Source organism: Syngnathus scovelli, chromosome 11 (genome assembly GCF_024217435.2).
Source record: "Syngnathus scovelli strain Florida chromosome 11, RoL_Ssco_1.2, whole genome shotgun sequence".
Lineage (NCBI taxonomy): Eukaryota > Metazoa > Chordata > Actinopteri > Syngnathiformes > Syngnathidae > Syngnathus > Syngnathus scovelli.
Genome location: NC_090857.1, coordinates 3,616,134 through 3,731,285, shown reverse-complemented (window position 1 = coordinate 3,731,285; position 115,152 = coordinate 3,616,134). Strand labels below are relative to the sequence as shown.

Sequence of the window (115,152 nt, the reverse complement as noted above, 5' to 3'; positions counted from 1 at the left end):
AAAAAAAAAAAAAAAAGGTGTGGTGGCTTAAATCATTTGTCGTCATTTGCCCACTTTCCAAAGAAAGTCATGGACTTCCATGACACACATTCATTAGCTGAGACTTTTACCTAAAATGGTCTGAATTAGTAATGGGCTAATAAATTACCCATTACTAATGCCGAATAACAGTTTAATGGCCGAGTTCAGACCCCTCGATAATAAATAACCAGATTTTTCAGGAAATCATGCTACAGTTGTCTAAATATACAACGTCATAATCAGGCCTCATGCATTAACCAAGCATAGGTCACTGACTTTATTTTGAAAAGTAAATGGTTACAATTAACGTGGAGCTTCAGTTTGCCAGAGGTTGTGCCAACATCTGCGTGTTGTTGCAGCTGTCTGCATGAAACATGATGAGTGGCTTTCCGTGTTTATGACAGAGTACGCCGCTCGCTGGACACTGCAGCGTTGTCTCTGCCACGTCGTGACCACGCTGCGAGGTCACCGGGGTTGACGTCAAATTGTTCATTAGCAAATATTAAATTAAGTGACTAAAATATTTACATAGCAAGGTTATGACGAAGAACGGGTCACCAGAAGGCGCTTGAGGGACAAGTTCGTACCGTGCGCTCGTCTTTCTTGACTCAACTTAATGAGATCTCGGACAAGAGCTGTTAAAATAATTTGGTTCTGTGAGGATAGTGAACCTCGGTTTGATTGACATTGAGGGATTCAGTGGACCCACAGATTCACTGCTTTGATTATTTTCTTATTTCCTAATCCCTTTCAATGGGTGTCAATTAGTGGTGGATTTCTCGGGCCAACTGATTTCTGGGTTCGGTCATGTGATGCTAGCTGTTTTGACGACTTTAATCTGGCACGAGAACTCACTAATGATATCCATAGTTACAGATAAAGATGTCAAACAGCGACTATATGACCTTGGGGGGGGGGGGGAATAAATGAGAAATATAAAGATGACCTCGTACGAATGGCTGCTTTTCCGACAGTTGCACAAAAGCGATTCTGTTTGAAACAAAACAGAATGTGCAGGAGGCCTCTGATTTCACTTGGCTCTCTACCAAGCTCTCCAATTGCTCATCACACTTAGAACGAGGAAGGAACTGCTATATTTCCATGCCAGACTCAAATGTGCACGGAAAAGGCTTCTCGATTTCACGTCTGCAAATTTATTGAAAGCAATTTGATTCTTCTGACCAGGTTGAGATGACTTATTATTAATTTACAAGAACTCAAAATGATTAAAGAGGTTAATAGATCAACGGGAATTTCAAAAATATATATCAGGCCCTACTTAAGTGTCCATAAATTAGACAGGCTGGCCAAGGTCTTGGTAGTGGCGTGACAGACGTGAGGGAGGATTGGCCGGCCAAGGCGCCTGGGAACTTTGCTCCAAGAGGATGACAGCTCTATAAGTCAGACACTGATAAAGGAGTAAGCAGTGACAATCTCTGGGCTCCAGCCAGCAGAGCATCCGTCCGGCACAGATAAAGTCAGACAGGCCATCCATCAGTGTGGAGACAGAGAGTCGAAACCACCTGAATAGAACCCACTCCATGACCAACCACCGTAGGAATGTGCTTGACCCGCCTTGCTGTCGCGGAGCACTGGTGGAAGATGGTCCGGAGCATCTCAGAAGAATTCATAGAGACATAACGAGGGGATGGGTTGTCACGTAGGACAACTGTAGAAAAAGAGAAGAGTCTCAAAATGACTTTTTTTGTGCTTGTCTTGATGCATTCCAGTGCAACAATAGCATTCTTGTCATGCTTCGTGGTGCTTCTACACAAAGGCTGCTTCGAGACATACACGCGCTGAGCTGAAGAGTTACACAAGCAACATTTGAATCGCGCTGCTAGCAAAGCTGGCAGCGGAGGGAGTGCGAAGGACACACCGTCAAAGAATGCTATTCTTTCTCCAGCTGCCATTGCCGGGCCCTTCGTCTGCATCCAAACACTTCACAGCTCTCACTTTTTCAAATTGTACAAGAACACATAAGGGGAGGATTGGATGGGCAAGGCTTCAGACAAAAGGAGGCAACAGAATTGTGGACTGCAAAGTTTCTTTTGGAAGTGTCTCAACAGCAACACGCGAAAGCAAAACAAACTGCTGGCAAGTGTGGAATTAAAATGGACACTTAATTAATCTTCCGCACTGAGAATGCACAGTGGAAAACATGAAGGGAGGAAAAGAATACATCATGGAGACACGTTATTCTAATACAACTAATACAAGTTTCCCTCTTCAGGCTACGAGTAGATGAAAAGGGTTTTAAAAAAAAAAAAATTGTCAAACTTGTATGTTTCATGCGTGTGACTGAGGTAGCTGCGGCCGCAGCTGTTTCTCATCAGCAGGACTTCGGGTTTTGAATGAGACCCTCGAGGGGAACCTGCGCTTGTGCTGTATGCGCAAAAGTAAGCCATGCAGTTATTTCCCCTAAGTAATATAAAAGGGAATGAAAAAAAAAAAAAAGTCTCCAACAAACGCACTCAAGACCTGTCTTGACCTGTCTGTGCGCCACCTCATGAATCACTCCGTCATTGCTGCACAGGGAATGCGTTGGGAGATTTTGCAACCTTGTGTCTGCTCGGGAAGTCACAGAAGATGCCCCTGGCAGAGGATCACAGGGAAATTCTTCTTCCATCTAATTGCCCTCATGTTTTGGCCGGAGCTAGCTTTGAGGTCCCAAATATTACATATGCATATGAATGGATAGCCAGCTGTCCAATGTGACAAGTGTGATGTGCAGCTCCGTATGCTAAATTGTAAAGCAGTAACCCACAAGTCACCCTCAACTCCACCTTGGTTGCCTCACTTAATCCTAGACAAGGGCAACAAATAAGTACGGTGGCACTAAATGATCAAAAAGGTGGCAATTGGATAAAGACGTCCATTATAAAAGTTTAGCATCAAAGTTGCTTAGCAAGAGGACGGATGCCCATTTTATTGATAATAGACATGGAGACGATAGCGTCAATACTGCCTAATGTCAAATTAATTTTAAGTCAGCAGAGATGGGCTCAGTTCCTTATGATGCCGACGAGAAAAAGTGGTATAGCAGATGGATGGAGGTTCAACGTAACTTCAAGGGAATCTTCAAACTATCAACAGAGTGCAATACTCTCGTCGTGTATACAGGAAAGTCTCAAGAGAAAACATTCTCTCTTCTGAAGTTTGTTTAATATGCTGCCAAGTCAGTCTGCGATATCAAAGGTAGGTTCCTCAGTCTGCGTCCAAATGTCAAGGTCCTTGCCGCATCCGGCCTGCTGGCAACATCTGTCCTCCTCACTAAGATGAGTCCAATCTGACCACAGCGTCTGCAACTTGCCATCTAAATTACTTTCTTTGAACACCTAAGACTGTCAAATTGAGGAGAACATTGTCGATGGTCGTGCTGAACTAAGAATTGCATTTTCTAGACAGTTTTACATTCATACTAAAATATTTATATTGACCCGCTGTCAAATAACATGTTTTTGGCAGCTATCTATCCATTCTAAATATAGTGCAACTTGTTTTTATGACAAAAACAATAATTACTGTACAAACTTGTATATACAGAAGGTCTGGTAGATGACTTCACTGGGTGCTAAGTCACATATTGACTCTATACTTCTCATCATGCATACCAAGTATAATACTCAGAAAATCCCTCTACCAACACCAACTTTTCTTTTATAGTAAATGTTCCGTACATAAATCCAACATGGATTAAAAAAAGTGGATTACATTAAATCTATGTTAAAAATGCAGAGTGATAAGTAGTCCATCTATATGTAAATAGGAGGTACATAGGCAAAATGCATTAAGCGCCCCGTTTGATCAGAGCCTCAGGAGCTAAAGTTGTGATTTTTTTTAATGGAATCCGAAGGGAGGAGGGTGCATGCTGTGGCCAAGGCTGCAAGGTGAGACCGTGAAAGCTTCCACAAGGGAGCGGCTAGCTGCGAGGCTGCAGGATAACAGAGTACACGAAAGATTACTCTAACCCAGTGCAAATAAAATTATTGCATATTGGAAGGCTCAGTAGCTTTTCTGCATGACTACATTTGCACTAGAGACAACAAAGTCAAGGTTGCTCTAAAATTAAATTTGATTTGCCACTTTAACTGCCCTCAGGACTTCTTTGGAGGACTTGGTGCTTTGCATTTTTGTTATGGTTCAACGGCGCTAAGCTAATGCTAATAAGTAAACTATAGTTCTGCAAAAATATTTTATTTTATTTTTTATTTTATCCAGTGAACCTTATTAAAACTTAATCATGCATCTGCCATCAAACATCTGTTTTTCACAGAGAGTACAACAGTTAATTAAGGTCGGTGATAGGCCACACAGTTCAATCCTGTAACATTCCACACATGGTGATTAGTGACAAATTCTCACAGCAACTTGTATGAGGTGTTTGTGGAGGCCTGTCAGTGCTGGAGCACTAAATAATGTCTTATCTGCTAATTATTCATTCAACAAGTTAACCGCAAAACATCTACATTGCTTAAAACACTTTTGCATCCCAGGACAAATTGTTTCCCAAATTTGTTGAATTCAATTTGAGTCTTTAGTCGAATCAGAAGCGGGCAGAAGTTAAAAAATGTGAGAAATACGCATTATATAATGAGCACTCTTGTAATGGAGTGTGGCGATATTAACGACATGTCACACGTTCAGGTCACTCAACGACCTGCTTGCCACATAAATCCTCGCAGCATATTTGGAAGCACTTTTTAATCCCGTGTGGTCACCCCGACGGCAAACCACACACGCTCTCAACACGGCCATCCGTCCACAAGTCCAACATTGACGTACAATACTAAATGGCAGCAGCTGTTAAGAAATGACATTCAAATGTGGCCCTGGTAGAACAGTTGGTAAGTGTGAATTATTACTTACCATATTTTGCCGCTGAAGTGATTTACAGCCTGAAGATAATGATCCCAAAGTTTGACTTAAAATCAGATTTTGGCGCAATGCAGTAACAAATGCACTGTAGTAGTAACTTGACCTTCAACACAAACTTGTGGCTACTTAGTTTTCAGCTGAGCAAAAGCTCAAGATACTCTGCTGCCACCTCGTGGCGAATAATTTAACACACCGGAAAAGACGAAATCGTGGAAACCCTATTAAAAAAAAAGAACAAATTTATTAGCAATCACATGGAAAGAAGGCATGACATCTACAGGAGCATTTGTTGGAATAAAAATGCCAACTGCTTATTTACAAAGTCTGCAAATGAATATGAATAATATTAGCACATGCAAATTGTTATAATATTACACAAGCTTTTTATTCTCCCAGGTGACCCGACTTGACGGCCCTTCACTTCTGCTGCAGTCACAACACTTGACAATTAGTATTCTGCTCATCACCAATAAACAGGACGACATGACGACAGGGAGCGTGTGATGACTGAACACACGAGATGGGCCGATGAACAAATGCCATCCAGGCCACCGTTGGAGATAGTAACCGAGCGGCTAACATGGAGCGGGTGATTAGAAATGATTCAAGCGTCACGTGGATAAAAGGGAGAAAACGGTCTTGGAGACGACAATCAATCCGTCTTTTAGCGAGACTCAAAATGATCGTCGAGCGTGTTTGCTCTCTGTGACTCCCCCTGTTGATCTTGACTGACACTTGCTTTGTTATTCAACCTGAACAAAATAAAGATTATAAAACCAGCTACTTAGCCGCACCCATTTTACCTCCGCGATATTTTTTTTTTCTTTTTCAAAATAAAAAGACCTGTTAGTTGTCACTTACATAGAAAGCTAGACAAAAGGTAAGAGGCCTTCAAACGCAACAACTGGCCGAAATGTTCTCAATTTGTTTGCATTTTCCCACAAGACTCCAGACTGAATGGTTGGTGTATAATCAAAGAATTTAAATCTGTCTGCAATGATTTCATAATAGCGCATTAGACATCGCTTTGGGCAATGACTGCTGTCTAATTGGAGCTCTCACTCAGCCAAAAGGCACTTAAAACTCAACAGGCCTAATTCTGCCTGAGACAGCAACAAGCGCTCATTATTTTCACCTTTTACTCATCTTTGTTCCAACTCGAATTCAAGCCTTTCAGCTAATTGGCCACCTTCCGCAAATTACGGCTATGTTGCGACCGGTGGTTGAAGGCATGAACTTCATTTGGCAAAACCACAACCGCATTGTAAACGCCAAGCAGATTGGAGTCATTTGTCATGTGACGAGGGAGAATTACAGGAACAAAAACACGGCAATGAGATTCGACTCCTGGTCCGAGGAAAACGTTCACGAGGACGGGCGCTAAGGCATGACGGGCATGAGCAATGCACCTTCTCGCGCTGAGAACATTTCAGGCCTCCGAAGAAGAGTTGGTCTACTGGTGCTGTACAAGGACGACACAGCTACGAGAGTCGTGAGCAGCGGCGCGGGCGTGTTGCGGCGGCAGCGGGCGGGTGGGCGGACGGACGGAACTGAAGTACTTCACAGAGGCAGTTGAAGGGATGACCGTGGACGATTCGCAAGTGTTGGGGGGGTGGGGGCGCTCGGGCCGCAGCTGCGGTTCTCACCTTCAGCTTCTCCGCGACTTTGAGTGCTGGATGAGCCACTGCAACGTGATATCTGCCGTGGGGATATTTGTGATTGCCACAATCCAAAAGGAAAGGCTCCGGGAAGGTCACAAAGGCATGACGTACCTATGTTGTCTTTCTCTTTGCAGGATACCGAATAGCAGCAGATTTCCCGATCCTGAATGGCTGACAGGTTCCTTTTGAAGGAAAGCAGACAATACTGGATTTTTTTTTTTCTTACGTACAGTGAACTGTCACACATTCCCAGATGTTGGATTGCTTCAAATCGAACAGACAGAACAGTGCAAGCAAGCTGTGATTATAGAGCATGACGTGTGTTGACATGTTCCTCACATCTTTTCAATAAGCTGCTTCTCATCCAGCGCGTCGGCCAGGTCTCGTTTGTTGCCGAGCACGAGAACCTGAAAAACAAGGACGGAAAGGATCGAATATGCTTATTTTTGTGGGTGGAGTGCACAACACGGGTACGCAAACACCTGAGTACCAGCTCATCTTTCAAACATTCCGGAGAGCGACGTATCCGCCAACTTACCGGAATCCCTTGAAGTTGCGGTTTGTCCAACAAGTTGTGGAGTTCATTTCGAGATGCTTCTATTTTGTCTCGATCTGCTGCATCTACCATGTACCTGTACGAATAAATAAAAAAAAATGATGAAATACATTTAGTAGTTACTTGAAATAACAATTTGCCTGAATAAGAACAACGCAATGAGCATGTGGACCAAGAAAAACAACAGCAGAAATATTAAGGCTCTAAAAATGTATTTAAAAAGGAACACAAGTGCCTACACACTTACACAATAGCATTGACTCCTCGACAGTAGCGTTCCCACATGCTTCGGAAGCGGGGCTGTCCACCTATATCCCAAATCTGGAGAGAAAAAATATTTTAAGAACGTAAATGTAAGTATCAATCAGTCGTTATCTTAAAGGGCTCCAAGTATACGAGGGGTTTTTCATGGCTCAAATTAAGGGTCAGAAACTGTGAACTATTTAGTAGCAGTTTATTGTTCATTAACATTTTAATTCCTTACTTCAGATATTATTCTAAAAAACAAAATAAACAGACAAGAAGTCCATTTTTAATAGCAGAAATACAATATGTTGTGGTACAAGCTTAGCCTGCAAGTCAAAGAATTTAGGGTGTTTACTCCTGCAATTGCAGTCGATTATTTATCGTCTGCAAACTTTGTGAAAAAGATTAAATCACAAATACAATCTAGGGGGCATAGTCCGCCCTTTGTCACATGACTTTTAGCACGTGTAGGATGCAAAACATCCTGCTAGCCTAGTTTACACACACTTACCTTTATTGTCACATTGCCTTTTGTGACCTTCCGCATGTTGAATCCAACTGTAGGAATCATGTCTTCACTGAACTGGCCCGACTGTTCAGAACAATCAAAAAGAGGGCTTGTCAGCATCAAAATGATCTTTCAATTTGTCAGCGATTTTTTATATGCTGCTGTTGAGTCACCTTGCACCCAACACGACTTTATGCAAAGGTGGGATGAACCGGCAAGATAGGAATAAATTCATAAATGCTATTATTACTAATCCCACACGATTTAATTCTATGATGATCGATTTCCAGGAAGACTTCCCTGGTGACGAATACAGGCCCGTAGATCCAATCAAGTCTCACTGATTGCAAGACTGGATGGTTTTGCTGCTCTGCTCGTGGATGATGTTGGCATGCGTTGCTTATGCAGTATGACAACATCATCCCAGCAGTAACATCCACGTGACGATTACAAGAAGCGCCCCCGTCTGTCAACTTCGACAAGGAGACAAACACCAGATTTGGGCGTAAGCCAACATTGCGCCCTGTGTTTGCAGTCGACTCATTATTTTAAAGGGCGTTCAAATGTGGACATAACATATCTGATTAATAACCTGTATATTAAACTTAAATCATTTGTCATGCAAGCTTTCCACAGCCTTGGGCCCACACTGACAGAGCATGTTTGTTAGCGACTTACAGCGATCACATTGACGAACGTGGTCTTCCCGGAATACTGAAGTCCAACGAGTGTAAGTTCCATCTCTTCTTTCCAAAACAGGGACCTGAACCAGTCCAGAAGCTTGTTAATGAGAGCCAACATCTTGGATGTCACGCTGGTCACAATCCAGACGACTTTCGATTCTGACGTGAGTTGTAGGTTAGTAGCAAGCCACACCGGAAGTGGGAAGCTGCTCTTGCGGATCATGTGATTTGCAGTTGCGTTCAAGTGATGCTTGGAAATGGGAAATTCTGCCTTCCCATGAATCCGCTCTGATTTAGATTTTATTTTATTTTTTTATTGCAGGCCTGTTACACCCCAAATTTATGTTATCGTGAGGTACTAATAGGACGTATATGTTGTTTTTCATGACCACCAGTTTCCCAAATCTATTTTTATTTGCACGTGCGGAGATTAGCATGCAGTAATCCCTCATTTCTCGCGGATAATTGATTCCAAAAACCACCGCGATAAGTGAAATCCGCGAAGTACGGTCACCAACAAGAAGTACTGGGCAGGCTAACGAGTTAGCGGAAAGATGCTAATTCTTTAGCTAACCCTCAATTTGTAATCCATGAACTGCCCCAAGTCAAATGAAAATATTTATTTATATGTATTTAATAAAAACTGACACACCACAACAAACACAGTCCTTTCATTTGTAATTCCTCAAACAATAAGCACATTGTTTACATCTGTAATTGGTGACAGTTGGTGACTTGTGCCATTTGGAAAAAAAATCTCAGATGACATGACCACATTCATAGCTGTGGTGTGCAGCAGATGATCACAGAATAGACGGGTTCTTTAATTTGCAGCTACATAAGGTGTTTAAAAAAGAGCTCATCTTCTCCAGTAAGACACTGGGAAAATCACAGTTCCACTTCACGAACCACTGGAAGCGCTTGGGGTCAATTAGTCATGCGGCAGTCCTTGTAGGATATTCAAAAAGAAGATATGATTTAGTGCGCGGTGCATTGTCTCTTACAAAAAAACATCCATCTATTGAACATACCGGCGGTCTGACAAGCGTGGTGTACTTCTCAGGGCTTGCTGCACTCATTGTTGTTGTATAAATTGTAATGCTGTGAAATGATTGAAAAAAACAGACAACGAAAGTAAATAAATATTTGCAAAGGGCAAAGTTAGCTGGTGTTCATTCCCGGTTGCCCCGGTGATTAAATGGACTATGTCACAAGAATGAAAACGAGTCTGATGGACACGTGTTGTGCTTACCTATTACACACTGGAGACAGTGACAATACCTGTTGACAGACAGTGGTTCGAGTTTCATTCTTTCTCTTACCATTAATTAGTGAATTAATTTGTTCGGACTTACCTTATAAAGTGAATACATATTGATATGCTCTTGACCAGTTGCATTCATTGCTTTTTCTGCTGCTTCTCTAGGAACGAGATGATAGTGTACCGTATTATTATTATTATTATCATCCATCCATCCGTCCATCCATCCATCATCTATACCGCTTGCCCCCACGGGGGTCTCGGGCAGTAGGCGGGGGACACCCTGAACTGGTTGCCAGCCAATCGCAGGGCACACAGAGACGAACACTCCATCCAGGCACACACTCACATCTTTGGCCTACCATGCATGTCTTTGGGATGTGGGAGGAAATTTGAGGGCTCCGAGAAAACCCACGCAAGCACAGAGAGAACATGCAAACCCCACAAAGGGAGGGCCGGGAGGTGGAATCGAACCCGCATCCTCAGAATTGTGGAACGGACGTGCTAACTAGTGCCCCATTTTTTATAGTTGTTGTATGTTGGCATTTATCTTCCCCTAGCTCACCTTCGATGATCCTTGGCTGGGGCAGGACGCCAATGATCAAAGTTTGTCTCGACTCTGAACCATCTAAACAAACAATAACAAGCAAAAGTTGGCGAACACCAATGAACAAATACAACAAGAAGAGTGTGGAGGGCTCACACAAGACCGACCCTCCTTGCAGTGGATTCAATGGCCAGATGTCCGCAGGGCCCTTTCGGTCTCTTGTGATGACGAGGCCTTCCCCTGCCCGCGCCCCAGCCACGATGTAATAGACTCCTGTGATGATGGGAATTTTGGAAAGGCGCAGGGCAGCATCTTCAAAGTCTTCTGCCTTTTCTAGAGTCTGCACAGAAGACCGAAAAACACCAAATTAGGATTCCGCCATGCATTCGGGTGCGTTCTACATACCAGATCCCACTATAATTGCTTCTCTGCTCTTTCCTCATCTTACCTCTCTCACCAGCCAGCTGACTAGGCTTCTCCTCAACATGAAAGCTGAAAACATATTCTTCCAAAAGTCCCACCGGTGGCCCTTGTCTTGCCATGCACACAAAGCAATATTCTACTGTTAACAATTTGACCTTTTCAGGCCAGTGGAAGAAGTGCGTTCTTACCTCGCTGATCACCGGAGACGGTGAACTTGTATGGACTTTGTCCTGTCCACAGACCCACATAGCCAGCGAATGTGGTTCCAATGTAAGAGATCTGCAACGCATTGCTCAATGTTTTTGACCTGAGGTGCACCGAGGTGACTATAGAATTGATGTGGCTACACGGGATTGATTCCATTGAGCTTTCCTGTGAATACGCAACAGGTCTCAAACTGATATTCAAGGATAAAGTTCAGGATTAAAGCACTGATTTCTGGTGACATTTGACACAGACTTTGTTGGCAGTCACATTTTGTAACTGCGTATTTTGAAATGGTTTGTAAAGGTCAGTTCAAGCACTCCAATTATTTTGAATGACATCCTAAAAAATATGCCTGCGTTATGATCGGATGTACCTTTCCGTTCTTCCGGAAGTTAACATTGACAGTAAGATTCCTCAGAACCGACTGTGGGTAGTCGAGATTCCTGCCGTGGTACAGGTTTCCAGCTTTGTCCTGAGCCACAATGCTTGTGCAGAATCTGCCAGTGCAAAATATTATGTGGATATATGTTATGTTATTAAACATAATATCAACATCTTAATTACATAGAATACATACGCAGTTGCTTCGTAGGCAAAGTTGAGCAAGATGATATCAGAGAGGCTGGCACCAACATGTGACGCCATGCCACGGATCTCCTCGCCGTAAGGTTTAGGAAGGATGAACTTCTCTGAGGCCTTTACCAGAGCTCTAAGAACTTTATGAAGCCATTTTGGAATTGTTGAACTGACAAGAAAATGAAAAAAAAAGGTCAACACAACCATAACAAGAGAAAAATTGTTGAGAGCAATTATTAGTTTGCAACATAGATATATTTTTAAGATCTCAAAGCTGTACATCTTTTTAATCATTAAACCATAACTTTATGAAAAATATAAAACTTCATTTTCGTAGTGTGTGGTCACACCCATAGGCCACGTTACACACAGGTAAATAAATGTCTTAGTGCTGTACACAATTCCGTATTGTTAATAAATAAATGAATAACAAAAATAAAGCTATCATATAATAATTTCCTTGAAAACAATTAAGTGGTGAAATATAACAGTATCCTTCTCTTACTCTATGACCTCTTGAGCAGCTTTTTTGAGGAAGTCGGAGTCAAAAGCTTTGAAAAGCGGCAACCATCTGACTTGTGGATCATCATCCAGGTTAATGTCAATCGTGGGAGGGGCGAAGTCCGAACTGCACGACACCGCCAGTCCGACCAGCAGCACAGCCGTTCTGACCACCAGCAGCTTCATGACTGAAGGCGTACTGGTCCCTGAACGCCGCTTGTGCCTGGACGGAAGCGATTTCAAACAGGGACAGGGAATCGGTACTTCCGTTTAGAGCTTTTCACAATTAAAGTATGGATTAAGAATTGAGCCTGAACGAGAAAGTTGTTCAACCCAACTGCGATTCGATTCGTTGAACGATTCAAGTGTTTCTAAAGATTCAGTTCACTGAAAAAAAACAGGAATGCACATCACTAGCCCGAGTACACTAAATGCCCACTAGAGGGTGCTAAGATCCCAACATTTGTGCTTCGTGGAGACAAACGCTGAATTTAGTTATTGATGTGTCGTCCAATTAACAAAACAGGATAAGTGTTGCAACGGTACACACACACACACACACACACACACACACACACACACACACACACACACACACACACACACACACACACACACGTCTGAAACTTTCAACGTATGCCACACTATTGCTGAAACAACTGCAACAAATAAACTCTACTTGGCCTTCCCATATTTTTTTTAATTCAGCATGTATGTGATATGTAGGTGATATATAAATAAAATATAACAATGCCATAAAACATGAAGTTATTTTGTGTTCTTAACCCATAGTATGGATTGCAGTACCATTTTCTTTCAGTAAATGTTATATAATGTTAACCTTTAGGCTGAAATAAAATATCAGACTGAACCATGAGTGCAAGACCTCTACACATAGCACACTTTGACATGTTTGAGAATTTGATAAGTCTACAGTTTGTAATCTAAGACATGCTACTGATTTACAGCCGCTTGACTACTTTGAGTTATGTAAGTCTTATGTAAGCATGTGTTGTTATGGCGAGCTGTCAGAATGGCTGGCTGCAACATGCATGAAAAAAAAAGGCAGTGGATTCCACAAGGTTGGAAAAAAAAAGCTTTATTATCACTTTAATATATATCAATAATATTTTACAAAAATCTTACCAACAATCCTGTTACATTTCAAAATAAAAATTCCAAGTACGTCTTTCTATAGAAAACTACTTTGTCTCAACTTTACATTCACTCTTTTTTGCCACAGACACGACATTTTAAAGCAAACAAATCAATCAGTGTGTCTGGACAAAATGCGTCAAAGGCAACACCATGAATGGAGATCAGGCTTGGTTTGATCTGGAATTTGACAGATGACACAAGTTGGGTTGAAAACAACAACTACGTATCTACACGCTTGGCATACGGCACATGACTACCAGAATCCCTCCTCGGGTGGCGACGCAAATACACTCATTGGGTCACGTATCAAAAATAAAAATGTAGAGGGTTGCATGAACAAAAAAGGACACGACTTCACAGGAGACCAATTTAGATGCGCGCATAAATCAGAGGTCACAAGGAAATCATAAAAGCAAGTATGCTCACATCAACGCATCATGAGTGACACACCTCAAACAGTGACAACGCCCTGAATTCTTTACAAACACTCATGAGTTTATCTCCCCACACAGCCGGTGGATGAGTGATATATTGTGGTCAACGTGAAAAGGAACTTTGTTTTAAAAAAGTGTAAAGTTGCAAGACAAAGAAAAAATAGTAGGTCTGTTATTCCTGGATCTTCAGCAGATCGAATGAGTCCAAGCAGCATCTACTAAAAGAACAAGGGCCTTTTGTTTAATCTTTACATTCATCGTAGACTGGTGTGTGTGTGTGTGTGTGTGCGTGTGTGTGTGCAAATAGACAGTTCTAAACATATATAGCCTTCTGTATCTAGCTGTTGTGGGGTGGGATCTTCTGTCCCTTACATTCCGGATGAATCTCTGATATTCAGCAGAGTGCAGCAAAGAAGGTCTTTGCTAAACTCGTGCAAAGTCATTCTTGCGGATTCACAGTGTTTCAGAGTCATGCAACAGGTGGGCGTTAAAGTTGCTTACTCTACGGTTTCCAAGTTTAAAGCCGAGACTTGTTTTAAAGCTTTGTGGAGTACAGGGGAATCCGTGGGGCTTTGGCGTGGAACCGGAGACCCCGCCCCTTGGGACATGACTCGAGGTGGGGAGAGCGTCTCTGGGGCTAAGCTGGCAGCAGAGGAGCTCATGCCTGGGTACATGACTGGCATGCCGCCGGGATACCAACACTTCTCCAGCATGGGCAGGTAGGCCGCCGCGGCCGCCGCAGCTGCGGGCGGAATGAAATAGAAAGGGAGGCAGAGCGGGTGCTGGTTGGGCGTGAACGCCATGAGGCCGCTGGCTGGAGGACCAGAAAGGCTTTCGTCCTCAGAAGAGTCAGAACGCAACTTCTTTGCCTGAGGCTCGCCGCCCTCGTGCTCGACGTCTTCAGGCCTCTGCTCAGACGGGCTGCGCTTGAGCTCCCCCTCCTTTCTGTGGCTGTCCGACCACCGGCTTTTCGGGACACGTTTGTCATGCTCGCCCCCGTAGCCGCTGTCAGTGTCTGTGTCGCTGCCGCTCTGCTCGCCCAGGTAAGTCCTTTGAATGACGGGAACGCAGTTCTTGGACGGGCCCTCGGTGGCTCCAGAGGGCTGCTCGGCGGGTTTCTTCAGTTTCTCCGAACTCTGAAAGACGCGCTCGTCGCTCTGATGTTGTAGGACCTCCGAGGCGACTTTGTGGATGTGGCTGATGACATGGGATGGCGTCAGGTCCTGACTGTTGTCTCGGCGAGCCAGATAGTGGAGGACCTCTTTTGCGCATAGGTGGAAACCCGAACGGAACATCTGCTCGCTGACCTCTGGGTCGTCACCGCCATGGTCACCTGGACCAAAGATGGAGGCAACAACGTTACTCTCATGCTTCACACATGATTTAAAATTTCCCATTAACAAAATTTAATTTTCCATGCAAATATTGGATCTGTCATTCTACATCCATTTTTTTTTTTACTTATCGTTTCTCTATATTACATAATTTTACTACTGCGGGTTCTGGAATATATCTACTGCATCAATAGGGGTTCACTTGACTATAATTGTCAAACGTACTTATTCGCAGGTCTTTTTGCAGCTCGATGATCTTCTGTTGCTGTTGCTCCAGCAGGGTGTTCAAGGCGTTCACGTGCTTCAGAGTGAGTTCCAGCACCACCGCTTTCTCCAAATGACCCAGCGTCTAAATACAGGAAGACCTTCGATAAGAATGTTGATCTTTCTTATGTAACACGGTCTGAAGCCAAACTGAAGCTAAGCCGCCAACACCCGCAAATTCATCCAATGCAATTCACTGTACATGACGCCTGACAGAATTCAAGTAACATGATAAGTACAAAATTATATAAAGATAAATCATGTCATTTTAATTTTAAAAAGCTTAGACAAAAATAAATTTAGTTGTACTTAGAAAAAAATGTATTTTAATGTGCTTTTTCCTTAACTCTAACAAACCAGAAGGTGTGTTTTTTTTTCACGGATTCGAGACATGCAACAAAGTAAAATAAAACTCACTGTAAGCTTAAGGTGCTCCGGCAGCAAATCTTTGAGCTGAGCAATGCATTCGTTGATTCGGTCTCGTCTTTTCTTTTCGATTAGTCGATGTGGCAACTTGTAGGTCTCCTGCAGATAGAAGTGACACGTTCATGTTGATTCTTGTGAGTTTTTATTAAAGATATAAAAAAAATAAAGTCTCTTACCCTGCTCTCATCGCCGCGTTTTAGTCCCCTTCTTGACTTGTACACGTACATTGGATAATCCATCCTTTAGGCAGAAAAGTTAATTACATTTATGGGCAAAATTTAAAATGTGGTCAAAATAAACATTTGTTATATAATCCTTACCCCTGCATGTCAGCGATATCCAGGGATGGAGATTTGGGCACAAAGGGTGGCGGTTGCGCCCTCGTAATTCCTTCCATGTCGCTCAAATGCAAAACGTCAAATTACTAAAAGCATACAACAAACAGAAACAATCCGAGGTGGGAAAAAAATATCCCCGAAATTCCGTAATATCTCGTGCGTCTCTTGGGGGGACGCGCGTTCGTCTCCTTCTGGGTGTGCGCACAGGAGCGCCGTTACGACTGACCAAGGTCTGGTTCGCTTGGTTCGACTGAGTGTGCGCGAGGAATGGGCGGGCGTGTGGCTCGTTGCCTACGTGTGGAACAAGTCCTGTGACTCCTGGCACGTCCCTCGTCTCCAAACACACTGTGCAACTGTGAAGTCCATCACATGAGCCTCACGTGTTGGACGGCGCTTTCAAGGGCTCTCCCCCTCATCCACCCCCTTGCTCCCTCCCTGCCTGCGTCGCTGCTTCCTGCCTGTGCACGCATGCACGCACGCGCAGGCTAAGTACAGCCTATTACTGGAGTAGGCCTATCGCGTCCCACGGGAGCCGAGTCCCGTGTACCACCACGCTCCGACTATCTGGACACAGTGTGCAAGCTTTTGTCCTCACCCCCCCCCCCCCCCCCCCTCCCTTTATTATCAAAGACACAAAGTGGAGCAGCAGCCGGAAAACTCACACAGCGCGTAAAATACACACGTTTCATTTGAATAAAAAAAAGAAATAAAATTTATAGTGGGCGTGACAAGTGTATTGACACGACACTGACTCGTGCTGTGTCGCAGAGGTTACATAACGTTGCTATACACCGGATAGTTTTTTTTTAATGATTGATTACAGTAATATAATTACGTGTATTATTAACTATTAATAGCTGCTATTGTACAAAATGTCGCTGAAGCCTATATTAAGATTTTTATTAATTTTGCTCTCTTTATTTGAGGAGGAATGCATAATTTTGTTGGGTTGGGGTATGATGAAACAATTTCAAATGGTATAAAAACTATACTATTTTTATTTTGGAGAGTGGGTGGGGTTGATTTCAAAGTACAGCATGGAACAGCACGTGTTATTTTGTCAATCATGGCGCGCATCCAAGTGGTTGTGTGAGGGTTTGGCAGCGTGCTAGACTTTGCGACGTGGTTGAAACGTGTTGTCATGTATCCAAAACCGGACCTGCTTGTTCCGTGTCACGTTGCATCCAAACTGCAAGCGATTGAAAACATGTTGATACCCCGGGCTCTGACGTTACAAGACAAGCTGCGTTTGACAAAAACGCCGCTATAGTTTTATTCATAAGCAATAGCTAAATTATTTCAATTCTGACCAAGTACCTTTTGCCAAAATAACAAAACTATTTTTTTTCTGATATGGTACATGACACAAAATGAGTCATTGTGGCGAGACTACCGTATGATCGTGTGAGCAGATTTAAATAAATAAAAAAAATAAAATACTAAACAAAAAATCTTGTGTCTTGCCAGATGTTTTATCTCATCTGATATCTCAAACAGCAGAGAGGAAACGTAAAGGATAAATACATCCATTTTAATAGATATTTCTACCTAAATATACAACATGGCATTGCCCTGATCTTTAGTTATTTCTTACAATGCTATAAATTAACAATTAGTATTCTCAATCAATCAGTTTGGCTATACAAAGTCAAAGGCAAGCAATAAACTTAAACTATTCATACATACAGTAAAAAAAAAATCCATCCATCCATCCGCCCACCCATCCTCTGTACTGCTTATTTCTTTATTAAAATTAAAGTGCAAGCAGAAATAATTTGCGAACAAGAACAGTCACAAAGCGAGGACGTTTTCCGCAAATGAGATGTGATTCTGTTCCGTAAACTGAAGCAGGGTCGACAATTAATCGATTACTTGACAAGTAAATCTTTCTAATACCGTAGATCGATATGAATGAGAATGGCGTTTGGATTTAAACCGATGAAGGAAAACACGGCATGGTTTTGCAATACATTCTTATTAAGTGCGGTACACTTAATTTAAATAAATACAGAATTACAAAAAAAAACAGGCAGTTAACTTATTAAATACAGCATAATCGCAACAGTCACGTAAAATCGAAATGAAGTCCCTATTTTATCCAGCGAGACTTAAACACAGAATACAGGTCAACTGTAAAATACAATGTTTTGTGGAACTCACATCCACATGAGGTTCTATATTTAATCTTATATATTGCACAAAATACAAAAAACAAGTAATACTGCTTGTTTGACCTAAAATAGAAACCTGATTTAAAATGGAGGGGAATGAAACTGAACCCTCCCCAATTTGCAAGTGACACGCATGGATAAACCCAGTGTAATATTACATCGAAAAAAATTTGGCACAAACTTTTTGTGAGCTGGGTAGGTGAGTGTCAGTGTTCCCAGTGAGATCTGCACACAGTAGAGAGAGCTCCACTCCACATTAAGACTGCAACTAGATTACCGAATTCCGATGGACTGCACTCACACTGGTCGGTAGAGTAAGGACTTCCGTGTCCGGACATAAGGCTGATGCTGAGGTGCTTCAGGCGCCATCTTTCGGGCCTATGCGGGCTGTTGCGGGTTTACGTTCATGTGCTGCGGGTGGCCCAGCAGGCCAATCCGCTGCTTTTGCTTCCTCTGTTCGGTCATCTAAAAAAAAAGTACGCATAGGAGAAGGGCAGATGGAAGCTGCGTAATATGCAAAACCAATTCTGAAAACGACTCATGTAAATCATCAGCTATTGAGAGTCATAACGCGCACTTTCTGTTCAGAGTCAACTTTGTAGTTGGTGTTTTGCACCTTGACACCAAGGCCCAACATTTTGGCAGTGATTTCCTAACTTTGTTTCTTTGGTGTTTGGGATTCACATTGACCCTGTTTTGTGGTCATGAGCATTTGGAATCATTTGTTCTCGTTTAAAAAAATAAACGAAAATAATAAATAAAAAAATAAATTGAAACCACTGTGATTGTGAGCCAAGGAAGTCTAATATTTTTTTTTAAATTAAAAGCACTCTCTACATGCCACGTGTTCAACAAGCCCATCATTTCCTCCTGTCTGGGTCAAAAAGTCTCGGTGACATTCACTTCCTCACATGCGCTTCTCATTTTAAGGGTAAAGCCGTTGTACAATTCTGTTTACTAGAAAAACAGGATTGCAAAAAATTGTGCAACGCTACAGCAGACATAAATCCATTGAAATGGCTTCAAAAATATATATTAAATAAAAAAAAAATTCTACAAAGCACAAGTAAGCAGTACTGTGTTGTAAAAACAAACACTGTGACTCATGAGTGTTTCTTTTCAATCATCCTTCATTTAAATGGATATTTGCTGTCCAAGCTTGAATATTTAATTGTGTAAACCGTATCTAGATGCAACCAACCTGTTCTTTGAGCTCAGTCAGCTGGCCAGAGAGGTTGGACACCAGTTTCATGGTGGACTCCAGCTTTTCTTGGAGGCTTCGAATTTCATTCTGTTCCCCATCTGCGTCGCTGCTGACCAATGACATGGCCCGCATCCGGGGGAACCAGTCCAGGTTGTGCTCCTAGCATAGAAAAATTGGCCAGGTAAGATCAACCATGCATGCATCTGATTTGCAAATATGATATTTTCGGTTGCCGAGAAGTGGCACAAAGATTGGTGACCCGTTTACTAGACTACTTAAGCCAGCACGGTCAAAAGGGCAGTTTGGGTGAATTCCTTCATGCTTCTTTTCGACCTCTGTGACTGATTTGACCACCACGTGGCGTTCTAAATGCATGCCGTCTGAACCTACCTCCAAATTAGCCACGAGTCATATGAAAGGGTCACTGGGTTTGACCTTTCACCACATTTCTCCCATAAACCCCCCCATCACTGCCACAAGGCCATCGATTACAACTAATGCACAAAAAGGAACCTGCCACTGAGAACGGTTGAGGACCAATTAAACTACAAAACGTTTTATGTAGAAATATAAAATATAGCAAAAACTGTGACTGATCAATTTAGTGACGTTAGACTGCTATTATTATGAGCACAACTGTGTGTGTGTGTGTGTGTGTGTGTGCTCACACCAGAAAGCGGTGGAGAAGGGGAAAAACACAGAACTAAGATAAGGAGTAGCATACACTCATTGTGAAAGGCCGAGCGACATGGCATGCGCAGGCTCCACTTCCAGGACGTAAACGAAGCCTGGGTGGTTGCAAAGGTGTTGACACCCAGAGCAGCTGAGAGCTTCCCTCATTATACAAACGGTGTAAATATTGGTTTTGAATGTTCCGTTTTGGATACAGTATTTTAATTTTTTTTTTTTTTACATTGCAATACGTGTCCCACTTTCAGTTCTGCGCATATTCTTAAAAAAAAGTAAATGAGAAAATTTACTTGACAAATATGTGAGATTGTAAAAATTTGCTAGTAATGACAAGTCCGGTCTTCTTTTGGAAGCCACCGTGATACAGAAACATGTTCCTCTGTGGTTAAACTGGCAAGAAAAAAAAATTAACCCACAGGACAGCAGCTCTATTTGTCTAAAATCTGCCAAAATATCTCCGAATTTAGGGGAACGGCAAAAACTTTGCATTTGTTGATTTACTGCGCTGAGATTAGATGTAAGGTTTCACATACGCAATAAAGGGCAATGAGTGATTTACGAGTCATCGTGTCATGTTGTATACGTGACACTTCATCCTTGACTCCTCCACGAGTGACGTCAATCAAAGTCATTATCAGAGTAGTCTGTTTGCCGCCACCTTCTCTCCCGAGGTGTCTATTTCATCACCGAATCAAATGAAGCAAAGTAGGAGGCTGAACTTGAGAGTCGGATCGTCAGCAGGGTGCGAGTATGGCTGTTTGAGCGAAACATGTTTATCGCTCAAATTGGAGTCACTAACTATTTTGTTCCGTACGCCTGTTGCCGAGCGGGATTAAAAATCGTATGCCGGACACAGACGGTTCACAAAGCCGAGTCATGCAATAATACTTGAGAAGAATTCAAGGGGAAGGGATTACGTAATGCTGATTTGCTACTCTTGCTTCAAAAGAAAACTACTGCAGATGACTCAATTTCAAATTGTTCAAGCTTACCCTGATCATTTCAGCCACGTAGCTCTCAGGGCCAGTGTACTCAGTGGAGTCTTTGACCTTCACCAGGACGATGAAGAACAAGTAGTGCCACATGTTGTGTTCAACTTTGATGTGCTCCTCAAAGGTGACCGTCTTATTGTCAAATTTATCTCTCTCCAGACCTGCAACCAGAAAGGACAGATGAACCTAAACAACATGCTGCCAACATGGCGGAATTATGCTCGTGGAAAATGGGTGCAAAGGTTGGTTTGTTTGTTGTGCTAAATAAAAAAAACTTGTTTATTGGCCTTTTCAAATGGTAAGCAGTCACCTTACAAAGTCAACAATTACGACTTTAGTGATGGAAGAGAAATGAACAAATAAAAAATACCCTTAAAAACTGACTCCACCTCCTCCCCAGCAGCACCCGAAGTGACTCAGCAGTCATTCTGGGAAGCGGAGGCGTTTGCTTGTTTACACTACCCAGAAACGCAGCCCATTTCTAAACGCTTGCCACGCTGCATCAGCTCTGCCTTCTACGGCACGGCACGACACCTCAACGACACGGCGAAAGCTACTTCTGCTCCGACAGTAATCGGATCGGAAACAACATTTTAAAAGTGGTTGGAGCAGACAGAGAGTGGATATTAAAAGTCTGCAAGCTCTGTTCAAACACCAGGTTTTGGGATATTTAAAAAAATAGATCCAAAAAATAATCTCAAAACTACTATTGCTTAATTTTGCGTAATTGAATGCCACTTTTACCTCAAAGTCAGCACACACGAGTCTGTTTTATAAAAACCGAATCAAGTTCAGAAGTCCTCGTCGACTTTTCCCGACATTTTTGAAATTACACGCCGCAACACGGGGCGAGGCCCGCCCACGACGACTCACCGCAGATAAAACATGTCGTCTTCAGGATTTCCTCTTTCTTTTGCTTCTCACTCCTCAGGTCCGCAAACGTATCAATGATGACACCAAAGATGAGGTTCAGGACGATGATAATAACCATGAAGAAGAACAGCAGATCATAGATCACCCTGGCTGCAAAGAGCGGTTCCTGGTAAACCCAAGAGAAAAAAAAACTTTATTGTACATACACATTGGGTCATGCTCAATGGAAATAAATCATTTGGGAAGAGAACCGACGATGATCACGATTTATTTAAAGGAATTGTCATAAAAAAAAAAAAAAGACAATTGAATTTTTTGGACGACACAATTTCCATTGTGCACCTCTTTGGACGGCTTGCGCAGTACATCCCCAACACCTCCCCCGCTCCGAAGGCCGTGGCTCAAGACTGTGACAATGCACATGAGTAAGGAATCACATGCTCTTTCTTTGTCCTCTATCACCACTGCAGATGGTTGGATGGCATGAGAAGCTAGCGAGAAAAACACACACACGCAATGCTTTTGAGAATTCACCAAAACTAGGTCAGCTGACACCCGTGATTCACAGAAAGTGATTTGAGGTTAATACAAGAATTCGAAAGTAGCATGCATGTCGCTCTCCCAATGGAAGCTCGCGCCATCGCTGAGTGGAGCCATTGACTTACTTGTGCCTAAAGGTCATCCACCCCTGACCTGTAAACCCCGTGCCCCGATTTAAGGTTTGAAGCTTATTCCCCCGAGACAACAAGGAGCCTTGCCTTTTCACCCGGCAACAATTACGTACATGCAGAAAACAAGCTGAAGACCTTGATCACTACTTACGAGCTTCTGCAGAACAGTTTTCTCCATTTTCTTTTTGGCACATACCACCAGAGAAGAACTGTCCCATAATACTGGCTCCAAGTTCTGGAAGGCAAAGGATTCATACAATAGTTTTATCAATGGGTAACTTCAAGTTAAATACCCCTAAGCTTGTTTTTTGGTCAAGGTCATACAAAAATCCAGACAAAAATCAGACTGTCATGCGTGACCTCAGCAGATCCTAAGCTCTGGGAGCGTCTATAGAATTAGCTCCAAAAGATTTTTTTTTTTTTAACCTATCACGGAAATGTACTGGTGACGACAACTGATGATATAAACTAGATGTTAATTAAATAATGAATTAGATGAGAAACAGAAACAACCACAATATATTGTAATAATAAAACCGAAATCTAGACAATAAATAGTAAAAGGTTATTAAAAGCATTGAGAAGTCATACCCAGGGATTTGTTGGGTATCCTGTCGACAGCTAAAATGAAATCGTCTTTGAAGACAATGTAACCCACAATAGAGAAGAGGTAGACAAGAATCAGCGCCAGCACCGCTGTTAGCACAATGGAGCGGCCATTGCGGGTCACACTCTTGATAACATTCAGCAAGGTCTCTTCTCGATAAATAAGATCAAATAGCTGAAAACAAAACACAGTGTTTTTGATGCGTACAGTCGTCGGTCGGGTATGGTAGCATGTTTGTGTGTGTTCACCCACTAGCAGGCTATAAAAGAAGACGTGGACAAAGACCCCCAGGGTGCAGATAATCAGGTACAGTAGGTGGTACAGGAACTCCACATCGGTGATCATGGCTCGGTAGCCTCGTGTGAATGTACCACGGTTGCCAACAAAGCTCATCAGGAAGATGACTTTGTTACATAACTGACAACACAACACGAGACCCGTCACAATGACAGTAATTGCAAAGACACACAAAGATATGATTTGATGGAAAACAGTTTCATGCTTACATTAAAGCCACCCAGTAGAAGTAAGGTGGGCTCAAGGCCGACCGAAAAGATGAGCCGTAAGATAGTCGAGGCGATGAGTGCCCGGATACCGTGTGGCTGAGGCAGAACGACGACAATAGCGAGAGAAACCAGCATGGCCAGCCACAGCAAGGCAGATAGATGAGGTTCAAGGGTTCCTGAGGATGACCAAAGATAACAGTCACACTTTACACTCATTAAGACATTTTTTTTTTGACAGGAGACAATTCTCTGTTATTCAAAAAGGATCCTGGGTTAAGGTCTGGCGTGTAATTGGACATGCCTGTGCTTAAAGGTTGGGAATCATTTTGGTGGTATTTTGAGAATCTCTTGAGTATTTTACAGCTAAGACATGTCTCCAAAAAAAAAAGAAAAACAATCGCCCAGTGTACTAATGAGTACCTGCTCAGTGCCATGGTAACACAGCGTTCCAATTTTCACCATGAGGCCAAATAACAAAAGTTCGTATCGACCCCAGGTGACATAAATTGCCATTGGGAGTTTCCTTCTCGCCTCTGTGCTCAGATCCAAACGATGCAAACTAGTTACATAACCTGGCTGGCTAAAAATATACTTGGCTCAAGCTGAATTCACCGGGGATGGACGCGGCGTGCTGCATTGTAGCACGCCGCCCTGCGCTCGGACTGAGTTGGCAGCAAAGGCAGACAGAGAAGGTTGGATGTCACACACATTCTGAGACCTTTCATTTCTTCTCCGAACACAATCAGGGGAGGAATTTAAACTATGGTTGAAGTGCGATAATCAGCAAAATCTTTCAGGATCTTTGACACGACAAGCCGTATGACGTTTCTAAAGCTACTCCGACAATCTCGAGTCCTCTGAGAAAGTTGCAACAAAGGGGATCTCGCCGTTCAACCCCACATCTGAACAATTGGAAGTTCACGAGTATCACAATGCGAGTCTTCTCTCCGCTCGGGAACAATAGAAGCTTTAATGGCCACGGGTTCGCACATGCCCTCGGTTATTATGCTATTAAGAGAGCAAAAGGGGAGTTTTGTAATATTCTGCTTGAAGGAGGCCACTCTGGCTTCCATGGAAAAGAATTTTCACTTGGCTGAGTCTGTGTTGACCATAGCAGGAAATGTAAACTTTGGGGAAGAACCATGACCAAACACATAAACTCGTCCAGCACAAAGACAAAAACAACCGCTTGTAGATATCTAAATGTTATTTTAGAAAATCTACAAAAATGTTGGAAAAGTGATGCCAATTCTTCTATTTTTTGATTTAAAATATTTTTACATCTTTTTGCGTTTGTATTTTTACATCTGATGCTTTTTCTTTAAATCCACCTATTTTTATGTTTTTGTTACCGGCATCATAACATGAGGATAGAAGCAAAACAGCAGGAAGGTTGTGTCTGCTCATTTTAAACAAAAAAACTCACAACCAAAATGCATTTGTAGTCTGAGCTCGCTAACCTTCACGAAAGCCCTCCAGAGGGTAGAAGAAGGCCACCAGCAGGTTCATGAGAACAGCCAGGTTGAAAGAGATGCTGCTCCAGAAAGACATGTTCCTGGAGCACCAGTAGAGGATGGGCTGGGCTGAAATGATTGATACGCATCAAGAACATTATTATTTTTTTAATAACTGAATTACAGACTGCAGACTTAAGACTGTAGTCAGGAGAGCATGCCAATGAGACCCAAAAACAACCCCCCCCTCCCCCTCTCCACCCGCGGTTAATGAAAATACAGGAACTGAAGGTGGGGGATTTCTGAAATTTAGCAAATGATGTCATTCATGACAAGGGCTGAGCATCAATGGAACAATTCACTCTCCTTTTGTGCTTCTCCATTTTGGTAGGAAGAAGGTAGTACTCTTCCCACGATAGCAAAGAAATGATCATGCTTTGTGGGCAGTCATGGGACAAGCCGCAACACATGCATGTAACTAAAGAGTAACAAAAGGCGCTCCACCGTTCATATACTGATGACATCATTCGGAGGGTCAACAAAAGTAACGTATCATTATATTTAACAGTAACAAAGGCTTACTCATATATTTTGTGATATTACCACAGTTATATTAATATTGGTCCCATAAGAAAAAATTAAACTAAATAAAAGTTATGAAGAGAAAAGCACAATATAAATACAAATATATTGTATTGTATCAGCCACAAAGCTGACCACGCCCTTTTGTGTCTCAAGGCAAAAATCCAAACATGAACAAAGTAGCAACTTTGAGCACTTATTAAAATCTCCAACTCAATAAAAATCTTGTTTTGCCTAACATATTTTGCAAGGTGTGTCTACTAATATCTCTCCGGGAGGCCACATAGCTGTTATCCTAATTGAGTCCAAGGTTAAAAATGAATATTTTATATTAAAAAAGCAATTTCTTTTTTAACAAATTGTAAAAATCACTAAAGGTAATGTGCAGAATTAAAACATTATCTAACAATTAACAAACAGTGGTGCTTTCCGAATTGCCACCATATTAGACATGACGCTAAAACTTTAACGGCTAACTTGTGTTTTCATCAAGGCCCGGAGAGATATGAGAAGAAGTCATACGAAAGTGTAACTAGAAGGAATAAAGTTGTTTCGGAGGAACACGCACAGGGAACGGTGTTGGCGTTTCCAGTCGCCTCTTGAGTACCTCGCAGCTTCTTCTGCCAATTCATCTCATTAAAAAGATCCTCGGAGCGCAAGAAGAAGTCATTTATCTTGCTGCCTTGCTCGTCGCGCTCCGTGGTGTAGTACACACGGAGTTTGGACTCTTGAGTGAGAAACTCGCAGATGTTGGGCACGGGAAAAACGATTTGCTCCATGGTTCGGTCCAAACGGACAATCTGAACGGAAGCACAACAGCATGAAACATTTGACCCGATCCAGAAGATACGAAAACACGGGCGACAGACCTCAATCTGAGCTGTGTGCTTTGCGTAAAACTCCAGCGCCTCGTCACCTTCTCCGTACGTCCCTCCTGGTTTCAACATGCCTTGCAGTTCCTTGTTATGCCGGGCCAACTTCAATGACAAACAAAACATCTCTGGAGATCGTGATTCAGCTTTTCAAATTAAAGACGATCCTTAAACGGTTAGAAACGGTCCAATGCCTGAAGGTATTCACGCGTGTGAGCGTGTGTGCTCCCACAGTTCTTACTTGATGTGCCAAGATATAGATATTGTGGCCAACATTTCGCGGAGAAGCAGAGTGTTCTTCTTCTCCGTCTTCACCCTCCTGAGGCTCCTCCACCTCTATCTCCCCTTGCATGTAGGCCTTCTTGATCACTTCAACCTGCACAGACATCATGTCAGAAGAAATCCAGAGAATTTGGATGGATTGAATGAACCACGTACCAGTTCTTTAGGCCTCATGTTGTACAGGATCCTTTCGGCATTCTCGCTATCGTGACGACTCTCCATAATGGCAAGAAGAAGCTTGGAGGCGTTATTCTGCGGGGGACATTGCACGGAAAAGTAGCTTTTAAAGTAGTTTTATTATCGTGAATTTCAGCAATATACACCAATCGAAAATCACTGGAGTGGCTGGATGGGATGAAAAATGAAACAATGAAATGACCCATGACTTACTTTGAGTTCCAACACCAAGTCCATCCTCTTCTTGCCAAGTGGATTGATGTCATTGAGGATAAGCGCGATGATAATGTCAATGCCATTGCATTCGTGCGTCGCAATGCAGTTCTACAGGAGAAACGAGGAGACATACGTGCATAAACTCAGTTAAAATTGAAATTTATCACTTCACATGTGGAACAAGCAATTATTTTGGGCTTTTCCCCGCATAAGAGCTTTGGGGATCATGCATGCAGATGTCTTGAGAAAATATAATAGACTACCTGTAGAAAACAATATTTAAGGAGATTCCTGCCTCTCATCTGAGTGTGCATTGACGAGATTATGAAATTGGCGAATCACATCGAGCTCGGGGAAAAAAAAAGAAGCACATGCTTGTGGATCTGCTGTGTAAAAATATAGTTGAAGACAGCTTAAGTAGCACTCGAGGGCACTTTCTTTTCGTGACTGATAGGCATGTAAATTTGGAGATCACACACCCCGGTCATGTGCTGAGGAGGAGGCTCACATTTCTTGACTGCGGGTCAAACTTGCTGAAGGCCGTCTTTGTGCTGCCTTGTTTATTTGGGCATGTCACTAGTCGTAAACATTACGCCGGAATAGGGATATCGGTTGATCTCATTTCCGTTTCGATTAACAAATAACTTCTTCTCACTTTGTACTCCCTTTAAAGCACTCAGGAAAGTGAAAAGGAGTCCAAACTAAACTACGCGGTGTGGATCACCTGGTTCTCATGACAGGGACCTTGGCAGTATTCAGTGAGGCTCTCCACGGTCTGGTTGATGAGTCCCACATTCTTCTCGTTGATGTAAAGTCCGAGCAGCCCCAGACCTCCCGTGGTGCTGCCGCAAATACAGTCCAGGAATTGAAGTGTCTCGCAAACCAGGTTGTAGTTGTTCTTGTTATTTTGATTGCGTAGGAAGTTCTGGAGGAGATGAACGGAATAAAACCATGAGAGCGTCAGACTGTATCATAGCTTGGAGATCACCGTTTATTTTGTTCTGAGCTTTCCTTTGACTAATTGTACCATCAAGATGGCTACAGGATCTTAAATCTGTTGTCATAGCAACAGATACAGATATTCTTTAAAGGTAGCTTATACAGCTATTAAAATTCTTGCCAAAATAAAATTGCGTAAATATTTTTTTTTGTTTGGTGCAGAATCAATGCGTGAAGGAAGTGTGGCTCACTTGAGCTAAACAACAACATCCAGCTCATAGTGAAACCAGACTGAAACCGACCAGACATGGAAACAGCTGCAAGAAGTTCTGCAACCGGTGCCTATTTTCAACAGTTTCATTTCTACTCATGTGAGTGTGCAGATTAAAAAAAAAAAAAAAAAGGGTTGAAAGTTTAATTATGTGAAAGGTCATTGTGTGTGTGTTTGACAGACCTGCAGATCTCTGTTGTGATTTTCACACAGCAGTTGCATGAGCCGCAAGATGGGCTGCATGATGGTGATGATGACACTCATCTCGCCGTCCTCCTGGCCCTTATCGGCGGTCGCTAGGGAGGAGCTATCGGCCGCCGCTTGGTGCTCTTCAGCTTCAACCTCACGGCGGTATGTTGTGAAGGCCTTCTTGGTGACAGCTGAGGCTTCCACCAGCTGCTCCTTCACCTCCTCGGTAACCGCAGCCACCAGTGCCACGTCCTTAACTAACCACAACAGTCAAACACTATAATTTTCATTCACGCATTATTTTATGATTTTGTAGCCGCTCACCTTTGTTGCGCGCTGGCGTGTCTTTGTCGGGAGGCTCCTCATCTTTCTTCTTGCTGCCCAAGTCACTTGTGTTCACAGTCACCGTGGCCTTGATTTCCTGCTGGGCCAGCTTCATGCGTTCGTTGAACACCTTGAAGAATTTCTCGGACTTGTTATCGCCTGTCAAACGCTGATAGAATGAGCGCTGTGTGGGGAAAAATGAAAAATTTTGTGGGCAAAATAAATTGCTTACGAAAAAACTAAATGTTTTTGCGTTCAACAGCCTTTTCAGAATGAGAGTTAATTTTTCAGTTCTAATTCATGTTAAGGGTCACATAAATAACAAATTTAAGTCCCTATTTCTCGTTTTTAAACAAATATTAAATCTCCGCTGAAGAAAAAAAACCTCTCAAATTTGCACATGCTGCACACGTGGTCACATGCTTGCACACAGCTGTGCAGAAGCCAACATTAACAGGATTTTGTGTGTGTGTGTGCGTGTGTGTGCATGTGATTCCAAACCACAAACCACGTAAGCAATGTGGACAATAATTATGCAACCTTTCCAACAAGGCCAACGTTTGCCATTTGTTATTCACAAATTTGAGGTGAGGCGGGACAAGTTCCGTTGAATAGCTGTCAATACAAAGGAGCGTCTCGTTCAATGGCGTTGTACGTCACCTGTTGCTTTTCATATGTTCTGTCCTATTTTCTTCTCAACAATCCCTCCTTACATAAGAAGAGTAATCAGCTGAGTGGTGACAGTGAAGGCACACTGCCGCCGCCTCAGAGCTAACACTGTTACATCAGCTCCCGCAAGCTGATTAGTGAGGAGAGGAGAACCTGAACTCGAACCTGCCCTACTTTTTTGTGCTACAATTGTACAAAGCCGTAGGTGTCGTTTTGTAAATCTGTGTGTAAGACTGGTGGCAAGCTTAGTCATCGCATGCATACACCAGATATACTCGAGAAGCAGTGTGCAGTCATTTGATTGATCTCAAGTACTAAGAATTGAAGAACATTTAACACATTATGTCAATCTGTTAAGACAAGTGATTAGATAAGGAGTCGTTCGTCTCACGCAAGCCGACCTACTTGTCCGGACACCCAATAGCTTTCCCGGATTGTTGGCTCACAAGACGTTACATGAACCTCACGACAGTAGCAATGAATATTTTCCGGAAAGCGATCCAATCGATAAATCCTCAAAGTATTGTATCTTGAGACGTATGTGCATGTTTAAACCAGACTGCATGTGACAAGAAATTTGAACTGTTATCTCACAGCCTGTGGCAAGATCAGAACCTTGTTACATAAAGTGTGTTATGCCACAATCTCCTTGCAAACCCAACATCTGGTTGATAAAAAAACTACAAACGCCGCTAATTTTCTCAGCATCCCAAGCCGACAAGTAACTGCAAAGATAAGCACCTTGATAAAAAAAAAAAAAAAAAAAAGAGACTTGACAGCTGGTATGTTAATAACACTAAAGACAAGAATTTCAGTTTGCTGAGGCTTTCCTCAAAGCGAGGTGAAGTGAACTCGAATGCCGTAGCGGGTGGTAAATCATACTAAGAAGCCCGAGGGGAGCCACAAAAAGCCTATTGAGTAAGAGGGTGGCACCTGTTTTCTCGTGTGACAGGATCTGAGGTCATGAAGACAGCGTTGTGAGGATGGCGCAGCCGAGCGTCTGCATTTCTTCCCTTATGTAACAACGCTCACGGCCACACACCCTGCCCGGATTGATTTGATCCCTTCGGCTTCCAAGTATATCCCGCCAACCCGTGTGCCCATGTGTTGGTGGATTGTGCGGACAAGTGGGAAAATTATTTGGTGGTGCTTTGATTTCGACAGCGTGTCGACACCTCAAGTTTCACTAAAATGAAAATAACGCCACTGCGGGTTGAAATGTTCATGTATTCATTTGCAAGAGGGAAATCATGAAGAATTAAAGAGGGAGTTTGCAATTTTCAGTGGGCCTGCATTTAAATCGTTCTAGCAAAACTGGAAATTTTAAATGTACTGTATAATAGCATACAGTACTTGCCATAAATAATTATCCAAGAGGGATGTGTTGGGACATCGGGCAAAAGGTCAGCCATAATGAGGCGGGCCTAATTTGTTTTTTGTGCTTCTTAACGCATTTTTATGCCGCTTGAGCAAATGCGGCAAACACCCTGTGACTAAAGAGTGTCTCTGGGTCCATCTCTCTGTTCTTTCAAAGCAAAAATCAGTTGTCATGAAGCCAAGAGCAAATTAAGTGCCTCCAAGGCATGTTTTTGTCCTGCTTTGGACAACAAGAAGCCCTCTGTCCTAAAAAGAGGCGAGGCAACCCGTCGTTATGTAAGAAATAAAAATGTGACGCATCTGTCGATGTATTGCAAATTCACTCCACACTCCGACATACTTGTCAAGCGTGAAACAATAGCATCTAAAAGTTGAAACATTCACCGCCACCTTCGACCGAAAGCAAAATGCACGCCAGGGGCAGGCTTACAGTCGAGGACAGTGAGCCCCTTTGTGCTCTGACCTCAGTGCACAGTCAACAAGTCAAATGAGTTCATCTGCTCTCAGGGAGGCTGACGGGAGGGTCTCGGCCTCCAAAAGCTTCCGAGAGCTCCTGAAATCTCTCGAGGCCTCAGACAGGCTGGGGTTGTTGCAAAGCGTGACCCATTTAAAAGTCCATTTGAAATGTTGGGAGGCCAGAGCGTCATCCCGCCAGGGCAGGCAGAAGCTTATGTAACACGAGTCATGTGAGCGCTTTTGTGTACTCTGAGCAGTCGGGGATTGTCAGGTAATGCTACGACGTGGAGGGAAGCGAGCATATTATGCAACACCAAAGAGTACTATTACACGGAGCGCGCAAAGTGCATATCCTCTAAGAACAACAACTACAGTTCTGGATGCTTCTTGCAATTTCAAGCTTTACTTTACAAATACTTTTCGTCCTCCGATGCTTACCTGGATGACCGTGTTTCCACCCTCCAGTAGGGCGATGGCCAGCAGTATGCTTTCTTGGAAAATGCGATCACTGGTGGCATTCATGATGAGGTCAATCACCAGATCAGAAGCTCCCTCTTTATCTAGGTGGCACTGGACCTCTGCCAAACTCAGTTCCCCTCGCCCTCCAACCCCGGAGCTGACAACTAGTCACAAAAAAAGAAAAACAGATGAGAATATTAGAATATTTTAGACAAAGTCTACACTAAAATGCTGTTAAAATAGTGAATTATTTAATACAGGCAGTTTAGAATAGGTTTCCAATATATTCTGCAAACACATCCTCATCCACTTAACTTAGAAGATGCATAACATCAAATCGTATATAAAAAACACACAATTGCCATGGAAACTCATAAATGATTTTTTTTTTCCAGGTGCGTAATTTTCACCAAAACACATAACATCTAAATACCCATCTACCTGTAAGAGGCTTCCCCTGTGAACCAGTGGAAAGTGGGGCATTGCTGAAGGGCGTATGACTATCTCTCCTCGGCCCAGATTTGACATTTCCATAGTATCGGTTGACCAGGATCTGCCGCAATACTTCTCCCTATCAGGATAAGAAACATGTCCATTTGTAATTTCCTTTGTTTGATTATTAGCATAATTGTGTAACACATATTCAAGGAGTACGCAAACTAAAAACTGCTGGGTTACAAATTGGACCGACCCAAGAAGTTGGGTCAATTTGATATCATAATTCACATACATGTGTGGCAGGAAGGTGAGTGAGTGCCATGCTGTGGTCGGTCATGTGACTGAGGGCTCACAAAGTTAGTCATTTGTTAGCAGTTAGATGGAGCCCTGAAGCGGAGCGAACTAAGTACCTACCCTCCTCTGATCCTCCAGTTGCTTCTGAGGCTGGTTGGGGTCAAGCTCCTTTTAAGGGTGAGTTGAGTTAGCAGAAAGCAGTCAAAGAAGTGAAAGGGTTGGTATTTGTTAATACGGTGCATATTAGATTTACATGCGTGCATATTACATCATGCAGGAGGTAAGTAGGAGTCATGCAAGGGTGCTTTAATATTTTCAAACACACCGACGTCTTGCAGAAATTATTAGAATGCTCGATTCCAACTAAAACATAAAGCCATTTTCCCACCCTCGATCAAAAAAAAAAAAAAAAAGCCGTTGTCAGCATTTCTACAATCTCATGTTGTGAACTCCTTCATGGCTAGATTTTTTTTAGCTCAAGTTCTGGTGCCAGTGAGGGAGACACAAATCACTGCAAAAAGAGGGACGCAAACTAGGGACACACACAGTCAACAAATACACAAAATCTAATTCCTTCACACACAAGGCTTACTGACACAAACTGTGGATTTAGAGAAAAGTAGAATGAATGTATGGAAAGTGTACAGGGAATCCAAATGACATTGTTAAGATTTTCTAAAGGGAAGCCAAAATTTGGTGCCAGCCCAGTATGGATCATAAACACACCTCATCGGGGACTTCGGGTTCAGGTGGAGGTGCCAGCTGATAAGGAATAAAAGGATGATGTTAGTCAAGGTTTGAAGATGATCAGTTAGTGGTGGTGCTACATGGCAAGTCACTTATGGCAACGCTTCAAAAATGCGGCAAAATATTCATCACACAAAGCTTTCACACGACAAACAACACATTAGGCATGCACGTGACAAAACAAGATACATGTATTGAATTATATGTCATCTCGGGCAGGGGTCCTCAACCACCGGGATCGTTAGCAGCCCTCAGGCTATTTAGCAGTATTTAGTTTTTTTTGGGGGAATGGCAGAGGGGATGGGGCCTGAGAAACCATGTGGTTGCAGCCACAACTCACAGGGCACCCAGAATCAATCGGCAGTTATTAACAGGGTGTCCACACTTACGCAAACAAACAATCAATAGTTTTATTTTATTTTCCCTATCAAAACAGTTTCTTTCTTTTCCAATTGTGTTATGACCGTAATTTCTGGACTATAAGGCGCACCTAAAAACCTAAAATTTTCTCAAAAGCCGACAGTGCGCCTTATAGTCCGGTGCGCCTTATTTATATGGGCCAAATTCCTAAATTTAAACTTGCCTGAAGCATTGTGTCATGAAATCAATCATAAGTGGCCCGCTGAAGACTATGAATCATGAATCAAAAAGACTATGGATCATTATTTTGTGATTATAAAGTAATTTGTTGCATCTGAAGTTGAAATAAAAAAGATAAAATGGAGAATGATTTGACTTGGATTAAAAATCTGACATGATGCATTAATGGTGCGCCTTATAGTCCGGAAAATACGGTACATTAATAGTGTAACAAGTGATCAACTGATTTACATCAGTCTTGGTTTTGTATGTATATAACAAAAACCTGCCAAGTGGAAGAAGGGTGTGTAGACTTTTTCTATATATTCTGTACTCAACTAGAAGAGACAGACATCTCTTTTTGGAGATTGCCATTCTTGCGTTTAATTGTAAACATTATCAGACAACTTTCTATATTGTTAGTGTCAGTTGCCACATCATTGAGGAGTTTACATTCCAGGAAAGAGAAAAAAAAAAGGGAGGGGGGGGCGTGTTGGCTCTTATGCAACAGCTTCCTGAAGCTGGCTTGAACCCAAGAATCATGTAGTATTTGTCTTAAGGAAACTGGGACAGTGCTTAAGAATCTGCACCACCCCCTACCGAGTGTGGAAAAAAATAACAGCCTCTCGACTTCACTCTCTCTGGCAGTCAGACAGGATGAATGAGGACAAGCCGAGTTTGTCTGAGGTTGCTTGGCAGGGGGAAAAAAAAAAGAAGCAGACGGAAGTGAAGGGAAAATAAAAAGCGTAGAGAGGCAAGATTGCGCGAGTGGAAGTGAACGGTTCATTTACATGGCACAATCAAATGTGGACAGACAAGAATGAAGACATTTTGAAGACCAACAATCAAAATAGTAGCCGAAGTCGTTTTGGGGGAGGAAACAAGACAGCGAGCGGGCCGACAGAATCCAACGCATGTGCACGCGAGGGAAGCATGAGCACATGGAGTGAATGATATAATCGGGCTTGATTGCGAGAGTGCCAGCGTTTTCACGTGTTGTTTTTCTTTCTCTGGCATTTGATCAACTTTCTATTTCGGGAAGAATGAGATCACAAGAAAGAGCGAAGGGGGCATTGTGGTGCGTCACACAGAAGCATAAAGGGCTCGTGTGTTTCCTCCTCGGGAGGTTTGTTTTACTTGTCGTCTTTGAGAGCAATGTAAAAACATGTCACTAAAAGGAAGACAAATGTTTCCGACAAAACCCCACATTCAAGGTTTCGGCAAATAAAATATCCCCATATCGACTTGCCTGACGTCAAGCGCTTCCAAACTATACATCTAGGGCCTAGATTCTCGGCTTAGTTCCATTTTGATATTAGTCAGCTATGACAAATGTGAAAGGGCGCAGTCACACCCAGCATTCGACTGACACCTCCTTACAACAACAACCAAAAAGGGGAACCTTTCACTTCCTTCTGAGCGCTTGTCATCTCATGATCATACACACCTATGACTGCCGCTATCTGGTCCCTGCGACATAGACAATCCCCTGCTAAATATTCTCAAAAGAATTAAAACAAGGGATGTTTGATATCACTTTTTTTTAGACCGATACCAGTACGAGTACTCAACTTGTTAGGAGTCACTGATATCAAATACCGATACCACTAGTACAGGGGTGCCAAACTCATTTTTTTTGGCGGGCCGCATTGTAGTCATAGCTTCTTTCGGAGGGCCATTATGACTGTCACCCAAATAAATGTATGAAACAAACTGACAAATAACTCATTTTCAAATCAGATGAGTAAAAACTGGTCAAATATTTAAGAAAAAAGATATTAAAAGTGAAAATTTGCAATTCTAGTAATGACACACGAATTTGATGCACAATTTGTCTTCGCGGGCCACATAAAATGATGTGGCGGGCCGGATCTGACCCCCGGGCCTTGAGTTTGACACCTGTGCACTAGTACTTTCGATATATACAATTTCCCCCCCCCCTCAAAAAAACACAAGAATCCAATACACAGCCAAGGTAATATTCCCAAAGTGAAAAAGAATAAATAAATAAATAAATGTCTACGGAAGACCGACAGACTCAAGCTTAATGTGTGTATATAATCGATTTCAAAAAGACAAATTAAAGGAACTAGTGCTGACCAAATACTCCGGGCACGTCTTTGACGTTCAGAATTTTTTCTTTTGACACTTTAAATGTGTGTGGGGTAAACAAAAAAACTAGGATTTAAAAGCACGTGATGCACCCGGAGTATTTAAAGTGCTCAGTTGGGATGGGATGGACAAAGTTGCGGTCAAAGCTCACAAATAGACGCTAGTAAGCATGTTTCTACTATTAGTGGGAGTGGGTATGCGTTATTAGTTCAAATAAAAACAATCAACCTCAGCCACATCCATTTCATCATCAAAGGCAATCAGCTGGAAGAAAAAAAAAACAAAAGTATAAGGGCCAGAATTAGTACGGTGCCATTAGTGTGTTAAGCGCAGTCAACTACACACACGAATAAAACATGCAATGTTAGTACATGCTGTTAAGAGTTTGCAAATTGATCATTCAAAGGTGGAAGCTGATCTTCTGGGTGTAACAGTGTGTGCTCATTTGGTGAAACCTTGAGGGTGGTACCTTCTCTCCGTAGCCACGGTCCTTTGTCATCATCTCCCTGAGAGTCTGCAGAACTTTGATACACAGACGCTCCTCGTTCTCCTCCAGCAACTGCTTGGTGTGTTTAATGAGTCTGGTATTCAGTACACGGAGGGACAAATAGCTGTTACATGTCATCTTCACAGAGGTGGATTGAATTTATGAAAATAGATTTGATAGACTTGGTTAAGATGAAAATTGGCAAGATGCATTTAAAATCAAAACCAAAATCCAGCTTCCTCTCCCTAAATAATCAAAGGGCATGAGAGTTCAGAATTTAAAATTGTCACTTGTAGGGTCTCTGTGTAAAGCCAAGCGTTGGGCTAATCCAACATCGACCCCACGTGCCCCACCACTTTGTCTCTAATCCGGTCTGAGCTCGTATCAAGCGCAACACCGCAGCCAAGTGTGCCTATCATGTGAGAACTGGTTCAAAGCATATGGCTTGACACGCACTCAGGACCTGCAAGGCCTGCATGAGAAGCCACCATCTTGAATAGAAAGAAACACCATAGTTTCATACTTTGATATGAATCCTCCACTTTCACATTTCTTGCGAGCTTCCGTGTTCTCAGGGAAGAGCAACTCGGGACGATGCAGGACATCCACGAGCACCGAGAGCTCGGCTTGGACCAGCGGCCGGAGACGGTCCTCCAGAGCGGAAACAATGTCCTGCACATCGATATAACCAGAACCAGGTGTGATCATTCCGACACATTGTTGATCTGAATTAGTTCAACTAATGCACTCATTTGTGACCGCGCTTGGTTAATAACTTAAGACTAGTCTTATTATTTTTCCTCGTAAGAGCCTTGAAAGCCATTTAGTTGGCTTGGTGAGTCAAGATCATTTAAATAAACCATTTGAGTAAAAGTGGCTTATCAAGTGGGGTCCACAAACATTTTTTAACCAATTTCCAATAAAAATAATAAATTACCTCAGCCGTTAGCTACATACTAGGTTTTTCTTCGTAAGATAAATAGGTGCTTCTTCTACTGTTAAGTGCTAATGTTGGTCTCTCTCGAGGGTTAGCCACGTGGCTAACTGTGACAGGAAACAGGGATGAACTCGCTTGGACCATGGGATGTCCACTTCTATGTGCACATTAAGCAAGGTTGAGAAATCACTGCAGGCTTTGGCCCAACCGCAAGGGCGTCAGAGACTCCAAGCGTAAGCACCGTCATGCATTACAAGAATGTGACTGCTCAAATGATTTCCCCAGAATGTGATGTCGGCAGTATTTGTTGCTAACAAGGCGAAATATGCCCACCTGAAGCCTTTCGATGATGTTCCTATAATCTTTGGAGGTTGGAATTCCAGAATCTCGCCTAGATGTGCTTTTAGCTGACAGTTTCCAGTTGAGGAGGCTCTTCTGAACAACATTATTGGACTTGACGAATAAATTATTCACTTGACTGTCCAGATCCACTGGGATGGCGATGGCTCTGCTCTTAGCTGGGTTGAAAATGAAGTCAACTTGCGAAATTGGTGCATCACATCAAACCAACAATATGCTGTAGATATCTTACCAACATCTGAGAGGACTTTAATGCAAGCCTCCACTGCGGCTTTCTGCACAGGGTTAAGCCAGTTACAGTGGAACACTCGGAAAACCCCCTGCAGCAGTTGTACGAACACGGGCTGTCGAGTCTGGAAAAAAAAAAAACGCCGTATCGTAAATTTGGGTTTAACGTGAACTGTAAAAGAAGAAGAAGAGCAACATGACTAGTCTATTGGAGTGGGTTCCCTGGCTCCAGAGATTTAGTACGCCAGCTGTTTGGGGCAGTTTGTGGTTAACAGCTGGTTGCTACATGCTGGAAGACAAATCTATCGGTCGCTCTCAGCCCTAGCGGACAATAAATACCTCAGTTATCTTTCCCAGAATGGCAGCCTGCAAAAGAGGGTGGTGATATCATCGATAAATCTTGAAACAAATGGGGTTGTGTTAAAAAGATCTACTGGATGTGATGGAGAGATTTCGCAAGGGGAATTCAACTGCAGGTGACAACAAGGTTACAAACTATTTGACCCCGTCAAGCACTATAACTTCAGAGTGACCATTTCAAGTCATTGCATCATCTCCAGCCAGTTCCAGCAAAAACCTTGTGCAAGACACCCACACATTTGGGAACAACAAAGTCAATATGCTGACGAGGCCACGACAAAACCGCAGAGTGGAGATGGACTCGCTACTTCTTCCACCACAATTCCTCAAATCACATGCACAAAACGTTGGGATAGGTTGGAAAACTACTCACAGGGAGGATTATTATTACTTACATACATATTGCGAGCCATCTAAGCACAGAAAGGAATTCCATATTTTATGTTGACATCAAAATCATGATCTTAATCAAATGGGCTCTGTAACTTTATAAATAATCAAATTCTGTTGCAAAAAGTTATTTGTTGAACAAGAAAGTTTACGATTGTTCCTATAATGGTCAATAATGAATTGATTTAACTTTCTTCCAACTCAAATTAGAGTTTTAGCTCCAGTTCGTGTTGAATTTTACCTGCAGGCTTGTGCTCTGATCAGAGAAAGGAGAGCTGAAGAAACACGTGACGATGCTCATGACTGTCTCGGTTACGTAACACTCCAGCATGGTGTCTGCGTGCTTCCTGTCACTGGTGTTGTTGCACACCTAGACATAAACAAACACGTGCGGTGGGTTACACAGCCACTCTCGTTTATGGGTGACAGTGGGGCCTCTTTTTTTTCCCCAACTGCAGCTGTGCTTACCCGGCAAATGTCCACCAGGAAGTTTTCAAACAGCTTCCACATGTGGTTGGATGTATAAATCTCCTTCATTTCCACTTCGGTGTCGACATAGCAGTGGTTCAGGAAGTTGATGTAGGCGATCTTGACCTACATGTGAAAAGCTTTTATTTAAGAAAGGGAGGGGGGGAGCAGGTGGGGGGCGTTTTATCTGACCTCAGGAATACAGTCTTCATGCGTGACAACCCGCACGATGTCATCCAGGGGTAGCAGGGAGTTGCATTTGATCTCGGTGTAGACGTTCTTGCCTTCCGTGCAGACAGCCAGCAGCTCCACCAGGTGAATGTGGTACATCAACTGGCTGTTCTCGTCCATACGGTCCCGCTCCGAGCGCATCATTTGAATTAATGTTTGAAAAGATGCGCGGTCGTTGTAGAAGACCAGCACGTCCTCTCCTGAGTTTACAAGCTGAAGGTGTGAGAGTCACAACGAACGGTTGAAACCACCACTACGGGAACATTTGAAGACTTTGATAAAAAGAGGAAAACTCAAACCTCAGCCATGACCACGTCTTGACACTTTTTGATGAACTTGTTCTCAGCCTTCACAATAGTTTGAAGGAACTTGAGGTACTGGACGTGTCGACCGTGCGTCTCGGCGCAGTGGACAAAGTGTTGAACCACGCGCTCGTTGATCTCGCTGCAGAGTTGGAAGTTATTCATGAAAATGTGCTGCATGGTGATAGCCTCGAGAATCTGAAAGAGTAAAAATAGCACTCAGGGGACAATTTCTAATTGCCACTAATGGCTGGAATCACATGTTGGTGTGTCTCACCCCCGGGTTAAGAAAAAGACTGATATGTTTGTGAAGAAGAGCTTGGTTTTGCTGGTTTCCTGCACAGAAATTCTGCAGAAACTCGTGAGCCAGTTTCATGATTTCCTGCATGCGAACATCCTCACCCTGTAGTAAAAAAGAAAAAAACATAATCTCCTTTTTGTTTCTATTGACATGCATTTTAGTGGAAGATCACAACCGCAACGGGACCTTTTCGTAGGGGATCTGTAAAAGCTCCAGCACCACACTGTGTGCTCCCATGTTTCTCAACAGCCTCTGCTGCTGTTTCTTCGTCTTCTTCCCTGAGCTGCCCTCCTGGACGCAAAGCATACTGAGACGCAGCAGAATCTGGACGCACAGAGAAAAACATTCAATGGCAAAGAAGACATTAAAAAAAAAAAAAAACATGATCATTGATGATACCTCTTTGACAACCCTGTAGTTGTAGTTGCTGGTGCTTTCCGTGCTTTGTTTATCAGAACTTAGACAGTCCCCCTATGAAACAATCAATTATTAATCAATTCTATGTAATGTTAAATTGTAATAACAAAGTGCGTTACTTTCTTCTTGCTGTCTGACTCTGAGGGTCCATCTCCATCCATCCCATCTTCTCCTTGTCGTTTGTAAACCCACAGCTCGGATTTCTCCACAATGGAACGCAATTGGTCGAGGTCCGATTTGATCTGTTTGTAGTTGTCCACGTCCTGCCTGGTCACGAGGAGTTGGACCTGCAGTTTAATCGTTGAAACATCAGTGTCACCCTGAACACCAAGGCGAAAAGAAAATGGCGTCGCACCTGTTTGAAAGCCATGAGAACTTCCTGTCTCTGGCTGAAGTGTCGGAAGAGCAGGTGAAGCGCTCCGGACACGAGAGGAGGGTAGTCATGCATGGTAAGGTGGAGAAGCACTCTTAGGAAGGTGCGCCCGCCGTGGTCGTCCAGGTCGAGTGGAGTGTTCTCTTCACTAAATGGCCCCAAAAACAAGTTCATGATCTCCACACAATTTTGTTTCAGGCTGGTGTAGCAAGATGATTTGACAATTACCTTCCTCCAAATATTCCTTCCGCCTGCTCCTCAATATTTTCAAAGTCAAGATTTCCTGAAGAATACACACAAAAATTATTTTATCCTCATCTAACAATGTTTGAGAATGCAGTCCGAGTCAGTACCCGATTTTGAGTGAGCCTCGTCCGAGCGCGCCCTCACATACCTGGCATCTGACTGCTGACATTATTAGTTCCGTTCTGGCTGGCCGCATTTTCGGATTGCTGGTTGTTTTCGTCAAACTCTCGTTTGAAAATACAGAGTAGGCAGGAGATCCTGTAGTCTAGCCGCACATTTAGGATAAACTGAAGTCAGAGAAAGGTCAGAGGTTGTAAAGAGTGTTCGTTGCGAGTTCGAACATGAAGGAAGCTTCTGATGGCACACCTGTAGAATTTCAATGATTTTCAGCTTGGTGTCCATGACCATGATGTCTTCTCTCTCCGGTTCCGCTTGGGCTTTAACTACATCGCCCTCTGGCTGATGAGTGGGTGTGGTGTGAAGCAAACTGCCTCCTCGCAGCACGACCTGGGTCATGAGTTCCCCGACTCCATGAATGGACTTCATCACATTACTGCCAGCTACAGAAACACAAACCTCAACCGTGACGCAAATAGTTTGTGTCAAGTGTCAGGAACGAGATACCGACCTTTGTTTTGCTCTTCTTTCTCAATCTTGTCGATGGGGTACACGGTGCTTACGTGGACACAGTCTAAAATATTCAGCAGGATCTTTGTCAGCCTTAACAGGTCACTGAAGTTGTAGAAACCAAAGTAGATGAGGTTCCTTGCTAGATTCACTACCTGTTGAAAAATTGACATCGGTGGCCAGGACTGCAAAATTTTTGCTTCATGTTTATTATTCAAGAAGAAATACCTCAAAGGTCAGCTTGTTTTTCTCCTTGTCAGAGAAAGGAACATTTTGTGACACCACCTCTCTCAAGTAGTTTTCAACAAACTCCATAGTGAGGCAAAACCGCTCCTTGATCTCATCTCTGCTGGTTCCATCGTTGTCATAGCTGGGAAGACAAACGGAAGAAAGAATTAAATCAGCAGCAGCGCTTGAAGCCACGTGAAATGGAATTAAATTCACTCACTCGTCAATTGTAATTTGCGAGGGGATCTCGGACCAGAGACGGGCGTATTTGACAGGCGTGACCTGCTCTTGGGGATCTCGGTCCACATGCATGTGCAGCATGAGGCGACAGAAGGAAGCCCGCAAGTCATAAGGCAGATCCTCATCGGACATACAGCGAAGGATCAAGTCCACGTCGAGCTGCCCGGAGATCTTATTGATGGCCAAGTACTGACGGTCCAGACACATCCGGGCAAAAAGGTTGAGTTGGCACCTGTCCACAAATCAGGTGGATGATGTTTGCTAGATAGCTCCAGTGTGTGTTTGGTTTTTTAAATGACTCACAATCTTTTCACAAAGTAAACAAAGCAATGTGTAGGTTGACACATCATCTTACCTGTAATAACTGACCACCTCATGGTCCTCCTTCTGACCCTCCTTTGCATCCTGGGCCAACTCTCGCACGCTCTTACTTCGTATCTCCTTGAAATTGTCTTTCCAGAAGAGCCACACCTCCTCTTCATCTTCTGCCTCGATTGGATTTGGACCATTTGTCACCACTTCAACCTCGAACCTCGACAAAACTAACCTAATAAACAAGACTTTAGTCAATATTTGTATTATCATATTTGTTTTAAAAATAAAATCGGCAGGCTAACTTAGTTTCGATGAGGATGTCGGCGTTGTTCAGATCTAGCACTGCATTGCAGATGAGCTCCTGCGTCACGGGGATGGATTTGTTCATGGACACGCAGAGGTCCGACAGGTAGTCCAAAAACCTAAAACATGTCACAAAATAATAATAATAAAAAAAAATAATAATAATAATCATATTTTCTACCTTGGTTCTCGATTCTTCCTCACAAGAGTGACAAACGTGTCAATCTCTGCCGCGGTGATATGTTTCTCCAGCAACTTTCGATTGTTGTGGAGCAGAGCGGTTATTGTGTCTTCTGCAAGCACGTCATAGCCGATTTGTTTCTGCATGAAGCGAAATTGCTTAGCTATATATTCCTGGGGAAAAAAGACAATATAGGTTGATGACCACAGAATGAACGATGGGTCAGAGTGAGGCAGTCGTGTTTAGCCACCTGGTTCTTTCTGTAGTCCTGCTGAGAGTGTCGTAGCACTCGGTAGCAAAGCCTGCAAATGTGTCGGAAAGGCGCGTGCCGTTGATCCCCCAGCTCTTCTAGCCGAAGCATAGGACCATCACCGCTGTCTGTGAAAGGGGCTTGAAGAAGCTTGAAGATCTATTAAAAAAAAAAACAGACGACTTTGGATGTGAGCTTGTGAAAACATTTAGAATTCTTGATGCTGAGGATTAAAACAAACCTGCTTGAGGATATTCTGCTCTCTCATGAGTTTCTGCCTTTCTCTGTTAGGTTTGTTTACCATGATCTCCAAAACATCCTGTCCGCTGTTTGGGATGTCCACCACAAAGAAGACGAGATCTTCCAGAAGCTTGGTCACAAACCTTGAAAGTGTAGATGTGGTTATATATTGAAATATAAAGAGTAGAGAAGTGTAGTTAGAAAACTATGTTTACCTTCTTTCATTCTGTGTGATGGTTCCCTTTTCCAGTTTGCCTGCAATCGAGGCCAAGACTTTACTTGCATCGTTGGCAAAGTCTAAATCCCGCACCTCTGCTGGTGGCACAGGCACAATAGCAAAAGCCTCCTTGTCTTCTTTCACTCCTGAAGTTCCAATCTGAAAACATTGACGTTGTTTCACATATATATTTTTTGCCAGCTGATAAATGACAAGCTGTTTATGGAACTCACTCTCAACATTACGGGCTTTTCCTCCTCTTTGTCAATGGGGAGGTTGGTGCTGTGAACCCACGTATTGGTACACAAGTGTTTTAGCCGCACATAGGAACTCCTAGAAAGGACAACAAGTGAGGAATGAAGGATGAGAAATGTTGAATTCAAATTTGATTGATTTAAAAAATGCCCATTCTCACAAAAAAAATCCTATTTGGGGAATGTTCTAAGGCCGCAAGTGAATATTTTGCATATGAAGGTGGATTTATAACGTGGCAGATGTTATGTATTTAATTTGTACCTGGGCACCATGGAGTCTCCACCTCTCAAAGTAGTGGGGTCTAATTCAAAGATGGACGAGATTTCCATGCCATCTGGTACCGGGACAAGGGTATACATGATTTTCTCTTGAGGGGCCCGTAGACGGCCACGTAAGGCTTCATTATCTACATCCAGCTGGGTAAAGAAAAGTGTACAACTTAACACGAGATCCCAGCCACTATTATGAATTCAACTTGTGAAGCTTGCTGAACGAAATATAATCCTGAGGAATACACACGTAAAGTGGTGATTCTAGTAAAAGTCTGCCCACTAGTGGAGGTTTCATGTAACTTGAATCAGAAGTCAATCGATTCTGTCATAAGCTATCGTCACAGATGTGCATCCAATATTAAATAATCATTGATGCAAAGTATTTGTGTGTGTGTGCTACCTGGAAATTAAAGGGTGTGAAGTCCACCACCTAGAGCAGAAAGCAAAGACACCACATGGATGAACACATCTAAGACCAATCGGCACTCAGTCATCAAATCAACTTACTGCCGATCGTTGCTCGACGCTCTCTTCCTCCAAGTCGGGGTTCACCTAGCCAACAAACCACATAGCAATTCATTATGACTACTGTTGGGGTTCACGAAGCATTTTGTGACAGGATAGTAAGAGACACACACGTCACCCACCTCTGCAGCCAAATAGCAACCAGTCGCTAAATGTTTAAACCTGAACAGGCTGTTCCAGTATCCCGCACCTCCTCGACATGGGTCATGGTGGACCACCTGCCAAGATCAAAATATAATCACAAGACTTTTCCATTTCTTTGCTATCCAAAACCAAAATCAATACGTTTCTTTCTTCGGGATTAGGCTCCACACAGCTTGCAAAAAAAAATACTAACTTCGACTTCCCAGAGTGCCTTGCTGCTGGTGGCCGATGTGGCAGACTGGCGGCCTGTTGTTCTCAGGAACACGTATTGCTTTTTTCGGTGGTCGTCACACGTGAGGAACTTCTCTTGCTCTGCGTGGAACAAGCGAACAACATCTCCCTGCCGTTGCAAATGTATTTTAGAGGGGGTGAGCGCTGCCATATATTTGACAAAAAATAAACAGCAATGTACCAACCCCTTTCAAGATGGTTTCCTTGTTGTCACTCCATTTCATGAATAAAACAACTTTCCAACTTGTGTTGCAATTCACAGAATTAACCTAGATGAAAGAGAAGACGAAAACATACACATTAAATGCCGACAATCAAAATGTATTAGCATGCGAGTATAATCATGGACGTTCTAAATAACATGGTACCTCATTGCATCCCGGGTTATCGACGAGCTGGTGACTGCTGGCGTGTAGAGGCTGTCCAGCGTTCACGGGGTTAAGGACAACTTTATCTCCAATCACCACCTTCGGGAGTGCAGTAGAGAAATTGTGTACAAAATTAGACCATGATTTTGCAATATTATATCAAATTCTGCAGTTTGTTGCAGTATCAATAGTCAAAGAGAAGGCCACTGCTCTTTGCTAGGGCGTACTGGAAAGGTTTTTTTCCATTCAGTCAAATCTTTGGCTGCTCCAAAAATATTTTAGAGCAACATCCATGGTAAAATACATAGTTTCACAGACCTTGATATGTAAAATGAACACTAGAGAGAGTTGTTGAGACTGTTTGCAGCAGCGACTATGTTTATTTCTATCTTTTTGAATATTTTATGACCTAACCAGCCTCAAAATAATGATACACCAATGCACATTGAGAGATTTACTTAATATCTATTTGTAGTATCTTTTGGTTGCAAGTGACACAAGAAAGATGTAATCAGCCATTATTTAAGTGAGTCCCAGACCCCCAGGCTACTCACACTGTCTCCCAGGGAGCGCAATTTGTAGAAAGGCTGAATATAGAACCAGGATCCCTCATTCCCCGCCGAGTCCAGTGTCACTCTCATGGCATTCTTTTCCAGCAGTGCAGGTAGACGCTTGTTCACTGTCAGGTATTTATTGCTTTTCAAATGCAGCAGCTTTGGAGTAAAAGAATGTTCTCTTGTTACAAATGATACCATCAACGGCACAAAGCAGCATTATCTCAGATTGTTGAGCGTACCTGAATGACATTTCCATACTGTATGACTGATCCAAGCAACTTGCGATTCTCAGACTCATTCTGCTTCTTTTCTAAGTCAGCAGCGTGCTGCATCAAAGTGAACAATTTATCATGCATTTTATGAATGAAGAGAAGCAATTCTTCACCTACTTGTGGCAATGAGAGAAGATGGTGGCCTTACGTGTAGTTTGGTGAGGAGAACAGTGTCGGTGGTGCTGTTGCCTCCAGGTTTTGCTGCTTTCCAGAATTGTTTCTGTGCTGAGTATCTGTTCATTGGACACAATTTGAAAAGGCAATCTGGGGACAGAGGGCATAACATGACAAAATTGCATTAGTATAAGTTCTTTGTGTGCATGAAATAAATAACAAAATAAACATTTTGTGTTCATGATTCTTTTGCTTGCAGAATATGGATTTATTCATAGTCAAATCAAACGGCATCTAATGTGTGCCCTCAGTTTACCGAGTAAATCTGAGCAAAAGGACTTTATAAATACCCTGGGAGGCTGGACAATTGTTTTTTGCCATGTTCCACTGAGAATTAAGCAAAACATTTCCTTAATTTCAGACAGTGTTCGATGGGCCTGCAAAACCTTACCTCTGAATTTCTTGGGTGGGTTGTTAAGGTCGCCTGTGTCAGGTTGAACCACACAGCGGTCATCCACAAGCCTATGAAAACAAAATTAATCAATTGAACACACTATAGAAATAAAAAAAAACAATGTAACTGTAATTTCAAAAGCCAATTGTACAGACTACATCTCCAGCAGTCGAATTTTCTGTGCTACCGTCAACTAATCAATTACCGTGCTTCCCTCAAGTTTTGCTGATAGAAGAATGGCCTCCTTTAGAGTGCCTTCTATTAATAAATGCAGTCTGAGTGAATAAGAGGTTCAAGTATAGAACCTTGAGGGAATAAATGTCAAATGTTTACTTAAAAGTGTTTTAACTGCATTCGTTGTTGACTGCTCCTTCTCATTTTGAAAAGCTCATAAAGGTTAGTCTCTGAATTATAATATGACAGAGACTGATGGGTGGCAGCACCGCGGCATTGAAAGCAACACCTGACCTCATACAATTAACCTATTTCAATCACATCCTCCACTCAACGGGGAAACCAAAGCATAACTGTGCCAGATGCAAACATTAACAACAACAACAAAAAAATGGCAGTCTTCTCAAAGATTGCACAGAACTGAACTATGGAAACGCATATTTTTGAACAGCAAGAAGGAGTGAGCGGCAATCACTTGGAAGATGAAGAGAGCTATTTCAAAAAGCGATGCCATGCACGTTTTGACCTTGGGAGAGGACAAATGGCCTTGGCATGAATCAACAATAAATAAGGTGGAGAGACTCCAGGAACAACAAGAATAAAATACGGTGTGCCAAACATTGCAGGCCATTTTCCATTTCATTTTCTGCTAAATTTGAAATCTTATAAATTGGGCACAGATGTAATGACACACAGTTTCCCATAATATGCCTTATTTTATGTAATATAAAAGAACAATAAGTATGCATATATGTCTTGAAGACTTAAGGAGAAAAATGTTGCGAAGTAGAAAATCACAATACACTAGAGAGCAATGCTAACTTGCTAACCTTTGTTATATGAGTCTAAAATGTTAACATACAGACTTACCCCAAGGTGCTGATAAATCCACTGGTGGAGCCCTCTGCATATAGGGAACAAATATCCCCTATATGGAGGAAACTGGACATCTTGTCCGACATGGCTCCTCACGCTTAACAGCACCTGAAAAAGTTGATCATCACAATTCAATTTTGTAGTATGGAAGAATAATTTGTCACTTGTACAGTTGTGAGTGTCTCTAAGGACATGTTCATTGTTTGACTATGAATGGCACCTTTCATGTTAATGAGTCATCTGTCTGCAAGATGAATATGGTGCTGTTCAAGTAAAACTTGAAAATGGCAGGCAGAAGCAATGGAAAAATAATCTGATGGTGTTTTCCACTCAAATGAAAGCAGTGCAAAGCCTTTTGACGACTTTGCCTAAACATGCCTCACTCCAGGCATAGTAATCAGATCTATTTTGTCATTTATAATGCACTGATTATTAAAACATATTTACACCAATAACAGCCAGACAGTAAACAGAAAGTGACACGAATCAAAGTCTCATATTCATGATGCACACTTCTAGATTTTCCTTAGTAACACGATGTACTTTATGACTATCGTAGCTCCAAGGCAATAGCTCTTAAAATAAAAAATAAAAATAAACAGCTTTGCCGGAGATGGAAATTAGCGCGTGGGTTTCTTCCTCTACAAGGATGCTCAAACATTAAAATGAAAAAGGACACATCGTTACCTGGTGCAAATTAAGTTAAGGCAGCAAAGCAGCGAAAGGAACGGACACTAATTGGGTCAGCGCAGGATCAATTCCACCGTGCTATCCTCGGTTAAGTCCCCATGGTGGTGGAAGTGCAGGTAGGGAGAGAGTGAACGGCGTTCTTCTGACAGCTGAACGAACGTTCAGTCACAATCGGCTTCCACTCCTCCACATGTCACTGGTGGCCCGCCCCTTTCCTGCTTATTTATACTAAAGCGCGGAATTATGGGAAATGTTGTTCATTAAAGCTATATTGCTACGACTGAAGTCCATTTCTGGCATCTTGATAATAATCAAGGTGTGGTGAACAATTTCATGCTTTATTCAAAATAAAATTCATCCGACGCAACAATTCCTTTTTTAGCGTCAAAAGAGCATCCGTGCCATTAATCCAAGCAACACAAATAAATTTAGGAATTGTTGCCTTCTTGAATAGAATAGAATAGAATAGAATAGAATAGAATAGAATAGAATAGAATAGAATAGAATAGAATAGAATAGAAGTCTATGTTGACCACATTTAAATTCAGCAGTAGGCCTAAAACGGGCCACAGAGCACTGATCAGATCTCAGGGGAGGAAATTATCTAATGTCAGAAACAGAAACAAAGGTCACGATTTGTAAAGGAGGCTCAAGCTGTGCATGTCAACCAATGAAAGAGCCTGAGTGAATTCAAGGTATTTTCTCTCCAATCAAAAACACTCCCTGAAGTCTTATTTTTCTTCTTCTTTTCACGTTTTTTTGCAAATACCATTTAGATTATTTTCAGCAGGCAAGTAAAGCTACTAAAATAATAGCCTCAATTTTGAGTGATCTGGTTTATTTGCAGCTGACCCTCTTTTGCTGTAACTGGGGCACGCTCCTCTCTTCACAGAGTCACAGCGGACGATCAACTCATAAGTAGTGAGTGGGTGAAGGTGAAGACATCTCGGACAGTTCCGAAAAACATCCTTGAAATTGATATTTTACACATAAATTCAAAACAAACAATGATTTCACTTCCTTGTTTTGCAAGTTAAGTGAGTTCAAAAGCTTCAGTTTCATGACTTTGCGATATCGAAGTTAATAAACCATCTGTTAATAAAAGTATTTCCAGGCTTGGGCCACATTTGACACTAAGTAATGTTGACTATGGATTACTGAGTCCTCAGTTGTCATGGATACCGTGTACAGAAGACTGCCCATCTCTAACTACAGATGGGAACTAAAGTGTTTAAAAACAACTACTTATATGTTTCATAATTATGACTGTACAGTATATATTATTTTCCATCTGTGTTTTGATATTCAAAGGGGCAGACCGAGTCTTTGCGGAGAAGGTCGCAGGTTCGGTGAGAGGCAGCACGTCTTCATACTAGTTATTCTCCAACACAGCTTATTTTTTTTCCTTTCTGCACTAGAGCATCTCTCTGCATGCAAGAAACTCACACGAGACAAGGGGATACTAAAAAAAGACTCAAGCATGAGTGTGGGTGTACAGCTTTGGGAGTTTCAACCCTGTGCTGCACACATCACAGAATATCCTCATATGCACGTCCGGCCTTCCCCGAGTGGGCACAGTGCTTGGCAGTCTTCTTGTCTGCATGTGTCTCAGGTTTGTTTTGGCCAAGGTAGCAAATGAACCTTGGTTAAAAGTCTGGCTAAATCTTGCAAAACTCGTTTGGCCTGGTAAGACTGTAAACCGCATGACTGCTATTCTTAATCTGGGACAGTGACCCACTAAAATCACAGGTAGCACCACTGAAAAAAAAACAACCATGTCTTATTTTATCATTCTGAACAAAAAGTAGAATGGTAATTCTAATGTCAGGCATTTTTCTATAGAAGTATGAAGCGAAACATGAAGTCTCCATCGTCTCCTCTGGTTGTTGAGCCGAGAGCACAGAATCCAGGTTTTCTCAAATTCCCTACAGAACGTGAAGTATACGTCATTGCAGAATGAGACGGTGTGAATGAATGCAAAGTGAAAACGCTCCATGTTGCATCTCGAGTCCTGCAAAGTGCACGAGAAAGTGACACAAAACACAAGTCCATTATCTCCTCTCTGTCTGCCACACTGGTGACATCCAGTAACTGTGAATTACATCACGTCTCCGCTGTTCCAGCGATTCTTGGAGTCACGACTTAAGAAGGTTAATCCCACCTGATCGCAGTGCTCACACATGAACAAGTGGCTGGCAGCAGATTTATTAGAGTTGCATTTCACTTCCAAAGTAAAGCACGGCGTGTTTATGTGGACGCTGAGATTCAAAAATTGTATAGGACAGCACAGCGGCAACCTAAATGAATGTTGCAATGTCCTCACTAAAAATAAAACACAATCATGCTGGTGTATTGGCCTGCATATTCCCATCGGAAGGATTGTATTATAATATTGCTACTAGGCCTCTGAGTTTTGCAGTATAGGAAAACAAATTTGACAATTTTTCCGTTTTTACATCCTTGATCATGTCAATCAATTCGAATTTTAACAATTGTTGCTGGCTTTAAAAGTAGCGGGCCTCTTCATTATGCGCGCTGGGCCGAGGACCACTTGATCACGTCCCCTTGGTTACCGCATAATCAGGAGGGCAAACCACATATGCACTCAGGTAAATTAGCCGCCAGGTGTTTGATTTACAGGAGAAAGGCTTTGCTGTCATCCAACTCTTGCGCTATCCCTGTTAGCACTACAGAAGAATAACATCAGACAAGGCTTGTGCTGCTTATTTAACCTTCAGAATTTTCCCTAAGTAGATTTCATCGCTGGTAATCTGTCAGGATCAGCCACAAAGGAGGGCCTCACTTTCACTTGACATCGTTGTCATCGGCGGCATGGCTTTTGCTTGGATTCCACACCTCCACAATGACAATATGAAGGATCTGACTATTTCCTGCAGCCGTGTGTGCAGCTCAGTTAATATGATTAACAGGCGGTTGCTAGGTGACTGCCCCCCGGAAAAGACCTATTTCTTTGAAGCCTGGCTGCTGTCAACAGACAAGATTTGCGAACAGTCTTTGTGCACACAAGACACAACCAGCACTGACCAATCGCCACCTGTACACACGTTCCGTCTCCATGGAGATTCCAGGGACTCACGCAAAAATGAGTCATACAACTGAAGTTGTTCTTGTAAGCTTCATAGATTCCACCAAGAAGAGCGGAATATACATGCATACATACAAAAGGAGACCAAAGTATTTTACGTAGCTGACCACACAGAAAGTCCACCAAAACCAGGTTGCAAGGAGAACAGACAAATTTGACACACCATTGAATTTGCTTAATAGATTGAAAAGATCAAGTTGAAATCAGCCTGGCTGCATGTCCACTCCTACATTTGCACGTCTCCCAGGCCCGGTGTGGCTGGAGCTATGATCCCATTTCTGCATGAAAGACATTCTAATTAACCCAGATGTTGATATTAATAAGATGAAAGCGAGCCGGAAAATGGGCCACATTGAGTGGAGGGCCTGATTTCAGAAGTAGTCATACTAAAGTGGGCCACTCCTCCTCCTCCTTTGACTGGGGAATAAAACTTGTTTCTAAATCAAAATACCCCCCAGGTCTGTTTTAATTGGTCCCACCTCTCTTGAGGTCCAAGAGCGATGAGAAGCTGCGAAAACCTAAAAAAAAAGAAATCGTTGAGGATGACACGATGCATATGGCGACATTTGTTACCACTCGAGGTTTTGCTTTATGGAATGACAAATTATTTCCTGGGTGAGACATGAAATGAGACCTATTCAGCAAGTGCCAGTGGCAGCCTGCTCTTGACAAATGCGTGCATGGTTGGCGGGGAAACAAGATATTTTGTGCTGGGACATGATGACTTTATTCTGCACAGAGCAGGCATTCACCGATGCCTGAAAAAGCAAGAAGGACATGTCAAGGAGTTCCCTCCATATTCCCAGACCAAACAGCAAATAATCATGATACTAACAATGCAAGTTCATGTGAGGACACATTCAATTTAGGTTAGTTTAAAACGGATAAATCCAGAGGCAGGAACTTTGCACAGTTGTTGGCACCACAGTGACAAGCTTTCCTCTGAAGCGTCCTGCTGGCCTGAACGGCAGTGCCAGTTTGTTGCACCAGTCCAGGTGTTTGGTTTCCATAGCCTCCTGAGTAATCGAACGTTAGCTCCTCTTCAATATCAATATCCCGACCAGCAAACAGTGCCAAACTGGGCACCAAAGAGTGTGCACGGACCGGCACCATGAACAAGTTGGGTAAACAGGAGTGGTTTAAAAAGCGACCAATGTTTCCCACCATGGCTGGATCTACAAATGTCTCCGTGATGGAGCCTGAGCCCGCATGCTCCCTTACAGCAATGATGTAATTATTTTCCTCAAACGTCTGCGCAAGTTGCCTTCTTCGTGCTTCCTCAAAACCGATGACCTCCCCTGCATACTCGCATACAAACGTCCCACGCGGGATCCTCTGAAGCGTCCGCACAGCCCAGCCCCTGCTGCTAGTGGAGAACACCTGCAAACGTAGTCTCAGCCCTCGCTGCACAACTCTGTTTGAACAGGTGTCACTGCAGGAGCAAAGGGCATTACACTCAAACACCGGGATGGCGCGAGCGGCACTTGATAAATTGATGCTCAACAAGGAGCCATGGCTGGTGTAGGCTTGTCCGTGGGTCTGCAGGCAGCAGCAGCTCTCACGGATGCATGAGTGTGAAAGACAGGAGCATCCAGTAAGTGTGACTTCACTGGGGTCAACAGGGCATCCTGGTCCTTGAACGTTGACGGGAGAGTACTGAAAAATACATAACATTCTGTTGTTATGAGGAATAACAAAGAATTTAAGTCATTTAATACACATACTGGTTAGTGACATGCTCTGATTTATGTCCAGGTTCGTTTTACGTCCTCCCCCGTAGAAACAAAACCCCGTTGAAAACGAAATGGCAATTAAATTCAAGTTAAACCTGATTACATTACCTGGAAGACAGGAAAATTATGCACCGTTGAATCCGGTTTGAATGAAATTATAACATCCTCAAGACCGTTGCTCAAGTCAACATCAGAATCATTCATTGCTCTGGTGGGTACTTTGTTTACAAGTTTATTCATTTCCGGCAACATGTGACAAAGAAGCTATTTCCGGTTCTTTCATAGCAAACGAGCGTCTCCTAGCGGCTTACTGGAAACATTACATTATTTCAAGTTTTGCTCTGAAACTATTTAAATTTGTCCCGTGTTGTTGTTAAAATTAATAAATACAGTAATTACAGCATTTATGTAACTACTCCGAGTATTTCATCCGATTTATTTTTTCACATTAATGTTTTGTAGTAATAACTTTAATCCAGCAGAGGGCAGGCTTGTATAGGGAACTGCTAGATAAACATTATAATACAATCGAATGCAGTCAATCTATTGCTGGGTAAAATGTGACCTCACTTGGAAGAAAACCTTTCAAATTATCTTAAATTATCTTGCTAGGACGACATACCTTTGCTGATGTATTGCTGCAATCCAGAGGAATATTTTAGACCACACAAAGAGCCTTTCAAAGTGTTTCTAATGTAAATTGCAATTAACCTATTCAGACCCGAGTTGACTTTATGTGAGGACTAAAGTATGATGCTGTAAATTAGGGCAACGTTTCTACTTCGAGAGGGACTGCAGCACTTTGAATTGTTGGAATAGACTTCTCTCTTGCTTCTTAAAAGTAGCAACAACTTCAAGCCTGCGTGACAGCAATGTGATTCGACACATCCACACTGAGAGTGTGCTGCAGGCTAAAGGAAAACTTTTTAATTGGGCCCTGAGAGAAAACCCCAGAACAATCTGTCCAACAATTGCTCTTGGTTTGAATAGAAAACTGAATTGTGTCCTGTACGGAATGTTCCCCCCAATGCTTGCAGCAGTTTCCCTCGGTACAAGTGTGAAGTTTAGGCTACACTTTCAAAGTAAAAGGGGCCGAGCTGAACTGAAAAGGGATTCATTGGGTTATTAATAATACCTCCTTGAGTCTGTTGCAAAACAATGCGAGCAAGAACAGGAAGACTGCATTTTGAAAGATATTCTCAAATATAATTTTTTAGATGTTTAAATCTATCCCTTGTAGTCCAATGACAAAAATACATTATATTGAGTATCTGTTTGTCAACGATTTTTCATTTAAAAATGATTTGACAGCATGGAAAGCTAAATCCATCGTTATCGCTCTGTTAACAAAGTCTCAAAATAAAGTTGCCTCATTATCACAGGTTTTGAAAGCAGATACACATTCCAGCACTGTTTTCAGTTTAGGTGTGCAAGTCACAGCCATTTTCCCCTTGGGCCAGCATCAAGGCGTGACACAACATAATCACACTGGTCCCATTCTCGGCCATTGACTCCAAGGTCACACCCCCAGCGTGAGTGTCAAGGTCTCATGCATATGGATGACAGACTACCAAAAGGCTCACTGCAGATTCACACACTTCATTTTTTTTTAAAGGGAATACCCCAAATGATATGACATCACTTTCACTTATTGGTGCAGGGTTGACAATTTAATCTATATATAATGCTGTATACTTTAGCTGTATACTGCAATTTAACTACGCCGATGAGGCTGAAAGAATAAAGTAAATGGTCGGAAATGATATTTCACTTCGAGCCAGTGAGGAAGCAATATTTGAACACAAGTCATTTAAATGGATACCACTCAATATGCAGATGCTGCTACTTGTTAGATAGACTCGACTGCCCCGTAAGGTCTGCTTTTAAGCTCCATCTGCCAGAATTGCTTGTTGAGGGAGGGGGGAGGGAGATGTAAACAATCCTCTTTTGCCTGTGTCACCCTAATGTGTTTAAAAGCTCTTTATTATACTTGTGACTGAGGACCAGCAGGTCTAATCGGCCCCTTTTGTAAAGCATTTACTGCTTAAAAGCTAAAGGCTTGGACTAATATGAAATGGCGGACTATGTTAGCCAGCTTTGCGATATGACTTTGTGATGGATTAGATCAAGCATCGAATGTATTGCATCGTGCCGCAGAATAGATTTACATGCACAAACGAATCGGGTTACTGATATATATCATCGGGTTTTGCAATTTTCTGTGAAGCTCCACTTTATTAGACGTGATTTTAAGATGAATAAAAATACACACTTGGAAAAAAATCTTTGTTTGGCATATGAACACACATTTGCTGAGTCATCATGTCACAGTTTTGACTCATTTGATGTTTTCCTATTATCCATATTTCAAGTTATGTCTTGTTAAATAGTTTTGAATGTTTTTCTTGGGGGTAGGTGACCCCCATTTTTTTTTTATTTTAATTTACACGACTGACCTTTTATTAACAGGACCATTTTGTTAGAAATCAACACATATAAATATGTTGTGAAAAGCTTTGTTTTTTTTCTTTGAATGGATGCCACACAGTATTATGCTAATGCATGTCAAGGAAAGTGTGTTGTTTATTTAAGTGTATAAATTACAATCATACACACCACACTGATCTGATAGTTCAGATTATATGGATTAGGGACATTTTAGCATGACATTTAGCCACAAAAAAAGGGATTTAGCCTTAGTAAAATGTGACTAACATATTTAAGCTTCAACAGACCTTTTTATTATCCAAGCGTGTAATTGTGTGTTTATCATGAAATCTTTTTATATACAATGCCATGCAACTGAATGCAAATGTGAATTGCACATTGGAAGTCGATGTTACAAACAGGCAAAAATGTAAAAAATAAAATAAAATGATGGCTTAACATCCGATGAATCAGTCAAATACTTTTGCATAAATCTTCCCTAAAGCCGCTAAAGTGAATCGCTGACTTCTGTTTGCAACTCATAAATGGATAGTGTCCCATAGAGAGCATGCGTTTGGTTACTAGGCAGATGTTATTAATATTTCAAGACTGTGTTCTTGTGCATGTTCTGGTGTAAATTCACTTCTCTAGTGGTGCGAATGGCGTACCCCCCTCTGGGGCCCTGTGATGTCATCTCTGGAGGCAGATGGTCGCACTGTTATGCTTGCGCTCAGTCGACAGACTACAGAGAAACCCTCTTATTGAATGTTTTCTTATTCATATTCCAAATAGCACACCCGCTTTTCAAAAACACAGGACTAAAAAAACAGCAAGGAATCTAATCAAGTTGTGTATCTGCCTAAAAATGAAGCCATACCTTGAAAAGGTGTCGGAATAAAAAAAAAAAAAATCTATCATGCTTTTTTTAGTTTACCCATGCACCTATGATGTCATACTTGGTGTAAGGCCGAGCCCGGACAACCACACAGTTTACTCGATAAAAAAAAGACAAGAGAAGCAATCAATTGCAACACTTGATAGCCTCAATACGGAGCGGCTGTTAATTTAAGCAAGGCGTTATCAGCACCTTCAGCTGCTCAAACTTACAAAGGGCCTAAATATAAAACCAGTGCTGGCAAGATTCTCTTTTTCACTCAGCTACACACTGGCCCAGATACATCAAACTGGTGGATGCTTGGGGGCTTTAAAGTTGATCAAACAACACCCAATTTTTTTTTTTTTAGTGCCTTGTATTAGCTGCAGAGATGGCTCACCACAGATCAACATTTCCTGCAGAATGTTCAAGAAGACGAAACACATTGATTCAGATATTACTTTTGGATTTTGAAATGTACTGACTGTAGGAGCATCACAAAAAGGTTAAACGAGTTTACGTAGAGGTGACACTGACATGTCATGAGAACCAAAAAGAATGAGCACACCTCACACATTCCGAAATATTGCACTGAGTCGATTCACATAACCAAGTAAAGTGACTTACCGTTGTTCCCCAAGAAAGCCTGTGGCTACGCTCTGGGTCTTCGCATCCTCCAAAATCTTTCACCATTACTGTAGTTGCATCCTGTGGAAATGATAGCTATTAAAAGATTATGCAGAGTACACATCCAAAAAAACAAAACGTGTTAGGAATTTGATTTGTCAAACTGTGCAGTACCTATAACTTCATCAAATTACACTCAATAGAAGAAACATCCCCAAAAAAAAATTGCATTGAGACTATCCCTGTCATAATCTATAGTAAGAAATAATAATATGGATAAGCGCTATAGAAAATTCAGGGATGGAAGATGAGGCAACGATGCAGGCTGCCCATGTTGTTCATAAATAATATATCACTACAGTGTAGTCCATAAAGGGTGTATTATATTTGAAGGTGTATAATTTGATTCTATGCCTTGGCCATCATGTTTACAATAAGAGCATTGGCCAGCAGTCTGACCCCCATCCCAGCCAACCCCGCCCTGGCCCAGACGCCCTCTGCCTCCTTTGTTCTTCTCCCAGCAAGCTTGAGCAGATGGTGCGCTGCTTGGCTTGGCCGCGCCTGACAGACATCCGCGCTCCGCCAATCGGCTGCCGCGGAATCAGCTGACTGGCGTGGCCCACGCCAGGTGTTTTTATCGTTTGTTTTGCTCCCCCCTCCATCTGTTGGTGGAGAGGAGCACTAGCGGGGCGACCATTCCTCAGTGGAGGCTAGCAGCAGGTTGGCCATCTCTCCGCAGAGCGCCATGCGGCACCGGGACTGATCGGGTGGGACGCGCGCGGTCAGGGAGCGGAATAAACGATGCTTTTGTTGTGACGAGGCAGTCACAGACGTTTTTGGTGGTTGCTCCGTGGATACGTGATGCCCTTTGGGGAGGAAAGACCGGTGCGTTAAATGTCACCGAATTGGAATGACAAGGTGAGACGCCTCGGAAAAACGATCTACTGTAATTGTTAAAAAAAATGCATTTGTTGTAGTATTTAGTTATTAATTCCAAAATGATGTGCAGTTTGTTTTCCTTCCAGCAGCGACGGTGAGCTGAGCTTTTATTTTGGATACAGACGCACTCAAGGGCATGGCCACCAATTTAACAGTCGGATCATCTAGCACTGAGTAGACTGACTATTCATCAAAGTGGCAAGTTTGCAGTTAGCCCTACTCATCAAATAGGTCGACTCGGCAATGCGTCAAAAACAAACTTTGATGTCTTTTGCCGCACTTGCTGTGCCCCGCCGCAGGAATTGCACGCGTGCGCAACGTTCTCCAAACGTGATTATGTGATTTGCATAATAATCACAAAGTGTATTTGAGCAGATGTCTGCTGTGTTTTATAAGCTCGAGAAGTTGGTGTGTAGCTGGAGAGGCAAAGCCTTTCTGGAAGATGCTGCTTCTGCTCTGGGTAATTGGGAGGAAGGGTGTTGGGGTATTGGTAGGGGGTCCATTGTGGATTGTCGTGCGTCCTACCGCAGCTGTTGCACGATTATGACTGAGCGATGTTGGAGAGACAGTGACTATGTCATTTTTGACTCTTAAACAATCCCTCACTTTTTTTTTTCCAGTGAACACATAATGTGAAATCACGTCACCCATGAATCAAGTGTTCTTTGCAAGCAGGTGTCTGCATCTATCAGGATTTTAGGAGGCAGCAGGGCCCCCTAAATGACACCCCCACCCCCAGGCAGCATTTAGATCTCAAGGGTGTAAAGCAGAGAGAGCGAAAGATAACAGGGGGGGCTTAATTGAGCCTAAAGCCTGGAACCATTATTCATATAAGAAGGGCTTTGTCCTCTGCTCTAAAAGTCTCAGACACAACAGATGTAGTTACAGTCCAGGTCAGATGATTTCCTTAGCCATTATGGCGGTCATGCTATTATACGGCAAATGTTTGGCGTGCGTGCGTATGTGTCACCTGTGCTGCTGTTTGGGTTCACTTAACAGGTGTTTGTGAGGTGGAAGTGGAAGTAGATGGATGGAGACAATTTCATATCCTACTAATATACTGTAAATCACAATATAGCACTTTTATGAAGACCTTGAGTAGTCACTGTTACAGATAGCAAGAACTGATATTTCTGATACATAGCACTCTAAACTTTTATTTTGGAACCTAAAACATATTTATTGGGCATTTTAGTTGAAACAAATCTTTGACTTGCGTCTTACTCACTCATAGCGCTTTATGAATAAATGAACAAGAGCAAAAGAGATGGTAGACGACCTACAAAACATTGTTCCATCATCAAACATTAAATTGTCTTCAACGGGGACCTCGCTCAAACCTCGGTAGCAGTTACATAACACTATCTGCACTGAAGAACTTGAAATGAGCCAACATTTTCGAGCTGGTTATTCTGAGATTTGTTTTTCTTCATAACTAGCACGCACGCATATGTAAGTATGTATATGTAAGTCTGTTGTAACTCGAGAACATCACACATGCTGTACTTCTCCACATTTGTCCACCGAGACTTTAGATTTTTATAGCGAGCAAAGCAATTAAGCAGGGTAAAATCAATAGCACGAGTGTCATTGATGGTTAACGGCTTTGTTGCCTTCAAGCAGCGGGGATTTAATTGGAGTCACGTGACTTGACACAAAGCTGGGAAATGCCAGTCGACTTGATCAGGAGGTTCAATCGGTCTTCTATAAAATTATTTCATCGAGAAAAATGTAAATAAATAAATAAATAAATAAATAAATAAATAAATAAATAAATAAATAGATAAATAGACAGATAGCAGCTACCACCATTGCTGCACCCCGGTGCCATTGGGAATTCCAAGGATAAGAAGTGATTGCTCCTGTCGTTTTGGTGCTGTTGCCAGGCAGGTTTCATTGGGAAGAATTAGTCAGCTCTCTTGCTGGAAAGCCTCTTACTAACGAGCTGCTTAAGATTACCTTCAGCATAATGCCACGCAGTGCGGACATGGGACCGTGCTGCTGCAGATCTACAATGGAACGGTTTCCTTCTTTGGTGAAGACACCTTACTGAGTAATGGGATCGCTCAGGTTTTGCTGCTGTTAATGCTAGCGCAAGGAGTTTGTCAAAGATGGGTCGCCAACGTAATCCTCTTTGAGGGATATTGTCAAGGATGACGCTGCTGTAACTTGTTTTTATGTCAGATTTTTTTTTTTCTTGATGTAAACACCTTTCTATGCTGCTACGGTTGTTTTTAAAGTACTTCAGAAATCAAGAATTGGTTTCAAATATTTTATAAAACCTTCAGTAAGGTTATCTTGAACTCTTCAATCATATTTAAGATCGGGAAAAGTTATGCTGGAACTTCACACTTACGTAACAAAAGCCATGGTTGAATTTTTTTTCTTGCCCTACATTGATATCCTGAAGTTTTCGCATTAAAATTTGAGTTGTGCATCTTTCCAGCATGGTTCACAAGAATGTCTAATGATGTTCAGTGTGATGGGGATGCTCGGCTCAAAAAGTTAATGATCAAGTCCTCATGGGCCTGCTGGATAGATGAAAGCTCTCCGAGGATTTTCAGCCATTTCCAAGTAGTTCACAGCAGTGTTCTGCGCTTGCATCATAATGAGCTGACTTGCAGTCTCAGAACTGTTGATGCTGCACATAATTTATTGCCTTACAAGAAAACTGGGTTAGCCATTGTTATTGTTTTCTGTCAACTTGTTTCATTCGTGACATGCTTGAAAAAATCTTAATTCACAATCACTTTAATAAATGTCTTACATTTGTTTTTCTCTTCAGATTATTCTGCTCCATCAAGACATCAAGACACCTCAGGGCGCTTTCGCTGGACTCTAAGATACATCGGGTCAAAATCTGGTTGATGACTGTTAGCTCCTTTCTTCAAAAGTCACCTGCCCCTCTTCCAGTCCTCCTATAGCATGGCTAGATGGAGGTTGGGGTGCTTTGTTCCAGGCCAGATGTTTGCCATCCTGGTTACGCTATCAAGTTTATCCCTTGCACAAAGCAACGATTGTCCCCAGCTATGTGTGTGTGAGATCCGACCCTGGTTCACCCCGCAGTCCACCTACAGATATGCCACCACCGTGGACTGCAACGACCTGCACCTCACACGCATCCCTGGGAACCTCTCCAGTGACACTCAGGTTCTCTTGCTGCAAAGCAACTACATTGCCAGGACCAGTGAAGAGCTGGAGCAGCTTTTTAACCTAACAGAGTTGGATCTGTCTCAGAACAACTTCAGTAATATTTGGGATGTCGGCCTCACAAATATGTCGCAGCTCACGACGCTTCATTTGGAGGAGAACCAGATTGCAGAAATGCCTGATTACTGTCTGCGGGACCTCAGCAATCTGCAGGAGCTCTATATCAACCACAATCAGATCAATACCATTTCTGCCAAAGCTTTCTCTGGACTCCATAATTTGCTACGGCTCCACCTTAACTCCAATAAACTGAAGACCATTAACAGTCGGTGGTTTGAATCCACGCCCAATCTCGAGATCCTTATGATTGGGGAAAATCCCGTCGGTGGGATTGTGGATTTTAACTTCAAGCCTCTGGGAAATCTGAGAAGCCTGGTCCTGGCGGGTATGGATTTGACAGATATCCCCGGAAATGCCTTTGTGGGCCTTGACAACCTCGAAAGTCTCTCTTTTTACGACAATAGGTTAGTCAGAGTTCCTCAAAAAGCCCTTCAAAAACTACCCAACCTCAAATTCTTAGATCTGAACAAAAACCCAGTGCGTAAGATCGAGGAGGGTGATTTCAAGAACATGCTGAGGCTAAAGGAGCTGGGTATAAACAACATGGATGAGTTGATTTCGATAGACCGCCACGCTCTGGATAATCTTCCTGAGCTCACTAAGCTGGAGGCAACAAACAACCACAAGTTCTCTTACATCAGCAGTCACGCCTTCCGCGATGTCCCGGCCTTGGAGAGTTTAATGCTGAACAACAACGCGTTGAACTCCCTCTACCAGACCACGGTGGATTCTCTTCCCAACCTGCGTGAAATCAGCGTCCACACCAACCCCTTTCGTTGCGACTGCGTTATCCAATGGATGGCCGCCAACAAGACGACTGTCCGTTTCATGAAACCTTTATCCATGTTTTGCGCCACGCCGACAGAGCTCAGAGGTATCCACGTGCAAGATGTTCTACAGAGGGAAGCGGCGAACCAGTGCTTGCCGATCATCAGCCAGGAGACATTCCCCAATCAACTCGACGTCGACATCGGCGCTAGTATAGAACTGGACTGCAGAGCCGTGTCCCAACCCGGACCAGAGATCTACTGGGTGACACCGACGGGAGCCGAGGTCACGATAAACACCCCGTCTGATAAGTACAGCCTCGGCGGCGATGGGACATTGAGAATTTCCAATATTCGGGTGGGAGATTCCGGGAGGTACACCTGCGTGGCTCAGAATTCACAAGGAGCCGATACACGGGTGACGGCCATGCGGGTGAACGGCACTTTGCTGGACAGCACGCAGCTCATGAGCATGTTTGTCAAACAGACGGATTCCCACTCAATTCTGGTCTCTTGGAAGATCAACTCCAACGTCTTGACCTCTAACCTCAAGTGGTCGTCGGCCACCATGAAAATCGACAACCCGCACATCACGTACACTGCCAAGGTTCCCGTGGATGTCCACGAGTACAACCTCACTCATCTACTCCCCGCCACCGAGTACGAGGTCTGCCTCACCGTCTCCGACATCCACCGCCAAACGCAGAAGTCATGCGTGAACGTGACGACCAAACAAACGGCCTTCGCCGTGGAAGTTTCCGACCAGGCCACCAACGTAGCTCTGGCGGCGGTCATGGGCACGATGTTCGCCATCATCAGCTTGGCCTCCTTGAGCGTATATATCGCCAAGCGCTGGAAAAGGAAAAACTATCACCATTCCCTGAAAAAATACATGCAGAAAACCTCGTCCATACCGCTGAACGAGCTCTACCCGCCTCTTATCAACCTATGGGAGGCGGACGGAGACAAAGACAAAGAAGGTTCCTCGGAGAGCAAACCGAGCCAGGTGGACACGACACGGAGCTACTATATGTGGTGAAAGCAAAGCGCTCGCTTTTGGACAAACATGTCAGAAGCACATGACGCAAGATATGTGCATGTACAAGTAAAACTACCTTATATCTTTTTCGAGCTTTCTTTGGTCCCAGACATTTCCTGCTCCTTCGTTTCCCATTTTTTCAACTCCTGTCAATTTTGACAGACACTGGCAGCTTTCTTTGTCTTACTGAATGAAGTAGACACTTTTGTTTTATTTATAGTACACCTTTTGAGAACACAGCATGAGCGTTGTCACACATTCAATAGATGTGCTAAATCCACACGTTTGAACTTGTTTCTCAATAATGCAATCGTTCTTATGTAAATCGACTTCGATTTTGACTGTAGTGCACTGAAATCCATCTATGAAGTCCAAATGTAAGCAGACTAAGTACGCTGAGACTTGATATACTGTCTATTGTTAGCTCTTTCTATGTTGTATCAATGACCTCATTTACTTTTTGTACATTGATAATCACGTTTGATTCTGACTTTGTTTGCGGAGCAACTACCGTAAACCAGCAATAGAAAAATGAATGTTCTCAACTAGGTGAAACAATGTAAGGCTTTCTACATTTCCTGAATACTTTTTATCTTGCTAGAATATGTCTACAATCACTTGCTTATTGTTGTTTACACACATGTTGAAAAACAAATGAAATAAACATTTCTTTGATGTTATTCTTCAAATCATGATTTCAACCAATTCGTTACAATGGTTATATTGTATGTACGATATTTTATTCAACATGTAAGCTCATTGCTTACCTTGAATTTTTGGTAGTGGTGTAGAAGTCTCAATTTAGTTCCCCGGGATGATTCCCTCCACATCCTGAAAAATAGTTCACTGACATTTGCTCAATCGTTCGTAGATGTATTGAATTGAACACATAATATCGAATCACAATCCCACTGAATCAAACCGAGTCGAATCGTTCCCAATATGAAGATTTTCAAGTTTACAGGCGAGTGTCCGTGCCAGCATAGAGTGATGATGCTAAACCGTTATAAATTATTTTTAATGGGATCATTTAGTGCGCAGCCCACAACAGACCGTAAAGATCATCTCCATGGAGATGTGCTGGGCACGAACCCTACAAATCAAAGTGAGTAAAAGTGGAACGGAGTCATATTAGCAATGCTTAATTAGGTGATGACAGCAATGGCGGCTCCTCTCTGGTGTCTCCAGAGCGCAACATGTTTTGACTTCATTTCTCCCAAGGGCGAAATGTAAATGGTGCAATTCCAAACAGGTATTTACAGAAAAGCACAATGTGAACAAACATGACAACACAGCTTTCACCGCATAAAACATGTTTGCTCTGAATGACACCCAGCAGGATGCCGTCTCGGGTAGAGGAGACGGCATCCAGGAGGCTTTTCGTCAGGAAGACCTTCAGACCGCTATGTGTTCTGTCAGGTCTTTGAAATTCAAATGATGTCTTTCACTTTTAGGTCTCACCGATCGCTTTGAAAGTCCTCATGAAAGCAAAGCAACGGCGGCGACGCGACCGACATGAGCTGAACGAGAACAAAAAGATACGATGCCATTTCCCCCCCCCCCAAAATAGATGACAGCGCTAAGCTCAAAAGATGCAAACACATGATCAAGTATTCGGAAAAGAGATGTGACATTTTTTGTGCGACTGAAATAGATGAGTCGGACTATTTTTGTACGGATACTGTCATGTCTGATATATTATTTTTTTGCAGACTCGATTTTTATTTTTGAAGTGGGATATGAGAAAAAAGATGTCTCAATAAAATATAAATAGCTCACATACCATGTAGCAGCTGTAGTCAGTCCTGGCCCAATGGCAACGGTACATAATTGGGAGCTGAAAGTAGATCTACTCCCAATGAACCAAACCATACATGACTTTAAAAAGTTATTTGAGAAACCTTCTCAATCAATTTGATTTAATGTTCATGTAAGGCTTGGAAATGTATGAAAATTGAGTTGATAACCCTTACGTTATATTCATTTTGAATGGAGGCGCAACCATGTCAATTGTGCTGTCAAAGTGTGACGTGATTGAAGTTCATCTGGCACACGGGACTATTCGTTTGTGGTCCATTCGAAATTATTGCGTGCAAATGTCATAGCAATTATCCTCAATGGTGGTGTGGCTGTTCTGCAAAATATTTGACACGTGGCAGAAAGTATACGCCCAATCTTGAGGACAAAAATGAAACCTGGGACATTCCAGAATAAAAGCAATATCTTCTTCAATGATTCAGCACGTAAGAAATAAATGCAGTAAGCGATCAATTATTTACGTTGCGATTTATGCTGCGCGCCTCAGTTGGCGAGATGGAACATTCCGTTGAAGCGTCGTTTCCTTGTTTACTCACCATGAACAAGTGAAACTTGCATTGACAAACCGAGTGATCCAATACAACAAGTGTTTAAAAATAATAATCGAGCAGAGGACCACGTTCACCACACAGCTGAGCGACATCACGGTGGTTGTCAGATTGGAGACCAAGCGATGAATATTCTTTGTGGTTGTCATCATGATGACAACAACAAATAGAGAAGCTGTCTTATCAAGTTAGCTGTGCTCATTTAGGCATCTGTTACACTGGACATTTAATTAAGCTTGTGCTAGGATAGACAGACAGATAGCTAGATAGATAGATACCGTATTTTCCGCACTATAAGGCGCACCTAAAAACCTCAAATTTTCTCAAAAGCCGACAGTGCGTCTTATAATCCGGTGAGCCTTATATTTGGACCAATATTTAGCCACTACAGCAGGTGTGTCCAAATATATGGTTTTATATACGGACAAAGTTTTATAATGAGCCATTCATTGAAGGTGCGCCTTATAATCTGGTGCGCCTTATATATGGACAAAGTTTTAAAATGGGCCATTCATTGAAGGTGCGCCTATAATCCGGTGCGCCTTATAGTGCAGAAAATACGGTAGATAGATAGATAGATAGATAGATAGATAGATAGATAGATAGATAGATAGATAGATAGATAGATAGATAGATAGATAGATAGATAGATAGATCTGATTAAATTAAATAGATAGTTAATAATAATAATTAAATTGATCAAATAAATAAACAATAAACGGTGTCATGACCGTGAACGCCACACAGTCTCCACTGATAGTCACTGGCAAGTCCACCACCATTACCCTGGACTTGGTGGTTTTTAGGTACAGGTGGTTGGAGCCATACCACCTGGGGAAGCTCCCATCTGCACATGACAGAACTCTGTTGTACTGGAAGTCAGCAGTGTACAGGAAGGAACACCACTGTGTCGTTTTTGTATTTTACACTACTGACACCTTCTGGCTACTTTAGTGAAGCACACCTTCTAAAATGACAGCATGGATGTCAGTCAGTGTGCAACAAGCTCTCCGCTGCTGTTGCAGAGAAAATAACCTTCAAATAATCTGCTGGCCTAAACTATGTATATCAGAGGCAATGACGTATTTAGCACTTAAATTGTATTCATTTATTTCCAACAGTCAATTAGCCCCCTTTTAATCAAATTTAATCTGAGTTGCCATGGCAACATATTCTTCCTATAGGGCCTTCTTCTAAGGAAAAAAACAAGAGTGCTGGCAAATGATAGAGTATATCACTTAGTATACAGTCAAAGCAATATTAACAATGACTTTCGAAAATGAAATTGCAGTTGTTCAATGCCCTCCCAGGCTTAGAAGGGTAAGACTTGATAGTCCTGATTTATTTTATTGAGGGTTCCATTAATGATTCGGAAATTGGCAGGGACCTGCAGGAGTGTTGTAAAAATCAATGGCGCTGCGGTCTTTTGTCACATTGCTCCTGAAACCTGTCGTGATTTTGTATTGTATTGATTTGCATTTTGTTGGCTATAACTGAAGCTTCTAGAAGTAGGATTGCTTATGCAAGTGGGTATCTGCAGTTTCTGTGCTATCTGAGCCTCTCAAACATTGGAAGTGTTTACATTAGTGTTTTTAAATGTTTTCATGACAAAGGGCAAAGTGCATATTTGCAGTGCATTTTTGTTTTTATACTTCTATTAAAAAAAGAACGCAAAATACTGCAATCGTTTTGAAAGTAATTGCACAGTCATCCAAATGTTTGTGTTCATCTTAATTTATTGGCGCACCGTTCACAACATCACAAATTTGAACATTGCTATGAACTTAAGTCGTACACACAGAGGCTATAGAAGTGTACAATCAAATATGAACGCTTACAGTATATTGTACAAAATGCTGCATGTGGGTGATAATTCAATTAAAAGCTTTCTCCCCCCAAAAAAATCCTCAGAAAAGAATGATTAATATTCCTGCAGCTTCCTGAGAACCTGCGATCATCACCATCTCCCTCAGTTGGACTTACATGAACGCTACATTTGACCTTGAGTGCCTAGAAAGGCACCCTTATAAATAAAACGTATTATTATTTATAACATTGAGTTCTGCTGTATGAACGAACACATCGAGAGTATGTTCATGATTCTGCAAAAAATATTCTTCTCAGTCTTGACTGTTAAAGATTCAGGACTTCAATAAGATTTGAATTATGTTTCTAAACAGCGACAATAGAGGGCCAAACTACGACTTATTCACAGTGAATGAAGTTTGGCTTTTTAACCTTCATTTTAAGATTGTCTATTGCCGAGTTTAGACTGTTGTTCTGCTAGAAAGGTGGCAGATAAATGTGTGGAGTCTGTCAGGTTCTTGAGATTGATGAAAAGTGAACTGACCATGATTGGTTCTTCCTGCGTTGTTGCACGCCGATGAGATTTGTGGCCTCTGGAAAACAGGCCCGTCAACCTCTTGGGAAACTTGGCACTGAACAGCATGTAGATGCAAGGGTTGGCGCAGCTATTAAGGCTGGCTAGGAGCATCAAGATGGTGAAGGTTGGATCTGGTAACACGATGAAATTCGAAGGTGAGTGAACAACTACGAGATAATTAGCCTATATACAAAGCCACAGACTACATGTTCTTCTTGGCCTTACCTTCCATGGGCGCCTCTTGGTCCCACACAGACCACAGTTGCACGGTGAAGAAAGGCGTCCAGCAGATGATGTAGGTGAGCACAATGACCAGGGTCATTTTCACAGTTTTGGTCCTTGCCTTGGACAATCCAGCCCCGGCAGATATCACCACATTGCTTACGTCCTCTTCCAGAACGTACTGCGACTTGAGGCGAAGGTTGGAAGAGTACACGGCGTGACAAACGCGCACTTGGCACACAATCACGGCGAGAACGGGCAAGACGAAGATGACCAAAGTGGTCCACGTCACGTATGCTCTCAAGCCCCACGGAGTGACAAATATGGCCCAGCAGTCATACACGCCCGGAGCCACTTCGAGGCGGGAGAAAATGAACAGCTGCGGGATGCCGCCGAGAAAGGAGACGCACCAGGCGGCGCTTACGATCCCGTTCCAGCGTGCACGGTGCCGCCGAAAGGTGACCATGGGATGGCAGATTGCTTGATATCGGTCCACGGTCATTGCCACGATCATGTAAGTGGAGGCAAACATACCGACAACCTGCAGGTACTTCACTGCGCGGCACAGCACGTCTGGGCCCACAAAGCGGTCAGTAATGTCCCAGATGAGCTGCGGGCAAACTTGGAAAAAGACAACCACCAAGTCGGCGACGCACAGGTGGAAGACAAACACGCGCATCCTGGACAGCTGCTTCCTTGTCTTCCACAACACCAGCAAGAGTCCCGAGTTGAGGGCTCCAGCTGTGATGAAGATGATGGAGAGGAGCGCGACTTCCACTCGAGCCAAGCGCTCGTCCCGGGGCTCGTTTTCGTCAGGCTGCAGCTTCTCCGGAGGGAGCTCGGTGAGGTTGTCGCTGAGCCAATTCATAGTGGCATCACAGTGATGAGAGGTGACAAGCACCCCAGATGTCAATTGGATTATTTCTGCTCAGATCCAAGTGTTGCGCATTTTAAACGGTAGTGATGGAAGAGAACAACACATTTTCTCTCGTCTCTACGGGAGGGAGGAGGAGGAGGAGCTCCTCGACTGTCGACGTTTATGAATGGAGGACTTGCAAAGAATTTTTAATCAAAAAAAACCTTTGCGCCGACAACCAAACTGTGATTTTGCATTTGCAACTTTTGACACTGTGTTGTAAATGACTTCTCCAATAAAAAGACGTAAACTCACGTCTGATTCAATCCTGCAGTGAGAGGACTTTATATTCTGCCATAATGTTCACTTTTACTTTGGACAAATACTACAACGATGCCCATAAATCAATTTGGAAATGCAGATACAGTCATCACCATGTCCTCAAGGACACATTCCAATCTACAATACTTAAATATATACATCAAATAAACTGTCCCAACTCAAATATTTCTATCACATGATGGATAGAACATGTTTATAAATGCCAGACTATTTACAGGAGAAATAAATACTGGCTTGTGTCCAATATAAAGCCTGTCATCTTCCCAGAAAAAAAAAAAAAAACCTTTACATTGAAAATAACCTGTGCTTTCCACTTATACCATAAAAGTGATGAAACGTCAGACAAATATGCAAATGAAATGCGACAGCGCTAATGTATTCTCTGCACGGCGATTTTCATTGCGGCATTACCTTTTTGTTTTATGTTGGTGTCTAAAAGCTGCGCCATGGTCTCAATTTGAATGAAATTGCATTCATCAACGAGGGCGCATGCCCCTGCTAATGTGCATGTGCTATGTGCGCGGGTCCATTCAATACTTAACGCAAGCGCTATTACAAACTTGATTCCAGAGTCGAAACCGGTATTGACCGACACACGCATGCGCAGTTGGCATCAGGACTTCACGTAACTGAGAAGTTCATCTTTGTCCATCCGATAATGACTTTTCTTCCAGATGTCTCGCAACTTCTGTAAAGTTGCCCCTATCTCCTTACCCGTAATGACGCCCATTTTGCGGAGATCGTGTCCGCTGATGGGGAAGCGGGGGACGGTCCACGCGTTGAGCTCCGCGAGCAGCTTGTGCTCACCTTGATACTTGAGCAGCTCGCTCACTTTGCTTTGAGTGTCCAGTTCGCGAGACTGTCAAAACAGCGACGGCGTTACGTTAGTGAAATGCACTCGATGGGACACGAGTCAGAAAAAAGGCTGAGGAGGTTTTGGAGATGCCAGCATTCAGCCTGATGTTCGCAAGACTCCATCAGGAATCCCAAACATGTTGCGCAACATCACACTGCTATAATAACACTTGTTAGCTCAGCTCCAACTGTGCTTATTTAACATGCATAGCAAACTGCTACCGCACAACTGGAGCTGACACAAACATGGAGGAGAGAAAAAAAACAAAATCAATGACCCAACCAACTGAGAAACTTTGAAAATGAAACGTGGTGGCAATAGTGACCAAGCACTAATGAATTGAAATTGATTATTTGTCACATGTTCATGCCGACTCAACATCAGTGAGCCACAAAAAAGCCTGAAAAATAAGCACAAGATTCTTTTTTTTTTGTCACACAAGGCATATCAAGAAGATAAAACTTACATCGATGATGAAGTCGGTAAAGGTTTTGAGGCCATCTTGCTCGTCATCATTCTTGCGAAGATCCTGTCTGTATTTAACCAGAAACAGAGCCAGCGTCTTCTCTTCCTTGGACACCTTCAGTCGAAGGTCCATCTTCTCAACCTCCTCGGAGCGGCGGCAGAGAGCTGCGAGGATGGTCATCGGTTTGGGAGAGTGACCTTTGGTGTTCTGGCACACCCGCTTCATCTCCTCAACGCTGCCATCGGGAGGTAAACCTAAGGACAGACGGACGAACAGAGAGAGGCGTCTTGATTTCTTTTGATTTGAGAGACTTGCTGACGCCAAGCGGGCCTGGGAGCTCTTAAACACATTTGCCAACAGATCTGATTAAAGAATGGCGCTCTCAGAGCCCAAACAGATAATGCGTCGCTGAGAATCGATTCACTGCTCAGTCAGTCTATTATGCTCACAGACTACCAAGAAATGTTGTGCTCAATTGATTCCTCGTGTTCTGTTAAAAAGAAAAGGTGGTTTCCTGAAGTGCTCGTTCTAACAATTCTTCCTTGCACAGTCAAGCAGTATGGCTCCTTTCAGGCCAACACAAAATGAGTATTGTTGTCATAATTTTTGATTTCCTTGCTCCTAAAAACAAAACTTTTGGACAAGAGTCATTTTAAACAGATGGCATGGGGAGCCTCGTAGCGTTTGCGCTCAATTATTTTTTAATCGGGCATTAATTAGATTTTGCTTGGCCGTAATTCAAAAAGAATAAAATCCAATTACCCGCACACAAATTATAACACCCCATCATAAATAATATTTTGCAGTAGGGTTAATGATCCTCTCATTTCATTTCGATTGAGAACTGGAATGCGCTTTTGATAAAATACCAAGCAAATGGGCACAAACCAAGGTTTCAACTCAAGAAGCCATCTCACCCATGTAATGTGCTAGCCCCAAGCTGTACATCATCTCCAGCAGTTGAGCGGCATGCTGGCCAATCACAATCTTCTTCAGCTCCACCCAAATGCGCTCCCCTGAAATAGCCGCCAGCCCGCTTCCGTTGGCTCGTATGGCCTCCAGCGTCTCAGGCTTGTGTTCATCGGGCTTCAGGGCCACCTTGCCGTAAAATCTGTTGAGAATACAGACGAGCCCAAATTATTTCACACTTTTTAGTATCAAACCACCCAAATAAAAGAAAACCAGCCCACCTGAAATAACGCAGTATTCTTAAGTAGTCCTCTTGGATTCTTTGTTCCGCGCTGCCAACAAATCGGACCGTTCGGCTCTGGAGGTCATCATATCCTTTGAAATAGTCATACAACGTGCCATCCAGACCTGCAAAGGGACAATAGGTGTCAACAGAAACAAAACAATGTTGCTGAACTTCCACTCCAAGGATAAACAGTCAAGTTACCTAAAAACATGGAGTTGATCGTAAGGTCTCTTCTCTCTGCATCTTTCTGCCAATCGGTGGTGAACTCCACTTCGGCATGACGGCCATCAGTCTGAACATCCACCCGCAACGTTGTCACCTCAAAATTCTCATTGTGAAGCTTAAAAAGATCAACAAATGGACATAGTGTCATAAGAAACTCAAGTGTCGTGAGAGCATGATGACTGGGAAAATCCAACAATAAAAAAAATAAATGCAATTATGCACTTACATGAACTATTTAGTCTAGTTTTGCAGGCTATGAATGATTTCTTATTTTTTTGTCAACCAAGGCTTACCCTTGCTGTAATGGTCCCATGCTTCTCTCCTTTATTGTTAATCATCCTGATCCCGGCGTCTTGGAACATACGTTTCATCTCGTCAGGTGTCGCCGTGGTGGCAAAATCTACATCTTCAGGCTGCTTTCCTGACAACAGGTCCCGCACAGCACCTCCAGCTATTCTCAACTCATATTGGTTCTTCTTAAATGTTTCTGACAAAGTGAAAAACACAACGTTTTAGAGGATGGTGTCCCCGTGTGCCAATCCATCCATATATATAAAACCAGGGGTTTCAAACTTTTTTTTTTTCACGGTCTGCATTGTAGTCATAGCTTCTTTCGGGGGGCCATTATGACTGTCAACCCAAATAAATGTATGAGCACCTCATGTTATATACAATAAAAGCTACGAAACAGACAAATAACTCGTTTTCAAAATCAGACGAGTAAAAACTGGTCATATTAAAAAAAAAAAAAAGTGAAGACCATTTGCAATTCTAGTAATGACACACGGATTTGATGCACAATTTGTCTTTGCGGGCCAATAAAATGATGTGGCGGGGCGTATTTGGCCCCCGGCCCTTGAGTTTGACACCAGTATATTAAACCATTAGGTGCTAGTTCTACATTTTGAAGATTGATAAAAGATTGAATTGTTAACTGACAGTTTTTAATTTACAACCATTCAACGCAATGTGAGTGTCAAAGATTATTTCAAGTATTTCCGGGCACAATAATTTATTTTAGCATCCAAGCATTTAGAAAATTTTGGTAACCTAGCTGCAAGTAGCCCATTATGAGTGACTAAAGAGGCAAATATTGAAATCCTGACCTGCCAGTTCGTTCAGGCCATCGGTGAACAAAACCTTGAACTCGCTGCTCTTTAGTTGCATTGTGAAAAGACTCCTCCACGACAAGCACGTCCGACCAGGCACACTAAATCTCAATATTCTGCTCCACATCTGTGCAAAGACAATTATGGAGTGCATTCATGCCGCCGGCGTATAAAATACACCATTTTGTTACTCAAAACCTTCAAGAAACATAAAGCTTCGACATATATACGGAAAGCAAACCTGTCACCTGAACAGAGTATTAACGTCTCCGCCTAGTAGTTGCCATCACATTTCTGACAATGAGGTTAACCAGGAAGTTTCGTGAGGTCAAGTGATCACTGACCAATCGCAGGGCTTGCATGGAGCTCACGCAAACGCAATAATCTCGCGAGATCATGCCACGGTTTTATTTCCTTTTGCCTTGCTGTCAGATTAGTAGTGTTAAGCGTAAAATGGCAAAAGTAGAATTGACGCCGCTAAGACCGTGGGAGGATTTTTTCCCCGGTAGGGATAGATTCGCCAAACCGGACATGAAAGATATGGCTAGATGGAATAACAGAGTTGTTAGCAACTTGCTTTATTATCAGACTAATTATTTAGCAGTCGCTGTTAGTGTTTTTCTAATTGTCGGGTAAGTAGCGTTGCATCTGCTTAATCATGGAAGCAGTCGGCGTCCTCACCAATTCGTCTGTGTTTATTGTGTAACTCTGAAAATGCTTAGATTGAATGCAATGCCAGGTTTTTTGTGTGATGACAGCCACATGAAACCAATGCATATATTTTTTGTAGGCTTAACTGTCGTCATTTCCTTGACGACTGAGCTTCCTGCAGGACGCTATCACAGATTTCTAACGTGCATTATTTTTAGGTCGAGTCTTGCATAAGGATGCTATTAATGCGAATACACTGTCAGTAAATATCGGTGCAAATATAAATAACTATGAATTTGAGTGAAATGCACCACACTTGCATAGTTGGGATATAATGCAATAATCGAATCAATCTGATTTTCATCAGGAGTCTTTCTGACATTTTGTTTGTATGGGGCAAAGACGTGTCAACGTGTCAACATTCAGTGTCTTTAGTTGTGAACACCAAGATTGCACTTTGACACAGTTACCTCAACGTGTCATCATTCAGTGTCTTTAGTTGTGAACACCAAGATTGCACTTTGACACAGTTACCTCTAATCTTTAAACATTTTGTCAATTTTAGCACGTGATCAAAACTCAGTCCGTTTATGATCCGTAGCTTTGTTGTAATAACTCGCTTTCACCACTTGGTGGTGCTGACGACCAAATTAAAATCCACTTGTCAACCCATCAGAACTGAGCAGCTATGTCCTGTCCATGTGTCCTGCAGGTTGCTGAACCCCTTGGGAATGTTCACCGCCATAGCTGTGGTCTTAGGAGTCTTTCTGGTTTCAGTGTGGGCGGCAGATAACAGAAACGCCATCAGGAACTTCAAAAATCAGAACCCCTCAGCTTTCGTGATTGCTGTCATGGTGGCGAGCTGCATGTTAATAGCAATTCTGGGGAGCGTCATGGTGTTCATGACAGCCATCACTTTACCGCTCACATGTAAGTTACAAACAGCAATTTTGGATCAGTGGTTCCCAACCTTCACTCAGCCAAAGCCCAATTGGAAATGAGAAAAAAAATCTCACTGCACAACAAACAATAATGGATACACAGGTTCATTATGTAGCTTTTGTTGAGAATTACAACAATTTCCAAACTCTTACCCCTACAGTGATACTGGCCCATTCTTCTTTTCGCCTCCGCAACATGAAGAATAAACTGGAGAATAGAATTGAGTTCGCTGGCCTTAAAAGGTCACCAATGGGCATCTTCCTGGAGTCTCTGGGTCAGCAAGAGGAGAACATTCAAAAGATCCAGACCTTCCTTGAGGCCAGAATGAAGGAGTGACCGGACCGAGAAAGGACAACGCACTCCAGTTGAGCTGTTTACCAAAGATCTTGACTCCATTGTGTTTATTTGAACCGACCCCTTAAATCTGTCTTGTATTACTCAGTCACAGGCGTCAGCCTTGGCCGTTTTCCCTGAAGTCAAACTTTACTTCAAGGCACCAAAAATCCACATGGACACACGTCTTTGCCAAGATACTCTAAAGATGCTATTGTTTCAAGTATTTGTAATCCCACATCAAGTTTGCTTTAGTACTCTTGTGAATAGAACGTCAAATTCTTTGCAATAAAAGAGAAAGTACCTTCTTTGTCTGTAGCCACGATGAATGGAATACATGAGTCACATCACTGTGTCAACGTTCAAAAGTGAAGACTTCAAAAGCCTCCGAGGTCTTAAGTTAAATCCATCTGTATTCCTCGCACAGCCTTGAATCTTTCATCTTGACAGAGGCCTCGGGGTGACTGATTAGCTTGGGTGATGTTAATCGATGGGCTGCTCATAGCGCAGATCAGTGTGTGGTGAATTCTTATCACCCATCTCCAAATATCAGAGGAGCACCACGTCAGCTTCCCCATCACTAGTCCAGAAAGGCAATGTTAGTAACACAGAGCTCTAAAAAAGTGTTTAGCAAGGTTACCGACCTAGTGAAGGAAAATCAATTGGCTTCCTATCAAACTCCATTTTTTAGTCTCATTCAGGATTCTTGTTTAAATTTAAGACAACCATTCCATATGAGGGTTTACGTGAACCTGGTGAATTTGGTGTTCATAAAAATACCTTGAGAGGTTTTACGAAATGATCACAGCAACCATCAACTGCTGCAGCAGCTCTTCAGTATGACATCGTCCATATTGTGCAACTTGAGAAAGTCCTGGCTCAAGTAAAATCATGTCTCTGAGCACAGTGCAGGTTCTTGTTTTTGTTCCTACAGCTGCTCATGCCTCCTAGTAGCGCATGTGCACACTCGACAGGTGTCTCATACGCAAGAAAGTTCTGCACAACTCTCACAAATTAAAAGTCAACGCACACTTCGGTCCCTCAACAGGTTACACTGTACAACTCGGACGTGTTTTGATTGTACCTTCTTCATGGATTGAAGCACATAAGATGGCCTTGTTTGTGTAGTTGAGTGTCAGCCGGAACAGCCCGCTAGCGTCTGTCTGCAGCTGGTATGAATCAGTCCAGGCCTGGAGACAGCTGGATGCCAAACACGATCCCTGTCACTGCCTCTGGGTAAAAGCCAGGGAGCCGGGATTGTGCGAGACCTCCACCGAGAAGCGGAACACAAGCCAGTGGAGCTGCTGAATTGTGTCAATTCATTCACACTTGAAAATGTGTGTCAGTTTGGGAGTGAAATGAGGTGAAAGGTTAGAATCGGAATGGGGGGGAGGGAGGATCGAGTAGATTTCGGCCTAAAGGGAGGGTTTGGTTCAATAAGGACTAGCTTGTCGGAGGACAGAAGAGGTGGTTAAAGCCCAAAGTGGGTGTGGTGAGGTTTAAAGACTGGTTTGGTGGGTTTAGTGCTGAAGAACATAAGAAGGAAGGCTGGCAAAACAGCCGTGTGAAAAGAAGACAGCAATCAAAACACTGCTTTTGCAAGACAGCAGCAAGGCAAAACTTTATCTATGCTTCTGGTTGGAGAGGCTCACTCATTCACGTCACTGAAGCATTACTTTTCTTAAATGCAAAAAAAAGTAGTTTCACAGCTCCCCGGAGTCAAACAAGTGCAAGCGAATAAAGTGAGCAGATCCTTTTTGCATGTGGCACCACTAATCTAATGCTACAGTTTCCAAGGCCGTTTAATTAACTGAACCGAACATTTAATTAGCTAATTTAACAGCTTTAATCCTGCATCCCTCCTCCACTCATTAAATTTGTTTTGTGGATCCCTGTGTCCTATCAACCATACGACGACTTCAAACAAAATCTGATTTGTTTTATTCCAACGAGTGAAATTATACAAAATCCTAAGAACCAGCTTAACAAAATTTTTGCCATATATTACATGCTTTTCAAATCCACAAGATGCTCCACAAACAACCAGTGTATTAACAATAAAAACATGTAACATTCTCTCGAGAGAAATTACGAGCACCGGTCCATGAGTTCCAGCATGGAAGTATAAAAAAAGCCATTTTTCTGTTAGTTTCTTCTCTTCAATATTTGTAGTGTGGCAGTAATCTTTGTTAGATTTTGGGAGTAATACTGGTGTTAAAACACATGATTTAGTTTAATTTTACAGTAGGTAGTATACTTTAGAAACGTCATGGTCAGATGGAATAAAAACGGAAAGCGGTGTGGTGGTTAAAAGCATCCAGAAATAAAAAAAAGAAATAATAATCTGGTGGTTGTGCAGTGTTGCAGGTAAAGAGCCATCTTTGTCCGGTTGGCTGCTAAAGAGCTCCTTCATTTTTGATCAGGTTCTGTTCATCCTCATCTGGTCCTTCATTGGTTCTGTTCAAACATGTATGCGAGTAACATGAGAAGACGCGATAAAAAAGTTGTTCAGTGCGGCTCAGTGGAGACGCGACTCTGCTTAGTTTCAATGTCTTCAGAGCAAAACTGCGCACTTGAAGTCTGCTTTTCCACGGCAGCTTCGAGTGCCATTAATACAAACACAAGGTCCACTTGGCTTTTGCGTGTAAATTCCTTCATTCTTTGGCTCTCCTTGCTCAGAAAAAAACAGGTAAGTGCAGTCTAAGGCACCGGGACGCCTTTGTCATGCGGAAAACGATTAAATGACAGGCAGCTAAACTATTGTTCCTGTTGTTGAGCCTTCGTGCCAGTGTATCCGATCCTGCGGGTCCAGGCTGGTTTCCGAATGGTTGCTGATGTCCAATTGGTTGACATCTAGGTAAGATCTGAAATGATATCAAAAGGAAAAACACAATCAGAATGGAGCAGCTATTTATGTGATTAAAGAGCCTCTTTAACATTTAAAAGAATATTTCTTGTCATGGCATGATCATCCTGAAACATCTTGCAAAATAACACTCCTCCTGCAAGCTCGCTTCAAATTGGTCCAAATGCATCTGACAAAAAAAAAAAAAAAAATCCATTGCATGCTACAGGTATGAAAGGGCGACTCCAAACAAGTTCTAGCCGCAAGCGATCGATACCGGACTGCGTTATGGCCACTTAGCATGTTGCAGGCACGAAACACTTGAGATGACTCAAGTCGCGGTCAAACATTCTTACGCAGCGAAAAAAAAGCATATAGCGCACATAGACACAAACAGGTAGCGATGAAATCCAACAATGCTCAGGGGCCACATTTTCCTTCTGCCACTTGAGTGCTCCCTCACCACTACAACACACTCCGAAAACGAAAGGAGACATCAGTGAGGACTTGGGAGATGCCAGTCGGGTCACGTGACCCTGATAAGCATTAGTGATTAGTTCACATTTTTGTCTCTTATGATCTCCGAAAGGGAAGCAAATGTCCTGGTCAGAAGTTTGCGTACACCTCTGTGAAGCTTCACTAAAACCCTGCCACTAAAAATAAGGGAGGAATCTGCACGTGGGCAAAATGGTGAATGGCGGCACGTGAGCAGGGGGGGCCTCTGCTAAAAAGCATAGTGCAGAGGAATGTGATCGCTGAATGACAATACGTCAATCACAGAAAGACGTAAAGCACGTCGCGTGCCAAAGCCATGCAAGTTCAGTCTATGTGAATTAACATCATCGTGCGTGACATTGAGCAGTCAGTCAAACATCTCAGCTGCAAAGCTCACTTCAAAACATTGACAAGCAGCTAATGAGCAGAGTCTCGGAAGCAGCGAAGGTGCAGGCTCTGGCCGTGGATTAGATTGTCTACCTATTACGAGTACCTTTTGCGAGGTGCACCTTACTGGGCCTGTACCCTGCGGAGGTCTGAACCTCCTCTGGGCTGCAGATCACCAGCCAGGGGAGAAGGAAGAGGAGGGAAGGCAGGAGGGGGAAAATGAAGAGGAAGGTCTTGTGGAAGAAAAAACACAGCGTCCCCGACCATCAAGGCTGTGCCGAGAAATAGTAAAACGCTGTCAAGAGTCACATCTATGTGAAAGCCAGCCCAGTGGACTCCAAAGAGGAGATGCAAGGGATTAGGGGGTGGAGGGGTTATGTTTTTAAAATGGTGCAGTAAAAAAAAGTGCATAATAATTAATATTATAATAATACATTTTGTAATCTATAATAATAAGAGATACATTTAGCTTCTTACCTGCTGTGGGTTGGGCGGGCAAAGGGAGCTGTGGTGTAGTTGTAGGTCTGCGGCATCTGCTTGGGCATGTCACAATCGACTCGTCCGTGACCCCCGATATGGCCGTGCCAGTTTCCATTGGAGGAGGCTGAGAACGTTGGAGAATGTTAATTCTGAACTCCCCGCGTGTCAACGCAGGATTAAGACTCGTCTAACCTGATGAGTAGGAGAGGCTCCTGTTGCTGTGGCTGAGCGGTGCACCCATGGTTTGGTAGCTCACACTGTGTTGGTCGTATTCGGAGCCGTAAGCGGCCTGCTTGTAGGCCGTGTTGCGATGGTACCAGCCTCTCAAGTGCTCGGCCACAACCGCCTTCTTAAAGTTCCTGGAGATCTGCTCTTCGCCGCGGGGAGCTGGGCGGTTCCTGGGCGGCCGAAGCGTGGCGTACACGTTCTGCGACGTGCCGTCTAGCTCGTCGTTGCCGTAGCGATCGTGCATATCGCGGGGACGATAGGCAGCGTGGGGAGGATGGAACGGAGGATTGACGCTGTAGTGTCCCTCCGTCTCATTGTCGTACATATAGACGCCGTTAGGGTAAATCTCCGGCTCCGCGTGGTTAGGATATCCCGTGATGTAGAAGGTCGTTGTGGTGGGTCGAGCGCGGCGCTGGTAGGCGTGACTGTGGACATCGGGCTGCGCCAAATTGGGCATGCTACCCGTGTTGGCGTAAATATCTTTCCTGTGGCGGCCACGCACTCTCCGTCGGTGGTTGGGGTTGCCGGGGGCCGTGTACTCCACGCTGGACTGGCTGGTGTAGGACGAGCCGTCGTCGAGTACCTCGGTGCTGTTGCTGCGTCGGGGCGGGGACAAGGTGAACGCGGGCACGCGTGCTTCGGGCTCTAGCGCGAATTTCGACTGTGACTCCAGACTCCCGCTGCGTTGGCGAAAAAGCTGCGGCGCGTCCTCTGATCTGAATGCGACACATACATAAATCGAGTCAAACTTCGTGTAACCAAAATGCATGTTTGGAGATGTTCAACACGACATACTTGAGTTGGGTGCTGCTGTAAGCGTTGCGCGTGAGCAGCGGCGTGGGAGGCATACTGCGGGCGTCGCGAGGTTCTCTGGAACCTGATTTGTACGGACTGTTGTGGTTCGTGAAGGCATCGTGGTGACTGCGGTAAAGTGGTTCCTGAATTTCAGCGTAATTCGATCTGGAACACAGACAAGAATTAAATTTCAGTTCAATATCGGGGATATCTTCTTTTCAGACTGGCCGGCCGATGGAAGAAAAACAAAAACGCCACTTTAACATTCGGCCCCTCCTCTTTGCAACCATACAGGGATCGGCGCTTGTTCCCTCACAGGCATCGACAAGTTTTTTTTCCATTCTATTTTTAAAACTGGTGGATTTGGGTTGATAAAGGGGGAATTTTTCAAAGGATGGCTTGAGGCAATTGGCAGGAATGCAGATCTGGAGCTGCTTCACAGGTCTCCACAAGCTCCACACCACACAGAAAAAAAACATTAACACAGGTGACGGGGCGGTTGCTAAATACCTTCCGTCTGTGTGTTGGTCATTAGCCGAAACTCGTCGCTCATTGCCGGAGTAGACACTGAGTGTCTCTGCGTGGTGGGATCTCGGGGAGCACTGGAGCGAACTTGAGCGCTGCCTGTGGGCGCTGAGCTCGTCATCTGCGAGGAAAGACAGGCTTACTTGATGTCTATTACAGAAATGGACGTGAACACTAATTAAAACGGGCCCTACCTTCATCCAGCGTGAAGCTGTCAGACTGAGAGCTGATGTCTGATGGGTTGACATCGTCTGAAAACGATAATAAGGAAATGACTCAGAAAATGATTCATGTTGACATGCAAAAGAAGGCTCCGATGCTGCGTGTGTGACTTATTTATGACACCTGCTAAGATCAGCGAAGCTCTTTGGGTGGGATTCTTTCCTTTCCAGATCCTGTAGGCGTTGATCTCCCCTTCGATCTCCTCCAGTTTTCTCATCGCGTCCAAGCAGTTATTCTTTCTCTTTTTCTTCACTGTCTTACTCAGATCCATCTCATTGGTTAACTTCATGGCTGCTTCCACGAACTTCTGCTGCAAGGCGAATCTCCTTTCCAGATTCCTCAAATGAGGGTCCTACAGGAAAACACACAAATGAGTTATTCATTCATTCACCTACCTAAAATGATTCTTATTTTGTCGAGCAGAAGGAATCCTCAAATGACTGCAAAACAAAACATTGGTCTTACCTCATCGTAGGGGAAAAGGTCGTCAAGCTTGAATGCTGCACCAACACGTCTTCGAACTTGAGGAGTCTTTTCGCCAGAAACCAACGGATAGTCTTTTGGTAATTTGCCGGTAATTTCCTGAAAGTGAGAACAATCACGTTATTTTCCAATTTGGATGCTCTCCATCTTCCACCACAATATTTCATTGCTGAGCCATGTGGATCTTGGAGATGACCCCTGCTTTACAGAAATTAGAAAATAAAAGATTGACAGACTAACCGCTTCTCGCACGCAGATCTTCTTCAGTTCCTCAATTTTCTGTTTCAGTGCGTCCTGAAGTTTTTTCTCTTTTGTTTTCAACTCGCTAATCTTTTCTTTCCTCTGCTCATCGCCGACGTCAGAGTCGGCAGAACCTGTCAGAACATGTGAGATGATGACTAAAGTGGATGAGCACCCGAGGAGCAGGACAGATGAAGCTGCCACGTACCGGCTGAGATGAGGCTTCCACTACTTGCCATGATGAGCTGATCTTTGCTTGCAGGACCTGGAAATTTACTGATCCGCTGGGTGCTGATTTCTGTGAGATCTACAGCGATGTCTCCCGAGCTTCTTGTTGTGCTCATATTTGACTACGTGGAGAAAATAGACAATATTTTTTGAAACGAAAAGAGAAATTAAGGAGGGATTGAGAGCTTTTGGATTTTTGGAATTGGATGAATGTGCAAAAATCGGGCTGTCCTATTTGCATGCTGAATAAATCTGCTTCTCCCTCAACAATCAGGTTAGGCAATCTATTCCTGTCCGAACACGTGCGCCATCCGCCTTTGAAACGCAAAACAGGTTTCCTACACACAACATTGTGAATTTAAAATAATGAGACTTGGAGAACTAGAAATGAATAAAATCTAAATCTCCCGGTTTCACGTTTTTTTTTTCTTTGATGTATCTCTATTGCATCCACCTTCATGGTGTCTTAGCTCAGCAAATGTCCTCCAGAAAGCACAAACACGAAAAAAAAAACACGTGCTTTGCATCCTTGGGTAATTGGACGACTAAAAAAACCCCACAATTCCCTTTTGCCATGTTGTTATTATTTCTGCCTTTTGTGTATTCCAAGCTTGACTCTGCACATTATACGAAGGCTGTGTGATTCCTTACGAGCTTCATTACGACCGGCGTCGTAAAAAAGACAATTCTACTGATTCACCACTCAGACTGAGAAATAAAACGTTCCCTCTGCATAGTAAACAGTTCTTGCGCATCAACAGTTCCAAGTACCTGACCCTCTGGTTATCTAAAAATCCTCTTCCACCATTAAGCTCAAGTGCAGACCACATAAAAATATCCAACATGGGAGCCATTTCTTTTCAAACTACTATATATGTACTCGTGGGCAAAACTGCTGGTGAGTAAAGATAAAATGCATAATAAAAGGGGGAGAAAACGAAACTGGAGCTTTAAGGCGGGGCACGTCGGCTTTATATTCACCGAGGCGAAAATGAAACATAGCAAGGAAAGAACATGGCTGTCATTTGTCAATGAATATCAAATAAGCGGGTGTTGAAATATGATCGGGGGATTCTAAGAAGCAAATACTCACTCGACTTTGCTTTCGGTCCAGATAGAACTGGTGTTGGCTGATGGCCATCGCCCAGATAGTTTTAATTAGAGAATGACTGGCATACCAGGAGTGAATGACAAGGCCAGATTGTCCAAAGGTCCGCTTGTTCACCGTTTGACTGTTGAAGACAAAAACCTTTATACACTCATTGCAGTTCCCCAACATGGCCAGCAAAAAAATAAGCCCACAGAATATGATAGAATTCTCCAGGGACAAAGGCAAAGCTTCAAAATCCAACCAAAATCTCTGCATTTTGAAGCCAGCCAGTTGTTTTTATTTAAAGCTCCGGTGCTGGGAAGCAACACATCGAAGATAACGTCAAGTGTCCCACTAACAGCAGGAGAGTGCTCGCTTCAACTTTCAGCCGGGAACAAGGCGCCCTAAATTGACCATTGTCGACAAGATGCAAGGTGTAGGAGAAGGACATCCATGACAATAGTGAAAGCTGCGGCTATAAAAAGACATCACAGCCCAAACAAAAAGATCCTTAAAGGTTGCTTCACTGACCTGTGGGGGTCGTTTACTTCCACGGCAAATTTCTTCTCTCGGAAATATAAATTCTCTAACTGCTTCCACGAGAACAACTGCAGAGAGCGAGAAAAAGATTGCTTACAATGAGATTTGTCAGTGTCATTGAGTGAGTACATACGGACCAATCAAAATTGGTTAAAATCTTAAGTTTGGCTCAAAAAACATTTCTCAAGAGTTCAACCACAGGTAATTCTCGGGACGTTGAGCACTGTAGACTAGCAGAAAACACATGATCAGAAATGACATGGATTTTGTTCAGAAAATCAAGATTTGGGATTGATGAATCAAAGACAGACAAAAAAAAAAAAAAATCAGGATAAAGAATCTTGTTCCGGTCTTGCGGCTATATAATAGGTGTGAACGTTTTGCCAGGAAGATTCAGGTAGACCGCAGCAATCATATTGTGCTATTGCACGACTGCTGTCTGAGATTTGCTATTTGATCCATTTTTTTAACTATAATCCCTCAAAAGAATTTTGTTGCACATCAAACAGTGAACCAAAGCCAACGGCTCAAAGGTGTCAGCATTCAGGACACAGGAGAAACTATGTCTCAGGTAGGGGGAAAGAAAAAAAAAAGCAAAACACAAGCTCCTCTGCAATTTCAACATTCTTAAAGATATTTCAAAAACAGAAAAATGGACGTGATCAAGTCTTACCTTGAAGTTTGATTTGACTTCTCCCTGCTATATTCCTGATCCTACTGATTTTGAGCTTCCCACAGGGCTTGAGCTTCCTTGAACAATGCCCTTTCTTGTGTGCTCTGCGGGAACTAGATAGGTGTTGCAAGAGTTTCAGCTGAGCCACACCCCTTTCACCACCCCCGTCCTCTGACATCAGAGACACCTCACCCTCGCGCCACTCTGAGCTTGTTCCCTCTCTCTCTCTCTCTCTAACGCGCCTACACAGCCCGATTTCCTTTTAGCCAAACCAGACAAACAGGTTGTATTTATGTCAATAAATAAAGTACCAAATAGATTCATTGATAGAGAGACAAAAAAAGAAAAGGGTACACATACATATATGAGGATGAGTTGAGTCAAAAAAAAGTTCCAGGACTGGTGTGGTTAGATTTTTTGGGATATAAGCTACTAGTTTTCCTCTTGCACTGGAGTATGCAACTGTGATTTCAGCATTATTTTTCTCTTTTCCCTGAACCAACACTTCCACATTTGTACAATAGGTGGTCGAAATATTATTGATTGGAGTAATGTCAAGGTTTTACCTGCAATCAAAACTTTGAGAGAGTTTACACATGCGGTAGCTCATATGGAGTACAAAAAAAAAACAAAAACAAAAAGAAACAGTTCACAGACTGCATCTGAGGCCACTGCCAAAATATGTTTGGGATGTGACACACCTCGAGCTTTGCAACAAGTGTGAGAATTTTCTTGCAGATCCCTTTCACTGCTACAGAAGTTTTACAGAGTTGGTAGACTACAAAACAAATTGCTGATTTCTTTCATGCTGTTGTAATGTTATCCTGAAGCATTGAGTGAATAAAGAGTGTTTAAGTCAACATTGTTGTCATATCTCGCATTTCAGATGGAGATGCCTGTGGTTTTAGTATATTCTGATCCTGTCTGAGGTTTCAGTCAGGATCACAATCAATAACAACCATAATCCAGGCACGTGGGACTACGAGTAACCGGCCCAAAAAATAAAACTCTTGAACGGCATACAAAAATAAAGCTCAGTTTGCTCTACCCCTTGGAAATTGTGTCACGTATTTCCACATGACACATCAAGTGACATTATACAAATATTCACTGTAAAAGAAATGAGGAAATTGATCTTTCTATTCTGGGCCTTACTTTCGACGGAATATGATTCATAAATCTTAACCATCATTCATTATTTTTATTTTAATAAATCATGCTGCTCACTTTCGGTAGAACGTGATTCAGAAATAATAATAATAGATTAGTAATAGATTCACCCAAAATAGACACTCAAATAAATTTAAACTCATAGTAACAACAGAATCTACATCTCTTGCAGTTTACCTTCAAAATCACAAGAAATGCCAAATTCATTCTTCAAAAGCAGCCGACTCGCAAGGATTATGAATGTCAACAAATATTCAACTGTGGTTTTGAAAAACCACTCCGTATTCCCCCAACAGCAGGAAACTGTGAAGGTATGTTCCCTTATCACCCACGAGCACCTCTGGCTGAGTCCCAACGCAAGGCCTAGAGGCCCGTCCGCTCCCTATAGAACACAAATACCACACACGTGACACTGACGGACGGCTCATTGCTGTTTTGGGAACCTGCGTTACAACAGATCCTGCAGCGTCAACAGTTTTCAACTTTTTTTGTGCATATGAAAGGCCAACGCAGCCATGTTCAAATCCCAAAGGTGGTGGTGGGGGGGGGTTGGCTTAAAAGAAATCACATTTTCCCTTGAAATAGGTACTTGTAAGCCCACTAAAGAGATCTTAGTATAAAAAAAAGCAGTTTTACTCAATGACACTCAACAAGCACATAATTATTATTATTTTTCCCCCCTTTTCCTTATTTATCTTAACCTTGACTCAACAGCACCAAACCCGATAATGTCGTTCCCACCAACTCTGCTTTCTCTTGACTGGCATGGGAATGGGGATTTTAATGATGCTTATTTACACATTGAATGGATCATTAACTATGTCAAGGCTAACAAAATCAAAGGTTCATAAGGAAGTGTTGTGATTTAAAAAAAAAAAAAAAGTTGAACTCAATAACTTTGGTAATGAACAGTGTAACACTTGCCTACATTTTGGAATGTTCACATAGTATACATAAAAGCAAATACCTTTCTTGGTTTCAGCTTGTCTTGTAAGTCGTACTGGCCAACACCTTTGTAGCTGACACCGAGCCACCAAGGTAATCCCTGCTTGTCCTGTAGCAAAGTCAAAATTTTTATAGTTGATACAATCTAACTAAACCTCAAGTCCATTGGATTTAGCAAGATACATCTAAACAAAGCAGACTTTTAAAATATAATTTTCTGTTTCCAACACTAACATCAAACACTCTTGTACGTTAATGAGGATTTGAAGTTCCTCCATGAGGAGCGGTGAGTTTTACTGAAGCCACTGATGTTACCTTTACTGGATAATAATGGACTCCGTATGTTGGCAGTGACTCAACCAGGGTCAGATACCTTTAAAGCGAGAGAGAGAGAGAGAGAGAGGAGCAGATTAGAAGGACCACCCTCACTTGTACTCCATCACTGCCAACCTGTGGCCTTTGTACAGCCGGCAGAGTTAAGTGGCAATTCATTTACAGTGGGAAGCGGATCGATTTGCTTCCCGCTGTAAAAACAGAAGATGGGAGAATCCATTGATTGATTCAAGGGCACAAAACCTCACTTTGTAAATGACCCCGAGGGATTGTTTTGGATTTCAACAGAACGGAACTCGTGCTTTATTGGCTGTTGACCATGAGCACCTCCTATGATGTCACATTCTGGCCCATCATTACTCAAAATTCACAAACTCTAAATAAGTGTATTCATAAAACATTAACTCCTGATACTTACTTCACAATGGCCTGTCCTCTGGTCAGCCCCTTCAATTTCTTGTAATGTTCAATCACTTTGTCCTCACTATAATGAAATAAACAATATTTACAAATCATCTCAAGACATTTTGGCGGCAAGGAATATAGATACTGCTTAGACAACTAACCAGTAAGTGAGAGACGGGTGTTTCCTGAGAACTTGGGTGGGCAGAACTGGGAGATGCTTTAGGTTTGATTTGGCTGTTTCAGTACTGTATACATCGATAAAAAAAAAAAGAGAAAATAATTGTTAATGCCATCAAAACACGAGTCCTCTTTGAGGTACTTTAAATAAGAATCGAGTTTTTCATTTACTATTTATAGGAAGGGCAGGCAAATTCACATTTATGGTACTGAGTCATCAATTCCAAGCGATGGTGCCTCCAAAAATCACAAACTCGTCTTGTCACGTCGTTTCTACATTTTAAGCATTTGTAGACGGACGCTAGATATCGTATTTGTGCCTCCAACTGAATTCAAGTTCATGTTTAATGATTGATAGCAACAATAATAATTAAGGTGATGATCCGTTTCATCTCTTATCTTCCGTACAGAGAGTAAACTTGAGCTTAACTGATGTCCTGCCAAACGTAATAGCTAGCTATAGCACAAGGGGGGGTCTTTTATATATTAAATGCAATTACTCAAGCTATTTCAAAACATAATATTGTCGGTTAACTCCAGCCCATTGATTTACCGCACCTTCGCTTAGTAGTCAATCAACCATGAAAGATTTAACGGCCATAGTCGCAAGATCCTTGCCAAAAGTGTCAGACTCTTGTGAGAAATACACAGACCGGCCATGTTATCTGCTCAGACAAATGGCGGCACGTCGGTGTCTATCTTACGACGTCATGTCGGAGATAACAAACACCGTTGAGCCGAACAAAAACGCAACGAGCTTGGCTTGGCAGGCCGGTCCACCGAGCACCTAAACAGAAGCCGCAGACATCCGGCACACTATACTGCATTGTTTCGAAGGTTAGGTTGAAGTCAGTGGGCTATCCATGCATACCACTTCAAAAATGGAACTAATCCTATAACGCAATAGGAAAATAAAAGGATTGGCTTTATAGCGCAAATGCCATTTGGCCTTGAACTGCCTTCAATAATTGTCAATTTCAGTCTATTCTCATAAGTATAATTGGGGACAGATATATATAGTGATCCAGTTATGTGAACTCGCTTACGAATGAAAAAATAAGGGTGAGCCTTAGCAGGGGGTGGAGGTGCACGCCGCTTCCCCCTCGGTTGACTGGCTTTTGCTGCCACGGCACTTTGCGTACATTTTATGAGGAGCTGGTGCCTGATGTTGTCGGGGTGATCTACTCCACAGCCACATTGCCCTGTCAGCAATCTGGAATTCATTACTACGTCTGTTATCTCCCTGCAGTGTGGGGCCAATTCCTGCAGCCAAGCCCAGCCCAGCCCTGAATGTTTTCACCAAGAATTATTATAATACTGTAAAACCTGATGGGGAATTAATTCAAGTCTCAGCTAGGGGTTGGCCACAACATGACATGAAGTTGTCCACCATTGGACAGTGGCCCTTGCTCATCCCTCTTAAGGCAGCTAACTGTTGGAGGAGGAGGAGGTCTCCGGCTAATCTCACTGCTACAGGGCCCTTTGCTGATACAGCGTAGAGGAGGCCCATTTGTACTTAAGGGATTTACTGAGCCTCTTCATGAAAAGAAGCAGAAACAAAGGAGTCCATTGACAGGAAAGAGAAATATTGTCGTGTGACAATGAGGGATCACCATTGTGATAACAACACCGTCATCTAATTTAAATCCCATGTCCAACTGAGACAAGTTTATGATATAGAGCTTTGCCTCACCATTTTCTTATTGTAATTTAATAAGTGAGGTACTTTTCACAAATATTGGCAATACTATATGTATATCATTCAAATAAACTTGCAAAAACATATTGCTAGTTATTGTGAACAAACAACAGTTACAACGGTTTGACATAAGAGGATGAGAATTGGACTGCAGTAAAAAAATAAAAAGATAATAATCAGGACTGTTTATTGCCTTGTGCACGTATCCACACCTCATTTCTTAGAGAGCACAAGTTTTTGTGTCACCAACAACGACAGAGGCCATTTTGAAGGGAAATCATTTGGACAATGCACTTGTTCTGCAGATCAGCCACACACTGCTGAGTGGCGTTTACCGTTCACCGCCGATGAATGCCGTCCATTCCTATGCCTGGCACAATGAAACAACATACCTTATCAGCAGGTCGAGCCTCTGAGGCCCACTAAGTTTATCTCCCGCTGGTGGACAGATTATGAAGGCAATCTCTAAACAGTCTCTCCCTCCCTCTTTTTCTCACCCTCTCTCTCTCATCCAAATGAATATGTATCTCCACACAAAGCAAGAATTTAAATATCGTGCAATTACAATGAAAGTAAGCCTGCATTTAGACAATCCAAATATTTTTAGCTCAATCTGGATTCCAGAAGGCAAGTTCCATGCCACAAAGCCAATTCAAGCTAATCATTAACTGAGGGAAGTATCAAGAAAGGATCCGAGCTGGTTGAACATTATCTACTGTAAAGCAGTCATTACACCGACCAAAAAAACAAACCTCAAATCTAACACAAACCCTGGTTCCGGACTTTGATTTCAATGGGTACACTTGCCAGCAGACTATTGTGTACTGTGCTATCGACTGTCACTGTTGATGAACTGCGTTGGAAACTCTATTGTGGAAACTTTTACAAACGAATGAGATCTAATACAAAAACAATACATTTTGCATAAAAAGCAACACTCAGTCTGCATTAGTATTTGCTCTCTTTATATTATAGTTGCACCCTGTAATGTGCCGTGAGAGTAAAAAACATGCATTGGTGCAATCCCCATGCATTTACTTCTAATGCATTTGGAAAATCCGCACATGTGCTTTTTCAGACGTATTTCACATTTAAAGTATAAAATGGCCTTACCATGTGTAATCGCCGCTGACCTCCTTAAAAAAAAAAAAAAAAAAAAGACAAATAATCAGGTAAGTAAGAGCATTATAACAAACTCCTGCGCTTCTTCACAGCAGATGGTGGATCCTACATTTCAAAAGCTAGTTAAGTAGATTCTAATGGAATCTATTTTTGAGCTTCTGTTATTTGCAATGTGCAGTATTTAAATTAAACAATAATAAAAATACTGCATTTCTTGCACCAGTTTTGCCACAAAAGACAAACACATTTCAAATGCCGCCCGGGCCACCCTTCACACCGTGATTTCAACTAATGATTAAGTAAAAACAGCAGTTCTTTCTTACTTGTAATGCGAATGCAGCCAACTTGAAAATGTGTTCGCTCTCCACTTCGATGTCCTCCTGTTTTGTTGTTGAAAAGACGATTATTAAATGTTAAACGAGATCGTTTCTACGCGCGACCACAAAGTGCAGCCAAACACATAACGGTACCTCGGTCCTCTCGCTACCGACTGAACCATTAATAACACACATACAAAGGCTGTGTTTAAAACAGCAGATGGGCACGTAATAACGGTTATTCAGCCTACACTTAAGGTGGTGGCTTTTATTAACAAGGTAACATATTCGGGTGCAGGATAATTTCAATAGAGCGGCTAACACGAAGACTAAACCCCCACAGTGAAGTGGTACAGTCCGAGCAGGTTCAACAGTCTCCGTCTCCCATGGCGACCAGTATGCTCCCCTCCCCATCCCCTCCTCCCGCCCCCATCGTAAAGTTTTCGACCGTTTGTTGCATTCACGTGCCCCTCGGATTTCTCTACTCTACCCCTCCCTGATTATATACAACGTGGGAGAAATTCAGTTTATGAGAATATATGTTTAGTAATATATGAATAGAACGCATTGTTGCTTTTACATTTTTTTACATTAAATATACGTTCTCCTTTGCGTGCAACATCATAACACTTACATTAAACACCAGGGATTTTGCATTCAAGAAGAACAGCTCCACAGTCGTGTTTTCTTTTAAAAAGGTGATCTTCTCAATGTAAAATCTGTAAAGAGTTTACTTGGAGTTACATCAAGTATCAAGTCAAGTATAATTTGCACGCATTCCATGCAACCTCGAGGCGTTGACACAGTTACACGACTGCCACCTGCTGGTCTACAGCCGTCTTAAATTTGAGGTGCTGTCACTATGCCATAAAAATGTCAACACGTTCTGCTTGGAAAAAAATAGCCGTTTCCACAAGTCTACTCACCTCACTAAGAATTTGATTTCCAGTGCATCTGAAGTCTTAGAAAAGTCATGATCAAGGACTTTTCGGTCAAGCTGAAGCCAGTTATTCTGACCACTAAAAGTGATACAAAAAATAAATTGCATGGTTCAGGAGTAATTAAAATTGTCTTGCAATAACAAGATTCTTTTTTTTTTTATGTTCAATGTTGAAAAAATTACGTACGTGTCATCTATGAAGCAAAGGCCAAAGTATTCCTTCTCCTTCAGGTTAAAATGGGATGCCACCAAATCTAGCAGGTCTCGTGATAAAAGCTTTGGCTGGTAAAAAAAAGTAGAATTTTTTTATTTTAGATTATTTCTTAGATTATAACTATACTATAGAAGTCACAAGGTGCCTCATTGTTATATGGTTAAACTACAACAAAAACAAACAAAAACAAACAAAAAATTCATGAACCCTTAGAATCATCATCACTCCCCCTACCCTAACTATGACCCGTAGGCTCATCTGTCAAATTTAGAGAAAGATCCAGTTCTGTACCTGAACCAGCAGCTCCAACTTCCGACCGTCAAGTAGGTGTACCCGGCACTGACGCCCCTCAGTCATCTATAGGATGAAAAAAACATTTAGACAGGTCATCTTTTGCCTTTATTGCACAACACATCTCCAGCATCACCCGTGGCCATTTACAAAAACACCATGCTTGCACTTACAGTCTGGAGTGAAATTGTATTTTGACTTTTTGTGAAGATGTAACAGTGATTCACCTCAGTGTCATGTTTGCCTTTGTTTTGACTGAATAGCGAATCGATCATTGAAATAAAAATACTGCACACCAAATTCCAAAACGCATTTGCTCTGGATCTATTAACCAAGAAGCTGCCATACCTGGTAGCCATGTCCAATCCTAAACCAGGCCACAAGAAAGTGTTGGCATGGCAACAGCGCCCGGTTGTACCACTTCCTCAAGGTCTCATGTGCCACGGTCCAAAGGAGCTGGCTGCTCGAGGCCACTACGTCCTCTATCCCACGAATCATGCGCATAGCCATGACCTTGCGAATCGGATCGATTCCTACTTCAGATGGCGACACCTCACAGAAGCAGGAGGAACAATGTCCTTGCACGTCGCTGGAGTTAGTTCAACTCAAAGCGCTGTAAAGCCATAAAAGCTGCTATTTGGAGGCACAAGTGCGCATTGTGTACTGTCAGGCCTGTTGACGTCATGTCGCTGGGAGTCATCACCTTTGAGAGCAGCCCGTATCAGGCAAAGAGTGATGCTCTCAAGCACTATTGAAGGGCTTGATAAATAATCAATAGACTCGAATTAGAATCAGTGACAACATCATAAAGACATTTGCACGATATAATTTTTTTTTTTTTTAGCATTGACCTCATTCTCTTATCGTGTTATTTAATTGGGCCATTTTAATGCCACCAAAAAAGTAAACAGACTTTGAGTTAGTCTAGGATGTGGGAGCAATTTCCTGAAAAGTCCAGACATCCCCGCCCAGTACATTCTGCAGGAGTGTTAAAAATAATTGGCTCAGTTCGGATCAGCCAGGGTGGTAGAACTGACACGGCACATTTGAAAGTGGAACGGCGGTTTGAAACATTAGGCAAGCTTTTGATGTTAAACTTTGGAATGTGAAAGTGCTGGCGAGTTATTAGCAGATGTTTGCGTGTGTACAGATGTGAGTAATAAACAAATGTGCACACGTAGCACACTTGACTCAAATAAATAAGGCAGAGAACACATAAGCAGAAGAAAAAATAATGTGGAAACAATATTATCTTACTTCATTTAACTTTCCCAAATCAAAAATGTTCACAGACCTTCAGCATTATTTTTGCCTCATTACAAAAAATGCAAAATTATTTGTAGTCAATTTTACATTATGCAAACAATAAACACAAAGCAGTGCAAATCAGGATCAGTCATGCAGATTGAAGACTCAGAAACCGTGTGTGCTAAGCAAGTAATATCATAAAGCGTGGCGTTAGACAATTCCACAGATTTCTATTCCATTTGACTGTACGCTTAACGCGAATCGTCATCAGGCGTCATCGTCATTGGGCTCGTGACAGGGAGGGCCACTGTATCCAACTAACCATGGTAAGAGCAGACAGGCGTAAAAGGCCACGGCTGTCTGGGGGTGACAGCCATACATACACAAGAGAGTCACAGGTGTCAAGAACAAATGCACTTTCAGGAAGCCCTGGTCCAAAAGCATCTTTTCAACACACGACTTACATTTGTCAGTTATAAGAATGAGGTCACAGCAAACTTTACTGTGAGGTGTCAAACTCATTTTTTTCATGAGCCGTATTGTAGTCATAGCTTCTTTCGGAGGGCCATTATGACGGTTAACCCAAATAAATGTATGAGCACCTCATATTATTTACAGTAAAAGCTACAAAACAAACACTTGAGTGGCACATCATTTTTCCTAAATCTTGTTTTTCATGCTTGTATATGTTTTGAATACATAATTAATGTGTTTCGCCTTAGTAGCTCATTCTACAACTGAATCTCAATACCCCCCCCCCCCCCCCCCCCCCTTCATAGCCTGGTACTACGCTGACAAATGACCTAATGCCATTTGATGTCACTCTTGGAAGCACTCCACCCAGCTTATGTGCTGCACAGTGCACACGTGAACCAGACAATTACAAGCTCCGTTGTTCTCCACCCTGTCCTCATCACCACTCAACAGTCAGGGAGAACTGTAATACCCACTTACGAACACCAGACGGGGGAATTTAGCTCCACCAGCTACAGTTTGAAAAAGAAAAGGCCAATGCATTAAGTGGTGAATAATGAAAAAAAATATTGTGCATCTATGTGTTCATTGTTAGCTCCTCCATTATTTTCCAAATTTCACCAAATTACGGGATCTTGATCTGTTGAGAATACAACGTAGGTCATGACAGGGACATGAATTGCCAAGATCATCACACCTCCACTACGCTAAGCTCATCCCCTCATAGGATGGCAATTAGCATGTCGATTCATTATTCTAAAAGTAGCCTGAGTGAGGCGCAGCGTGAATGGGGGATAGAAACAGCTGTCATGCACACAAGTCTGCAGCTGGCAAGCTGGAGCACAGACTGAGGCTACAGCTGACAGGCTGAATGCAAAGGACGTGCCGTACGCCTGACACACTCACGCAAGCACACACGCGTGTGATGGCCAACGTGCCTCACAGGACCTGGTTTGCACCCGTGGTGTAAGGCAGGAGAAACCAGCTGTCAAATATCTCCCATGTCGCATACGTGGACAATTGGTAGTCATGCATAAATAAAGAGGGGGAAAAAAAAGAATGAAATATGTATTTAGGCCATCTCAATTGAAAACATAAACAATGTTTAGGATCGTCAGGACATGTATTGAATATTGTGATTTTATATTATTGTTGGCGGGCAGACTAAGTTGAGCACAGAAATGGTTGACACAAAAATTCTGGTTCAACATATAACTAAAAATAAGCATAAATTAGATTTAGTCATCCTGCTGTGGCTCCTGAGATACGTTTTCATTTTCATGGCAATATAAATGGAATAAAAGCAACTGTTTAATTTTTGCAATTAGTGAAAATCAAATAAAGCCCAAGAGGGGAATGTGTGGGTAAGCCTCCTTATCAATGGAATTTAAAAAGAATAAGCAGTTGTGATGCTGATTTACTGGCTTCTACTGGCACATTAACAAATTCATTACACCAATTTGTCTCGGACAGTGTCTCGCATTGCAAAGTGCTTGAACGCAGACTCTTCCCATTTTCATTGTTTTACAATTTCAAACTGAATTTGTTTTATTTGACCCTTATTTGATCAATTTCAAACAGAATTTGTTTTATTTTACCCTTATTTCATCCAGCTTACTGGGCTTCTCTGAAAAGCCGAAGATAATCAGGACCAAGATTCAAACTCTAATACAAAATGTTCTAGAATAAATTGTAATTGCACATCCAGAACAGTAGATGTCAGTGTTGTGCTCATCATCAGAGTCTGAGCATGGAGTATGAGTTTTCTTAAATTATAATACGGATTTAACCCACGAAATACATATTTAGCTAACCAGTCGGCCTCGTGTGAACTCATTATAATAGTAAAGAGACCAGATGCTCCTCAATCCAGTTTGCTACCTAGATAATTTGAATCAAGCAGCTGCGGAGGCTCATTATCCCAGGCCACACAAGATCCAGATAACTATCCAGACAGATTCTGTGTGGAAAACTGCCACAGCTCTGGGACAACAACTGGAAAAATGGAGTTAAATAGCCTTGAGGACTGTGGAAAAACGTCAAATTGTCTCGAAATGCAATTTATGAGGGGGTTTGTTTGCACCATCATATTAGCCAATTATGTGAACAAAAGCCTGTGAAGCCCCTCAAGCCATTCAAAAAAGATAGATGTTGGATCACTATGCATACCTAACTTGGTGTTTCAAGGTCATTAAGACCACAAATAAATAAAACAATAATAGAGATGCAGAATGCGATAAATTTTCTTAATCGTGCAGTAATTGATATTGTCACATCCAGCAAACTTCTCAGTTGTGCTTATGAGCATTATATTTCTTCATTTGGACACCAGCGTGAGAGCATGAGGAGCTTTATGCTAGATGTGAACGCGCAATATGAAACTTGGGATATATTTGGAACAACATGAACTGTGATCCATTTCTTAAGGCTGTTGATTCAAATGATTCTTTTTTACCAGGGTGAACTGTGAAGCTGTATCTTTGTTGAGCAGTATTATCAGAGGGGTTCCACTAATTTCATTTTCACCACACAGACCATCAGTCATCTGGAGAGTAAAACTAATTACTCTGATAATCACAGCGGCATCTGCTCAACTGTTACACACAAGACAACAAAACAACCGCAGGTCGACCTTTGAACTGCATAATATTTCAAAAAGAAGCAACCCAATGGAAAGTTAGAAAAGACCTCCCATCAAAGACAGCTAGAAATTTCCTTCTATTTTGTGGCTCAACACCTACTAGATCTTTCCTTCATAACGGACCCTTGGTCTCCCAAAGACTGCCCCCCTCCCCTCCCCATTGAAGGGTGAAGGTGACTGAAGCTCAATGAGTCCGTTTAAGCCACATACTGTGAGAAGGCGCTGATTTGTTACGTTAAAAGACTGCATCGTCATATATTTGTTGCTCATAGTTAACACAATGATAAAAAAAAACTTAAAAGTGTTAAGTATTTACTGTGATTTCACCTTATACATTTGTAATCCTTAGCACGAACAGACAAACAAGCTCCACCCACACAGCTCTAGCCATAAATTGATGCCCACGCACAAACATAAAACACTGACGTAATCCAGACCAAAAAAAAAAAAAGAATAAAATCAAGTAAAGGTTGAAGGGTAAAAAACAGTAGACAGGAAATAACTGTGGATTTTATAGACTGGAGGGGATCGAGACTGAGACATCCTGCTCGTCTCCGCCTCGCCTCCATCTCCTCTGGCACATAACGTGAGAAACGCTCGCAAGGGGCTTGAAGCTTTGAGCTGTATTGATTTCTATCCGGCCTGAGGCAGTGGACTACTGTAGCAGCCAAAATATATTTATTTATTTATTTTGCCATTTATTTATTTATTTTGCCATTTTTTTTAATTTAGCCATTTATTTATTTTGCCTTTTTTTTTATTTAGCCATTTATTTGTTTTCATTCAGAAGAAAGAATTTAATGATAGCACCTCAGCCCATTGTATTCCATTTGTACCTGTGGGAAGGGGTGAGATAGATGCATCTCGTGGTAAGCTTCATAAGAGATGCTTGCTTCTTCCTTGGCTCAAAAACCTCCAAGGCAAGTACTATTTTCTGTCCTGGTGTTTTCATTTCCTTGCCTCACTCAAGTGCATCTCAAATATGAAATGAGACAGGGTTTAGTTTTTGTTTGCATTTATAACAGTAAACACGAAAACAGAATTATTCATTGCTAACTAAACCACCATTAAAAAAAGCCCCTCAATGAGTAAGACCATTTTTGGATTCAAGTAAATGTAGGTGCTGAGTCATCAGGCGTGTATTTGGTTGTCTCTTTGTTTCACACAGGATGTCCTGTCTGAGAAGATAAAGCAGACATGAAACGAGGAAGCCCTACAATGTGTGCACACTGCTGGACTGACAACAAATGGGGACAGATTCCCATTGGCACAAATTTTGGCGTGAACCACTTTGAATGTGATTACAATATGGATAAGCACTAAAAATATTCAAATAATATAAAAGGAGACCTGTTTTGCCTAAAGTACATCACATGCCTAGACAGACAACCTCAACTGTCTGCTTCGGAAGATCTGAATTGATTTCTACTGCTGGGCCAATTGATAATCACTGACCCAAAAATTGAATTGAGCTTCAACACCAACACTATCATCATCAACAACAACTCTAGGCCATCAGAATTCTGCATTCTGTTGGATACAGATATTGCACCCAAAATACTCATCACCGTTTCAGAACCAGTCAGGCCAGCACCGTATTCTTGCTGATGCATTGAATTTTCGGGACTTGTGTGGCAACAAATCACATAACCCAACCGACAAACGTCCCTCACTCAAGTCAGCAGAGTTGATTGTAGTGAAAAACGGTGGGAAAGAACTGAAAAACGCTGCCTGCCTTGTTACACATAATAGGGGTGACACAATTGGGAATGCGTTTTCTGTCAAACTGTCAATATTCACAACCTTGTTTACACAGACAAGTGGCTGCAGTGATCACAAAGCGTTTATGTTAATGCAATCGCTGAAGCTCCATTTCGTTTTTGACACGTGGCAAGATTAAGTGTTCATTTATAGCTAAATCTAAAGAGTAGCTTTGATATAGTTTAGTGTTGTTGCAGCTTAGCTAAATACATTTATCTGTTACTTGCACTGATTGCACTGGTCGTGATTGGCAACTACAGTAATCCCTCGTTTATCGCGGATAATTGGTTTCAAAAACCACCCGCGAAGTTAGCGGAAATATGATAATTCCCGATCGTGCTAACACGCAAAAACGTTCTTCTAAAGGAATATAAACAAACATTTGGAGCAATGCTACATTGTCCTAAAGGTTAGACACATGTTTAAGTTTTATTTTGACTTTTAAATGTTTTTTTTTAAATTTGGAAAAAAAAATCCACGATGTAGTGAAGCCGCGATAAACGAAACGCGAAGTAGCGAGGGATCACTGCATATTTGTATTTGTGTTAGGCCTCGCAGCAGTGCTGGAATATTCCAGGCCTTAATAGCTTTATTGGACTGGAAGCGATGAGCGCATCCAAATCAGCGGAACTAAAGTTGACACAAAGCTGCACTGCATCTGTAGTGCGTGCAAGCATCAATGAAAAAGCACATGTTGATTTCATGAGGAACCAACTGCTTATAGTAAACACAAACACAAACTTCCCTCTTTTTGTTTCCTCACATCTCCGGTCCACTGGATGTCCTCCAGATAAGCCATCTTGTCACAACAAATGAAAGTGGTGGGGACATCATGTCCACCGTTATGACTCGGGGTGGTATCACTTGGTAAACACCTCGACACCACATTATTTTCATTATTTAAAGTGACACGAGACTCACAGCGGATATCACGTTCCTGCCTGCCCATTGTTTGTTTTGTGCAGGGAAACAGGATATTCACACAGAGTGCTCACCAGCTGACATGAAAAAAGCAAACTCACATTCAGACTTTTGTCTTTTCTGCCTGTTTATGATGCATCTAAGCTGCCATGTCAACAATTCCCATTTGACAGTACATCTCACAATCCTTGATCCAATTTGACAGCAAAAGCACGTTTAGTTTGGGATTGGCACTTTTGCAGATGAAAGTAACAAAAATGGCATTTCATCATACTGTCACGTAGCCCATTTATTTTACAGCAATAATAATCAAAGTGAAATTATTATGAGAAATAAACGTCTCTCACCTTGTGTCTTTTGTTGTGCTCGGATCGGATCCCATGCACTTGTTATTGTTTGCCTTCACGAGGTGTCAGCCGACGGATCACCGGCGCCGATCCGAAGCAAACTCAGCGCGTGCAATATTCTTAGAATGAACAAATAAATGGAGTTCATCGCAAATATGACTGTTAAAGCCAGGAAAAGATACCGGCCGGGATACCGTGACACGGTTAACGCTCACCGGCCGGTCCCGTCATCTATTCGCACTGCCCGCCTCCCCTTCTTCCTCAGCCAGCCAATAGAGGAGCGCTCTCTGTTACGGGACCACAATCAATCCAAATAACAAATAGAATAAATAAAATTGGGCATACGGAGGTGATTTCCTCCTCTTTTAATCAGAAAGCAGTGCTGGTTTAACACGTTTAGATTATGTGCAACCAATGTGCGTTTTGGAATTGCGTAAATTCAATGGATTCCCCTCCCAGGGCATTTTTGATTCAGTAATACACTTAATGAAACATTTGTAGTCAATCAAACAAGGAATCGGTCAGTCTATCTCATTTTAATCATGGAACTGCATAAAACAATTTCATTTCATGCGTTTTGTTTGTTTATTGTTTCGTTTTTCAACTTTTCAGGCAGAGGTAGTATTTTTGAACTCATTGCTGAGTTTGCATTGTAAGGAAAAGGGAAGGAAAGGAGTGCCACACTGATGAGGTCTCAAATTTGTGGAACAATGGGAAAGCAGCACTGAAACTGCAGGAACAAGGAAATGGGAGGGATGAAGCGGTCCACTGTGGCTGCATGTGAAGCAGTTGAACTGAGGGGCACAGGATCATCTAGTTCTTGTTATAAATACATAAAAGAACAAAAGATTTGTTGGGGGTGAGGGCATGAATTGATGGTGCAGAAAGCTTTCATCAAAGCATCACGAATCCCCCCAGTGACAGTCTCACCCTCCCCCATTTATGACGACTGCTGCAAACTGTGACCAGGCTTAGCCCAGTGCCATGTGTGCACCCCCAAAAGACTCACAAAATCTCAACCCCCGCCACCACAACTGAGATTAGCCTCTAGCAATTTGTCCTATGACACTTTATATAAAATATCTTCTCACTATGATCATACTAAACCCAGGGAAATATATTTAAGGCATGGTGGCATGTGTTTTAAATCTACTCAATCCAAAACACAAAATAGCATATTTAGTAATAAGAAACAAATGTAATCTTTGTGTATGCATATGATCGCTAGTGATGATTTTGTAGACTTTTGAGGGGGTTAGGCTGTGTTCAATTAACAGATGTTAACACAGTGAGGTCAATCCTCCTGAGCCCCCCCCTGATTGACACACTGTCCCAGAGCTATTGGCCCATTGTCAGTGTGCATGTTGTCCCTTGGTCTTTAGCTGCACATTATCCTGCACCCCTCCAGGGGAGATTATCCATGTCCCTATACCATCAGCCTTGACCTTGATGGGCTCGTAATGTGATTTTTCTTTGTGCATTGACTTACACTGCAGGAAAAATCCATTCACACTATGGGAAACATTTTATGTGCTCATGCCATACAAAAGGAGGGATGACAATACGTACCAATGCATCAAAAATGAGTGCTGACCTTCATTCCCATCTCTCAGCAGCACTCAAAGCAGGTCAGTTGTGCCACCAGTCACCAACGAAGCAACCAGTTGCCATCCTTCACTTGGACTAGTTCTCGCGCCATTCAAATAGCACTTAATGCACTCTCACAATATTCTAGTTCCATTGACAGAAATCTGTTTCAAACTTGTTCCATACTCACTGTCCTTCAAAAGTTTAATAATTTATATTTTGTCATCGTAAAAGTAGTTTTTGTCAAACTTGACTTTAAAGGTCAACAAAATAAACTGCAACTAGAACCAGTTCAAAATGTTGCATTAGCTTTTGACTGACGCCCTCTGCTGACCATTTTTGTTGCAAAAGCAATTGGCCCTGGAAAATAACCAAATCCATACAAGGGAGGTCATGTAAGGTGACATCACAGTATTTGTGGTCTAGTTAATCAACATCATTTATTTGAAAAGTACAAATAGTCCAGACACACATTTTTTTCAAACTATATGAATACTGCCATGTTTAGGAGCATTTTGTTGGCTCAACGGACTCAGCAAATGTCCTCCAGACACATGTACAGAATGAATAGAGGGAGTGGCTACATGTGACTGATATAAACATACCATGACAACCCCTAGTCCACAACTGTTTTACAATTTCACACTAATAATCCAGTACAAAGAACAAAATACCAAGCAACAATAAATGCAGCAGTGCACCGAATCAACATCACACACTTGACTTCAAGACTCACAATAAATTACATTTAACCAGCTAACCTGACTCCCTCCAGTGGGGTGGGCGGTTTTTTTGGTTGGTTGAGTTTGCTCTTGCATTTTGATTTTTTTTTTTATCATAAATAAAAGGTGCGTCATTATTTTTATTTCAACCAATCAAGTTTTGTCAGAAAATCAGTGTTATGATATGTGTCATTATTGTGGTAAATAATGTACAAATCAGCAGTAGTAAATTCCGATTGGTTAAGCATCAATAGAGCCGCAAGCTAAAGAAGTCAAACCACTGAATGCACATGCAGTAGCCTGACAGAACTTTCTCACATGACAGTAAAAGGAAGATACAAATCAGTGAACGATCCGGAATCGTGACGTGGCTGGTTAGCATGTTGGTCATATTAGTGCAGTGTGTGACAAATGGTGCTTGGACCATTGCTGAAAAGTTTGTCCGAACTTTTGTAGGCAAAAAAAGGCTTTTGGGCAGCAGTGGATTTTTTTTTTTTTTTAATAAATAGTCATATGCTTGTTTGCCTTCCACTAACACACTTCCATCATTTTCGTGCTCCCGTGCAAACCATGATAACGACTTTGTTAAAATAAGGTTGGCTCCAAAACTTTGGCAATGTGTCATACGCTTTTTTAAATCTCAGTAAAAGATGGCAATCTTAACAACCATAGCTCCTGAGCAACAAGTACACCAGCGGCGTTTCTAATCCGTCAGCGTGAACACTTTGGTATCTTAATAAATCAGACCCCGCGTCTCGGCTGGCCGAGGAATGCCTCCGGATCGGAGATAGGTGAAGTGACTGCGGACTGGGAAGTCTGCTTGGACTTTGCTGCTTCTTCGCTGCCCCCTACCAGCCAATGAGTGTCATTATGAGACAAGATTGACCTAAAAAATAGCTCCAAGTTGTTGTTTTTCCTCCCCACAATGACTTTTCTGATCCTATTGTGGCACTGCTGGCTCACACACACACACGCAAAAGGCCCAAAAATGTCCCAACATGTGTATCCAGCATTTGATCTTTTGAAGAACTAATTCTTGTGGACATGGGGCTTTGAATCTGCTTCTGTGCGTAAACAAGTAGCCTTGTAACACGTTGCATCCGTGCTCATCAATCAGTGAAATGCATTTGCATGCTTCCAGTTCTGGAGCGTAGAAACACAAGGCGGGGCTTTGGGACGGCTGTCCCGCTTGAAGCAAAAAAACATTTGCCATGGCTCATCTTCTTACGCTACGCAATCCCTGCCAAATGCTTTTATGGGATTGTCTAAACTTATGAGTTTGTGTTGATCACACAGTTTCGACTTTGAATGAGAAATGAGTGGGTGTTAAATAATGAAGGTTTAAAAACAAAACAAAAAGAAAGAAGAAAAGAAACAATGTTAATAAGTGGATGACTATTTTGTGAAATGATTTCTGGACAGTTCACTAGATCTCTTCTCACGCAATTGATACATGAGTCTGGAAAATCAAGGCCACATTTTTAAACTTCAGCATTAAAAAGGCTGATTCACAAGCCATGCTTCCTGTTTTCAGTGGTAAGAATAGCATGACAAGAGTTGTCATTTTGGCATAAATCCACTTTTTGAAAGATAGCTCAAATTTGCCCTTGGTCACGTTTATTGCCAGAAATTCGGAATTGATGGTTTGACATCATTAGCTTCACAAATAGCACAGTTGAAAAAAAAAAAAGAGTTCAATGAGGACACTGTGTAATGAATATGATGTTTTGTTTCATGGGTAATTTTGTTAAATGGAATGTTGGACTCACGTCTGCACGTGTGCGGATATACATGTGCTCCTAAAATATCGTTAATTTCCTTCAGTTGAAGCCCCCCCCCCTCCCCCCCACTGAAATCTTTTGGTGCCCACAAAGGAAGGTAAGCGCTTTGAAAACCCGAAAGTGAATATCCATCTTAAATTTAGCTGCTATTATGAAGACAACAAAAGTAAACGGGTAAACCCATGAATTAGATAATGTCTAATTAGATGATGTCCTCCCACCAAAGGAGGAAACGTTCCCGTTGCACAATACTAAACCAGTGGACTTCCTTCCCTAAACAACCAATTGAGGATTCGTCATTGCGTCAATTTGCAAGTGATGCATGATTGTGTCATGGAAGGAAGTTCCAACATGGTAAAGTTTTGAAAAAAGTTCATCATCCTCAGACAGCAACCGTGGCAAAGTGGCTGATTGACATCATAGAAAACAAAAAGGTAAGTCGAATATATTTATGTATATTTAAAGCCTTTTGGTTTCGGCTTCTGTCCTGCAGAGTAATGCCATTTTTTTTTTTTTTTTTCAATCAGAGCCTCAGTTGCTATGCTCTGGTGGTTCCGTGCTCGTGAGATGTTCTGTAGTTATTTCATGCTCGGTTGAGAAATCTTATGTCTAAATTTATACACGCTTGAATGCTTCTCACATCTCCATCATTGTGTTGCTGTCAAATCCTGGTTTTAGGCAATGTTATAAAACAATGTTAAGATTTTTTTACTGTTTAAAAATAATTTAATCCCTAATTAATGAATTTAAATAATTAATAAAAGAATTAAATCAATAATAAAATAATTTCTAAAACACAAAATAGGGTGTAAGGAATAAATAAACATAAGCAAATACACCTACTGCATAATAAAAAAATATTTATTATAAAACAAAAAGAGGCGCTGGTAAAAGTAAAATATATTCTTTATCACTTCTCACGCCGTTTGATTCGACTTGTGATAAGAGCCATATTTTTGCTTGGTATTTAAATTCAGGAAATGTTCTGTTATTTTGTGACCCGTGTCGCGTGACAACAGAATCATGAACGAGATGCCCGACTTTATCGGACTAAGCTAATCTAATACCGCCACCGTCATCGCAACAGCCCTCAGTGCTTTGTGACATATTATTGAAATGGCTAACAAAGAGCCTTTTGACTCTCGGCACCCACCGGAGCAAATCCATCCAGAAAGAAGTGCAATACTTCTGGCTTGGAAATAGAAGAAGACACAAAGCTCCTCAGAGTTTTCAAACTAATTCAACAAATTGTAACAAACTGGCCCAGCTGCAAGTTTGCACAGCCACATGCAAAACTGTTCATTTAGAATAAGAGTACCTAATTTAAAAAATAAATCAGTACAGTTCAAACAAATACGTTAAGGCCGAGGTTGGAAATATCGTAATTAAGCGCATTACCAAATTGTCGGGTAAAATATTTATATGTATTATATTTCTTGTAGATTTTCATATTGAACTAGAAAGACTAGCAATAGATGCACAATACAATACGCATTACCAAATTGTCGGGTAAAATATTTATATGTATTATATTTCTTGTAGATTTTCATATTGAACTAGAAAGACTAGCAATAGATGCACAATACAAATGAAAATAAATGGTTTTAATAGTGAGCATTTCAGAACAGGCATGAGTTTTTATCTCCTTCAACATACCCCCCCCCCCCCCAAAATAGGCACGCTCAAAATAAACAATACATATCTTACATTCCCCTCCCAACATATTAGAACACTGAGCTCAATTCTTCTATTTTTGCCGCCGAGTGAAAACATTTAGATTTGACTTCAAAAGATAAACACGAGACATGAAATCAACAGTCTGCATTATTGTAGTATGCAGTATTAAATACTAGTGTTGAGTACTTCATTAAGACACTGAAAGTTGACAAGAACCTCCTGGGTGTGTCTTGTGCTTTTTTTTTTTTTAAACTTTAAATGTTTAATTGCAGCAACCCAAACCACAAACATCCTAAGTTTATCATCAAAACGCAGTTTTCTGTCAAACAAATGGTAGCTTTGTTTTTAGGCTATGTGTTTGCCATAACCCCCCCAAGCCCGATTCCCCATATCCCATGGTTTAGGGAATTCTAGGAAAAACCTGAGGAGCGGAAGGAAGCTTTGGCATGGAGAGCGACTGAGAAATATGACTGTGGAAATGAGCGATTTTGAAGTATTTGTCAACAGTTCCGCAATCGGAATGAAGCATCTTCCACTGTTAGCGGGCCTTCTGCTTTGTTATGCCTTTTTATTTCTTATCTCTGCAGTCTACAGTCAGGATCAAGTCAGGATAGGAGGGGAGGGGGGGGGGGTGCAGTGGGGCTGAGAGGAAGTGTGACTTTCTATAAGTCTGTCTTCTAATGAAGTTGAGATGTTGTGTAAAAAATACATCAAAATATTTGCAAATCTTTCTCAAACGAGATCCTGTTAAAAGAGGTATATGAATGTCGCATCTGTTTGTGGTACGTGTCTTGCGATAACGATCTGTCCTGAATGTACTTGGTCTTTGGGGCAAAGCCGCCTGGGATGAGCTCCAGCTCACCCGTGACCCCAAAAATAAATACATCCTTATGCCTGCTAGCATGTCGCTTGAAAGTATAGAGTTGATTTTCTTATAAACGTCATCCTAATTTTTTTCTTACCATCCCTGAGCACGAATGCACACCCTCGTATAGCACTTGATGGCCTAGAAAAAAGGCAACATTTTAAAATCATCATACATGCAGACATTTGCGGCTAAGCGATGACCTTTTCTCTACACCGGAGGCTTCCAGAGGGGAATAAAGATACATTTGTGTCTTTGACTTTTTCATTTTGGTGAATGTTTGAAACCGAGTGAAAAGAGCCTTTTATTTGTTAACCCTTACAAATAATACCTACAGTCCTGTTCTGTTGCTCCTTGCATGGCTTTTTTCATGAAGATTATTTCAAAGAAAAGCATATGAACATAATCTGACATTCATATAAGTACATCCATTCATCCCTTTTCTATACCGCTTGACCCCACGGGGGTCACGGGCGTGCTGGAGCCTATCTCAGCAGTCATCGGGGGACACCCTGAACCGGTCGTCAGCCAATCGCAGGGCACAACGACAAACAACCACTGCTACCGTGCATAATTTTGGGAAGTGGGAGGAAACCGGAGTGCCCGGGAAAACCCACGCAGGCACGGGGAGAACATGCGAACTTCACACAGGGAGGGCCGGAGGTGGAATCGAATTCGCGCCCTCTGAACTGACAGGCGGACGTGCCCCACCGTGTGTGTGTGTGTGTGTGTGTGTGTGTGTGTGTGTGTGTGTGTGTGTGTGTGTGTGTGTGTGTGTGTATATATATATATATATATATATATATATATATATATATATATATATATATATACTACATATATATACTCAAAATGTAATCTTGTTTACATCTGGCCAAGCTGATCCGTTACTTAGATTCGAGGCTTAAATCAGTTTTCTGTAGCTCCACATATGCCACAGTTTGATTGGCTTACACAACATAAAATGTTTTTTTTTTTATCTTTATATATTTCAGTACACAATAACTTCAAAAAAATGTCTCGCATAAATATCAATCAAATGTTTGCTTTCTTACAAGCATTGACGGGAAAGACCCAAGGGAATTAAACGCTATTGTTAGTCATTTGAACAAGTGCAAGTTCACACAGAGATTGGATAGATGGGATGTGTTTTTTTTCTTGGAAAAGGATATTGAATTCTTGCTAATCTTAACCACTAGCCACAGGCTAAGGCGCAAAGACATGTCTTTGTTCAGCGCTCCTCCTCTTAATGAAGTAGTTTGCCTTTACAATATCTGATACTGCTCATCAGAATAGCGAAACATATATTTTCTAAATCAAGTTTAGGTGAAAGTTTTTATGCTGGATACCCAACAAACACAACAGGGACTGGAACTTTCCGCTGCCTGACGAAAGGTTCCTTGCCAAAACTGAATATGAGTAATGAGTAAAAGCAGCTTGACAAAGTTGTCACATTATGTGCTAATTGATATGCTGCGGAAAGTGGAACGAGGCTCCGGTTGCACACCAAAATGTTCCACATTAAAATGAAGCGGAATGAAATGAATCTGTTTCAACTCCCCAAAAATTATCTTTACATTGTAATCTGTGCTTAGTTAAAAATACAAATGGTCAAATCTACAAACAAGTGTACGACTGTACCTTGGAATGCTTGGCAAAGGGATCAGAAAAATTTAAATGCACATTATTGTCTTCTACTGTGTATGGCTTAAATGGGACACTTTTAATGATTTTAGATTTCATTTATGACACAATTTAATTGAACTTAAAAAATGCTAACTTTTTCCTGTCCACCTAAAACTATTCAGTGGCAGGCAATATTTTTGGGTACAATAATTTCTGTTTTATGGGCTAATGCTGATTGACCAGACCCGATACCATCGAAAGATTTGGCTATCAAAAGGTGTATCACACATTTTATAGCCACATTGCACGAAAAGGTTTAAAAGGTTCATTTAAAAGTAAAAACACTAGCTTGTAAAAGACTTTCAAAGGTTGTCATACATAATATAATAAGACCGATGGTATTGTTACGCTTAAAGCACATAATTCTTTGCACACATTCCAATTCTCTGAATTCCCTTATCGCCACTCATCTTAAGTATAACATATGACGATGTTTAAAATACGTCTCCAAGACCATTTTAATACAATCAACTCTCAGTAAATGTTTGGTATCCCCCTATGAAAATAAAAGCCCCTAAGTGAGGCTTGTTGTCAGAAAGAAAACAAGCTACATGAACGATAAGAATAGATCTATTCCGCCCATCTCTTGAAATGTTATTATTCCTGAAGGCAACATTTAAAATGTGGGCCCGTGTGTGAGAAGGTAATAAAGCTCTGTCTCACAAAGAATCGGTAGATAAAGTCAGAGCTTGTAAGGACTTGAAGAGACATCCTTTTGTTAATATTTGCCTCTGCACCCAAAGGCCACACTGCAGAGGGAATTTAACGAAATACTTGCTTATGACTCCACAATGAAAGCATTCTTAGTTTTTTTTTAACAGTCACTGTTATGCTACAGGGTTTGTATTTGTCTCCCCAGATCCAAGTCGGTTTCCAGTTAACCAAACAAAGGTGTGCTGTGTTACTTCTACTAGCATTTTATGATGGCAGAGCTATTCGTTATCATTTAAGCAGACGTATATGGTGCGTAGTTTCTTGTGAGTTAACCAACGGCCGATTAACGGCCGTCAGTGGAAAAAAAAAGAAAAGGTCACGTCAGAGCTCTGATTCACATTGTTGTAACGGCTACTAGTTTTTGCTAATTGTTGCGCTGGAAAGTAGTCAGAGGTTCAAGAAATCATCATGGTTGGTTATGTGATTTGCCACTCTAAACTTTGTTTTCGTTGGAGAGACCACCCTCCATGCACCCCAGGGTGCGTGTTTTTCAGAAACACGTCCTCTTTGGAGCAAAAGCTTTGTCGTGCACTATTGCCGCGATTGTTTCTCACACTCTGGAAGACATTTGGTGGACGATAAATAAAACACAGATTGGTACTATCTGTTCTTTCATCTTAATTCCGTAATTTATACCGACCAACCTAATTTGTAATTTGATTTGATGGAAGAAGATTTCTTTTTAACAGTTTCCGCGTCACCCTTTTGGGACATTGCCAATAGTTTGTGTTTGACACCATGGTCAGTCGTTTCCCCAAAAGTAAATCTATAAAATTAATTGGCACAGGTATGAACCCCAATTAATGCTATAAATACGACAGATGAAGTCAAGCACTGAATGATGCCCGTGGCAAGACAAAAAAAAAAAAAAGAAAAAATGGAAATGCCACTGATTTCATGAAGCTAAAAAATTGGCCCCCTTAGGTTGTGTACTTTTAAACATGGTCCACCAAAATGCGCATATTAAATGTACTTTGAAGCATGCTTACAAAACTAGACTCTTTTTTTAACCAACCGTACATTCATGTTTTGGTATGTCTGGTTTGGACGAGAACAGAAGCACTTGGTTGTAGGCCGGATAATCAGAACAAACAATGTTCTATACTTGATGAGCGGAACGAAAGAATAAATGTTAGTTGGCCTTAAGCTATCTTCATTTCGCAGACGACTGGCCAAATGATAAAAAGACTTCTTTGTGAGCTGAAAGTGATGACGTCAAACTGGTCTCATAAAGACATAAATTCATAGTTTAGCCCGAACAACACAAAAGTGGGGAGGATTCGTTTCTGCGTCCTCCTCCATTTCTTAACTTGCATAACTAATGAGCATTAAATCCTTGATAACTTAGCCAGAAAGGCTGACTGCTTCCATTTTTACACATGCTAGGCTAACAAAATAACGGGACAACATAGTGAATGTAACTACGGCGTGTTTGAAGATAGTATTTGCAAACAAATATCATGTTGGAGATGCTTGAGTACAGTCACTACCAGGTAGGTTGGCTAGATTATTTTTATTGCATTATTATTATTATTGTTAGTATTATTATTATTATTATATATATTATTTATTGTAGTATTTTTTGCTGACAGTGTGAATTTCTTGTTGAAGTTTTGTCATGAACTATTCGCAGAGCAGCGTCATTCTAATGAACTTGCACCATTCTTATACGAACAACGGCAAAACTCCAGAAAAAAATCTTCCAAATGTAAACACGTGAATATTTAATTATAACGGTATATTATTACCATTGAGGCATGTTGCCAACTGGTTAGCGCTTCCAGTTTACAGTTCTGTACATGGGGATTTAAATTCAGGCTTCTTGCTTATGTGGATTTCCTCCTTTCTATTTCTCCTATTTACTTTAGGTATATAAAATAGATCAATGGATGGATTATTATCATTACCTCACAGGGTTTGATTTCTTTGGAATCAATTAAGAAAATGTGGTTTATTGGCCTGAAAAGGACTACCTTTAAAAAAAAAAAAAGTCTTCTCAACAGTGGTTTAAAAGCTTATTGTTGATCTACTTTTATTGATGTACTACAATTTTGAGCTTATTGCTAACGATTAGCACCGTCCTGTACCTCCAACACTATCCACCTTTTTTGCTCTTCCTAATCTAAGGACTGGAAATCATGATTGGGAATTTGTAAAGAATTAGTCCTTTGTCATTTTTTCCTCATGTAGGTGCAATCCCATCTTGAAAATCCCAACAAGTACCACATCCAGCAGAACCAAAGGCAGCAGGTGAGACAGTATCTGTCAACCACCCTGGGAGGCAAAGCTGGCGCCCAGTGCCCCAGCCAGCCCCCCGAACACGGCATGCCACCCGGGCCTGCCAGCAGCGCCCCCAACAGTCCCATGGCTCATCTCACCCTCACCTCTAACTGTGAGAAAGAGGTACGCGTAACAAAGGTCATTATTTCATTACATTTAGTTAAATTGATAGCGTCTATCCCAGTATGTAGTATTTATTTATAATGAAAGATTTTCCAATCTCACACAGATGGATGAAGTTATTGATGACATCATCAGCATGGAGACAAGTTACAACGAGGATGTTCTTGGACTTATGGATCAAGGACTTCAGCTAAACACCACAGTAAGTATAATTCACATTATGATTTACAAATATGTGTAGAACTACAAAGTCATATATTATGCCCCGCCCCTCCCCAAAGATACCTGTGTCTGGTAATCTTCTGGAAGTATACGGGAACCAAGGACTTCCCCTGTCAGGCCTAGCCATCAGCAACTCCTGCCCAGCAAACATCAAAAGGGAATACTCAGGTAAAAACACTGCATTATTATTATTTTGTCCAAATTGTTGATACTTAACTGCTAACTAAAACAAACATGAGATATTTTTTGGAACATTTCTTGTCATTCAAATATTTTCAAATGACATCTTGAGGATAGTACAGCGGTTATATTGTGTGCAATTTAGAAATGCACAATGAAGTCATCTTCTCAATTATTTGCTAAATAATGTCTCCAGCTCCTGGCATGAAACAAGTACTGAGCAAACCTGGAACCTGTGGGCGGTATGAAAACTACCAAAGATCAGATGGATTTCCAGTAGGTAAGAAACATCAAATTAATTTGGATTTTTTAAAATTACAAAATCGCATATTATATGAATCACAATCAATGTATGTGTTAAACTGGCATTGCTTAGTTTTTTTTATTTAACAAATCCTTAGAGCATTTCTTGTCAAGCCTGACATAAATCCAAGTTTTCCATCTGAAAGTAAACAACTTGAAATGTGCAGATAACAGCTTATAGAGAATAAACATGAAATGTGTTTTGTTGGCTTTGACTCACCCATTTAATAGCAATAATCTCGCATTTGTCTTTGCTTCAAAGAGGCTGAGGTTCGTGCTCTGGCTAAAGAACGACAGAAAAAGGACAATCACAACTTGAGTGAGTCTTTCTTAGTTTTGTGGCAAACTTTTTAAGTGTTCCAAATATTATACATTGTAAAAAAAGAAAACAAATGAATGAACTCAAAATTTTGAATAATTGATACAATCTGATAGTTGCACTACTTCAAATGAATGATCTTTTTCATGCATTTTAGGATGTTTTTTTTTTTTCAAGCATAATGAAAATGTGTGCTTCAAAACTTTACCGATACAATTTTATTTGTACCCAACTTGTAGTTGAACGAAGACGAAGATTCAATATCAACGATCGCATAAAAGAACTTGGAACTTTAATACCAAAATCAAATGATCCGTAAGTATGTTTTGAATGCTTTAAAACTCCTCACACACACTTACCATTTTTAAAAAAAATCTTTCTGTCCATTCAACTCAATTCAGTTATTAACACAATTTTAATCAGTGTCCTCTTCACATAGTGAAGTGCAGTGATTTATTGATTCAGAATAGCCATGAAGAAGCCTCTGTTGTTCTGGTCAGCTGCTCAGCTGACTCTGACTCTTGACCTTTTGTATACCCCAGAGATATGCGCTGGAATAAGGGCACCATTCTAAAAGCTTCAGTTGACTACATACGCAAACTGCAGCGGGAGCAACAGAGGACCAAAGAGCTCGAGTGCAGACAGCGGAAGCTGGAGCATACAAATCGTCACCTGATGCTTCGAATCCAGGTCAGTTCTCACTTGCAAAGTATTTGCAAGAGATTTTCTAATTCTGAAACAGTTCTGATATATATTTGAAGCAGTTCTGACAGAGTCCTCTTCCAACTTTTAGGAGTTGGAGATCCAAGCCCGCGCTCACGGTCTCACCATTGTCTCGTCCCCGTCAGTCTGCACATCAGAAATGATGGGCCGGGTCATAAAACAGGAACCCGTCCTGGATGACTGCCCCACGGATCTCTACCATCACACCTCGGCTCCTGACATGTCCCCACCGACAACACTGGACCTCAACAATGGCACCATAACCTTTGACCCCATTCCCAGTGACAGCGATCCTGGCCCCTACGCAAACACCAGGACCTGTAAAATGAAGGAATTGGTCAGGGACAATACGTTGTCACCAATCTCCCCAAGCGACACTTTGCTGTCATCAATGTCTCCAGATGGCTCAGTTAATGTCCACCACAGTTCTACTTCTAGAATGGAGGACAAGGAGTGCCCCTGTTAGTTTAGCCTTTGTTCATAAACAATTTTCATGGTCTTTTTCTGTTGTAAATACCGCGGTTCCTTTTAGAGCACCAAAATGGAACACTACTGCCATTCAGCAAGCAGGTTTGAGTTCCGAAGCAAAGCTACGGCCTTTCTGTGCCTACTCTACGGATACTTTGAGGACTCTTCAGTAGAATATGAACGGTGAAATTAAGCGCTGTGCACAGACTTTGCTTTTGTGGGACACAAAAACTAATTTGGCAGCAGCGTCTGAGTCATGTGGAGAAGATCAGACCTGTGGTGGAGAAAATTACAAAATAGATCTTGAGATGTCTATAACCTTATTCGATCCATACTTGAATCTAATGTCAACCAAAAATGTCAATATGTTCGTTTGCATGTTTTTCTCGTTTTGTAGCCTTAACCATGCAATAAAAGAAGCCCGGCTGGTCTACAGTACAGCTGGAAAGTTCTACTTGGTGTAAGTTGTGCTTTGAGCCTGAAGATGGCAGCCTACTAAAGGAAAATTTCAACAAGGCCAAGCGTTTGTCATTCCGTTAGTTGAAGAAATGAAAGCGCTAGAATTTTTGGAGGGTTAGGGAGATTCTCTGGAAACATCAGCATTTTTATTTTCACCTCTTCAGAACAAACTTTCTTAAAAAACAAAACAAACATTATATTGTGGATTTTTTTTTTTTTTGGAGGGTAGGGAAATTCTCTGGTAACGTCAGTATTTTTGTTTTCATCTCTTCAGAACAAACTTTCTTAAAAAAACAAACAAATAAAACATTAAAATCTGGATTATTATGATTTATTGTTCGCTTTCAACAATACTTTATAATAGTGGCTATAATTTCTTCAATAAAGTTCAAATTTGTAGTATATGTTAATGATGAATAATTTTAAATCACTGTCAAATCAAGTGATAGAAACATCTGAATGCTTTGAGCATTACTGTGTCTTGAAAGACACTGCCAAATGAGAGGATGGATCTAAAAAGCTAGACAAAATTTATTTATTTATTTATTATTTATTTATTTATTTATTTAAACTCGCCAAACATTTACTGAGAAAAAAAGAATATTTCTGCAGCTATGTTGTTTTCTATTTCACAAGACTGAGCTGTAATGACAAGGATTTCATCAGTTTTACTCGCTTCGTATTTACAAATATTTAGTGTCGTAAGTCTGTCAAGTGTATTACTACAATAACAATGTGTTAAATGCCTTGAATCTCTCCGCCTTAGGCAGCAGGCAGAGTGATGTTGAACCAAGGATACGGACAGATTATCAACACTGCCTTCCATGGCGGGTCTAATAGCTGAGTGATGATTCCATTCCCCCAACATCCCTCTGGAGCGAGGCCACGTCTCCTTTTAATCCTTCCATTTGGCGTGAAGTGTCAGGACAGGAGGCGAGGGAGGAGGAGGACAAAGTTAAATACGTTTTTTTTTTTGCAAAGTATATTTTTAGCATCAGTGTAGATGACTACAGTTATCTCGCTGAGAAAAATGCGTCCCTTAGTCTTGCTGTTGATTACAAAACATTAAAAGGGATAAGCCAGCTTTTCTCATTTAAACGCTCTATGCACGTCCAGGTCTGCTGCTTGTGTGTTGCGATTGCATCTCGCCAAGGCAGGTTTGCATCATAATAAACATCCCCGGCTCTGCTGAGCTGTCTGGAGGATGTGGAAGCCAACCCGAAAGTCCGACTTGGGAAGGGAGGCTTCCTGCGCGACGGCAAAAGCCCGGCCT

The 115,152-nt window shown here is 42.0% G+C and overlaps 11 protein-coding genes and 1 long non-coding RNA gene across 22 annotated transcripts; 3 read left to right on the top strand and 9 right to left on the bottom strand.

Annotated features, from left to right (window-relative positions):
• Positions 1 to 6,396: 6,396 nt before the first annotated feature.
• Positions 6,397 to 8,767, bottom strand: arl8bb (ADP-ribosylation factor-like 8Bb). The gene is made up of 7 exons (XM_049732709.2): positions 8,549 to 8,767; positions 7,874 to 7,954; positions 7,364 to 7,437; positions 7,099 to 7,192; positions 6,900 to 6,967; positions 6,672 to 6,742; positions 6,397 to 6,597 (listed from the first exon to the last, which is right to left on the bottom strand). The coding sequence occupies exons 1-7, from the start codon at positions 8,669 to 8,671 to the stop codon at positions 6,548 to 6,550; spliced, it is 561 nt and encodes a 186-aa protein (XP_049588666.1). The 5' UTR covers positions 8,672 to 8,767; the 3' UTR covers positions 6,397 to 6,547.
• Positions 8,768 to 9,158: 391 nt separating this feature from the next.
• On the bottom strand, positions 9,159 to 12,319 carry LOC125976808 (N-acylethanolamine-hydrolyzing acid amidase). The gene is made up of 11 exons (XM_049732708.2): positions 12,073 to 12,319; positions 11,569 to 11,736; positions 11,365 to 11,488; positions 10,973 to 11,063; positions 10,810 to 10,895; positions 10,529 to 10,701; positions 10,380 to 10,442; positions 9,909 to 9,975; positions 9,806 to 9,834; positions 9,585 to 9,654; positions 9,159 to 9,501 (listed from the first exon to the last, which is right to left on the bottom strand). Exons 1-11 carry the CDS (start codon positions 12,252 to 12,254, stop codon positions 9,481 to 9,483), a joined length of 1,074 nt encoding a protein of 357 aa, XP_049588665.1. The 5' UTR covers positions 12,255 to 12,319; the 3' UTR covers positions 9,159 to 9,480.
• Positions 12,320 to 13,151: 832 nt separating this feature from the next.
• Positions 13,152 to 16,433, bottom strand: bhlhe40 (basic helix-loop-helix family, member e40). Its single transcript, XM_049732863.2, has 5 exons — positions 16,005 to 16,433; positions 15,861 to 15,924; positions 15,676 to 15,783; positions 15,220 to 15,343; positions 13,152 to 14,993 (listed from the first exon to the last, which is right to left on the bottom strand). Exons 1-5 carry the CDS (start codon positions 16,079 to 16,081, stop codon positions 14,158 to 14,160), a joined length of 1,209 nt encoding a protein of 402 aa, XP_049588820.1. The 5' UTR covers positions 16,082 to 16,433; the 3' UTR covers positions 13,152 to 14,157.
• Positions 16,434 to 17,532: 1,099 nt separating this feature from the next.
• Positions 17,533 to 49,007, bottom strand: itpr1b (inositol 1,4,5-trisphosphate receptor, type 1b). 3 transcript variants are annotated; one of them, XM_049732852.2, is made up of 64 exons: positions 48,804 to 49,007; positions 48,111 to 48,224; positions 47,064 to 47,134; positions 46,647 to 46,762; positions 46,466 to 46,552; positions 46,224 to 46,382; positions 45,670 to 45,768; positions 45,487 to 45,570; positions 45,264 to 45,410; positions 45,049 to 45,144; positions 44,909 to 44,953; positions 44,802 to 44,831; positions 44,391 to 44,545; positions 44,108 to 44,207; positions 43,873 to 44,033; positions 43,659 to 43,800; positions 43,418 to 43,576; positions 43,168 to 43,340; positions 42,986 to 43,105; positions 42,724 to 42,915; positions 42,349 to 42,600; positions 42,129 to 42,270; positions 41,902 to 42,055; positions 41,640 to 41,833; positions 41,422 to 41,560; positions 41,256 to 41,310; positions 41,010 to 41,175; positions 40,774 to 40,941; positions 40,637 to 40,708; positions 40,424 to 40,561; positions 40,214 to 40,339; positions 39,934 to 40,134; positions 39,596 to 39,847; positions 39,404 to 39,529; positions 39,177 to 39,305; positions 38,941 to 38,958; positions 38,525 to 38,551; positions 38,190 to 38,310; positions 37,931 to 38,115; positions 37,184 to 37,332; positions 36,643 to 36,754; positions 36,402 to 36,437; positions 33,462 to 33,497; positions 32,856 to 32,903; positions 32,445 to 32,574; positions 31,983 to 32,167; positions 29,043 to 29,226; positions 28,713 to 28,975; positions 28,044 to 28,244; positions 27,317 to 27,427; positions 27,083 to 27,178; positions 26,886 to 27,020; positions 26,642 to 26,749; positions 26,341 to 26,572; positions 25,197 to 25,319; positions 23,737 to 23,912; positions 23,483 to 23,647; positions 23,215 to 23,404; positions 22,775 to 22,858; positions 22,295 to 22,443; positions 21,953 to 22,118; positions 21,080 to 21,240; positions 19,395 to 19,556; positions 17,533 to 18,658 (listed from the first exon to the last, which is right to left on the bottom strand). In XM_049732852.2, exons 2-64 carry the CDS (start codon positions 48,200 to 48,202, stop codon positions 18,572 to 18,574), a joined length of 8,382 nt encoding a protein of 2,793 aa, XP_049588809.1. In that variant the 5' UTR covers positions 48,203 to 48,224; positions 48,804 to 49,007; the 3' UTR covers positions 17,533 to 18,571. The 3 variants fall into 3 exon arrangements, with proteins under 3 accessions (XP_049588809.1, XP_049588815.1, XP_049588819.1); XM_049732858.2 differs by lacking the exons at positions 38,525 to 38,551; positions 38,941 to 38,958 and having other exon boundaries at positions 26,380 to 26,572; XM_049732862.2 differs by lacking the exons at positions 32,856 to 32,903; positions 33,462 to 33,497; positions 36,402 to 36,437; positions 38,525 to 38,551; positions 38,941 to 38,958 and having other exon boundaries at positions 26,380 to 26,572.
• A 2,921-nt stretch (positions 49,008 to 51,928) lies between these two features.
• setmar (SET domain and mariner transposase fusion gene) lies at positions 51,929 to 58,051 on the bottom strand. Of its 2 annotated transcripts, none has more exons than XM_049733779.2 (2): positions 57,574 to 58,051; positions 51,929 to 53,568 (listed from the first exon to the last, which is right to left on the bottom strand). In XM_049733779.2, exons 1-2 carry the CDS (start codon positions 57,637 to 57,639, stop codon positions 52,783 to 52,785), a joined length of 852 nt encoding a protein of 283 aa, XP_049589736.1. In that variant the 5' UTR covers positions 57,640 to 58,051; the 3' UTR covers positions 51,929 to 52,782. The 2 variants fall into 2 exon arrangements, with proteins under 2 accessions (XP_049589736.1, XP_049589735.1); XM_049733778.2 differs by lacking the exon at positions 57,574 to 58,051 and adding an exon at positions 53,754 to 53,917.
• Positions 58,052 to 58,130: 79 nt separating this feature from the next.
• On the top strand, positions 58,131 to 64,268 carry lrrn1 (leucine rich repeat neuronal 1). Its single transcript, XM_049733760.2, has 2 exons — positions 58,131 to 58,491; positions 61,298 to 64,268. The coding sequence occupies exon 2, from the start codon at positions 61,438 to 61,440 to the stop codon at positions 63,586 to 63,588; it is 2,151 nt and encodes a 716-aa protein (XP_049589717.1). The 5' UTR covers positions 58,131 to 58,491; positions 61,298 to 61,437; the 3' UTR covers positions 63,589 to 64,268.
• A 3,402-nt stretch (positions 64,269 to 67,670) lies between these two features.
• On the bottom strand, positions 67,671 to 69,600 carry avpr2b.1 (arginine vasopressin receptor 2b, tandem duplicate, 1). The gene is made up of 2 exons (XM_049733777.1): positions 68,563 to 69,600; positions 67,671 to 68,468 (listed from the first exon to the last, which is right to left on the bottom strand). The coding sequence occupies exons 1-2, from the start codon at positions 69,425 to 69,427 to the stop codon at positions 68,200 to 68,202; spliced, it is 1,134 nt and encodes a 377-aa protein (XP_049589734.1). The 5' UTR covers positions 69,428 to 69,600; the 3' UTR covers positions 67,671 to 68,199.
• A 131-nt stretch (positions 69,601 to 69,731) lies between these two features.
• On the bottom strand, positions 69,732 to 73,959 carry trnt1 (tRNA nucleotidyl transferase, CCA-adding, 1). 2 transcript variants are annotated; one of them, XM_049733773.2, is made up of 8 exons: positions 73,857 to 73,959; positions 73,606 to 73,735; positions 72,793 to 72,986; positions 72,476 to 72,614; positions 72,270 to 72,396; positions 71,997 to 72,190; positions 71,080 to 71,333; positions 69,732 to 70,616 (listed from the first exon to the last, which is right to left on the bottom strand). In XM_049733773.2, the coding sequence occupies exons 2-8, from the start codon at positions 73,733 to 73,735 to the stop codon at positions 70,371 to 70,373; spliced, it is 1,284 nt and encodes a 427-aa protein (XP_049589730.1). In that variant the 5' UTR covers positions 73,857 to 73,959; the 3' UTR covers positions 69,732 to 70,370. The 2 variants fall into 2 exon arrangements, with proteins under 2 accessions (XP_049589730.1, XP_049589728.1); XM_049733771.1 differs by lacking the exon at positions 73,857 to 73,959 and having other exon boundaries at positions 73,606 to 73,849.
• Positions 73,960 to 74,005: 46 nt separating this feature from the next.
• Positions 74,006 to 75,844, top strand: LOC125977365 (PRA1 family protein 3). Its single transcript, XM_049733783.2, has 3 exons — positions 74,006 to 74,240; positions 74,972 to 75,189; positions 75,362 to 75,844. The coding sequence occupies exons 1-3, from the start codon at positions 74,062 to 74,064 to the stop codon at positions 75,535 to 75,537; spliced, it is 573 nt and encodes a 190-aa protein (XP_049589740.2). The 5' UTR covers positions 74,006 to 74,061; the 3' UTR covers positions 75,538 to 75,844.
• Positions 75,567 to 77,152, bottom strand: LOC125977369 (uncharacterized). 2 transcript variants are annotated; one of them, XR_007484611.2, is made up of 2 exons: positions 76,315 to 77,152; positions 75,567 to 76,114 (listed from the first exon to the last, which is right to left on the bottom strand). It is a non-coding gene; the product is annotated as an uncharacterized lncRNA (long non-coding RNA). The 2 variants fall into 2 exon arrangements; XR_011087705.1 differs by having other exon boundaries at positions 76,619 to 77,152.
• A 300-nt stretch (positions 77,153 to 77,452) lies between these two features.
• Positions 77,453 to 99,996, bottom strand: LOC125977349 (FERM domain-containing protein 4B). Of its 4 annotated transcripts, XR_007484607.2 has the most exons (24): positions 92,727 to 92,970; positions 92,379 to 92,444; positions 92,061 to 92,155; positions 91,860 to 91,952; positions 91,568 to 91,652; positions 90,940 to 90,996; positions 90,608 to 90,630; positions 87,780 to 87,863; positions 87,632 to 87,697; positions 87,196 to 87,253; positions 86,903 to 86,989; positions 84,766 to 85,024; positions 84,084 to 84,160; positions 82,443 to 82,584; positions 82,235 to 82,368; positions 81,977 to 82,093; positions 81,635 to 81,863; positions 81,484 to 81,540; positions 81,275 to 81,410; positions 80,765 to 80,929; positions 79,934 to 80,685; positions 79,739 to 79,865; positions 79,368 to 79,533; positions 77,453 to 78,398 (listed from the first exon to the last, which is right to left on the bottom strand). XR_007484607.2 is itself a non-coding variant. In XM_049733753.2 (23 exons), exons 2-23 carry the CDS (start codon positions 92,442 to 92,444, stop codon positions 78,287 to 78,289), a joined length of 3,021 nt encoding a protein of 1,006 aa, XP_049589710.1. In that variant the 5' UTR covers positions 99,771 to 99,996; the 3' UTR covers positions 77,453 to 78,286. The 4 variants fall into 4 exon arrangements, 3 of the variants coding, with proteins under 3 accessions (XP_049589710.1, XP_049589708.1, XP_049589709.1); XM_049733753.2 differs by lacking the exons at positions 79,368 to 79,533; positions 92,727 to 92,970 and adding an exon at positions 99,771 to 99,996; XM_049733751.2 differs by lacking the exon at positions 79,368 to 79,533 and having other exon boundaries at positions 92,727 to 92,964.
• A 4,173-nt stretch (positions 99,997 to 104,169) lies between these two features.
• On the top strand, positions 104,170 to 113,874 carry LOC125977360 (microphthalmia-associated transcription factor-like). 3 transcript variants are annotated; one of them, XM_049733776.1, is made up of 9 exons: positions 104,170 to 104,294; positions 110,993 to 111,220; positions 111,312 to 111,407; positions 111,487 to 111,595; positions 111,804 to 111,887; positions 112,173 to 112,229; positions 112,469 to 112,544; positions 112,772 to 112,919; positions 113,023 to 113,874. In XM_049733776.1, the coding sequence occupies exons 2-9, from the start codon at positions 111,128 to 111,130 to the stop codon at positions 113,416 to 113,418; spliced, it is 1,059 nt and encodes a 352-aa protein (XP_049589733.1). In that variant the 5' UTR covers positions 104,170 to 104,294; positions 110,993 to 111,127; the 3' UTR covers positions 113,419 to 113,874. The 3 variants fall into 3 exon arrangements, with proteins under 3 accessions (XP_049589733.1, XP_049589731.1, XP_049589732.1); XM_049733774.2 differs by lacking the exon at positions 104,170 to 104,294 and adding an exon at positions 109,199 to 110,295; XM_049733775.2 differs by lacking the exon at positions 104,170 to 104,294 and adding an exon at positions 109,322 to 110,295 and having other exon boundaries at positions 110,993 to 111,205.
• Positions 113,875 to 115,152: the final 1,278 nt, after the last annotated feature.

Coding starts and splice junctions, on each gene's coding strand:
- arl8bb (XM_049732709.2), bottom strand. CDS start 8,671: ATGTTGGCTCTCATTAACAAGCTTCTGGACTGGTTCAGGTCCCTGTTT. Junction 7,955..8,548: donor CGTTCGTCAATGTGATCGCT/GTAAGTCGCTAA, acceptor TGTTCTGAACAG/TCGGGCCAGTTCAGTGAAGA. Junction 6,743..6,899: donor AAGCAGCTTATTGAAAAGAT/GTGAGGAACATG, acceptor TTCCTTCAAAAG/GAACCTGTCAGCCATTCAGG.
- LOC125976808 (XM_049732708.2), bottom strand. CDS start 12,254: ATGAAGCTGCTGGTGGTCAGAACGGCTGTGCTGCTGGTCGGACTGGCG. Junction 10,443..10,528: donor TTGAATCCACTGCAAGGAGG/GTCGGTCTTGTG, acceptor TTGTTTGTTTAG/ATGGTTCAGAGTCGAGACAA. Junction 9,835..9,908: donor ATATGTATTCACTTTATAAG/GTAAGTCCGAAC, acceptor GTCTGTCAACAG/GTATTGTCACTGTCTCCAGT.
- bhlhe40 (XM_049732863.2), bottom strand. CDS start 16,081: ATGGAAGGAATTACGAGGGCGCAACCGCCACCCTTTGTGCCCAAATCT. Junction 15,784..15,860: donor AACGCGGCGATGAGAGCAGG/GTAAGAGACTTT, acceptor TTCTATCTGCAG/GAGACCTACAAGTTGCCACA. Junction 15,344..15,675: donor CGGAGCACCTTAAGCTTACA/GTGAGTTTTATT, acceptor TCCTGTATTTAG/ACGCTGGGTCATTTGGAGAA.
- itpr1b (XM_049732852.2), bottom strand. CDS start 48,202: ATGTCGGACAAGATGTCCAGTTTCCTCCATATAGGGGATATTTGTTCC. Junction 44,546..44,801: donor TCACACCCTTTAATTTCCAG/GTAGCACACACA, acceptor TTCTTTACCCAG/CTGGATGTAGATAATGAAGC. Junction 33,498..36,401: donor ATGAAATGGATGTGGCTGAG/GTTGATTGTTTT, acceptor ATTCCTTATCAG/CTGGCACCTCCACCTGAACC.
- setmar (XM_049733778.2), bottom strand. CDS start 53,897: ATGTTGCCGGAAATGAATAAACTTGTAAACAAAGTACCCACCAGAGCA. Junction 53,569..53,753: donor ATAATTTTCCTGTCTTCCAG/GTAATGTAATCA, acceptor TGTATTTTTCAG/TACTCTCCCGTCAACGTTCA.
- lrrn1 (XM_049733760.2), top strand. CDS start 61,438: ATGGCTAGATGGAGGTTGGGGTGCTTTGTTCCAGGCCAGATGTTTGCC.
- avpr2b.1 (XM_049733777.1), bottom strand. CDS start 69,427: ATGAATTGGCTCAGCGACAACCTCACCGAGCTCCCTCCGGAGAAGCTG. Junction 68,469..68,562: donor CCAAGAGGCGCCCATGGAAG/GTAAGGCCAAGA, acceptor TCGTGTTACCAG/ATCCAACCTTCACCATCTTG.
- trnt1 (XM_049733771.1), bottom strand. CDS start 73,762: ATGCACTCCATAATTGTCTTTGCACAGATGTGGAGCAGAATATTGAGA. Junction 72,987..73,605: donor TGGCCTGAACGAACTGGCAG/GTCAGGATTTCA, acceptor TCACTTTGTCAG/AAACATTTAAGAAGAACCAA. Junction 70,617..71,079: donor TTACCGACTTCATCATCGAT/GTAAGTTTTATC, acceptor CTGTTTTGACAG/TCTCGCGAACTGGACACTCA.
- LOC125977365 (XM_049733783.2), top strand. CDS start 74,062: ATGGCAAAAGTAGAATTGACGCCGCTAAGACCGTGGGAGGATTTTTTC. Junction 74,241..74,971: donor AGTGTTTTTCTAATTGTCGG/GTAAGTAGCGTT, acceptor TGTGTCCTGCAG/GTTGCTGAACCCCTTGGGAA. Junction 75,190..75,361: donor CATCACTTTACCGCTCACAT/GTAAGTTACAAA, acceptor TTACCCCTACAG/TGATACTGGCCCATTCTTCT.
- LOC125977349 (XM_049733751.2), bottom strand. CDS start 92,888: ATGGCTATGCGCATGATTCGTGGGATAGAGGACGTAGTGGCCTCGAGC. Junction 82,585..84,083: donor GAAGTAAACGACCCCCACAG/GTCAGTGAAGCA, acceptor TTCTCCACGTAG/TCAAATATGAGCACAACAAG. Junction 82,369..82,442: donor TGGAAGCCTCATCTCAGCCG/GTACGTGGCAGC, acceptor ATGTTCTGACAG/GTTCTGCCGACTCTGACGTC.
- LOC125977360 (XM_049733774.2), top strand. CDS start 110,263: ATGTTGGAGATGCTTGAGTACAGTCACTACCAG. Junction 110,296..110,992: donor TTGAGTACAGTCACTACCAG/GTAGGTTGGCTA, acceptor TTCCTCATGTAG/GTGCAATCCCATCTTGAAAA. Junction 111,221..111,311: donor AAGAGGTACGCGTAACAAAG/GTCATTATTTCA, acceptor AATCTCACACAG/ATGGATGAAGTTATTGATGA.